The 143,507-nt window shown below is 49.1% G+C and overlaps 1 protein-coding gene across 1 annotated transcript; it reads left to right on the forward strand.

Annotated features, from left to right (window-relative positions):
• The first annotated feature begins 16,790 nt into the window (after positions 1-16,790).
• FEV (FEV transcription factor, ETS family member) lies at positions 16,791-80,067 on the forward strand. The gene is made up of 3 exons (XM_086958449.1): positions 16,791-16,881; positions 21,083-21,157; positions 79,532-80,067. The coding sequence occupies exons 1-3, from the start codon at positions 16,791-16,793 to the stop codon at positions 80,065-80,067; spliced, it is 702 nt and encodes a 233-aa protein (XP_086814575.1).
• The last annotated feature ends 63,440 nt before the right edge of the window (positions 80,068-143,507 follow it).

The raw sequence follows: 143,507 nt of genomic DNA on the forward strand, positions 1-143,507 counted from the left end.
TACCATAACTTTCAGGTAAGATTATAATGTTGTTGAACAATGCTGTATGTCTTATGCATGTGAGCCAAGGACCCGCTGCGCTCCTGCTCTATGTGCTCTATTTTTGTCTGTTTTAGGTCTGACCGAAAGACTGTTTTAACTGTGTCACCAACCTCATGTTTTCCCCAAATTAATACCTATTCTTGCATACAGAAACTAGGCCTTAGTTACATCTACTTCAGCTTTTCATCTGAAAGAGTGTCATTCACACATTAGTCCAGCACTTTAGAACAGGTTACATACAACTGGGCATTGGACCAGCCCTCTGTAGGCATTTGCTTTGTTGCCAATGTTTTAGTCTGCCTAGTTGTGGGCAAATGGGATGTATTATATGCTCTGTATTACACTTACCAGCCCCTTTAGGACCCTTGAGTTTCGTCCATCAAACCCTCATTGCTACCCATTGGTAGCTGTGACATAAAGAGGCTGATTCCGATTTCGTCCGGAAGGGCTCCGAACCGACCGAATCGGTCACTGCCGGCCAGATTCCTTTCCGACTGAGCTATTCCGATGTGCTCGGTCGCAAAGGAATCCAACTCAGATTTCCGGATTGCGGACGACAGGCTCAGAGAGCCCGTCCGCAGTCTGGAAATCCTCCAGTACTCCCCCGGTCGCCTCTTTCCGACCGAGGGAGTACGATGGCAGCTTTTCACTGCCTTTTCTGGCTGGTCTGTCCGGCACAAAAAAGGCAGTCGGAAGCTGTCTCTGGGGCCCCCAGCAGGGCCCCCATGGGTGTGAGGATGCCAGATGGTGCCCCTCCGTTGATCCCTGCACCCGGTGGCAGGCACCTTGGGGTGCCAGCCTGAAGGTGCAGGGATGAACTGCAACCCTGCTTTCTACATTGCAAGCATGCTTTCCGGTCGGAAAGCAGGCTTGCATTGTAAGGTATACAAATGCAACCGAACCCTGTTCGGTCGCATCGTACTAGCAGGGCTGTAACCGACGACAGCAGGTCGGTCGGTTACAGCTCCTGCCCGATATCGGACGGACTCAGGTCCGTTCGACATCGGAATAGGCCCATGAGTAGCAATGCTAACACAGAGGAACACGTGTTAACCATGTAAACAGTAACAATATGATCGAAGAAGAAATTGACATGACACTAAAGAAATCCAACACCAATTTGTAAAAATAGACTGTATCTTTATAAGAATTTAGACACTAGAATGAAAACGATCCACCAGAGAGTTCCAGAGATATAAATTTTACAAGCAATAGTAAATCAAAGCAATTTCATGCAACCACAAACAAGCCTTAGCAAAATCAGTGAATTGGACACAGAAACTCTTTTGAGGAAACCTTAGGTAAGTGTCAATGTAGTGGGTTAGAAGTACTAGCTCCTGACCAACTCTGGCAGGGAGTTAGTCAGGGGTACTAGCAAGGTCCTCAAGATCAGTTAACTTTTCAGGAGAAGCAGACCTTTAACAGTTCCAGGCACTTTATCTATGTCGCAATGGATTCCTATGGAATGGTCGGGTCACTGACAGAATATCGACGGACCTAATATCGACCCAGAAGAATATCAAGTACAGAATATCGATGGATGATTTCTGCACACTTCCAGCTTTCCGGGAATGTTGCTGTTTCAAAGAAGATGTTGATGACCTTCCGTAGTTGGGGTGCGATGGCAGCGTCTGCTTTGTTGAATACGTGGTGTGGGCAGGGGTCAGACGGAGATCCTGAGTGAACGGAGTTCATGACCTTGCGTATCTTGTCGTCGTTGACGTTTGACCAGGAGGTCTGACGGTTGGCGCTGGTGGTGTTCAAAGGGGAGGTGGAGTCTGGCGTAGTCGGGGCGGTCGTGGTGTTGAAGCTGTCGAGGATGTCAGCGATCTTGCGGTGGAAGAAGATGGCTGGTGAGTCGCACAGTTCTTGTGAGGGTGGGATGACGTTGGCATTGGCGCTGGGGTTGGAGAGTTCCTTTACGATGCTGAAGAGCTCTTTGCTGTTGTGTGCATTGTTATCCTGGCGGTCTTTGAAGGAGGACCCTTGTTACGAGCAGACATCTCTTTCCTGCTCTTTCAGGCCCGATTTTACATTTTGCTGAATGGGCTTTGAAAATACCCGATTTTTAATTTTGCTGAATGCGCTTTTAAAATACAATTATTTGCGAGCCTTTTTGTGGTGATACTGTACTTTGAATTGTGTGGGAATTCGGTTTGGGGGTGGTGTAAATCTCTGGCAAGGCGGGGACTCGAACCGGGCTTTCACTGCCTGATTTATATTCCCGAGCCACCATTTTTCCTCCTGTTGGGCGGTCTAGTCGCTCTGGAGGAGATGAAAGGGCACGCTGCACCAGCGCGCCCGACCCTTGGTACGAGCAGATGTCTCTTTCCTGCTCTTTCAGGCCCTATTTTACATTTTGCTGAATGTGCTTTGAAAATACCCGATTTTTAATTTTGCTGAATGCGCTTTTAAAATACAATTATTTGCAAGCCTTTTTGTGGTGACACTGTATTTTGATTTGTGTGGGAATTCGGTTTGGGGGTGGAGTAAAACGCAGGGCAAGTGGGGACTCGAACCGGGCTTTCACTGCCTGATATATATTCCTGAGCCGCCATTTTTCCTCCTGTGGGGAAGTTTAGTCGTTCTGGAGGAAATAAAAAGGCATGCTGCGCTAGCGCGCAGCGGGCGCGCGCAGCGGGCGCGCGCAGCAGGCGCGCCCAAGTCTCGCCAAGCAAGCCCGTCTGCACCCGTCCGCGCCCCGGTAGCGCCCGGAGCACGAGATGCTGCCCATATACTGGGTGGTCACAGTGGTAAGAATACATCAAGACTTAAATATAGCAGGGATAGTCTTATGAATATTGGTAACCAAAGCAGATGTCATTTTCCGATGAAGCTATCGGTGGACTTGGTGCATCTGCGTTGTAACACGTGCAATTGGAGGGGGACTTGCAGTGGGAAAGAAGAAAAGGTCGCAGCTGAAAATGACCTTACTCCCATATCACAATGCGCCCAAGCGGATATGACTGGGGACAAGCTTAAGGTTATTCTCATTAACGCTAGATCCATAAAGAAGCATGAAGATCAAATCTATGACTTACTCTCAGATGCCAAGCCGGATGTCCTGTTTATTACCGAGACCTGGCTGCATGAGGGCTCTAACCCCATTCTGGTGAATGCAATACCCCCAGAATATAGGATTATTAGGAAAGATAGATCTGGTAGCAGAGGAGGTGGAGTTGCAATTATATTTAAGAACTCCCTCAAATGCTCAATTATATCTATTTCTGGTCTTGAGGATGCAGAAGGCTTAGGTTTTTTGATATCAGTCTCCACCCACCAGTCAGTTGCCGGGGTAATCATTTATAGACCACCGGGGGCCGCCTGGCCGTTTTCTGGAAACCATCCGCCATGCCATAGAACCAATTGTGACCAGATTTAGCCAGTGTATGGTTCTTGGAGATTTTAACCTTCACTTAGATCAAAAGGAGGCCACTAACTCTAAGAAGCTATGTTATTGCCTGGATATTTTCAGTTTGCTGCCCTTTGTAACTTCTCCTACCCATGAGAAAGGTCACACGTTGGACCAGATTTTCTCTACAAGCCGTATTGTTGTTGCCAATCCCCTCCCTATTTTATGGTCCGACCATTTTTTGATCACGTTTTAGTTGGAGAAAGATCTGATTGAGACTCGATCTAAGAGCGGGGATAAAACAAAAGAATTTAGATCCTTTAAGCTTATTACCCATTAGTCCCTGACTGAAATATTAGGTCACTACCCCATACCTGGAGAGGGGTTTCTGGAAGACGATGTTTCTGCCCTTGAAAGTTGGCTGCAGAAGTGGGCATTGCATCTTGCTCCTTTAAAGCCATGCAGGGCCTCGCGAGAAACTATTTCTGCCTCCTGGTTTACAGATAAACTGACAGAAAGCAAGAGTGCTTGTAAATGTTTGGAACGCATATGGAGAAGGAGTTTTGACCTGAAGAGTAAACATATATATAAACAGGCACTGAATGTACATTATCTTTAGGTACTCGATGAAAAAAAAAGATATCTGACCACTAAAATTGGCCAAAAATAGTAGCAGGGAACTCTTTAGGATTGTAAAGGATTTTTCCTCTCCTAAAGCGATCCTGAGTTCTTTTGTCCCCACGCTTGAATGGACCACTCAGATTGATGATTTTTTCTATGATAAGATCAAGACAATTCAGGAAACCTTTGCTATGCCTGTCTCTCTGAATCAGAATGAGGGGTGCTCTCTGAGGGAGGATCGGATGGGGGCCTCTCTGTTGGCGTTCCCTCCGATGTCACTGGACACCAATTCCCTGTGGATTCACGCCAAGCTAAAATATTAGCATCTGTTGCGGAAGTTCTAAACCCTGCCGTAAATAAAGTCCTGAACCTTTCCATGTCTTTTGGGCAGGTCCCGACCAGATGGAAACAGGGCAAAATCTTACCCCTCTTGAAGAAACCTTCATCGGACCCTACCGTAGCCAGTAACTATAGGCCAATTACATTGCTCCCTTTTTTTGCTAAGACTTTGGAGAAGCATGTAAATAAGGTCACCTCAGATTTTATTGAAGCCTCCAATGCCCTCCTCCCGAGCCAGTTAGGCTTCAGGGCAAATTATAGTACAGAGACTGCCCTACTCAAGGTCTCAGAAAGTATCAAAGACATCCTGGATAAAGGAGGCAAGGTAGTTTTAGTATTATTAGATCTTTCGGCTGCCTTTGATACCATGCCCCATGGGCGACTCCTTCATAGGCTGGGGGAATGCGGCCTGGGGGCACGGTCTTAAAGTGGTTTACTTCCTTTTTGGAAGGCCATCAACAATCCATCAACAATCTGTCTGGGGGGCCACCCTACTCAGCTGACATTTCTCTGCTAAAAGTTGGAGCTCCTCAGGGCTCAGTTTTGAGCCCCACTCTTTTTAATATTTATATGGCACCTTTGGCTGTTGTAGCAGAGAATCTTGGGGCCAAGCTTTTGACCTAAGCGGACGATACACAACTGCTGTTTACTTATGAAAAAGGTGTGCTGTTTAATGTAGGGTAGATACATTTATGTCTAAAGACTGTGTTTGACTGGTTTCGGTGGAATCAATTATCTTGCAACTCCGCCAAGACCGAAATTATGTTTTTCGGACATAGCCTGGATGATGAATGGCGGAAGTGGTGGCCTCAGGTCCAACCGGCCCCTTCCAGCCCTGTCACCACTGTTAAAAATCTTGGAGTTATGCTGGATTCTGATCTTTCTATGAAGTCACAGGTGCAGGCTGTGGCTGGTACATGCTTCAGGCTGTTAAAAATGATGAGAAATTTCCTCCCATTACTGCCACTGGCCCACAGAAAGACAGTGGTCCAGGCCTTGATTATGTCGAGCCTGGACTATGTGAATGTGCTTTATTTAGGAATCCCAAAGTACTTATTGAACCGACTCCAGGTTGTCCAGAATTCGGCCGCCAGACAAATTTCTATGGTCGGACCTAAAACACACATGACGAGCCACTTGAGATCACTGCACTGGCTATCAGTAAAAAACAGAGTTGATTTCAAATCGCTGGTGTTAGCCTTTAAGGCGTTGCACAACAATGGAGCAAAGTACATCAGAAAAATTATTATTCCTTACATTCCTGCTAGGATCTTGAGGTCATCTACCCAACATTTGTTGTTAATACCTAAATTCTGTAGGGTAAGGAAGGGGGGGGCGCTCCTTCCAGGTGGTAGTGAGTAGCCTATGGAACTCGCTACCTCTAACCTTGAGACAAGAAACTGAGATCTTGAGCTTTAGATGCCAACTTAAGACCTGGCTGTTTCAGCAATAACGTGATTTAGGTAGGAGTGGTGAATTATCGGAGTTGCTCTTTCCAGGGTCTCCTTTCTTTCCTTTTTCTTTTTTCTAGCGCCGAGACACTCCTTGGAGTAGCCGCGCGCTTGTACAAATGCTCCATAAAATTAACATTAACATCTCTTGGCTAATCTGATGAGGTGGTGGTGTCTGTGGGTGTCATCCTTGTGGGCTGCGTGGTTGTCCGGTGTGCGTTCGTGGAGCCATGTCTTCTCCAGTTTCCAGCATGCGCGTTTAGAGGTCTGGAGCTCGAAGTTTAACCAGGTGGCTCTCTTATTGGCGTGGCTGTTGGAGGGTTTCTTGAGCGGGGCGAGGGTTTTGGTGCAGTCATTGATCCACTGTCTGAGGTTTTGGGCTGCGGCGTCTGGGTTGGTGGGGTCGGTGGGTGGGTTCTTGGTGAGGGAGGTGATCAGCTGGTCTTCAGTGACTTTGCTCCAGCAGCTGCGAGGCAGCTGTTGGGTGCGGTGGTGCGTGGTTGGTTCTGAAGGTGAAATGGATGCAGTGGTGGTTGGTCCAGTGGAGTTCAGTGGTGTGGTCGAAGGCGACGTGGAAGCCTGTGGAGAAGACGGGATCCAGCGTGTGGCCGGCGGCATGGGTGGGTGCAGTGACGAGTTGTCTGAGGCCCAGGTTGGTGAGGTTGTCGATCGGGGTGGTGGAGTTGGCGTCATTGTTGTTCTCATGGGTGTCCGCAGGGGGGGCAAGGAGGGGCGCTTGCCCCCCCCCCCCCCCGGAGCGACCCTCCTTGACCCCCCTGCGGATGCCCATGAAAACCGTGACTTCAAGACGGGGTTCTCACTCTCTTTTCTCTTCCTTTCTTTAATTTGCTTCCCTGTGAAATGGATCCAAAAAAGAAAGCTGCTTGTGCTGGAAATGTCATATTTTTCTGACATTTTAATTTCAAAGTGCAGCATTGGGAATAAAAGGCTAAAAATATGAAAAATAGATAAATAACTAAAGAAAGTAAGACAGAGTGGTAGCAAACTGGCCAAACTGATTTTATTCCCACTGAAACACATTAGCGCCACTTTTACAGAGTTTGCCAGTGAAGCGCTATTTTTATTTTCTTGTCTTTGTTTTCCCTGGACTTGGCACTAGTGCACCCATCCTGGAGGTACCAAAATGTGTGGATTGGAAAACAAAATGTGTACTGCGGCTCTGCGTCCAGGGATGTGGTCTTTTTACCATACTTCTTACCTTTTGTAAGGGTATAAGCAATGGATATTGAAATGGGTCCATTCAGGGCCCTGTATTCGTGTCCTTAACTTTTCAGGCAAAAGCACTCACTGATTTCTGAATAGTGAGTGTAAAAGCATTAAGGTAACCATGTTGTTCCTGCTCACATTTCCCATGGTTTGCAAAATTTTGCATTCCCTATAAGTGTTTGCTTTTTCCCGGATGTTGTAACTTTTTTTTTTGTAGGCCGCATATTGCTCGTGTCTAGTGCGTAATTTAAATTGAGCCGCATCCAGGTGTTTATAGCGGGCAACAATTAGGTTGTAGTTGAAGACAGTGGGAGTTTCTCCCAGTGGGGCAGTGCGGTGTTCAGTGGGGGAGAGGATGTGGCACTATGGTCAGAGCTGCTGAATTTGGAACTGGGAACCAGGTTCAGCCTTAATAACCAGCCCACCAGACCACTCTCCTGCGAGAGCACAATCACTAGACCTTAGAAGGCTTCGCAACACCTTAGAAGTGCTGGTGTCTTCGCACCAGCAGTTGGGCCCTAGCATGACAAGTGTAGGTAAACCTTCAAGGCTTGTCCACCACTATCCATACTGAAGTTCACCTCCAGTCTTGCGGGCAGGCCTATGAAGCAGCACACCCTAGAACAACAGTCACTGAGGTCACAGGACCCTTGAGATGGGCCAGCTCTAGGGTGGTGCAACCAGCGTGACCGCTCCGGGTGCTGACTTTAGGTGGAGACATCATGTTTGCAAGTATATTATGATTTTAAAAACGCTTGCTGCCTCCTTCCTGGCCTCCAGCAATTTTCGGCAACAATAAAAATGTCATGATGACTCTGGTGATTAATGTTCTTCCTAGAGGGAGATCAGAATTTTGTCTAGTGGAAGTTTTGACTCATGGAAAGGTAGCTCAGAGGGTTAATGTACCGGCTGCAAAGAGCATGCACCATGCAGATCACAAAGTGCACATAATGTAAATAGGTCAGTGGGCTACTGCTTTTGTCAGAGATCCTTTTGTTACTTGCAGTTTATGAGTTAAAATCCTAACTTAGAACAGTGAGCTATTAACTGTCATCTAAGAGCTGCATACAAACTGCAAGGTATAAATGAGAGAGTTATGTCCCCCCACCCCCCCAGTCTTTGATTATCCTAATGGGTACCTCCAGTGAAGCGTTCTGCAGAGAGTGCTGTCTCCTAGCGTACTCTCCTTCCTGCCAGTCAAGCGACGCCTCGCGGCCCCCGCTCCGCGGGAGCCGCTCGCAGGCTGAGGACTTTGCTTGCCATCATCCCTGGACCTTCCTAAGTGCAAGGAGCACCAACGCGATCTGTGCGAGGCTGCAGCTGGACCCCAAGGCGTGAGGCGGGACTGCGAGGACCAGCGTGCAGCGCGGCGCTGATCGGCCGCAGCTGGTCCTCTTCCCGCCCCCTCCACCTGCTCTTCCTATAACATCGCTTGGAGTAACGCGCACGCAGGGACGCGCGCGGGGCGGCCACCGGGGCGAAGACCGGGCAAAGAGCGGGCCATTTAAGGCCGTTCAAGGACGGCAGAGGACGGCCCAGGCCCTGAATCCCTGTTTCTACGCCCCAAAACCACCATCCAGGTAGGCCGAATTGTCGCTTACTCCTTTTCGAGGCCCCATTTAGCACCTGGTACAGTCTTACCAACGTCAACCATGCGTCACAAAACTAGAAGCTGTACCAAAAAAGCTACGGAGGTAACACAAGTGACTGGCCCCATTGATCTCTTCATCTCACGGGTAAATGAGACAATTGATAAGAGTATCGTACTGCTGGAGAAAAGAGTATCCTTGGACCTTATGAATGCCAAGCGCTCCTCTTTGGGCTCCCTTGCAAATGCAAACTCACCCTCCCAGCAAGCCTTGAACAACCGCTCCCTACCCTTGCCCTCGTCTATCACTGGCACAGTTACAGTACCGAGTGCTGTTGATTTGTCAGTTACTCGTTCGGACTCGGACCCGTCCTTTGTGGATCTGGAGGCGACCCCAGACCTAGAAGCCTGCCGGACACCTAGAGAGACGGAGCCGGGCCTGGATGGGCAACTGTTAAGTCGACACCTTCCGTGCCTAGCGACTCCGGGGGTAAGGCCATTATTACACCTATAAATGCAGTGTCCAAGCCTAAGCCCAAGGATAAGCCCAAAGCCAAAGCCAGGAACCACAACTTGGTATCACCTACTCCACACCTGGCGTCTGGCATTCCTTGCTGGGTCGAAAATATGGTCACAGACCTCAAGCAGGATCTTGAGGCCACAATAGCAGCACAAATAAAACCCTTGATCTCTAAACTCGACAGACTAACGTCGCTTATTAATACGAAATGGCCCAACAAGATCAATGAGCCTGGGTCTGTCCAGCAACAAGGGTCCAGAGAACCACTCCCCAATCCTCAACCCTCAGCCAAGTTCCCCAAGAATACAATCAACAAGGCGAAAATACCCTCATCCACCAAGGACCCACCTTCATCACACTTGTCCCATCCAGGGAACAACTCTGTTCAACCCCCACTCCGCCCCACCCCAAAGGTGGTGAGTGATGCCTCGACCCTGCAGCAACCAGCCGCTGGTAATAAATCTATCACTTCCCAAGTGAAGGACTCCACAGGGAAACCCACAAACCCTCCAGTTTCTCACTCTACAAATAACTCTGAAGCCCCTAAGCCTAAGCAGGCACGCTACAAATCAATCAGCCTGCCTCCAGAAGTTTCTCCCTTTGTGGTTGTGCTGACCGCCGTCCCCCCACTGAAGGAAGGAGTCAAAGAAACCTTTGTAGAGCTAAGAAACAAATGTGCCCAGTGGCTCCAACTACACAGACCCCTACAAGAAAACAATATCAGGGGATGTGATTACTGTTAATTTTAGGGATATAGGGGCAGCGAGTTTCATCTGTAATACACCTAACAGTGGTCCTGCCACCCAAATTAAACCACTCCCCTTGTCTTACTTCCCCCCTAACCAGTCAAGATCCAATCTTCATCGGCCAATTATTCCAAACAATAGAGGGCCTGCACACCCCCCGCAATATGCCCCTAATCACTGGCAGCAGCCGCCTAATTTTCCATCTTTATTCCCGCACCATGCTGGCCTCCAGTGGCAACAACCTTTCCATCCTTTACCACCTTTTTCCCAACCTGCTCAGCAGTGGCAACAATTCCCTCAGCCTTCACTATCTGCTAACCATCAATGGCAACAGCCATGGCAGGACCCGTCTTCCTCCTTTGACCCCTCTTATTCACAGTTTGCCCACCCAAATAGGTACTGTGTACTAGACGAGGTAGATTGACTTACTCCCACGGGAGGCCTAGATACTAATTTCCCTCCTAGTAATAACGTTACGGAGGATGCATTATCGGATACATCTCTCCCCACATACCCAGAGGTGTCACCACCTACACCAACTAGGGGCGATGTAGACCCACTTAACCCTCAAATAACTGTGATCCCAGATGGTGACCCAACATATGGTGAGTTAAAAATCCTTAGCTGGAATCTTGCAGGGATTTCTAGGAAATTAAGTCTCCCGGAGTGGAATGCCCTGGTTGATGCTCACAAAATTTGTATATTCCAAGAGACATGGGCTACTGAACCACTGCATCGGGTTGGGTTTGTTACTTTCTTTACACCAGCAGTAAAACCCAAGGCAGGGAAGGGGCGGCCATCAGGGGGGCTCATTATCTGGATAAGCATTCTGATTAACTGCAGGATAACTATTAAGAAGGCAGGAACACCTGATATCCTTGGTATTTCCCTACTGGGTCTACATGGGGGAATAACTGTTGACCTCTATAATGTTTATATCAGAGGAACTAAAAATGGGTGTATTTCACCCACAATAATGGAGCTTGAGGCCCAACTAGGGGAGCAGAGTGGACTTGGTCATATTATAGTAGCAGGGGACTTTAACTGCACATACGAGCCACTCCCCCTAGAAGGAATACCTGACTTAGGAGAAGAGGATAGTAGATGGGGTATTCCTACCCTCTCTATCCCACCCATCAAGCGCTGGACCCGCAGTGCAATCCATTTAAACGCACTTACATTAGAGTTCGGTTTAAGAGCAGCCAATGGCCGTACACGATCCGACTTGCTGGGTGCTCCCACTTTCAACAGAGTTGGTCACTCCACAAGGATTGACTACATTCTGCTGGATAGGGGTCTCTGGAGTTTGGTTATTGATATGGTGGTTATTTCTACCATAGAGAGTGACCATAACTCACTTTCCTTATCTTTAAAAAACTCTTGGCCCATTGAAGTGTTGCCAGCCCCATTAAGCTGTCCACAGGAGCTTACTGTCTCCTCTTGTGGTAGGCGTCTAAAGTGGAGCAAGATTATGTGTAACACTGATAAATTATCCACCATAAATGAAGTGGTTAAAAGCACGCAAGCCGAAATTGGCTCTATTGATTTAATTAAATCAGCAGGCAAGGCCACTACTATTTTTGAAGCAGCCATAAAAACCATAGGGGACCTCTTTTGGGTACAAGGGCCTTTAGGGAAACCCAAACCTTTATCTAAACCTAAAGGCAAACACGACTGGTACTCAGCAACATGCAGGAAGGCCAAATCACGTCTAATAGAGGCAGTTAAAGGGAAGCAGGGCCGGACTGGCATTTGCGGGCACCGGGCATTTCCCCGGTGGGCTGGAGGGGTGGGGGCCGGTTTTGTGGCCGCAGGGGGCCGCTTTTCTTACAGAGTGCCGTTTTTTTAGCAGCGCTGCAAAATCGGCCCTCTGTAAGAAAAGCGGTAGCAGTGATTTGCCGGTAACAACCCCCTCCCCTCCCGTTACCTGGGCCGGTGGAGAAGCAACCTGCCAGGGCTGGTTGCTGGTCTCAGTCCGGCCCTGAAGGGAAGTCCCCCCTACCAATTCAAATTGCCAGAAGTGAACATAAAAAGGCCCTGCGGCTAGCTAAAAGGGAGTGGGAAGATGCCTACTGGTTAACCCTTAAGGAAGCAAGCATGAAAAAAGATTCCAAATGTTTTTGGGACACTATAAGGGCACGCAATAGACCAGATAGTGACCTTATAACTTGTAACATTCCGGGTCAGGTGTGGGAGGCCCATTTCTCCAAACTTTACTCCTGTCACATTGGACCTAATGAGAGAGGGCTTGCTCAATCCTCTCTTCACATTAATTATATGCTTCTTCCTAGCGACTCTGACTTCACGCTAAAAGAAGTGGAATATGCAATAAGCTCTATTATTCCACAAAAAGCTGCTGGACCAGATGGCATTCCCGGGGACCTGTTAAAATCCGATAGTGCTAAATGGGGCAAACTGATTCACTCCCTCCTTGTCGCCATCTGTAGGGGTGCCCCCATTCCCTCATCATGGAAGGGGGCGGAGGTGGTCCCCATTCACAAGAAAGGTCCAAGGGATGATCCATCTAACTATAGGCCGATTAGCTTGCTAGATATCAGCCAAAAAGTTGTCGGTAAAGTTCTTTTACTCAGAATTCTTAACTGGGTAGAAGAAAACGAAATTCTTACCGATTTCCAGGCCGGTTTTAGAGTAGGTACTGGAACGATTGAGCAAGCCTTTAGGCTTATGATGATTTATTGGAAGGTGGTAGTGATAGGCAAGGGCAGTCTTTATCTCGCATTCATCGATTTAAAGACTGCCTTTGACCTTGTCCCTAGGGACTTGTTATGGAAGGTTCTGGCCAACATGGGGCTGCCACAGTATCTACTATCCCTACTGGTCAGGCTTCACCAGGACAGCTTTGCCCAAATTAGGTGGGGCCCTGGAGGGGAGAAAACGGGCTGTATTCCGGTTGAGAGAGGGGTCCGCCAGGGATGTGTTCTGGCTCCCACCCTCTTTTCTCTGTACATTAATGGGGTGGTCGAGCATCTCCTTAAATCTCCATCTGACGAACCATCCCTGGCGGGTGAACGTATACCAACCCTCCTCTTTGCGGACGATACGCTCTTAATCTCCAAAATCCCAATGGGACTCCAGCGACTCTTGGACAATTTCCAATCATTCTGTACTGACCGAGGCCTGGTAATAAACACCAACAAAACAAAGTACCTGGTCCTCAATCCTCCAAAACAGCATGTGCGTTCCCCTACCCTAAACACCGAGCTCTTGGAAAGGGTAAAAGTGTTTGATTACCTTGGGATACGCCTTTCAGACAAAATGGATTGGACGCCCCATCTAGACAAGATGCTGCTGAGCCATAAAAGGATCACAGGTGCCCTCTTGAGGGAGCAACGTTCCAGTTCATCTAAACCAATAGGAACAGTCCTTGAGATCTACGCAGCCAAAGGTGTCAGCTCTGCCCTTTATGGAGCGGAACTTTGGGGCTTTGCATCTACCGAAGCTCTGCAAAAATCCGAGAACAATTTCTGCAGACAAATAATGTCCCTTCCACAAAGCACCCCACTTTTACCTCTATTCATGGACCTTGGCTGTACCCAGATCGGCGAAATTGCGAAATTCCGCCCTCTCCTATTATGGGCCCGTATTTGGCGGGTAGAAGAACTCAGCGGATATGCCAGAGGCCTTAAAGAAATAATGGCATCACCAAACTGGGACAGAATCAAATGGTTAAAAGACATGAAAATTCTATTGTCCAAGCTGGGCCTACTCGAATCTTGGCTAAGCAGAACCTCACCCCCAAAGCAAACACTCAAAAAGCTCTATCGGGATTGGATTTGCTCCCAAAGACATTCCAGCACGTCTCTTGGCAGGCTTACAGAGGACTTTTTGATGTTTAAAGACTGTCCCAGGCGGGAACCCTATCTGGACATAATTGGGAAACCTTTTGCCCGGACCTTGTATTTTAGATTTAGAACGGGTACTTTGCCACTGAACACTTTTACCAAAACATGGAAATCCTGTACAGGCAAAACTGATTTATGTCCATCATGCCTAGCTAACCCAGAGACATTAGCGCATTTTCTGTTTGTTTGCAAGGAATATGCTAATCCAAGAAGGGTGTGGTTGAAGAACCTATGCCGTCTGCTGGGAACCAGGAGCCATGATGTGGCAATCAGGATACTTGTTTCGGACAGCAATGTACCCTATGTGTGTGCCCTAGCTAAATATTTATCTTGGGCCTGGGCTATCCGAGCCAAAAAGCTAAAATATTCTGTTTAATTCTTTTTTAAAGAATATATATTCTAGCAATATCTCAATTTTTTATAACTGGCTACGTGTTACTGAGCTAACAAAACCTAGAGACTTTTTTCGATTGGGCCAGAGATATAATTCCTCTTTTTTAAGAAATTGTAAAAATGTAAACTGTAAATTTATTTTTATTTACTGTCTTGCTTTTATGATAATGAATTTTTATCGAAATAAAGCTTTTTGACTTGACTTGACTTGACTTGACCTAATGTCCCAAAAAGTGTTCTTTTGGACAGAAATCAATTCTGATTATTAAGGAGAACCCCCAACCATGGTATTACGTTTTGAATTCCGGGTATTGTGTTTCTCCAGACCAATCACTATGAAACTATATGGGCTACTAGTATGGTTGTCATGTGACTCCTACACCTTGTAGTCCTTAGTCTTATGTAACATTTTCTATACAGTGATTTACACACGTATTGATTGTCTCTGTGTAATATGTGTGATGTAAAGTGCTCTGACACCCTACAATGGTATGAGTGGAGCTGTAAATCAAAATAAATGCATCCGAGAGACAGTGGTTATGGAGACTTGGGGGGCACAGTTAACGGGTGGCAGTGAGGGAATCCATGGCAGAGGTGGTCATTGGGGGGCACTAACAAACATTAATGCAGAGGACACCACCAGTGCTGTGGCTGGTCCTGCCCTTGAGGCCTGTCTGCCTCACCGATAGGTACCTCCATTGGCCTTGTTTCAGCAGTAGCTGCAACTCTCCAGGGATTGGCAATGCAGGACTTGCACGCACACCAAACTAAGTTCGCAAATTTACAGTCACCCGGCTTCAATCACAAGCACTTTTAACATGTGCTGCCTGCTGTGGGGCCACTGGAATTAATTATGCAGCAAAGGATGACAAAATTATGCCGTAGTGTTGACTAAATTATGCATTAAAAAAAAGGCTGCCGCGTAATGCAGTACATTTACAGATATTTTTTTATTTTAACGTATGTATACATGCTAACAGTCTCTGGAAAGATTTTGCCTTATTAGTACCAGTGTAACATACAAACGCAGCAGTGAGAAAGGTGACCAGTCAACCTTTACAATAGGCCATCCATCCACTCCGCAGCAACACAAGTCACATTTTATATTAACTTTTGATATATTTGAGTTATCATGAATTCTAGCACCAAGAAGCCAATATTGGTAAATATGTGTGCTACAAATAATCCCTAACATACACGGTGCATACAGTATATTTAATCTGATGCTTTAATCATAGGCTGTTTTAAAGTATTCTGATAAAAATCGAATCATGCTGAAGACAGCCTTGATTGGTGTTGGATCGAGGACCCGGAAGTCTGCACACCTAGCAGACAGAGATAAAGCACCTTGTCAGAAAGTTTAGCGTTTTCCCTACAGGTGGTGTTTGTTGGCCTGTGGCAGGGTCAGTCACATGTCCTGGATTCCTGGCATTTAATTGAGTCTATCCCAGTTCTGCGCCCCAGTGTTTCTTTTGCCCCACCTGGCACACATCATGTCGGAGGATGGTGATGACGTTAACATTTTGCCCCCCCCCCCCCCCCACCCCCCCTGAAAAAATGTCTGCGGACGCCCATGTGCAGGACATACGTTTGAATGTCAGCAACATATCTCATTCGGTTAATGCACCTGCTGAAACACACATGTTACCTGAAACCTGCACATGTGCATTCCTGCAACACAGCCCAGCAGCTTCACTCCTGTATTGTACAGATGTTTGTGTGCACCTACAAAGCGTACATTCAGTCCCAGTAGGATAGCACAGCGGGTCAATGAACTCACGCCCTTAGCATGTACTCCTGGTGCAACTACCCCTTATCACCAGCTCCTTCCACAAACCCAGAGGCCTCCAGGCACTTTAAATAACAGGTGTTATTTTCACAGATCGTCCGACTCTCCCAACCCTGTTTTGAAGGTGGACAGGGGGCTGGAGGCCGCAGGAACTTTCCACCCAGTCCTCCACCCGTGTCCATGGTCACTGCCTGGGACGAGCTGCGGGGTGGAGGGAGGTGGAAATCGTTGTTTAATCAGCAATTAGGACACAAAACGGAAGAGCAGCCAGGGCCTGCAATAAAAGAGAGAGAAGCGCACGGAGACGGCCTCTTCCTTTGAGATTAGGGCCTCATTATCTGCGGCGCGCGCCGCCCCGGCCTAACTTGTTTTCCCAAAGTCGGTGGAGCGCGTTTAAAGGCCCCAGAATCAATATTAGGTCTGCCCAGGGCCCGCTCGGGGCGGCTGGTGTTTGCAAAGAGTTAAACGGGCGGAAAATCGGACTGGTGGCGAGTTCAGCGGCCCTCTCCGTCCCTGCCTGGAAACTCCGATCCGAGGCGGGGGACTGTTATTAAAAGTGCGATGGTGCTGAGATAAGGGGGTACGGGGGGGAGGGGGCAGCGGGCTTTATGGCGCAGGCAGGAGGCGGCCACGCAATCAGATCAGAACTTTAATTAAAAAGGATGCGGCGGTAAAGGATATTGCTGGAGGAGCCCCCCCCGCACCCCCCCCCCCCGTGACATCTCCACAGGTTGCTGGGAGACCGCCCCCCCCCCCCCCCCTGTCACTCTGTCTCCCTGTCGCCCCTATCTTCCTTGATAAAGTGTATTATTTTGGCGGGCCGGCGAGGCAGGAGAGGGGGACGGCTGCTCGAGAAGAGATGAAGGCGGCGGGGCCCTTCCTGGGCCAGTTCCTCCCGGAGATGCGCGAGTCCAGAGGGTCCCACCTCCTGCTCAACATGTACCTGTCAGGTAGAGCCTTTTCCCCTCACAGGGGCTCCCCTCAGGTGCGGTGCGGGAGGGGGTGTGCCTGTCAGGTAGAGCCGGATGCGGCCCTTTGCCCCTCACTGCCCGGGAAGCCCCGACAGGTGCGGTGCGGGAGGGGGTGTGCCTGTCAGGTAGAGCCGGATGCGGCCCTTTGCCCCTCACTGCCCGGGGAGCCCCGACAGGTGCGGTGCGGGAGGGGGTGTACCTGTCAGGTAGAGCTGGATGCGGCCCTTTTCCCCTCACTGCCCAGGAAGCCCCGGTAGGTGCGGTGCGGGAGGGGTGTGCCTGTCAGGTAGAGCCGGCTCCCTCCATTTCCCCCTCACAGCCCAGGGAGCCCCGACAGGTCCGGTGCGGAAGGGGGTGTACCTGTCAGGTAGAGCCGGCTCCCTCCATTTCCCCCTCACAGCCCAGGGAGCCCCGACAGGTCCGGTGCGGGAGGGGGTGTACCTGTCAGGTAGAGCCGGCTCCCTCCATTTCCCCCTCACAGCCCAGGGAGCCCCGACAGGTCCGGTGCGGGAGGGGGTGTACCTGTCAGGTAGAGCCAGCTCCCTCCGTCCCTTTGCCCCTCACGGCCCAGGGAGCCCCGACAGGTCCGGTGCGGGAGGGGGTGTACCTGTCAGGTAGAGCCAGCTCCCTCCGTCCCTTTCCCCCTCAGGGCCCAGGGAGCCCCGACAGGTGCGGGAGGGGGTGTGCCTGTCAGGTAGAGCCGGCTCCCTCCGTCCCTTTCCCCCTCACACCCAGGGAGCCCCGACAGGTGCGGGAGGTGGTGACCCGGCGCTGTGCTTAGGCCACGTGCGCCTAGAGAAAGTGCTTTCTGGTGCGTGTGATGTGTGTGGGTGGCTGTGCGTGTTCCCTGCGAACCCTGCGCTGTTCCCACCTTATGAGTGTCTGTTCCCCTTTGTCGTCTTGTTTCTTTGCTTGATGCTTCTACCCTCTAGAGCCAACTTTTCTTCCGGTTTTTTGTAGGATAGGGTTTTTCTCAGCCTTCCTTCTCTTCCCCTCTAAATACACCTTCCTGTGATGGAGGGAGGCTTCCTCCCTTCCCTTCCCTTCCCTTCCCTCCTTCCTTCCTTCCCCGATGTCTCATCAAACACACCCTCTTGCCACCACTGTCCATTCTCTTTTCTACCCATCCCCTTTGTCTTTTACCACCCCTTCCTCCTTTCACATCCTTTCCCCTTGCGCTCTCTTCTCTTGTTTCTCTCTCTCTGACCTTCTCCTCTCTTCCCATCTGACTTCCATCTCCTCTTGCCCAGTCCCCGCTCCTCGTCTTCCGTCTCCTCTGCCCCTCTCTTGCTCTTTTTTACTCATCTGTCTCTCTGCTCGTGCCCTCTCCGTGCCCTCTTCTCTTAACCTCCGCCACTTCTCCTTTTCAGGTTCGCCTCTCACCTCTCTTCTCAACCCCCCTCTCTTTTTTACCCTCTCCTCTCTCTCTCTCTCTCTCCCATCTCACAGCTCTTTCCCCTATCCTGTCACTCTGAACTCATGGATCACCTTAAATCACCCTAATCTCCTCTTTCCTTTCTCATCTGTCTCCATCTTCTTCCGTGTCTCTCTCTCTCTCTTTCATTCCCCATCCCTTTCTTTCTCTCTCTATTCCCTCCCCCGTTACCCGTCTCTGCGCTCTGCTGCCCTGAGCCCCCTATAAACCTCGTATTCTTCTCTCTGTTTCTCACTTCTTCCCTCCCTCTCTTCTTCCACTCTCCCACTTCTGAGTCTTTCCTTTGCCTCTCTCCATCTTCTGTCACCTCTTAAATCTCTATTTCTTGTCCATTCTTTCTCCAACTCTTTTTTGTCACCTCTCTCTTCCCATCATCTTTCTCATCGCTAGGTTTCTTAACCTTATTTCCCCCAAAGCTTCGCTTCTCTTCTTGTATCTCTTTTCTCCCCTCCTCCCATTGTCTACCCTGTTTTCTTCTCAATTCTGAATCCCTTCTTCTCTTCTTCCTTCCTCTCTCACCCATCTTTCCTGCTCCCTCCCACCTCTTCTTCATTGTTACCTTCTTTTCTCCCCCTCTCTTTTATGCTTCTCCCTCACTCTCTCCTTTTTGTCGTTCTTTGTTTCCTGTCTTCTCCTCTATCTCTCCTTCTCCCCTTCTTTCTTTCTCTATCATCCCGTCTTTCCTTCTCCCTCTCACTTCTTCTTCTTTGTTCTTTCTTTTCTCCCCCTCTCTTCTATGCTTCTCCCTCCCCTTTTTCTCGTTTCTTGTTCCCTCTCATCTCCCGCATCTCTCCTACTTTCTTTCTTCCTTCTACCTCATTTTCTCATTCTCTTGTCTTTTCTTCATCCTTCTTCTCTCCTCTCATCTTTGTTTCTTTGTCTTTCTGAATCTTCTCCTCTTCTCCACTTCTTCCCTTCTTTCTTCTCCATCTCTTAGTTCCCGCCTCCCTGCTCCCGGCCCTGACGCCCCTGCTCACCTGTCCCCCTAAAAGCGCTCCCTCTCGCCTCTTCTTCATTGTTCTTTCTTTTCTCCCCCTTTCCTCTACGCTTCTCCCTCCCATTTTTTCGTTTCTTGTTCCCTCTCTTCTCCCCTATCTCTCCTTCTTTCTTTCTTTCTCCCCCCTCATTTTCTCACTCTCTTGTCTTTTCTTTCTTCTCCTCTCCTCTCTCTCACCTTTGTTTCTTAGTCTTTCTGGATCTTCCCCTCTCCTCCTCTTCTTTCCGTCTTTCTTCTTTCTTCTCCATCTCTTACCTCTTCTTCCCGTCTCCCTGCTCCCGGCTCTGACGCCCCTGCCCTCCTGTTCCCCTTCTTCATTGTTCTTTCTTTTCTCCCCCTTTCTTCTACGCTGCTTCCTCCCCTTTTTTCGTTTCTTGTTCCCTCTCTTCTCCCCTATCTCTCCTTCTTTCTTTCTTTCTCCCCCCTCATTTTCTCACTCTCTTGTTTTTTTTTCTCCTTCTCCTCGCCTCTCACCTTTGTTTCTTAGTCTTCCTGGTCCTTCTCCTCTCCTCCTCTTCTGTCTTCTTTCTTCTCCATCTCTTACCTCTTCTTCCCGTCTCCCTGCTCCCGGCTCTGACGCCCCTGCCCTCCTGCCCCCCTTTAAAGCTCTCCCCTCTCGGCTCTGTCGGAAGTCGGATTTCCTTTTTCCTGGACGCGTTTCCTGGCTTCAGAAGCCGAGGGCTGGAGGATAAAACAAGAGCGTAAAATAGCATTAAAATACATCTCCCCGACTTCCAACCTTAAATCAGCACAGACCAGTTAAATCAACGCAATCCCTCTTTAAAGAGAAAAAAAAATTAAAACAACTAAAAAAAATCCACCCAGATAATATTATAGGACGGCAATCGTCCCGAGTTACTTTCCTCAAAATGGGAAAAAAGCAGCATTTCATTTTTCTGTTTTCTAGTTTTTGTTCTCGTTTCACTTCAAACCGTTTATATCCCCTGCAATATTTCGAAAATTTTAACATTATCATTGTTTTTCTGAATGCTTATTTTTACTTCTCGATTTACCTCGATTCATATTGCGACAAAATTATAACAAACGAAGCTGAAGTGCGAATGCGGAAAAGTCGTTCATATTTCGTTTGCAGAAATAATGATTTCTGCCGATAATAACAAGACCTCAATGGCTTCGTGATAGTTCAGGACAGACACAACTCGATTTAAAACATATTTAATTTGCAGACATCAAATATTTCAAGAAAAAATCGACTCTGGAATTGTTGTGTTTTATTCTGATGATTTTACTACATATTTTTCATTTTGTGTTCATCCCGGTCAGAAAAAAAGGTGCAAAAAATAAACAGAGCCGGGCAGCCCGGGATAATGTTTTTATTAAAGAAGAAATGCTGAACATGAAGAGAGCGACAGAGGGCAGCAGGGCGGAGGGGGGTGGGTGTTGTATAATTCGTTTAGGTAAAACACAAGGTGAACATAGTAACAACAATAACAAAAGCAATAAGAACAACGGCGATGATAATTATATTATTAATAATCGTAACTAGAGGGTAGCTTAAAGCAACAATCCTAAAAGCGATTTCACTAATAAACCAGCCCCACACCGACAGCAGGACCCGAGTGCCCAGAACAATCCGCATCCTCACACTAACCAGACTCGCCATAGTAGCCGGTGATTGTATAGCGCCTGCTTGCCTCTTCCGCGGACTCTCGGCGCTGCGCGCAGGTGAGGTTGGACTGGGACTACCTTCATGGAGTGAATTTGCTGTGTTTTGTGTTTCGTTGCAGACCCCGTCGGTGAGACTCTGCTGAAGGAAGGGAAGCAGCAGTCCTGGGGGGGCCTCAGCCCCGGGGTGCAGAAAGGTGAGGATCGCCGCAGTAGTTATGTAGATGGGTCTGTGGGGGGCTGCAGTGAGGCTGGTGGGGGAGGGGGGAGGGGGCTCTGGAGAGTCTGGTTGTGAGAACTGTGGGGTCAAGGGGTGTTTTGAGGGGGCAATAGAGGCTCGGAGGTAGTTGGAGTGAGGGGTTTGTCTTAACTACAGTGAGGAGGGCAGTGAGGGCTCAAACGGGTAGAAATAATAAGACCAGTAGGGGCTCTATTTGGGGGAGTGGACAGTTAGAATATGTGGGGCAATAACGAAAGCTGGGACTGTGTACGGTGGAGAAGTAAGGAAAACAGGTGGGTGTAGGGTGGGGCAGTAAGGAAAGCTGGGGTGTGTGTAGGGTGGGGCAGTAAGGAAAGCTGGGGTGGGTGTAGGGTGGGGCAGTAAGGAAAGCTGGGGTGGGTGTAGGGTGGGGCAGTAAGGAAAACTGGGGTGGGTGTAGGGTGGGGCAGTAAGGAAAGCTGGGGTGTGTGCAGGGTGGGGCAGTAAGGAAAGCTGGGGTCCGTGCAGGGCGGGGCAGTAAGGAAAGCTGGGGTGCGTGCAGGGTGGGGCAGTAAGGAAAGCTGGGGTGCGTGTAGGGTGGGGCAGTAAGGAAAGCTGGGGTGGGTGTAGGGTGGGGCAGTAATGAAAGCTGGGGTGGGTGTAGGGTGGGGCAGTAAGGAAAGCTGGGGTGGGTGTAGGGTGGGGCAGTAATGAAAGCTGGGGTGCGTGTAGGGTGGGGCACTAAGAAAAGCTGGGGTGCGTGCAGGGTGGGGCAGTAAGGAACGCTGGGGTGCGTGTAGGGTGGGGCAGTAATGAAAGCTGGGGTGTGTGTAGGGTGGGGCAGTAAGGAAAGCTGGGGTGTGTGTAGGGTGGGGCAGCAAGGAAAGCTCGGTCGTGTGTAGGGTGGGGCAGTAAGGAAAGCTGGGGTGTTTGTAGGGTGGGGCAGTAAGGAAAGCTGGGGTGTGTGCAGGGTGGGGCAGTAAGGAAAGCTGGGGTGTGTGTATGGTTGGGCAGTAATGAAAGCTGGGGTGTGTGTAGGGTGGGGCAATAAGGAAAGCTGGAAAGCTGGGGTGTGTGCAGGGTGGGGCAGTAAGGAAAGCTGGGGTGTGTGTAGGGTGGGGCCGTAAGGAAATCTGGGGTGTGTGCAGGGTGGGGCAGTAATAAAAGCTGGGGTACGTGCAGGGTGGGGCAGTAAGGAAAGCTGGAAAGCTGGGGTGTGTGCAGGGTGGGGCAGTAAGGAAAGCTGGGGTGTGTGTAGGGTGGGGCCGTAAGGAAATCTGGGGTGTGTGTAGGGTGGGGCAGTAAGGAAATCTGGGGTGTGTGTATGGTTGGGCAGTAATGAAAGCTGGGGTGTGTGTAGGGTGGGGCAGTAAGGAAAGCTGGAAAGCTGGGGTGTGTGCAGGGTGGGGCAGTAAGGAAAGCTGGGGTGTGTGTAGGGTGGGGCCGTAAGGAAATCTGGGGTGTGTGCAGGGTGGGGCAGTAATAAAAGCTGGGGTACGTGCAGGGTGGGGCAGTAAGGAAAGCTGGAAAGCTGGGGTGTGTGCAGGGTGGGGCAGTAAGGAAAGCTGGGGTGTGTGTAGGGTGGGGCCTTAAGGAAATCTGGGGTGTGTGTAGGGTGGGGCAGTAAGGAAACCTGGGGTGTGTGTATGGTTGGGCAGTAATGAAAGCTGGGGTGTGTGTAGGGTGGGGCAGTTAGGAAAGCTGGGGTGTGTGCAGGGTGGGGCAGTAAGGAAAGCTGGGGTGTGTGTAGGGTGGGGCCGTAAGGAAATCTGGGGTGTGTGTAGGGTGGGGCAGTAAGGAAATCTGGGGTGTGTGTATGGTTGGGCAGTAATGAAAGCTGGGGTGTGTGTAGGGTGGGGCAGTAAGGAATGCTGGGGTGTGTGTAGGGTGGGGCAGTTAGGAAAGCTGGGGTGTGTGCAGGGTGGGGCAGTAAGGAAAGCTGGGGTGTGTGTAGGGTGGGGCCGTAAGAAAATCTGGGGTGTGTGTAGGGTGGGGCAGTAATGAAAGCTGGGGTGTGTGTAAGGTGGGGCAGTAAGGAATGCTGGGGTGTGTGTAGGGTGGGGCCGTAAGGAAATCTGGGGTGTGTGTAGGGTGGGGCAGTAAGGAAATCTGGGGTGTGTGTAGGGTGGGGCAGTTAGGAAAGCTGGGGTGTGTGCAGGGTGGGGCAGTAAGGAAAGCTGGGGTGTGTGTAGGGTGGGGCCGTAAGGAAATCTGGGGTGTGTGTAGGGTCGGGCAGTAAGGAAATCTGGGGTGTGTGTATGGTTGGGCAGTAATAAAAGCTGGGGTGTGTGTAGGGTGGGGCCGTAAGGAAATCTGGGGTGTGTGTAGGGTGGGGCAGTAATGAAAGCTGGGGTGTGTGTAGGGTGGGGCAGTAAGGAAAGCTGCGGTGTGTGTAGGGTGGGGCAGTAAGGAAAGCTGGGGTGCGTGTAGGGTGGGGCAGTAAGGAAAGCAGGGGTGCGTGCAAGGTGGGGAAGTAAGGATAGCTGGGCTGCGTGTAAGGTGGGGTAGTAAGGAAAGCTGGGCTGCGTGCAAGGTGGGGCAGTAAGGAAAGCTGGGGTGTGTGCAGGGCGGGGCAGTAAGGAAAGCTGGGGTGCGTGTAGGGTGGGGCAATAAGGAAAGCTGGGGTGCGTGCAAGGTGGGGCAGTAAGGAAAGCTGGGGTGTGTGCAGGGCGGGGCAGTAAGGAAAGCTGGGGTGCGTGCAGGGTGAGGCAGTAAGGAAAACTGGGGTGCGTGTAAGGTGGGGCAGTAAGGAAAGCTGGGGTGTGTGCAGGGCGGGGCAGTAAGGAAAGCTGGGGTGCGTGCAGGGTGGGGCAGTAAGGAAAGCTGGGGTGTGTGTAGGGTGGGGCAGTAAGGAAAGCTTGGGTGTTTGTAGGGTGGGGCAGTAAGGAAAGCTGGGGTGCATGCAGGGGGGGCAGTAAGGAAAGCTGGGGTGCGTGTAGGGTGGGGCAGGAAGGAAAGCAGGGGTGTGTGCAGGGTGGGGGGTTAGGAAAGCTGGGGTGTGTGCAGGGTGGGGCAGTAAGGAAAGCTGGGGTGCGTGTAAGGTGGGGCAGTAAGGAAAGCTGGGGTGCGTTTAGGGTGGGGCATTAAGGAAAGCTCGGGTGCGTGTAGGGTGGGGCATTAATGAAAGCTGGGGTGTGTGTAGGGTGGGACAGTAAGGAAAGCTGGGGTGCATGCAGGGGGGGGCAGTAAGGAAAGCTGGGGTGCGTGCATGGTGGGTCAATAAGGAAAGCTGGGGTGCGTGTAGGGTGGGGCAGGAAGGAAAGCTGGGGTGTGTGTAGGGTCGGGCAGTAAGGAAATCTGGGGTGTGTGTAGAGTGGGGCAGGAAGGAAAGCTGGGGTGTGTGCATGGTGGGTCAATAAGGAAAGCTGGGGTGTGTGCAGTGTGGGGCAGTAAGGAAAGCTGGGGTGCGTGTAAGGTGGGGCAGTAAAGAAAGCTGGGGTGTGTGTAGGGTGAGGCGGTAAGGAAAGCTGGGGTGTGTGTAGGGTGGGGCAGTAAGGAAAGCTGGGGTGTGTGCATGGTGGGTCAATAAGGAAAGCTGGGGTGGGTGCATGGTGGGGCAGTAAGGAAAGCTGGGGTGTGTAGGATGGGGCAGGAAGGAAAGCTGGAAAGCTGGCGTGGGTGCAGGGTGGGGCAGTAAGGAAAGCTGGGGTGTGTAGGATGGGGCAGTTAGGAAAGCTGGGGTGTGTGTAGGGTGGGGCAGGAAGGAAAGCTGGAAAGCTGGCGTGGGTGCAGGGTGGGGCAGTAAGGAAAGCTGGGGTGTGTAGGATGGGGCAGTAAGTAAAGCTGGGGTGTGTGCAGGGTGGGGCAGTAAGGAAAGCACGGGTGTGTGCTGGGTGGGGCAGTAAGGAAAGCTGGGGTGTGTGTAGGGTGGGGCAGTAAGGAAAGCTGGGGTGTGTGTAGGGCGGGGCAGTAAGGAAAGCTGGAGTGCGTGTGTAGGGTGGGGCAGTAAGGAAAGCTGGGGTGTGTGTAGGGTGGGGCAGTAAGGAAAGCTGGGGTGTGTGTAGGGTGAGGCGGTAAGGAAAGCTGGGGTGCGTGTAAGGTGGGGCAGTAAAGAAAGCTGGGGTGTGTGTAGGGTGAGGCGGTAAGGAAAGCTGGGGTGTGTGTAGGGTGGGGGGTTAGGAAAGCTGGGGTGCGTGCAGCGTGGGGCAGTAAGGAAAGCTGGGGTGTGTGCAGGGTGGGGCAGTAAGGAAAGCTGGGGTGCATGTAGGGTGGGCAGTAAGGAAAACTGGGGTGCGTGCAGAGTTGGGCAGTAATGAAAGCTGAGGTGCATGTAGGGTGGGGCAGTAAGGAAAGCTGGGGTATGTGTAGGGTTGGGCAGCAATGAAAGCTGCGGTGTGTGTAGGGTGGGGCAGTAAGGAATGCTGGGGTGTGTGTAGGGTGGGGCAGTTAGGAAAGCTGGGGTGCGTGTAGGGTGGGGTAGTAAGGAAAGCTGGGGTGCGTGTAGGGTGGGGCAGTAAGGAAAGCTGGGGTGCATGTAGGGTGGGGCAGTAAGAAAAGCTGGGGTGCGTGTAGGGTGGGGCAGTAAGGAAAGCTGGGGTGCGTGCAAGGTGGGGCAGTAATGAAAGCTGGGGTGTGTGTAGGGTGGGGCAGTAAGGAAAGCTGGGGTGCGTGTAGGGTGGGGCAGTAAGGAAAGCTGGGGTGTGTGTAGGGTGGGGCAGTAAGCAAAGCTGGGGTGCGTGTAGGGTGGGGCAGTAAGGAAAGCTGGGGTGCGTGTTGGGTGGGGCAGTAAGGAAAGCTGGGGTGCGTGTAGGGTGGGGCAGTAAGGAAAGCTGGGGTGCGTGTAGGGTGGGGCAGTAAGGAAAGCTGGGGTGCATGCAGGGGGGCAGTAAGGAAAGCTGGGGTGCGTGTAGGGTGGGGCAGGAAGGAAAGCTGGGGTGTGTGCATGGTGGGTCAATAAGGAAAGCTGGGGTGTGTGCAGGGTGGGGCAGTAAGGAAAGCTGGGGTGTGTGCAGGGTGGGGCAGTAAGGAAAGCTGGGGTGTGTGCATGGTGGGTCAATAAGGAAAGCTGGGGTGTGTGCATGGTGGGGCAGTAAGGAAAGCTGGGGTGTGTAGGATGGGGCAGGAAGGGTAGCTGGAAAGCTGGCGTGGGTGCAGGGTGGGGCAGTAAGGAAAGCTGGGGTGTGTAGGATGGGGCAGTAAGGAAAGCTGGGGTGTGTGCAGGGTGGGGCAGTAAGAAAAGCACGGGTGTGTGCTGGGTGGGGCAGTAAGGAAAGCTGGGGTGTGTGTAGGGTGGGGCAGTAAGGAAAGCTGGGGTGTGTGTAGGGTGGGGCAGTAAGGAAAGTTGTGGTGTGTGTAGGGTGGGGCAGTAAGGAAAGCTGTGGTGTGTGTAGGGTGGGGCAGTAAGGAAATCTGGGGTGTGTGTAGGGGGGGGCAGTAAGGAAAGCTGGAGTGCGTGTGTAGGGTGGGGCAGTAAGGAAAGCTGGGGTGTGTGTAGGGTGGGGCAGTAAGGAAAGCTGGGGTGTGTGTAGGGTGAGGCGGTAAGGAAAGCTGGGGTGCGTGTAAGGTGGGGCAGTAAAGAAAGCTGGGGTGTGTGTAGGGTGAGGCGGTAAGGAAAGCTGGGGTGTGTGTAGGGTGGGGGGTTAGGAAAGCTGGGGTGCGTGCAGCGTGGGGCAGTAAGGAAAGCTGGGGTGTGTGCAGGGTGGGGCAGTAAGGAAAGCTGGGGTGCGTGTAGGGTGGGGCAGTAAGGAAAACTGGGGTGCGTGCAGAGTTGGGCAGTAATGAACGCTGAGGTGCATGTAGGGTGGGGCAGTAAGGAAAGCTGGGGTATGTGTAGGGTTGGGCAGCAATGAAAGCGGCGGTGTGTGTAGGGTGGGGCAGTAAGGAATGCTGGGGTGTGTGTAGGGTGGGGTAGTTAGGAAAGCTGGGGTGCGTGTAGGGTGGGGTAGTAAGGAAAGCTGGGGTGCGTGTAGGGTGGGGCAGTAAGGAAAGCTGGGGTGCATGTAGGGTGGGGCAGTAAGAAAAGCTGGGGTGCGTGTAGGGTGGGGCAGTAAGGAAAGCTGGGGTGCGTGTAGGGTGGGGCAGTAAGGAAAGCTGGGGTGCTTGTAAGGTGGGGCAGTAAGGAAAGCTGGGGTGCGTGTAGGGTGGGGCAGTAATGAAAGCTGGGGTGTGTGCAGGGTGGGGCAGTAAGGAAAGCTCGGTCGTGTGTAGGGTGGGGCAGTAAGGAAAGCTGGGGTGTGTGCAGGGTGGGGCAGTAAGGAAAGCTGGGGTGTGTGTAGGGTGGGGCAGTAAGGAAAGCTGGGGGTGCGTGCAGGGTGGGGCGGTAAGGAAGGCTGGGGTGCGTGTAGGGTGGGGCAGTAAGGAGAGCTGGGGTGCGTGCAGGGTGGGGCAGTAAGGAAAGCTGGGGTGCGTGTAGGGTGGGGCAGTAATGAAAGCTGGGGTGCGAGCAGGGTGGGGCAGTAAGGAAAGCTGGGGTGTGTGCAGGGCGGGGCAGTAAGGAAAGCTGGGGTGCGTGTAGGGTGGGGCAGTAATGAAAGCTGGGGTGTGTGTAGGGTGGGGCAGTAATGAAAGCTGGGGTGTGTGCAGGGTGGGGCAGTAAGGAAAGCTGGGGTGCATGTAGGGCGGGGCAGCAAGGAAAGCTGGGGTGCGTGTAGGGTGGGGCAGTAAGGAAAGCTGGGGTGTGTGTAGGGTGGGGCAGTAATGAAAGCTGGGGTGTGTGCAGGGTGGGACTGTAAGGAAAGCTGGGGTTTCGTGTAGGGTGGGGCAGTAAGGAAAGCTGGGGTGCGTGCAGGGTGGGACTGTAAGGAAAGCTGGGGTGTGTGTAGGGTGGGGCATTAATGAAAGCTGGGGTGCGTGTAGGGTGGGGCAGTAAGGAAAGCTGGGGTGGGTGTAGGGTGGGGCAGTAATGAAAGCTGGGGTGCGTGCAAGGTGGGGCAGTAAGGAAAGCTGGGGTACATGTAGGGTGGGGCAGTAAGGAAAGCTGGGATGTGTGCAGGGTGAGGCAGTAAGGAAAGCTGGGGTGAGTGCAGGGTGGGGCAGTAAGGAAAGCTGGGGTGTGTGTAGGGTGGGGCAGTAAGGAAAGCTGGGGTACATGTAGGGTGGGGCAGTAAGGAAAGCTGGGATGTGTGCAGGGTGAGGCAGTAAGGAAAGCTGGGGTGAGTGCAGGGTGGGGCAATAAGGAAAGCTGGGGTGCGTGTAGGGTGGGGCAGTAAGGAAAGCTGGGGTGCGTGTAGGGTGAGGCAGTAATGAAAGCTGGGGTGCTTGCAAGGTGGGGCAGTAAGGAAAGCTGGGGTGTGTGTAGGGTGGGGCAGTTATGAAAGCTGGGGTGCTTGCAAGGTTGGGCAGTAAGGAAAGCTGGGGTGCATGTAGGGTGGGGCAGTAAGGAAAGCTAGGATGTGTGCAGGGTGAGGCAGTAAGGAAAGCTGGGCTGCGTGTAGGGTGAGGCAGTAATGAAAGCTGGGGTGCGTGTAGGGTGGGGCAGTAATGAAAGCTGGGGTGCGTGCAAGGTAGGTCAGTAAGGAAAGCTGGAAAGCTTGGGTGTGTGCAGGGTTGGGCAGTAAGGAAAAAGTCGCTTGGGCAGTAACGAATGCTATTGTGTGTGTAGGGTGGGGCAGTTAGGACAGCTGGGGTGTGTGTTGGTGGGGCAGTAATGAAAGCTAGGGTGTGTGCAGGGTGGGGGCAGTAAGGAAAGCTGGGGTGTGTGCAGGGTGGGTCAGTAAGGAAAGCTGGGTTGCGTGTAGGCTGGGGCAGTAAGGAAAGCTGGGGTGCGTGCAAGGTGGGGCAGTAAGGAAAGCTGGGGTGCTTGTAGGGTGGAGCAGTAAGGAAAGCTGAGGTGTGTGCAGGGTGAGGCAGTAAGGAAAGCTGGGGTGTGTGTAGGGTGGGGTAGTGAGGAAAGCTGGAAAGCTGGGGTGGGTGCAGGGTGGGGCAGTAAGGAAAGCTGGGGTGTGTAGGATGGGGCAGTAAGGAAAGCTGGGGTGTGTGAAGGGTGTGGCAGTTAGGAAAGCAGGGGTGTGTGCTGGGTGGGGAAGTAAGGAAAGCTGAGTTGTATGTAGGGTGGGGCAGTAAGGAAAGCTGAAGTGTGTGTAGGGTGGGGCAGTAAGGAAAGCTGGGGTGTGTGTAGGGTGGGGCAGTAAGGAAAGCTGTGGCAAGTGTAGGGTGGGGCAGTAAGGAAAGCTGGGGTGTGTGTAGGGTGGGGCAGTAAGGAAAGCTGTAGCGAGTGCAGGGTGGGGCAGTAAGGAAAGCTGGACAGCGTGTGTAGGGTGGGGAAGTAAGGAAATCTGGGGTGTGTGTAGGGTGGGGCAGTAAGGAAAGCTGGGGTGCGTGTAGGGTGGGGCAGTAAGGAAAGCTGGGGTGTGTGTAGGGTGGGGCAGTAAGGAAAGCTGTGGCAAGTGTAGGGTGGGGCAGTAAGGAAAGCTGGGGTGTGTGCAGGGTGGGGCAGTAAGGAAAGCTGGAGAGCGTGTGTAGGGTGGGGAAGTAAGGAAATCTGGGGTGTGTGTAGGGTGGGGCAGTAAGGAAAGCTGGGGTGCGTGTAGGGTGGGGCAGTAAGAAAAGCTGGGGTGCGTGCAGGGTGGGGCAGTAATAAAAGCTGGGGTACGTGCAGGGTGGGGTAGTAAGGAAAGCTGGAAAGCTGGGGTGTGTGCAGGGTGGGGCAGTAAGGAAAGCTGGGGTGTGTGTAGGGTGGGGCCGTAAGGAAATCTGGGGTGTGTGTAGGGTGGGGCAGTAAGGAAATCTGGGGTGTGTGTATGGTTGGGCAGTAATGAAATCTGTGGTGTGTGTAGGGTGGGGCAGTAAGGAATGCTGGGGTGTGTGTAGGGTGGGGCAGTTAGGAAAGCTGGGTTGTGTGTAGGGTGGGGCAGTAAGGAAAGCTGGGGTGCGCGTAGGGTGGGGCAGTAAGGAAAGCTGGAATGCGTGCAAAGTGGGGCAGTAAGGAAAGCTGGGGTGTGTGTAGGGTGGGGCAGTAAGGAAAGCTGGGGTACGTGTAGGGTGGGGCAGCAAGGAAAACTGGGGTGCGTGTAGGGTGGGGCAGCAAGGAAAACTGGGGTGCGTGCAGGGCGGGGCAGTAGGGAAAGCTGGAGTGCGTGCAAAGTGGGGCAGTAAGGAAAGCTGGGGTGTGTGCAGGGTGGGGCAGTAAGGAAAGCTGGGGTGTGTGTAGGGTGGGGCCGTAAGGAAATCTGGGGTGTGTGTAGGGTGGGGCAGTAAGGAAATCTGGGGTGTGTGTATGGTTGGGCAGTAATGAAATCTGTGGTGTGTGTAGGGTGGGGCAGTAAGGAATGCTGGGGTGTGTGTAGGGTGGGGCAGTTAGGAAAGCTGGGTTGTGTGTAGGGTGGGGCAGTAAGGAAAGCTGGGGTGCGCGTAGGGTGGGGCAGTAAGGAAAGCTGGAGTGCGTGCAAAGTGGGGCAGTAAGGAAAGCTGGGGTGTGTGTAGGGTGGGGCAGTAAGGAAAGGTGAGGTGCGTGTAGGGTGGAGCAGTAAGGAAAGCTGGGGTGTGTGTAGGGTGGGGCAGTAAGGAAAGCAGGAGTGCGTGCAAGGTGGGGCAGTAAGGAAAGCTGGGGTGCGCGTAGGGTGGGGCAGTAAGGAAAGCTGGAATGCGTGCAAAGTGGGGCAGTAAGGAAAGCTGGGGTGTGTGTAGGGTGGGGCAGTAAGGAAAGCTGGGGTACGTGTAGGGTGGGGCAGCAAGGAAAACTGGGGTGCGTGTAGGGTGGGGCAGCAAGGAAAACTGGGGTGCGTGCAGGGCGGGGCAGTAGGGAAAGCTGGAGTGCGTGCAAAGTGGGGCAGTAAGGAAAGCTGGGGTGTGTGCAGGGTGGGGCAGTAAGGAAAGCTGGGGTGTGTGTAGGGTGGGGCCGTAAGGAAATCTGGGGTGTGTGTAGGGTGGGGCAGTAAGGAAATCTGGGGTGTGTGTATGGTTGGGCAGTAATGAAATCTGTGGTGTGTGTAGGGTGGGGCAGTAAGGAATGCTGGGGTGTGTGTAGGGTGGGGCAGTTAGGAAAGCTGGGTTGTGTGTAGGGTGGGGCAGTAAGGAAAGCTGGGGTGCGCGTAGGGTGGGGCAGTAAGGAAAGCTGGAGTGCGTGCAAAGTGGGGCAGTAAGGAAAGCTGGGGTGTGTGTAGGGTGGGGCAGTAAGGAAAGGTGAGGTGCGTGTAGGGTGGAGCAGTAAGGAAAGCTGGGGTGTGTGTAGGGTGGGGCAGTAAGGAAAGCAGGAGTGCGTGCAAGGTGGGGCAGTAAGGAAAGCTGGGGTGCGTGTAGGGTGGGGAAGTAAGGATAGCTGGGCTGCGTGCAAGGTGGGGTAGTAAGGAAAGCTGGGGTGCGTGCAAGGTGGGGCAGTAAGGCAAGCTGGGGTGAGTACAGGGTGGGGCAGTAAGGAAAGCTGAGGTGTGTGTAGGGTGAGGCAGCAAGGAAAGCTCGGGTGCGTGTAGGGTGGGGCAGTAAGGAAAGCTGGTGTGCGTGCAGGGTGGGGCAGTATGGAAAGCTGGGATGCGTGTAGGGTGGGGCAGTAAGGAAAGCTGGGGTGTGTGCAGGGCGGGGCAGTAAGGAAAGCTGGGGTGCGTGCAGGGTGGGGCAGTAAGGAAGCTTGGGTGCGTGTAAGGTGGGGTAGTAAGGAAAGCTGGGGTGCGTGCAGGGTGGGGCAGTAATGATAGCTGGGGTGAGTTTAGGGTGGGGCAGTATGGAAAGCTGGGGTGCGTGTAGGGTGGGGAAGTAAGGAAAGCTCGCGTGCGTGTAGGGTGGGGCAGTAAGGAAAGCTGGGGTGCGTGCAAGGTGGGGCAGGAAGGAAAGCTGGGGTGTGTGTAGGGTGGGGCAGTAAGGTAAGCTGTGGTGCGTGTAGGGTGGAGCAGTAAGGAAAGCTGGGGTGCGTGTAGGGTGGGGCAGGAAGGAACGCTGGAAAGCTGGCGTGGGTGCAGGGTGGGGCAGTAAGGAAAGCTGGGGTGTGTAAGATGGGGCAGTAAGGAAAGCTGGGGTGTGTGCAGGGTGGGGCAGTAAGGAAAGCACGGGTGTGTGCTGGGTGGGGCAGTAAGGAAAGCTGGGGTGTGTGTAGGGTGGGGCAGTAAGGAAAGCTGGGGTGTGTAGGGTGGGGCAGTAAGGAAAGCTGTGATGTGTGTAGGGTGGGGCAGTAAGGAAATCTGGGGTGTGTGTAGGGTGGGGCAGTAAGGAAAGCTGGACTGCGTGTGTAGGGTGGGGCAGTAAGGGAAGCTGGGGTGTGTGTAGGGTGGGCAGTAAGGAGAGCTGGGGTGTGTGTAGGGTGAGGCGGTAAGGAAAGCTGGGGTGCGTGTAAGGTGGGGCAAGAAAGAAAGCTGGGGTGTGTGTAGGGTGAGGCGGTAAGGAAAGCTGGGGTGTGTGTAGGGTGGGGCAGTAAGGAAAGCTGGGGTGTGTGCAGGGTGGGGCAGTAAGGAAAGCTGGGGTGCGTGTATGGTGGGGCAGTAAGGAAAACTGGGGTGCATGCAGAGTTGGGCAGTAATGAAAGGTGAGGTGCATGTAGGGTGGGGCAGTAAGGAAAGCTGGGGTATGTGTAGGGTTGGGGAGCAATGAAAGCTGCGGTGTGTGTACGGTGGGGCAGTAAGGAATGCTGGGGTGTGTGTAGGGTGGGGCAGTTAGGAAAGCTGGGGTGCGTGTAGGGTGGGGTAGTAAGGAAAGCTGGGGTGCGTGTAGGGTGGGCAGTAAGGAAAGCTGGGGTGCATGTAGGGTGGGGCAGTAAGAAAAGCTGGGGTGCGTGTAGGGTGGGGCAGTAAGGAAAGCTGGGGTGCGTGCAAGGTGGGGCAGTAATGAAAGCTGGGGTGTGTGTAGGGTGGGGCAGTAAGGAAAGCTGGGGTGCGTGTAGGGTGGGGCAGTAAGGAAAGCTGGGGTGTGTGTAGGGTGGGGCAGTAAGGAAAGCTGGGGTGCATGTAGGGTGGGGCAGTAAGGAAAGCTGGGGTGCGTGTAGGGTGGGGCAGTAAGGAAAGCTGGGGTGCCTGTAGGGTGGGGCAGTAAGGAAAGCTGGGGTGCGTGTAGGGTGGGGCAGTAAGGAAAGCTGGGGTGCTTGCAGGGTGGGGCAGTAAGGAAAGCTGGGGTGCGTGCAAGGTGGGGCAGTAAGGCAAGCTGGGGTGCGTACAGGGTGGGGCAGCAAGGAAAGCTGGGGTGCGTGTAGGGTGGGGCAGTAAGGAAAGCTCGGGTGTGTGTAGGGTGGGGCATTAATGAAAGCTGGGGTGTGTGTAGGGTGGGGCAGTAAGGAAAGCTGGGGTGTTTGTAGGGTGGGGCAGTAATGAAAGCTGGTGTGTGTGCAGGGTGGGGCAGTAAGGAAAGCTGGGGTGTGTGCAGGGTGGGTCAGTAATGAAATCTGGGGTGTGTGTAGGGTGGGGCAGTAAGAAAAGCTGGGGTTCGTGCAGGGTGGGCAGTAAGGAAAGCTGGGGTGCGTGTAGGGTGGGGCAGTAAGGAAAGCTGGGGTGCGTGCAGGGTGGGGCAGTAAGGAAAGCTGGGGTCCGTGCAGGGCGGGGCAGTAAGGAAAGCTGGGGTGCATGCAGGGTGGGGCAGTAAGGAAAGCTGGGGTGCGTGTAAGGTGGGGTAGTAAGGAAAGCTGGAGTGCGTGCAGGGTGGGGCATTAATGAAACATGGGGTGCGTGTAGGGTGGGGCAGTATGGAAAGCTAGGGTGCGTATAGGGTGGGGAAGTAAGGTAAGCTGGGGTGCGTGTAGGGTGGGGCATTAAGGAAAGCTGGGGTGCGTGCTGGGTGGGGCAGTTAGGAAAGCTGGGGTGCGTGTAGGGTGGGGTAGTAAGGAAAGCTGGGGTGCGTGTAGGGTGGGGCAGTAAGGAAAGCTGGGGTGCGTGTAGGGTGGGCAGTAAGGAAAGCTGGGGTGCATGTAGGGTGGGGCAGTAAGAAAAGCTGGGGTGCTTGTAGGGTGGGGCAGTAAGGAAAGCTGGGGTGCGTGCAAGGTGGGGCAGTAATGAAAGCTGGGGTGTGTGTAGGGTGGGGCAGTAATGAAAGCTGGGGTGCGTGTAGGGTGGGGCAGTAAGGAAAGCTGGGGTGCGTGTAGGGTGGGGCAGTAAGGAAAGCTGGGGTGTGTGTAGGGTGGGGCAGTAAGGAAAGCTGGGGTGCGTGTAGGGTGGGGCAGTAAGGAAAGCTGGGGTGCCTGTAGGGTGGGGCAGTAAGGAAAGCTGGGGTGCCTGTAGGGTGGGGCAGTAAGGAAAGCTGGGGTGCCTGTAGGGTGGGGCAGTAAGGAAAGCTGGGGTGCGTGCAGGGTGGGGCAGTAAGGAAAGCTGGAGTGCGTGCAAGGTGGGGCAGTAAGGCAAGCTGGGGTGCGTACAGGGTGGGGCAGCAAGGAAAGCTGGGGTGCGTGTAGGGTGGGGCAGTAAGGAAAGCTCGGGTGTGTGTAGGGTGGGGCATTAATGAAAGCTGGGGTGTGTGTAGGGTGGGGCAGTAAGGAGGGCTGGGGTGTTTGTAGGGTGGGGCAGTAATGAAAGCTGGTGTGTGTGCAGGGTGGGGCAGTAAGGAAAGCTGGGGTGTGTGCAGGGTGGGTCAGTAATGAAATCTGGGGTGTGTGTAGGGTGGGGCAGTAAGAAAAGCTGGGGTTCGTGCAGGGTGGGCAGTAAGGAAAGCTGGGGTGCCTGTAGGGTGGGGCAGTAAGGAAAGCTGGGGTGCGTGCAGGGTGGGGCAGTAAGGAAAGCTGGGGTTCGTGCAGGGCGGGGCAGTAAGGAAAGCTGGGGTGCATGCAGGGTGGGGCAGTAAGGAAAGCTGGGGTGCGTGTAAGGTGGGGTAGTAAGGAAAGCTGGAGTGCGTGCAGGGTGGGGCATTAATGAAACATGGGGTGCGTGTAGGGTGGGGCAGTATGGAAAGCTAGGGTGCGTATAGGGTGGGGAAGTAAGGTAAGCTGGGGTGCGTGTAGGGTGGGGCATTAAGGAAAGCTGGGGTGCGTGCTGGGTGGGGCAGTAAGGAAAGCTGGCGTGCGTGTAGGGTGGGGCAGTATGGAAAGCTGGGGTGCGTGCAGGGTGGGGCAGTAAGGAAAGCTGGGGTCCGTGCAGGGCGGGGCAGTAAGGAAAGCTGGGGTGCGTGCAGGGTGGGGCAGTAAGGAAAGCTGGGGTGCGTGTAAGGTGGGGTAGTAAGGAAAGCTGGAGTGCGTGCAGGGTGGGGCATTAATGAAACATGGGGTGCGTGTAGGGTGGGGCAGTATGGAAAGCTGGGGTGCGTGTAGGGTGGGGAAGTAAGGTAAGCTGGGGTGCGTGTAGGGTGGGGCATTAAGGACAGCTGGGGTGCGTGTAGGGTGGGGCAGTACGGAAAGCTGGGGTGCGTGTAGGGTGGGGCAGTAAGGAAAGCTGGGGTGCGTGCAGGGTGGGGCAGTAAGGAAAGCTGGGGTCCGTGCAGGGCGGGGCAGTAAGGAAAGCTGGGGTGCGTGCAGGGTGGGGCAGTAAGGAAAGCTGGGGTGCGTGTAAGGTGGGGTAGTAAGGAAAGCTGGAGTACGTGCAGGGTGGGGCATTAATGAAACATGGGGTGCGTGTAGGGTGGGGCAGTATGGAAAGCTGGGGTGCGTGTAGGGTGGGGCATTAAGGAAAGCTGGGGTGCGTGTAGGGTAGGGCAGTAAGGAAAGCTGGCGTGCGTGTAGGGTGGGGCAGTAAGGAAAGCTGGAGTGCGTGTAGGGTGGGGCAGTAAGGAAAGCTATATTGTCTGCAGGGCGGGGCAGTAAGGAAAGCTGGAGTGCGTGTAGGGTGGGGCAGTAAGGAAAGCTGGAGTGCGTGTAGGGTGGGGCAGTAAGGAAAGCTATATTGTCTGCAGGGCGGGGCAGTAAGGAAAGCTGGAGTGCGTGTAGGGTGGGGCAGTAAGGAAAGCTGGGGTGTGTGTAGGGCGGGGCAGTAAGGAAAGCTGGAGTGCGTGTAGGGTGGGGCAGTAAGGAAAGCTGGCGTGCGTGTAGGGTGGGGCAGTAAGGAAAGCTGGAGTGCGTGTAGGGTGGGGCAGTAAGGAAAGCTATATTGTCTGCAGGGCGGGGCAGTAAGGAAAGCTGGAGTGCGTGTAGGGTGGGGCAGTAAGGAAAGCTGGAGTGCGTGTAGGGTGGGGCAGTAAGGAAAGCTGGGGTGCGTGCAGGGTGGGGCATTAATGAAACATGGGGTGCGTGTAGGGTGGGGCAGTATGGAAAGCTGGGGTGCGTGTAGGGTGGGGAAGTAAGGTAAGCTGGGGTGCGTGTAGGGTGGGGCATTAAGGACAGCTGGGGTGCGTGTAGGGTGGGGCAGTACGGAAAGCTGGGGTGCGTGTAGGGTGGGGCAGTAAGGAAAGCTGGGGTGCGTGTAGGGTGGGGCATTAAGGACAGCTGGGGTGCGTGTAGGGTGGGGCAGTACGGAAAGCTGGGGTGCGTGTAGGGTGGGGCAGTAAGGTAAGCTGGGGTGCGTGCAGGGTGGGGCAGTAAGGAAAGCTATATTGTCTGCAGGGCGGGGCATTATGATTAGCTTTGGGGCAGAGAGCAGTAAGGTTGGTGCCCGGGGCTCCGCAGGGCAGGACATAAAGTGGGCTGCGGTGCCTACAAGAAAGGGGTAGTATAGGTAGTGGTGGGATCTCTTCATGCTGGGCAGTAACTTTAATGGCAGTGGTGATGTAGTTAAGGGCAGTAAGGAAAGCTGTGGTGTGTGTAGGGTGGGGCAGTAAGGAAAGCTGGGGTGCGTGCAGGGTGGGGCAGTAAGGAAAGCTGGGGTGTGTGTAGGGTGGGGCAGTAAGGAAAGCTGGGGTGCGTGCAGGGTGAGGCAGTATGGAAAACTGGGGTGCGTGTAAGGTGGGGCAGTAAGGAAAGCTGTGGTGTGTGTAGGGTGGGGCAGTAAGGAAAGCTGGGGTGCGTGCAGGGTGGGGCAGTAAGGAAAGCTGTGGTGTGTGTAGGGTGGGGCAGTAAGGAAAGCTGGGGTGCGTGCAGGGTAAGGCAGTAAGGAAAGCTCGGGTGTGTGTAGGGTGGGGCAGTAAGGAAAGCTGGGGTGCGTGCAGGGTGAGGCAGTAAGGAAAACTGGGGTGCGTGTAAGGTGGGGCAGTAAGGAAAGCTGGGGTGTGTGCAGGGCGGGGCAGTAAGGAAAGCTGGGGTGCGTGCAGGGTGGGGCAGTAAGGAAAGCTGGGGTGTGTGCAGGGTGGGGCAGTAAGGAAAGCTGGGGTGTGTGTAGGGTGGGGCAGTAAGGAAAGCTGTGGTGTGTGTAGGGTGGGGCAGTAAGGAAAGCTGGGGTGTATGTAGGGTGGGGCAGTAAGGAAAGCTGTGGTGTGTGTAGGGTGAGGCAGTAAGGAAATCTGGGGTGTGTGTAGGGTGGGGCAGTAGGGAAAGCTATGGTGTCAGCAGGGGGGGGCATTATGATTAGCTGTGGGGCAGAGAGCAGTAAGGTTAGTGCCCAGGGCTCCGCAGGGCAGGACATAAAGTGGGCTGCGGTGCCTACAAGAAAGGGGTAGTATAAGTAGTGGGTGGGAGATTTTCATGCCGTGTAGTAACTTTAATGGCAGTGGTGATGTCGTTAAGGGCAGTATTGTTGATGATGGAAGCTCGGCGCAGTGGCGAGCTGAGACAACATACTTTATTTCCAAAAAATACATTCTTACAGAAATATTACACGTTGCCCAATTCATTAATATAAACAATCACGAGTATCATAAGATCAGCCGTGGGCAGCACACAGCGGATCAATCCAACCGACAGATGACTTTGGCTTATAAAGGACGTCGCAATATGAGCATTCAACATGTCTCCAGACTAAAACTCAATAGAAGATCAAGAGCCCAGAATCCCACATTTATTTTAAAACATTTTAGAAAGAAAGTGCTAAATTAACCAGCAGCATGCAACTCGTGTTGCCCAAATAAAACATTATAAAGTGCAGTATGCTTTGCAACCCGGCCTGGGCATAGGTCGAAACTCCGCGAAGTTACAAAAAAATTCTGCGAAGTTCCCCGAGTCACGGAGTGCAGTGCGTACTGCAGTTTGTTCTGGTATTCCTGCCTCTCGGGAAGAAATTCTACCCGAGCGGCAGCTGGCGCTCGCAAACTTGCCGTTCGCGATCGCGAGCAGGGAAAAAACTCCGCTGCACATCACGAAGGGGAGTTTTCTGCACTCCGCGAACTCAGCGGAGTGCGAAGTGCAGAAAACTCTGCAAACAAAGAGAAGTTCACCGCCCAGGCCTCATGCCAACATATCACAATCACAAGGGTCTCTTAATCAACCTGACTGACACGGTGAAATTTCCCATCTCCAGACCCTTCCTGGTCAGGTCATCCTCGTAGTGCCGTCAAAGTCTGCTTGCCAGTTAGAGACACAACACTACCGACCTGAGGGGACCGCCAGCCGTGATCTTAAAACACCAGGAGGAAGGAAGCGTAGCATGGGACGTTGGGATTTTTCGCAGGTATTGACCAGTGGCAATGGCTACATACTGATATCTGAGGCCACATATCAAATTTCGACCCATCTCTCTTGACCATCTCCCATACTTTTTAAAAACAGGCCAGAGAATCTTCATCCTTTCCTTGAAGACGAATACACAGTCCGTCAATAGGTGGCTCACTGAATATTTCCTACCCTGATTACAGGGGCATTGAGCATGGTTCCCGGCTATTTCTGTTTTTAGCCTCTGTATTCACAAACAAGGGTCAATTACCAACTCCAGCCGCAGAAGTTTGTTTCATAGAAATGTATCTGGGATTTTATATAAGTACGGGAAGAGGTTCATACTCTCCTGGGAAGCTCGGCAGGGGGTAGCTGAACTCCTACCTTGAGATACTGAAGGTCGTCCCTCCAGCTGGGTTCGATGGCTCATCACCTAAGGGGATCTTTATTTGACTGGTTTGAGCTGCTTCACTCCTTCGAGGTGATATCAGGGACTCCCAGGCACTTTAACAAGACTGTCACGGGGCTCCTCTTACTGGGGAGAATTGACAATATTTCAGGTAAAATTAGCACCAACAGTGTATCGCCGGGCACCCCATTTTTGATAAAAACTAAAAACATAAGGCTCTGTCATCCGCCAGCGCGCTCCAGGCTACGGTTCTCAACTTGTTCCTTACAGCTTGGATCATTAAACTTGTAGGTAAATCAAGGAGCAAGTAAAACCTAAGAACCAAGGGCCTCATTTATGAAAAGTGACGCATCGGTGCGTGAAAACAGCGATGCATCACTTTTCACTGCGCACTCCTTGCGACACCAATGATGCGTCATATTTCATGTATGACGCATTATGTCGCAAGGAGTTACAGATACGTCAGTATTTCTGATGTATCTGTAAGCGCAAAAGTGACGCATTGCTGGAGTGTGTCACAAAAGTGACGCAACTCCAGCAAAGCGTCCTTTCACATGGGGAAAGCCCCAGGTGAAAGGGCTTGCGTCAGTCTTACGCCTGCTGTGAGGCAGGCGCAAGATTTTGACGCAACAGCGTCCTAAAAATGACGCAGTGAAATCTCATAGATTTCACTGCGTCACTATTACGAGGCTTTTTGCGGGGAACGCCCCCTCTGCATACATTATACCTGACGCAGGTATAATGTGGCGCAGGGGTTTAAAAAGTGACGCATCTACCTAGATGCGTCACTTTTTAAATATGGCGCAACGAGGCGCATTTTTTACACCGCTGGTGCGTTACAAAAAGTGACGCACCGGCGGCGCAAAACTGACGCATGGCCTTCATAAATAAGGCTCCAAGTAACTCTCTTTTTTTCTTACTAGCAAAAAACAGCCTTTGGATAGTAACTATGTGTGCCACTTAATGTCTTGAGGGGGGGGGGAGGGGGGGTTGGAGTTCACAATCAACAGCCTAAACAGCAGGGGTGCTACAACACACCTCTGCTATAAGCCGTTCTCTACCGGGAGTTTCCCTGACAGGCTACATAGCTCGTCCAGGTGGACTTGGACCCAATTCTAGCCATGAGGCTCCATCACAAGACCTGCCAGGGCTCCAGATATGTTCTACTGCTGGAGTTTTCACCAAAGCATGCTTTCCGTGAGTCTGGGCGGAGGCCTGTGTATGTTAAGCATGGAAGAACCCACTCAAAATCATTCCCCATTTCCTTGGGTCTTTCTTAAATATCACAGATGAGAGACAATCTGGGCTGCCAGGACTAGAGGGTTTTCTTTTCCTGATTATTTCGGACAGAATTACTGCCATCTGAGTGTTTGCAATACCTTCTGCCTCCACTTCAGAGCTGGCAAATTCTCAGACTTTCCACCACTGTATAGAGAGTTAATAACTGTATACTAATCTTTCTCACTTATCGGGCCTCAAGGGAAGATAGTGATGACAGAGTTACAGAGTTCACTGGCAACCCGAGGCATGTACTATTGTTATTGATAATGGCAGCAAACATTAACTCCCAATTCAACCCATTAAACTCTCTTTTTGTGGGCACGCAGATTTTGATAGGGGATTTCCGAAGCCACCATGGCTGTTCTTAAACTGACATCACTTGGATTTCATTTACAGCGTTGATGACTCCTGTCTAGTGCTCTTCCACCCTCCTGATAATCATCATCAAACCAACTATTCCCCTTACCTCTTGTACTACTGTTAGGGTAAGACCCCTCTTTGCCAGCTTGAAGTGGGATAATAATTGGTTTCTTAAGCTATAATACCAATCCAGTGCATCTTGACCTTCTTCCGGTTCTAAAGGCTCAAATTCAAATGCAGAAAGAGCCCGCAGTGCATCTGTGGTAATCAGAACTCGAATTCTCTCTTGATAGATTAACTCAAGAGACAAGGTGGCACTTGGACAAGACAAAAAAGCATCTCTAAACTCCGTACTAAGGGCAAGGCGGCCACTAGGCCTCATACCAAGAACTCAGGGGCCTCATTTATGAGGCTGTGCATCACTTTTACGCCGCCTTGTGATGCACCAGTAGCATAAAAAATGCGCCTTGTTGCGCCATATTTACAAAATGACGCATCTAGGTAGATGCGTCACTTTGTAAACCTCTGCGCCACATTATACCTGCACCAGGTATACTGTATGCAAGGGGTGCGTATTGACGCAAGGAAGGGTCGTAGAAGTGATGCAGTGAAATCTATGAGATTTCACTGCGTCACTTTTAGGACGCTGCGCGTCAAAATCTTGCGCCTGCCTCACAGCAGGCGTAAGACTGACGCAGGCCCTTTCACATGGGGCTTGCCCCATGTGAAAGGACGCATTGCTGGAGTTGCATCACCTTTGTGACACACTCCAGCAATGCGGTACAAAAGGGGGTGGTGATGGCATGTCTGAACTGGGGTGGCAGAGTGGGCTAAAGAACGGTGATGGATTAAACCCAGATCTTTTGACTGGGTGTGAGTGTTTGATTGATTCAGATGCTCCGTCCATCACCACCCCCTTTTGTACCGCTTTTGGCCGCCGTAAGTGTGGCAGTGTATGCTCAGATGTGAGTCCCTTGCTTACTTTGCCACTGGATTCAAGCAAGCCGGGCTGAAGACGGCTGGAATGCCAGAAACCGGTCCTCGGAAGCTTGATTCTGGTTCAGGGAAGGCATGGCTTGGCAGTTCGGGCTGGACTGTTCCCATGAGGCACTGGGTCAGACTGATTTGCATATAGCCATGTCTGAACTGGGGTGGCAGAGTGGGCTAAAGAACGGTGATGGATTAAACTCAGATCTGTTGCTTGGGTGTGAGTGTTTGATTGATTCAGATGCTCCGTCCATCACCACCCCCTTTAGTAACACTCCAGCAATGCGTCACTTTTGCGCTTTAATGTAACTCCTTGCAACATGATGCGTCATACATTAAATATGACGCATCAGGAATGTCGCAAGGAGGCTGCACTGAGAAGTGACGCATCGCTGCTTTCACACAGCGATGCGTCATTTCTCATAAATGAGGCCCCTACTCTTTTTCACCCAATAGAAGTGGCGTATTGGAACCAACACATAGTCGATGGGCAAATTGCTGTTACCATGAAAGGTTCTCGCTGCAGGAGTATTGTCATTGCAGTGACCGTTTACATTGATCAGATTCAGTTTGACTAGGCAGGCAGAACCTTCACCTCTCCTTCCCTGGGAATTTCCATAAAAATATGGGTGGGAATGTTGAATGCTGCCCCAGCTCTTTTGAAGCCACGTCAAACTCTTGGAAAGCCGATTTTTCATTACCCCCCCCCCCCCCCCAACCCCCCTAACCACCACAGAGCCTCTGGATCATCACATATCAATTGTTTTTCAGATCATTGACAGACCCAGCAGTTCACACTCAGGCAGGAGGTGAATCCGAGGAACGTGCACATTAAGACAGACCATTCGCTTTACCCCTCAGCATTAGTGAACACATCAATGAGGCAAGTAAGGTAGTTTGAAGCCTCGTTACCTTCCTCCCACAGCAGACAGATACCAATATTAGCAATATTAGCAATCCACCCCCTGCTCAACCTCCTGATGGGGCCTTGGCATGTTGGACTCTAGCAACCAACCCCCCACTGTGGATGCCCTGACTTCTACCAGTCGATTTCCTCAGCACCACCACCACTCCAGGGAGGAACAGAGCGATCATGGATGTCTTTAACCCCTTCACTGCGGCGGCTATTCCGCCGCAGTGCTAAGGGGGCGGGGCGGCCGCACGGCGCTCCCGTGCTCGTGACCGAACCGCTCCGTCACGAGCCTCGGGCGCGCTTTGCTTGTGACGGAACGGTTCCGTCATGGCCCCGCCCGCCCAATAGAACGCTCAGCGCAGGCGCGGAATTCGCGCCGTGCAGGCGCGGCGAGCGGGCCGTGACGGAACCGTTCCGTCACAAGCACAGCACACCCGAGGCTTGTGACGGAATGGTTCCGTCACAAGCATGCAAGGGGTTAAAGGAGTGACTTCCATTGCCACCCTGAGTGGGAAGGGTATGCCGAGACGTGGGTCCCGTGCTCTCCATGCCACTGGAGTCAAGCTATCCTGGCTGATGACGGCTGATAGTCAGAAACCGGTCCTAGGATGCTTGTTTACAGTCCAGGGAGGACCTGGCCTGGCAGTTCGGGCTGGATTATTCCCATTGGACGCAGGGTCAAGACTGATTTTCATATGGCTGGATCCAAACTGGAATGGCATGGTGTGCAAAAAAACGATGGATTTAGGCCCAGATCTCAGTACTGGGGTGAATGTATGACATTGTTCTGCATTCCGTCCATCAATTGTTCTTTTTTCATGTGTCTCTCCATTCACCAGGGGATCTATCTCTGACCACTATGGACCATTTCCCTCCGGATCTCATAGAACTCCGGGAGTGTGGGGGGTGGATGAGACAGAGCACTCAGGTCTAGGGCTCTGTTATTGTGGAACACTATAGTAACTATCCTTTCCACTGACCCATCTCGTTCCCACCAGGTATGCCCAAGACCTGTTCTCTGTCCTACACCCAGGGGCCTAGCAAGGAAGATCTGATTATGTTTTAACCCTCCATGTTCACATAAAAATGTGGTTGTTTGGGTGTAATAGCCCTCCCCTGGTTTGCCAACAGTTTCAAGCATTGCCTCACTTCCTTCACAGAGATCAATGCCCTTTGCCACCATGGCTGAACCGGAAGCTTCCACTAAGCTCTTCCCCTCATCAGAAGCAAGCAGTGCACTGGTTAGTTCTTCCCCTTCAACCTTCCTGAAACTAACCCATGCCTGGTCCGTTGAGGAAATACTCCTCAATATTTAAATCTTAGCAAAAACACTTAAGAGTCTGGATCTACTGAGGGGTCGACTCACCGAGGGCCGCGTTTTCCTTTGGGATTGCAGCTTTAGGAATAACAGTGGAGCGCTTCTTGCATGGACTAAGGAAGTATTATTGGATCCAACTAAGGGTTCAGAAGCTCGACTCTAATATGCAGAGTTTAGTGAGTATCTCCCCTTAGAATGTTTAGCCTTTTTGCCCTAGAGGCCTCTTTTACCACTGTTGAACATTCTTGATTTTCCCTCTCTTTCTCTGGTAGTTTCCTTAACCTCCCTCCATCTTTCTTACCAGGCTTCCCCCTAGTGATTATCTCTTACCCATCATAGGGGTCACTGTTGGAATTGGAGACTTGGGAAGCTGGCTGAAGGGATGCCCATGTGCTTTCTAGCTCCCCTCACAGTGGCCATTAAGAGTGGTCACAGGGTAAGCATGGGCGGAAAATCCGTTCCGCTCGCGGATTTTGCGGATTTTCGGGAAATTCGCAATCCGCGAGATTCGCGAATCTCCCGCACAATCCGCAAATCCGCGAGCAGCGGATTTTGCTCGCACTGTTCGCGTGAGTTCGCGCCCCGCGAATAAGTGCAAAATTGCAGAAATACGATTTTAGCAAAACTGAAAGTAACTACTTACCAGGTTCAAAAGTTCAGGCTCATCATTAGTAGCCATTTCCTGTAGTGCTTCCTGAGGGGCCCCTCCAGAGTTCAGTTGCCAGTTGAAACTATTATGTGACCCTGCTCTGAACCTCAGAATAGTTACACATATGCCACAAAGGTCCTGAATTACAGCTAAGGGAGACAAGCAGGAGCCAGGCTGGAAGTTAAAATCCATTTATCAGCCCCTAATTCATTATTGTCAGTTGGGGCAGGGCAGGTGTTGTAACTAATTTTGCAACAATGAAAGCACTTAGCAAGTGCAAAAGATCACTAATCAGGGCGCACTAAGGAAGCAGGTGCCAGCTAAAAAAATATTCTGTGACACATTAATCAGCCCCAAATTAATTCAGGTCACTTGAGGCAGGGAAGGTGTGCTTTGCTTTGCCGAAAATAATGTACACTGGACAACCAGAGGGTGTGGTGATGAAACAGAGGGTGGCATGGGTGGGCCAGAGGGTGGCATGAGTAGTCAGAGAGTGGCAGTGGTGACAGAGAGTGGCAGTGATGAAGAAGAGTGTCCCAAACAGGCTGGACACGTAGAAACAACAAGTTCGCAAAACTTGCGACCCGACAGGTAAGTTCGCAAATTGCGAAATTGTAAAAACCCTCGCAAACTGGCAGAAACACGGGCGAACACAAAAAAAAAAAATCCGCAAATTCGCGGGAATTCGCGGATTTTGCGGATTGCGAATCCGCAAATCCGCAAAATTCGCGGATTGCCAATCCGCAAAATCCGCTCATGCTTATCACAGGGCCATGGTAGGTTCTCACAGTAACATTCGTGAGGGGCGCTCTGTGAAGGGGGCACTCGGGAAGGGAGTGCTTATGTAGGGAGTAAGGTTTGCAGGGCTGGTTCTGCGTGCTGGGCAGTAGTAGGATGTGTGTGGGGGGGGTGGTACCAGGAAGAGGGAGTCCTCTAAATACAGTAGTAGGGCTAGTGGGGCTGGTTACACCTGCTGGGCAGTAAGAGGAGTGGGGTGTCTGCAGTGGGAGAACTTTAAAGTGAGCATTAATGGATGTTTCAGGAAAGGCACCTGCAAGGGATCTGGAGGGTGGGGGCCAGGAAGAGGGGGGCTGTGTGTGTTGGGGCAGTGAGGGGCGAAGGGCGCCCGCAGCAGAGGGACAGTAAAGTTAATGTTGGGGCTGCAGTAAAAGCATTAGCAGGGCTCTGAAGTGGGACATTAACCACTAGGGCCTTGTGGTTGGGGCAGTGCAGTGCAATGGGAGGTGTTTCAAGAATGGCCGTATAATCACTATCCAGGATTTTGTAGGATTGGCAGGACACGAAGGAGTGGGCGATCTGCAGGCTGGCTACTTCTCAGTCAGGATTATATGAGCCCTTGTCTATGTCAGACAATGTATGGGGCCTTGTGAAGGGGAGGCTGTGCCCCAGAATAGTATTAATACACCGTTATCTCAAGTGCACTTTGGAAACCATGGACAAATCTAAGTTATTCCTGAAAATAATAGTCCAGGAAGCGATCTTGACTGACACATAGTTAGTTATTCCTGAAAAGAATTGTCCCAGAAGCGATCTTGACTGACATATAGTTTTCCTGAAAGTCATTGTCCCGGAAGTGATGCACCACGAGCAGGTAGTTAACGTAGCATAGTTCTAGTTATTCGTGCACATGATCCTTTTTCTTTTCACAAAGTCCGATGTTATTCACTTCTTCTTATACATGACATCTCAAGGCTACATCCACTATATTGTTTCCACTTTTTCAATCCAAGGCCACCATGCCACGGGTTCGTGAGTCTAATTCCCCCATAGGGGGGTGCGTGGGTACCCTTTATACGCATTCCGTTTACCCCAAATTTTCCCCCATTTTTTGGGACACCCCCTCCCAACATATACTGCTTTTTCTGCCATCATACACCAATCCGTGTCGCGTTTCCATTCCCCTGGGGTCGGCAGTCCACTCGCTCCCCATCTGCGGTGACCCAGATCCGTTCTGGCTGTCCCAGGTCAGAATCCTCCCACACATTCAGTAACCACCATTTGGGGGGGGGGGTGAATTCTATTCCACATTTTTTCTGTTATACAAGCAACCATGGCTTCCTAATATGGTTGGATTCTTTGACACTCCCACAGAATATGAAAGAAAGACCCCACCTCCCCTCAGCCTCTGTGACGGAGGGTGTCTGTGTTCCTGCCCATTTTATTTAGTGTGCTGCAGGAAATGTATGCCCTATGAAGGATTTTGAGTTGGATCAATCTGAAACGGGGCCGGATGGCCCCTCTTATGGGGATTCCAGGATTTCTGGCCAATCATCTTCCTGTAAGTCCCTGATGTCTTGTCCCCAGCGTTCTCTCATTTTAGTCCTCGTCTCAGGTATGTTGTTAATATGTTTTGGATACGTCAGTGATATGGCTTTGCGAGTGAGGTGCTCTTCAAGGAGTGTACACTCCAACAGTGAGGAGTCAGGTATTGACTCACCCCGTGGAACTACCCGTTCTTATGGTGTCTCAAATCTGGAGGTACCGGAAGAGTTCAGGGGGGGCTTGTTCATTCAATTGTTGCAATTGTTCAAAGAATTTCATGTCTACAGCCGTGTGTAGGTCCCCACCCTCAAGATCCCAATTAAGTCCCACTTATCAAATCCTGCTATCAATCCCATTGTGCCCACTTTCTGAGAATCCCATAGAGGTGGGATTTTGTCTTTCCACCCCAGTTTAGCCAGTGTTGAGTGCCAGACTTTGACTGTTAATGCTGTGGGGCCCTCCACCGGGAGACGCCCCATGTCTGTATATAACCCCATGAGATACCCTCTCCGCTGGAGATTTAGGAGGTCCATCTGTAGGCTGGTTCCGAGAGCTACTGGTGTATTGTTAAAAGTTGAGCTGCCCTATAACAGGACTGTATATATGGCAGAGCAATTACCCCGTCATACCAACTACGAGTCAGTTTGTTGAGGGCGATTCTGGGAGACCCACCGTCCCACAGGAGCATTCCAACTGCTCCATCTATTGAGTTGAAATATGACTCAGGTACCGGGAAGGGAGTATTTTGTAGCATATAGAGAAATCTTGGCAGTGCCAACATTTTGAATAGGGCCGCTCCGCCCAGAAGGGACAGAGGGAGGGCCCGCAAGTGCTGGATGTCATTTTGGAGTTTAGATAAGGGGCTCAATAGATTACGGGCATAAAACCCAGTCTGTAGTAACAAAAATCCACAGATATCGAAATCCTTCTGACATCACTTGGGCCGAGAGAGAGCTGTTGGGCACTGATTACAAACACCACAGATTTGGACCAATTGATTGTATACCCGAATATCTGCTAAAAGAGCTACAGATATTCACTATCTTGGCGATTGAGGTGCGGTGAGAGTCCACATACAACAGGATATCGTCTGCGTACAGCAATTCTCTATTCTCCCAATCCTCAGTCCATCAGAGGCCTCGTATTATGGGGTCCCCCAAATCCAAGATGCCACTGGTTCCAGTATCGGTACAAAAGGGGGGTGGTGATGGACGGAGCATCTGAATCAATCAAAAACTCACACCCAGTCAAAAGATCTGGGTTTAATCCATCACCGTTCTTTAGCCCACCCTGCCACCCCAGTTCAGACATGGCTATATGCAAATCAGTCTGACCCTCTGCCTCATGGGAACAGTCCAGCCCGAACTGCCAAGCCATGTCTTCCCTGGACCGGAAACAAGCTTCCGAGGACCGGTTTCTGGCATTCCAGCCGTCTTCAGCCCGGCTTGCTTGAATCCAGTGGCAAAGTGAGCAAGGGACTCACGTCTGAGCATACCCTGCCACACTTATAGCGGCCAAAAGCGGTACAAAAGGGTGGTGGTGATGGACGGAGCATCTGAATCAATCAAACACTCACACCCAGTCAAAAGATCTGGGTTTAATCCATCACCGTTCTTTTGCCCACTCTGCCACCCCAGCTCAGACATGGCTATATGCAAATCAGTCTGACCACCACCAGAGCCATTGGTCTCTCATACAGGAGTCCGATCCAGGACAAGAACTGCAGGCCAAATCTCATGCGGTTCAGCACAGCTAATATTTGCTAAAAGAGCTAAAGATGTTCAATATCATGGCGATAGAGGCACGGGGTGAGGTCACATACAATAGGATATCGTCCGCAGAAAGCGAAACTCTATCCTCCAAATCTGCAGTCCATCGGGGGTCTCGTATTATGAGGTACCCCCGAATCCAAGATACCCCTGGTTCCAGTATCAGTGCAAATACCAGTGGGGACAGGGAGCAACCCTGCCTTGTGCCCCTCCCCAGTGGGAACATTTTTGATTTTCTCCCATTGACCACCACCTGAGCCATGGGTCTCTTATACAGGAGTCCGATCCAGGACAAGAAGGCAAATCTCTTTTGGCTCAGCACGACAAACAGATATGGCCACTCTATGGTGTCAAATGCCATACGTGAGTCAAGAGAGAGAATTGCTGCATCTTCCCGGATTATGTGGGCCATTCCCAACACTCCAAGCAGTTGTTCATCGCCATGCAGCAACCCGGCATAAAGCCTGATTGATCTGGATAGACCAATTTCGGTAGAAGTGGGAGGAGGCTTAGAGCCAGTAGTTTTGCTAAAATGTTAACTTCTGCGTTAAGATGGGTATTAGGCGTAATCATCCTGGGGCTTGCCATCTTTATGTATCACTACTATGGTACCCAACTTTTGGTCAGCCAGAAGCCCACCTTTTGTTCTGCTTTCCTCGAACTTTGCCAGGAGATCTGGTACCACTGTAGATACTGTAAGTTTGTAAAGTTCTAGTGGGATGCCATTTGGGCCCCCTGCTTTAACCAAGCTCAGGGCTCGGAGCACCTGTGTACTTCTTCTTTCGTAATTCCAGTTTCCAAAAGTTACTTTTCTTCAGTCGTTATAACTGGGAGCGGAATATCTGTTAGGAACTCTAGGGAGTCTTGATGAGTTGACTTCGACTCTGCGGCATAAATCCCCGAATAATGGTCTGAGAAGGCCTCCGCGATCTCCCCTAGGTCTCGCAGGACCTCTCCACCGATTTGCCCTGTCTCACTGATCTAGCCACACCAGTAGCTTCCCTGCTTTATCGCACACCTCATAAACTCTGTGTTGTGTCGCCCTGAGTTTATTTCTGTCCTCCTCCGTCACCCAGTCCAAATAGTCCTGTTGTTTGATTTCTAATGTGCGCTGCAGATTGTCATCCTCTCCGTCTACTATTTGGAGTTTGAGGTCCAGGATTTCCTGCTCCAGTTCTGTCTCCTTCGCCCTTTTTACTCGTTAATGCACTAAAACTAAGGAAATGGCCTGTTCCCCACCACCATTTATATGCCTCCCAGATTACCTAGAGTGAAAAAACAGAGTGGATGTTTTCCCGAAAGTAGTGGTCAGTTGCAACTGTTATTCTCTTACTAATTGCAGGTACTTTTAAATACTATGGATTAATCGGAATTGGGCCAGAGGCAAGCTGGGACCCTGTCCTATATCTCATCCATAAGGAAGAATGGTATGAGATCCCCCCTGTCATATGTGTCATATCCATGAAATAGTGGAGGTGCAAAGCCAGAGAAATCAGGTGGTCAATTTGTGATCGACTCCCATGAGCCCCAGGGTGGAAATTATTTTCCCGCTCATTAGGATTTAGTGCCCTCTAGATATCTAGGAGGTCCAAAGCGTATAGAAACCGTTCCAGTGTGTATGCGTGTGCTCCGTCCCTAGCCGGTAAGTGGTCCAGATCTTTACCGTCCCTCATATTAAAGTTGCCCCCCATGAACAGACTTCCCACCTGGAGTTCTAACATCAGGGATCCAAGGTCTTCCAAGGTGGATTCCCTGAGGGTTGGGTGGACATAAATCGAGAGCACATTCACCACATCCCCGCCGAAGTCCCCGTGAGTCTGCATATCTTCCCAGTCTATCTAACCAAGTTTTCCCAATCTCCAGGGGGAGGTTTTTCTTTAAATGGATTCCCTGGGGGGGGCGTGGCCAAGATGGCGGGCTGAGAGGTCGCACTTGCCGAGAGCTCCCGAGCCTCTGAAACCCTGCACCACCCGTAACTGCTGATTCCCCCCCGGATCATGCGGTGATTGAGCCTGGAGACCCCGGTGGCGGTGCGGAGCGATCGTTGAGCCTTGATTGCCCCTTCGGAGGTGCGATTCAGACCGAAACAGCTTGGGGCGGAGCCCGCTGGGCGGCCTGTGTGTGAGCCGGGATCCGCGAGACCTCCGGGCCTGGGACCCTGACGGTGTGCCCTGCCGCCTGTGAATGGCCCGCTGAAGTGCCTATGCCTTGGTGTCGGAGTAGGAGTCGAAGGGGACTTCGCGGGCGGAGCGGAGCTGCCCGGAGGTGGTTGATGAGAGCGGAGCTGCACGGAGGAGTGAAGCGGAAGCGGAGCCGGCATCGAGTTGCTACGCAGGTCCGAGGCTTGAGGGTGCTCGCCCCGTGAGGCCGCTGCAGTCTGACACTGGTTGTGGAGGAATGGTGTTGTGCCCCCAAGGCAAATATTCCCCCAGGATTGCCGGCCCCGGCGGCCCCTGCCCCGGGAGTTTGCCCTCCGGCTGTGTTTCTCGCCACCGGACTTGAGACGGAGGTAGGCCTCACTCCTTGGGCGTTGGCCTATTGATAGTAACGGGCGGCCATTTTGTGGACTCCGGCCCGGTCGCTCGGCCCTGCTCGGGATCTCTGTGTGGCGGAGTTCCCTGACCGGTGTGTAGCTGCTCTGGCCCCGTTGATCTCTTTTGCCGAGCATCGTCCACCGACGCCCCCGGTGCAGCCAAGATGTCGAACGCTAGGGGACAAAGAAGGGGTGATCGGACTTTGCCGGACATGTTGGGGCGCGGTGCCTTGCGTAGCGGAGGGAATCAACCCACCACGACCTCCCCGGCCCCGACCAGGGGCGCTGAAGGCGGAGAACCCCCGGTGACACGATCATTCCTTGAGTCGCTCTTCAGCTCCTTGCGGGAGGACTTTCAAACGTTGAAGCAGGAGGTGGCCGGGGAGGTCCGCGAGGTACGGAGAGAGGTGGACTCCCTGGGGGAGCGGGTCAACACCCTGGAGGAGGCTGGTCACTCCAGAGACGAGGAGATCACCCATCTGCAGCAGGAGGTCCTGCGGCTGCGGGAACAACAGATTGAGCTGCAGGCCCATGCCGAGGACCTCGAAAATCGATCCAGGCGGAATAACGTCAGGGTCCGTGGCGTTCCGTCCGGCGAGGAGGGTGAGAACGTGACGGCTTACTTGGAGGGCCTCTTCCGTGCAATTCTGGGGGAGTCGGAGGACTTTCAGGTCCTCATCGACAGGGCACACCGGGTGGGTCTCCCCCGCAGAGCCACAGCACCCCCCCCGGACATCCTGGCCTTCTTGCCGGACTTCCCCCTGAAGGAGCGGATCCTCCGCGAGGCGCGGAGACAGCAGCCTTTCCGATTCCGAGACCACCCGGTGGCCCTGTATCAGGATTTATCTACGGTCACGCTGCGGAAGAGAAAATCCTTCAAAATCGCCACGGACTTCCTCCGGGAGCAGGGGATGCAGTACTCTTGGGGTCACCCTTTCCGCCTGATTTTTAGGTGGAACGGGACACTGCACCAGCTCCGGTCCCTCCAGGACGTTTGCGCGGTGCTGGGCCTCACTGCATCTGATACGGACACCCCGGCGCCCCGCCGCAGGCGAAGCACTCGAGACGGCTGGCAGCAAGCAGTGGGAAGGCGCTCCCCAACGCCAGAGCGACCGGGATCGCTCACGATTCGGGCGGACATGGCGGCCGCCATCCAGGAGGCCTCCAGAGTGGCGGTGAATGGCGAAGTGGCCCTGACGGCCTGAATTTACTCCGGGGGGAGTCTGCACTAGCCTTTCTTATTGCAGGTGCGGGGGTTCTGGGGGTGGGTGGGGCAAGATGGCGAGTGCAGGAGGTGGTGGCTGGCCGTCCACTAGACTGACTTTCCACGGCCTTGTCCGATACGGACCGGACTGGGACAATGTCTTCTTTGCAAAGTTTGAGAAGCGGGGAGTTGGAACGGGAACGGCGGGGGGATGTTTTGAGTTTGGGGGCTAGTGAGGGGATTGGTAGTTGGGGGTGGTATGGATTCGAGCGGTTGGGGTTCCAAGGGGAGGGGGGGGTTCTTCTAGTTGTGGGGTGTTGGGGTCGGGGGACTGTACTGTGCCATAGAGATATCCGTGGTTGCTGTGCGTTGAGGCTTTGTGAGATGGCCTCTATGTTTGCTTGCTGGGCTTTGCCTATCTGTGTGTGCTCCAATGATTCCCCTCCTTGATGGCTCTTAAAGTGGTCACTCTAAATGTGAAAGGGTTGAATAATCCGGTTAAAAGGCGGGCGGTATTGTCTCTGTTGGAGAACTCCCAGGCCGATGTTTGCTTGCTGCAAGAGACCCATCTGCTGGCTAAAGACTGTTCCAGAATGCGTACCCCCAAATTCCCCACGCAGCTTTTCTCCTCTAGCGCCTCTAAAACGGCAGGGGTGGCGCTCCTGTTCTCTAGGGGGTTCAGGGGGGAGATCTTACACAAAGTGGCGGAGCAGAAAGGGAGGCTTTTGGCATATAGGATCAGGGTGGGGGGCTTAGTACTGACTGTCGGCTCTAACTACGGCCCCAATGACCACCAGGATAAATTTTTGCATAGGGCACTGGAAGATGTAGCGTCCACCTCTGATAGGCACATAGTGCTGGGGGGAGATTTGAATCTAGTTTTCGACGCGGCTATGGACAGGTCTGTGCAGCGGCGTCACCAGTTGGGTGAGCTCTCTGGCTCAATTCGCACTCGACTTGAGGAGCTGGACATGCATGACACGTGGCGCCACCTCCACCCCACTACCCGCGCGTACTCCTACTTTTCACATGCACACAAGTCCTATGCGCGACTGGACCATCTACTTGTGTCGGGTCCGATGCTCGCTTTGGCCTCGAACGCTGATATGGGGGTCCTCTCTCTCTCCGACCACGCGCCGGTGGAGGGTACTTTCAATCTGCCCCCGGTGGCTCGGCCGAGAGGGGTCTGGCGGCTTCGGGACACGCTATTGCACAGAGGTCGACAGTGGACCAGATCCGCGCGGCCATTGTGGACTTCCAACGCGTGAACGATAATGACGATACCTCTCGCGCGACGCAGTGGGCAGCCCTGAAGGCTGTGCTCCGGGGCGAATTCATAGCTATCTCCTCGGCGGAGAACAAGGATCGACAGCTCAAGAGGGATGAGCTCACCTGGCAGGTGCGGGAGCTGGAGCAGGTTCATCATAGAACGGGGGCCCCCAGGGTCTGGAGACAGCTGAAAGCTGCCAGGAAACTCTTGGCGGCCCTGGACACGGACCGGGCGGAGTACGCGATGCTTCGTCTGAAGCACAAGTATTACACCGGCGGCGATAGATGCGGGCGGCTCTTGGCCAATAAGCTTAGGGTGCAGCACCAACAGCACCGAGTGAAGGAGCTGGCTGACCCGACCGGAGGTTCTGTCACGGCGGATGAGCAAATAGCGGACGTCTTCCGTAGATTCTACGCAGACCTCTACACTGGTGAGGCCCCCTCCGCCCAAGCGGAGGCGAAATATCTGGAGTCGGTACTGCTTCCGTCGTTAACACCGGATCAGGCTCGGTATCTGGAACGAGACATTCGTATCGAGGAGGTGGTCACGGCGATATCCCGGCTCAAACCGGGCAAGGCTCCGGGACCGGATGGCTTTATCCCTCTGTTTTATAAGACCTTCTGTCAGGAGCTGGCGCCTTTGCTGACCCGCCTTTTCAACACCTTCGCGGAGCCGGGTGCCATTCCCCCCGAATTTCTTCAGGCCACGGTCTCGGTGATCCCGAAACCGGGCAAGGACAGGTCCGCCTGTGGATCCTACCGTCCTATCTCGTTGCTGAACACGGACTTGAAAGTGTTCACCAGTATATTAGCAGCGCGCCTGGCACTTCATCTCCCGGGCATGGTTGACTCGGATCAAGCGGGCTTCGTGCCTGGCAGGCAAACAGTGGACAACACAAAGAGGGTGACTCATATTCTTGAGAAGGCCTCCAGGATCCCTGGGGAAAGGATGCTCCTCTCCGTAGACGCGGAGAAGGCTTTCGACAGGGTGCACTGGCCCTACCTAGAGAAGGTCTTGGGCAAGTTCGGGATAGGCGAGAAGTTCCGTCATCTGATTTTCAACTGCTACCGGTCCCCGTCCGCGGTGATCCGAGTGAACGGAGGTAGCTCCCGGCCCTTTGCCATAGAACGGGGTACGCGACAGGGGTGCCCACTGTCTCCTTTGCTCTTTGCCCTTTACATGGAGCCGTTTGCTTAAAGGGTTCGGCAGAACCCCAACATCGTTGGTGTCAAGATGGGCGAATTTCATCATGCGATTAGCCTGTACGCAGATGACGTCATTCTGACGCTCGATGACCCGCGGAGGTCACTGCCGGCTTGCATTGCAGAACTGGACCTCTTTCCCGAGGTGGCGGGCTTTAAGGTGAACCTCGGGAAATCTGCCGCCCTCGACATTTCGCTCGCTAGTGCCACCAGAGCGGAACTACAGAGACTTTACCCTCTGAGCTGGTCCAAGGACCGGATTCCGTATTTAGGGATTCTGTTGGCGCCCTCTCTCCCGGCGATGGTCGCGGCCAATTATGCGGCTTTGAGCACGAAAATCAGAGAGGAACTAGGTCGTGGGATAAGGGCACGTTGTCGTTGCTAGGTAGGGGGGCCGCAGTGAAGATGACCCTCCTGCCTCAGGTGCTATACCTGTTTAGAGCGTTGCTGCTCCAGCCCCCCACAGGGTGGCTTGCGGAGACCCAGGCGGCCATTGCACGGTTCGTGTGGCAGGGCCGTAGACCACGGATAAAGATGAGCATCGCGACGCTGGCGCCCGAATCTGGGGGGCTGGGGATACCGGACTTATGGAAATATTTCCAGGCCGCCCAACTCCGCTATCTGGTGGAATGGAGCCGATGGGAGTCAGACAAACACTGGCTGTTCCAGGATCAAGCGGTAGCGGGCAGGACATTACAGGAGGTCCCATTCTTGAAGCGGGCTCATCGACCCCCTAACCTTTACGCATCTTTCGTGACGCGTGTCCCGCTTCGGGCGTGGGACTCAGTGGCTGTTAGGAATGAGCTTACTACTTTTCCCTCTCCCTTTACGCAGCTCATTGGCAATCCGGACTTCGGTCCCGGCACGGAGCACGGTGCTTACGATCGCTGGCGGGCGGCCCGCTGCTGCACTTTGTATCACCTATACGGCCCCGAGGGGGTCGTCCCCTTCCAGGACTTGCAGCGGGACTACGGCCTCCCAGAGGCGGAGCGTATGAGATATATGCAGGCGCGCCACTGGGCATTGCAACCCCAAGTGCGCGATACGGCAGATCGGGAGATCACGGTGTATGAGCGTTGGTTAATCACCCGCACATCGGACGCTAAACTGATCTCAGATTTGTATAAAATGTTGCAGCCCCCCCCCTTTCATATTCACAATCCCGGTCGGGAGCGATGGGAACGGCAGCTCGGACGAGTGTTGAGTCACACGGAATGGGACCATATCTCTTACCGCTCACGCCACTCGGCCTATCACACGGGGCTCACGGAGACCTTCACCAAAATCTCGACCTACTGGTACCGCACTCCGGAGAAGTTACATGAGATGGATAGGGCAATACCAGGGACATGCTGGCGCAACTGTGGCAATAATGGCACGCTAACACACATACTGTGGGAATGCCCCCTTTTGGCTTCTTACTGGGAGCAGGTCCTGGGTGAGGTAGACAAATGTTTTGCTGGGTTTACCGAATGGGTTGATGTATCCCCTCAGGTCTAGGAGGGGCAGACAGATTGCGATTGCTCTGGGGTCAGCGGTGCAAAACATTCTCATACACTGGCGCTCCACCACACTCCCCACTGTTGTCGGCTGGCTGCATAGATTGTGGCATGTCCTTGGCATGGAAAAGATGTCCTTAGTGGCCCTGGGGGATACTGATGCTTTTGGGGAACTGTGGGCGCCCTTCCATAGTCTGTTGTGTTCTGAGTTTCGGGAGATCACCTGTCCTAGATATCTTAGGTTGTTACGGCTGACGCCGCCACCGGACCCGCCTGTCTGATTGGTCGGGGTTGGCATTGCATAGCGGGGATTGCTGGAGGGTCGCTATGAGGGGAGAGCAGAAGGTTATGGCACAGTACAGGGGGTGGGTTGGGGTGTGGCAGTTTTGGGGTTTTGATGGTTAAGTAGGTTTTTTTTGGAGCGGGGATGATTCCCCACCCTTCCCTTTCCCCCCCCCCTTTTCTTTTTCCCCCCCTCTTTCTTTTTTCTTCCTCTCCCCTCCCCCTATTCCTCTTTCCATCTCCCCCCCTTCCCCCCCCGTTATTTGTTTGTGACCACAGGCGCACGAGCTGTGTTCCTGAGTCGAATGGTGCCTATTGAAGAGATGTAACTGCTTTGCTGTATCTACTGTATTGTACGCATCGAATGTGCGGATCCTGTGGTTTATTTTTTTCTTGCCCTGTTGTTTCCTATCTTACCCTGCTTCAATAAAATACTTTAAACCTAAATGGATTCCCTTACCCCGGGATCCCGATGTGTATCCAGCATAAACCTTAATTTCATATTCTCCCCGATTGAGGGACAGACACGTGTTCTCCAACAAGTGTGTCTCCTGCAGTAGCACTACGTCCGACGCATGCTTTTTTATATATTGCAGAACTATACCTCTTTTAATTTTATTTCCCAACCCGTTTACATTCCAGGTCATTAACTTAAGATCCACAGATGATTGCTGATTGCTTGGTAATACTGCAACTTGGACGTACGCTTTGTTACAGTTGGAGCTTTCCTTACCCTAGCCCATACAAAGGTGTTCAGATAGGTTGCTAAGCTTGGATCATGCACAACTACTGTCACTGCTTTTTCCGTCAAACATGGAAAAAACCATAGCCAACATGGCATAATAATTTGAAACCCTCTTTTCCCTACCCCCTTGGATCTCCCCCCACCCTGACACCCTGCCAGATGGAGCCCCAATTGCCCGTCCCCACCCAACTCAGCAGAGAGCCTGTGACCCCTCCCAACATAACTGACTTAGGAGCTGGGCACTCAGTCTAGTAGAGGAGCTCTGTAAGTTGGGATAGTACTGCATGTAATGCGTCTTGTTGCTGGGCAATGGATGCTCTGTAGAGTTGGGCACTCAGTTTAGTAGAGGAGCTCCTTAAAGTGGGACAGTAATGTTAGTAATGCTCCTGGTTATGAATGGCTGTATAGGTGAGTGCATGCTTGTGTCAGTGACTGTATAGGTGGGTATGTAGTAGTGTCTGTATGAATAAGTGAGTGGGTGTGTTTATAACTGTAAAGGTAAGGAAGGGGCAATGTGTTTGAAATTATGGGCATTCATTCTCATAGTGGAGCTCTGTAGAAGGGACATTATTGGGAGCAATGGATGCTCTGTGGGGCTGGGCATTCAAGAGGAGCTCTGTGAGGTGGGCCAGTAATGTTAGTAATGCTGCTTGGAGCAGAGTATTCAGTCTAGTGGAGAAGCTCTGTAAAAAGGGACAGCAATGTTAGTAATGGATGCTCTGTGGAGCTGGGCACTCAGTTTAGTAGAGGAGCTCTGTAAGTTGGGATAGTACTGCAAGTAATGCTTCTTGGGCCTGGGCATTCAGTGTAGTGAAGGGGCTCTGTTCAAAGGGACACTAATGATAGCAACGGATGCTCTGTGGGGCTGGGCATTCAGTCACGTAGAGGTGCTCTGTAAGGAGAGACAGTAATTGTAGCAATGGATGTTTGGTAGGGCTGGTACTCAGTCTAGTGGAGGAGCTCTGTAAGGTGGGACAGTACTGGTAGCAAGACATGCTCTATTGGGATGGGCAGGCAGTCTAGTAGGCTCTTTAAGGTGGAACTGTCATTATAGCATTGGATGCAGCGGGGACTGCCTCGGAACAGGTGTGGTAGGGCGGGGGAGAGGGATGAAAAAATAATGAAAAATAATATTACCTGTCGCAGCCACCAACTTTTCTTCATCCGCAGAGCAGGAAGCAGCCAGTTTCCCTGCCTCTCCCAGCCAACCACGAGGCTGCATCTGCAGTGTCGTGATTGGTCTGAGTGGTCAAACAGGACACTCAGGTGTCTGGGAGCCTGGACATGTTCTCCACTGGGCTGTGCAACACATCCCAGTGGAGAACATGATAAGTGCACATGACTGGCTGGCCCAAAAGGGCTGGCCAAACCGTAATGCGCACTTAAGGAGTGCAAACCAGACTTCACTCTTCTCTGACGGTGGCAAGCTCCGCCCCACCCATCTGACCTGTCTCCAAGTCCCACCAAAGAAAAGAAAATGATAATAACCTTTTATTAGTCTTATTTTTTTTCTTTTTTTGATCTGTTCCCCGAGCAGTGGTGTGACGCTCCTCCGCCTTAGTGGAGGAGCCGCCACTGAATGGATGCTCTGTAGAGCTGGGCATTCAGTCCAATGGAGGAGATCTGTAAGGTGGGACAGTAATGTCAGACAGTAATGTTAAGAATGTTAGTCGTGCTCCATGGGGTGGGCAGTGAGGGTGGTAAGGAGGCTCTGTGCAGTGAGACAGTAAAGCGGAAATGTTCTCTTTACAGTGGGGCTGTATGTTTTCTTGGGGCCCAATCCGTGTGGTGGCAATAACGTATTCTGCTATGTTATAAGGGATATGGTTCTAAGGTTAGTAGTAGGGCTTGGTGGGGTGGGGCAGCAAAAGAGTGGTGATGTCAGCAGAAGACATCAGTAGGGACAGAGACGGATGGCTGCATGATGCACCAGCGTATTGGGAGGGTTTCTGTAGGTGATGTCAAAAGAATTAGTAATGAGAGCTGGATAGAATAGGGTATTATGGTAACCACTGAACATAGTTACACCAAACCTGGCATGAAAGTATATATTTTCTCAGAAAGTGTACTTTTCCTACTTTGGTGCAAACCAGTTCTTTCTGAGATATTAGAGTTTAAAGAGTCGCATAGTGGGCTTTAAAGAGTGAACACTTCGGTGCATATCTGCCATTTGAACTCAGGAGCCATGACTTGTAAATCCTATCACAAGTTTCACACTGTGGAAAAAGATGCCACGGCCGTCACCATAGGGGACTAATCCCAAGGGAGTGTTCAGATGCACCAGAGATGTGGAAAACTGCAACTTCACACAGAGAAAAATACTGAAAACAATGTGTAAATTACCATTCAAAATAAAATTGTGAACATTTTAGATGCTGGAATCAACCAACATTTTGTGAGTGATTCACAATCACTACTAGGTCATGAAGTTTGGCAGTGTCAATTAAAAAACACAAGCAAAGCCATACACTATATTGAGCATCAGATAGGGAGGCGATTGGAGCCAGGTGCAGGCTACAGACCCAGGCGCCCAACCTCCTCTGTGGATGGCCTAAGACCGTACGCAGCACGGTGCGAGGGTTGGGTGATGGCTGCAGGAAAGGTAGAGGCCCAACAGCCAGCCCCTGGTGTGCAGGGCTGATGGCCAGGCACAGTAGTAGTAAGCTGATGTAAGGAGTTGACAGGAGGTGAGGCACAGGGTCTGGAGGCAGCTCAGGCCTTTAGCACAAACTCCACTGCACACGGCCAGAAGCCGTGCACAGCAGGGGCTGGTTAACCACCAGGATCCAAAAGTATCATTTAAAGCACTTGCAGGGCATTCTGAAGCACTTCTTGCCAAGGAGCAGTGAATAATTAATGGCTGGTTCCTGTACCTCATTCATTATTCTCATGTTTTCCTTTCTTTAATTTTGTTTTTGGATGCCCCAGTCCTGCCCGGACACCCACACTTCATGTACACTTTGGAGCCCCGGGGTAGCCCCAAGGGTCACTCCCCTGGTTGTCGCCCCCGCCAGCACCCATCCTGGGTACCAGCGGAAGCTGGCCATTTCTATGACGACAGTGGACTTTATTAAATGTTGGGAGCAGCAGGGGGACCCCCAAGCCTCCCGTGGCCCCGCCGACTCACCAGCCAGCACTCATTCTGGGTGCAGGTGAAAGCCAGCCACTACTCTTTTTACCATGGGTGCCTCGTGCCATTGGATGCACCCACATTTGTTTTAAATGGTGGGATCATCAGGGGAGACCCAAAGCCAATGCAGCTCCTACCCGCCCCCCAGCCAGCACCCACCCGGGGTGTCGGCAGGAGCCAGCTCTACTACTTTGCTACTGCCTGGGCACGAGCAGCTTTTATTTCTGCTCCGGCCGAGCGAGGGCAAAACTATGTCCCTTCTGGATGAATGAAGGCAGAGAATTGATTTGATATTCCCTGCCCGGGAGCAAGAAAGTGTTCCCGGGGTGGGCTCCCCAGGGCATTGTCTCTCTTCAGCTTGCCTGTGGTTCAGGGTGGGGAGGCGCAAGTCCACCATCCCATAAATACATTATTTGGTGCCAGGGGATGGAGTCCCCGAAGCGCTCCAGAGGCTGGGGTAGTGGGGTGGTTTTTTTTAGGACACAGAGACAGAGTCCTCAAGTCCTATTTGGATGCTGTTACATCTTTGTTGATGTTGTGGCAACCAATATTGTTGATTTGTCGGGTTCGTGGATACTGCCCAGCACAAACTATCAGACAATTAAAAACTTAGGGGGAAATTTACAGAAAATTGTCAGAGCGTGGTGTTACTCCAAAATTGCTAATGCTGTGCTCCAACATTTTTTAAACATAGGGAAGCGCGTATTTACAAAAAACGGTTGCACCCCTGAGTTTCTCCTAACACAGACGCTAAAGAAGCTGCCTAGCGCCAGCGCAGTTCCCCATCCTGCCATTTTGGTTAACAGGCGATTTGCTATTTCTGTGTGCTGTAGAATGCAGCACACATTGAAAGAGCAAAATAATGTAATAATTGGAGAAATTAAACATTTCTCCTCGTATTGCCTGTTTAAGACCAGGTATTTCCTTGTACATATAGGGCAGTGTCAAAAAGCAATGGGGGTCGCAGCAGTACACCCACTGCAACACCCATTTCACATCCCTTTCATGCTAAGAGCTGCGTGAATAGGGGCATATTTACAAGGCAGCTGTAAGCCACGTTAAGTGGCTTAAGACTGCCTTGTAAATAAGGTAAAGGAGTTAATGCCAACAGAACGTCAAAAATAATTTTGATCTGGTGGCATTAACTCCTTGTACATATACCCCTCACTCCCATAAAACCTACTGAACAGATTTACACCAAAACACACAGAGTAATCTTTATGGGTGCCAATCTAGCTTCATGGGTACTGATCTGGCTTTATGCCAAAGTTGGTGTAAATCCGTTCACTCGATTTGGCTGCAGCTGTGTCAAATTTTCCTATGAAAAACTACATCGGAAAACTGCCTTTTGGGATCCTCATTTTTCTCGGCTCCTGCTTGATGGATTACCTCAAAGCTTTCCAGGCAGTAGCTAAGGTGGGTGAGACTTTAAAAAAAAGGTTTTGTGAAGATTCGTCAAATGACACAAAAGATATAAGCAGAGCAAAAAATAAAGTTTCTACATAAATTTTCTCCTAACTATAACTACCAGCTGCCACACACACACACACACACACACATATATATATTTTCACTTAAAAAACCAAAGGTTAGGCTGACATTTCACTTGTACATAACCATAGAAATTCAGCAGTTATAGTTGGTGTTAAATATATATATACACCAAGGTGTATTGGTGAATCAGTGGGGGTATGAGTGCGTGTATGGATGATTCAGTGGGTGTGTGACTTACTGTATAAGTGAGTGATTAGTGTCTCAGTGAACGTATGGGTGAATGACTAGGCTATACCGATGTCTGTATCAGTCTGATAGTTGGTGTCTAAGTGGCTGTGTGGGTTGGTGAGTGGGTACATGAGTGGCAGTATGGGTGCTTGATTGGTTGTCTCAGTCCCTGCATGAGTGTCCGTGAGGGTGAGCAGGTGTATGACTGTCTGCATGGATGAGTGAGTGGATGAGTCAGTGACTGTATGGGTTAGTTAGTTAGTGCATGTTTGAGGAGCTATATGGGTGTGTGCTGGCTGTGTCAATGAGTGAATGGATGTGTCAGTGATATATAGGTGTGTAACTGTATATGCGAAAGACATTATAGGTGAGTGTTGGTAGTATATGAGTCACTGTATGTGTGACTGAGTGATTGTGAGATTGGCGTGTGGGTGTGTGTTTGCTTGTGTTGGTGGCTGTATAGGTGAGTGAGTATGTGTTAGACTATGAATAAGTGAGTGGGTGTGTGTATAACTGTACAGGTGAGTAAGTGTAGTCGTTTTGTTATTGACTCTATGGGTGAGTGACTAGGTGTGTGAATAGCTCTATGGGTGACTGCCGCCAGTGTGTGAGTGGCTGTATAGGTATATGAGTGGATATATTAGTGGCTGTATTGGTCAGTGTGTTGGTCATGAATGGCTGTATAGGTAAGTGTGTGCTTTTGTCAGTGACTGTATAGGTGAGTATGTGTTAGTATCTGTATGAATAAGTGAATGGGTTTGTGTATGACTGTATAGGTGAGTAAGTGGCAATGTGATTGACATTATGGGTGAGTGAGTAGGTGTGTGAATAGCTCTGTGGGTGACTGACAGTGTGTGAGTGGCTGTAGGGGGTTATGACTGGATACATCAGTAGCTGTATTAGTGAGTGAGTTGGTGTATGTGTGGCTGTATGGATGACTGAGTGGATGTGTGTGTAGTCCTATGAATCAGTGACTGGGTGTGTAAGTACGGGTATGGGTGTGTGAATAGTTCTGAGAATGCTACTGTGGAAATTGGAGTGGGTGTATGAAAGGTTATATTGGGGTGGGAGTGGGTGTGTCAGAGATTCTTTGGATGATGTCATTAGTGATGTCATCAGTGATATCATTTGAGATGTCATCCTTGATGACGTCAGTGATGTCACCTACCATGTCATGAGTGATGTAATATGTGTGGTCATATGCAGTGCATTGCGGGGGCGCAAGTTATAGTTAGCTCAGCTAACTATAATTGCTAAATTTATCTAATGTTGTAGGAGTGAAATGTCAGTCTTACTATAACGTCCCAGTAATAGTAGGTTTCTCAGTGAATTTCTAAGGTTTTTCTAAGCTTTTTTAAATGCGAATTTCTAACTAGAACGTCCCTGTAACCTTTGTTTTTTCAGTGAATTTCTAACATTTTTTAAAATTTTATTTCTTAATTGTAACATCCATTTTTTTAAGTGAACGTTTAAGATTTTTGTATTTTCTCTACATAATTTGATATTGTGTATTATATTTATATTATATACCACTCATTTTTTTATTTGGTATGTGTTTATCAGAAAGTAAATTAATAACTGGCTTGATTTTTAACAATTTTGTGAGTCGGGAAAACATTGTTGCATTTACTGTGGAGAATATATGATCAGTAAATGTATTTCACATACTGAAAAATACACTTTAAGACATATTTTTAAATAAAGTTTAAGTTTAAATCTTTAGTAAGGTATTGTAGTAACTTTTCTTTCTGAGATCAATTTAGGAGAAAACCACATTTACAAAAAAATTATGCTTGTGACTACCGACGTCATTGCGATGACGTCAGTAGTTATGGAGAACCCGCGGTTTGTACAAAGTATAAAACATATATATAGAGATTTTCTACCATATATTTAACAGTAGAGCTTTGTTAGTGCACTTTTCAAACTCATATTGTTGTATTGAGTTTCCAGAAAATCGTCTTCAAACACTATTTCCCGCTTTCGCGAAGACAGTGGAAGTCATGATGTCACTGGTAATCGCAATCTGCCCTGGATAGGTCGCGAAAACAGAAAACAAAAGCAGACATTCAATGACCACCAACACATCCAAAAACAATATGTAAAAAAATCCATTCTGAAAATTGCCCTACACATATTCCTTTATAAATACTTCCTTCAAAGCATGTTTAAACTCAAATTTTTGTACTAAGTTCCTTTAAAAAACATTTTTCAGACCTATTTTCAGTTTTTGCTGTTATTTGAGACATCACAATGACGTCATTAACCGCAACGATTGCGCCTTTTACATAAAGTTAAAACACATATATGCACACATATTACAGTAGTTTTCACACTAGGGTTTATACCAGTGCACTTCAAAGTCATGCTTTTCTAGTGTATTTCTAGAACAACCATCTCTGAAACCTATTTTCCATTTTTGTGGTGAGTCAAGAGACCGCAATGACGTTGGTAATCACGATCCCTGCGTACACGATACAAAAACGGAAAGCAAAAGCAGACATACAATGGCCACCACCACATCCAAAAGTTATAACTATATAATTAATTCTAACCATCACAGTATATAACTCTTTATACAAATAACTCTATAATTATTTTTATCAAAATCTCAATAACTCTATAACAATGTATATTAATAATTCACTGATATATTTTTACAAACATTCGTAATGACATTGATAGTCGCGATGTCCCCGCGATGGAACATGGGAAGGCCATGTCGTCATCGCGAATATCGCGCCCGATTTTAAAAATTCTGGACACATAACTTGTGTCACTAACAAATCCATTTCTCAAGCATGGGACAGAGTACCTCTACTCTGACCCCTCATATTAGCTTTATTAGAAATTTTCAGCCCCAGGAACCATTATCAATAGATAGATTGGCTGCCACAACTTTCTATTCAGGTTGCATCCACCCAATAGTATTTCCGTTGGCGCGTGCATCCGCAATTTATCACAAAAACTTTGCGAAATATCCATTGCCAGAGATATCACTATAATTTAAAACTTACATTCTCAACAACTACTGAACGGATTTACACCAAGTAGGCAAACAACACTTCCTTGAACTGACAACTACCTTGCTGCCAAATTTGGTGTAAGTCCACTCAGCGCTTTGGGTTATAGGAGTGGCTAAACGTTCCTAAGGGTATAAAATTACAAACGCAACCTTATTTTGCTCCCCAAATTCTTGGTCCCCACTGCGCGGTCCAACCCCAAACTTTCCATAAAAATAGAATTAACTGTGACTCTTTTTTGATAAACTGTCATATAGATTATGTCAAACAATGCCAAAGTTATAGCCAAGTCAAAAAGGCTTTTCCTATGGAAACTTGCTCCTAACTTTAACTACCTACTGGTGACCGCCAGTAGGTAATATATACAGGTAGTTATATTCAGGACCTAGTTTCCATAGAAAGAGTATTTTTTGTTTTACCAATAACTTGTGCATTGTTTGATGTTTCCTTGTGCAATTTTCAAAAAAATGTGATGCTAACTTTAGCTGCTGTCTTGGAAGTTTCATGCCGATCTTTCAAGTGGGGGCTGAGAAAAAGGGGGGTCCCAAAATGCGTTTTCCCCATGTTAATTCCTACAGTGATTTTAAACATGACTACAACCCGAACTTCTGAACGGAATTACACCAAATTTGTCAGAAAGGTAGCTGTTGGTCCATAGAGCGACCTTTTTGTAAATTGGCATACATCTGTGCAGTAATTTTGGAAATATTAAGGGAAATACAAATTTGTATAGATAGCGATGCAGATCCTCTGAGAATCCGTCAGTCTCCGTGCTGAAATGTGATTGGCTGTCAACATTTCAACTAGAAAGTGTTGGCAGCCATCTTGCAACTCGTCTGAAGCTCCCACCAAGCAAAAGCAAACATAACTCCGCTTTCTGGAAGCCGCAGCTGTTAAACAAATCTGGCTTGCAGAAAGCTGAATTTTTATGTTTCCTTACTCGCAAATATGCTTGCTTGGATACAGATCAAAACATTGATCCTGTAAGTAGGTCTATTTCATACAGATCCCTGCTTGCAGAAGCACTGCTGGCACCAACAGGAGTCAGGAGCTGGCTGGGAACACAATGGCCTTAAGGTTAACCCTGCCCTGGAGGAAGAAGAGTAAGATTCAAAAGAAAAGCTAGAAATGAGCAGAAGGAGGCAACAATAAAGGCCAGAAATGAACAGAAAGAGGCAAAATAGAGATCAGAAACAAGCAGAAAGAAGTAAAATAAAGGTCATCAATTAGCAGAAAGCAGGATAAAGATGAGAAACAAGCATAAAGAGGCAAAACAAAAGGTCAGAAGTGAGCGGAAAAAGTCAGAAAACTAGAAGAGAATGAGCAGAACCCACTCAGGCACTCATACATCCACTCACAGAACAACTAAGATACTCCCACCCCTACTCACAGACTCAGTAATTCACCCATGCACCCACTGACAGAATCACTCTTACTCTCTCTCACCCACTCACTGACTTAATCAGAGACTCACACCCCAACTCACAGACCTACCCAGTGGCTCACACACCCATTCACAGACCAACTTAGAGACTCATGCACCCACTCACAGACCCACTAAGACACTCATGCAGTCACTCACAGACTGTCACACTCAAAAACCATCTCAGACACTCTCACACTCACTCACAGAACCACGCAGACACTCACAGACCCACTCAAAGATGCTCACACCCACTGATAGACCCACTCAGACACTCACACAACCCATCACACACCCAGTGAGACACTCACTCACCCAAATTTTTCAATTTTTTATTTATTATGATTTAGAATTCAGAAGAATTCCACATTAAAAATACATGATTAAAACACGATTCCGTACACCAATAATTTCAGGTAAAATTACAGATTCTCATTTTCATTTAAAAAGACATGAGCTTTAGGTAATAAAGTTAATAAAGCTTGGTTGTAAACATAAGTACTTAGACTTGAGGACTGAGGACTGGAAGTCGGGAAAAAGTGCAAGTGCTCTGTTCAGCTTCTTTTTAGAAAAACTATCCCAATTAATATTAACAGCAAAAAGTTTTTATAAAGTGCATCCTCTATAGAACGCTCTTTACCAACCATCAACTAGCAGCAAAAAATATCTTGTAAAGTGCACGTAAGAACTTGAACAAGACGACTGAAACGTCGAAAAAAGTGCAAGTGCTCTGTGCATCTTTTTGGGGAAAATCTTTCCCAACCACCACTAGCAGCAAGAAGTTTTTATAAAGTACGCAATAAAGTGCAAGTGCTCTGTACATCTTTGTAGAATGGTCTTTACAACAATAACTAGCAGCATAAAGTTTCTTGAGAAGTGCGCATACACATTGTAAATTTAACTAATCATACAGAATAGCAAATGACGGGAAAGTGCACGTGCTATAGACATTCAAATCTCAAGAACTTTTTACGATCTTAATAAATATTTTTAAATTCTTTAAAAAAGCAAAAAAGTTTAAAACACATCAGTTCGGAAGGAGGGGGCAGGAGGCAATTTCGGGCCTGTTCTGCTGTGGTAATGTTGTACTTTAAAAAGCCAATCCTTAAATGACTACGTCGTATTGAGTGGAGTGCAGGGCACACAAACAAAACATGATTCAGATCTTGTATATCAAAATTACATAGCTGATAATACCTTTCTTTTTTAGGAATGCCCTCCCAGGAACCTGTTACGATTCTTAGGGGTAACAAATTCAGTCTTAATAACAGAATCACCCTACGTACTCCATGCTTCAAGTTCCATAAGACATAACGTTGGGGATTTTTAACAATGCCACTCCCCACAATACAATCCATGCTTCTGTTCATTGAGCACAATTAAAAATCTCCTTCACGAGAAACCACATTTATTGTTTTCTTAATTATCTTCTTTAAGGCTGTTTTACAAAGAACCGCTGCCCCATCCATATCTAAACCAAACATTCTTAATGCTTTTATGGAGTGGTGTTGCTCACTGGTAAGAGGCGGCAGACCCGGAAGCAGAAGTCGGCCCAGGACCAGGGTTCGATTCCCGACGCGGCAGGGTCTTGGGCCATGGTCAGCGGACTCGATAATTCTCGCTTCGGTGCCTACTCCAACCATGGGTCCCACTCAGCAACTCTGGGCAATAGCTTGCTTAATCTCTACTAACGGCCCGTCAGCGCCGGGGATGCTTGTCTTCACCTTGGAGATGCCCAGGAGGGACCATCTCACAGGGAAAGCCAGGGTGGGTTCTCCAGCGGTATACAGCACCGGGACGCCCCTCTGCTGGGGCAGCTGTGCGCTTTACAAGTATACGACATTGAACATTTTAAATCATTTCTAAAAATAGCACTTTTTCCCATCATATTTACAAATATTTCCCTGTGCAATGCTGCCCTTAGCAGATTGTCAGAACCATTTATCAGAGCATTACACCACCTTAAGCACGCGGCCATTAGATATCACATATGTGGAAAGGAGACCAAATTCGAGTCTAAGCGCTGCAATTGGTGCTGCACGATTTAGGTTACATATTTGGCGCCTTATCTTTACTTCCACTTTCTCATATTTGGCCCACTCTTGTGCATCTATTGTTTCGCTAGCATAGCTCAGAGTCGGTGGGATCTTTATTTTATAAACCTTTGCAATGATCCATGTGTCTATATGCTGAACATCTGTTAGTAAATATTTTTCCTAAATATGGATAAAAAGTTACTACTTCCAGTTTTTCCTTTCCCAAAAACCAATTCAAATTTTTTCTAACCTTACAACCTGGGTAACTAAAAATCATAACTTTGCTTTTTAAAATATTTATTTTTAAATAATACTCTTCTGTGTACCTAACTAGCTCGATCAGTCGTCTTTGCAATCCAATTGGTGTTAAATCCATTATTATTGCATCATCTGCATATAACAGACAACTCAGTTTTAGGTTACCTAATTGAGGGGGGTCCCCTTTACTCTGCCCTACTTTGCTCGGCAGATCATTGATGTAAATCGAAAAGAGTAAAGGGGCCAGGAGACACCCCTGCTTCAAACCATTATGTGTTCTTATTTTCTTTGAGAGACCTTGTGTCCCCACCCCAATAAAACCTTTGTCCAGGTCGAAGAATGGAGAGCAATTATTAATCTTAGGAGGTTCCCTGGTATCCCCATTGTAACCAATTTCCTCCACAACCTCCCCCGGTCTACCCTATTGAATGCTGTGGAGAAATCTATAAAAGCCGAGTATAACGGTACCACCCGACCCACTGGATATTTTTCAGTTAAAGTTTGCAAGATGGAGATGTTATCCAGTGTGCCACTATTCTTACGGAATCCTGTTTGTTCCACAGGAATATAGTTATTTCAAAAATGCCCATTCTTGAAGGTGGCAAAGGATACTCTTTGCAAACAGTTTCCCGTTGCATCTAACAGGGAAATTTGTCTAAAACTGGCCGAGGAATTATTAGGGCCCTTCTTATATAACGGGACTAATATACTTCCCTTCCAAAATTGTGGGATATCCCCATCATTATAACAGTGGACAAACAACGGATGTAAAAATGTTGCCCAATCTTCACAGTCCTCTTTTATTATGGCTATAGGTATACCATCTGGTCCCTTTGCACTAGAGTATCTTGCCCCTTTAATGAATCCTTCAATCTCCAAACATGTCGGTGCTCCCACATCACCCCCCGATGGTGGAACATTAATGACCTCTTCAATCTGTTCAACTGGATGATTTAGCGCATAAAGCTGGGAAATATATATAAACCATTTGGCTTCTGGATTTAAAATAGGTTTTGATTTTTCTCTCCCATCACAGAACTTTGCTATCAGTGCCCAATTACTCCTAGTATCCCCGGATAAAGCCACTTCTCGTAAGCTAACCCATTTTTCATCTTCAGCACTCTTCTGATCTGATGCTATTTTCCTTTTCCGTACCTGTTTTAGCCTATATATATCTCTCTCTGCCTTTGTAACTTGGGCTCTCTAAATTGGTCTCTAATTAAACCATTAATCTCCTTGTTCAGTTTTTTAATTTCCCATGGTATTATTACTATTCGGGGAACTCTCGCACCTTGCTTATTCCACTCACTCACCCAATCACATACCCATTTAGACACTCATGCTCTCACTCGCAGACTGACTCATACACATGGAGGCACTCGCAAACCTACTCAGACACTCTCACACCCACTCACAGACCCACACAGACACTCACACACCCAGTGAAACAATTATGTGGGCAATCCCAGGCCAATTGAGACACTCACACACCCACTTACACACATAGAGACACTCATGTACTCACACACCAACTGAGAAACTCATGGGCTAAGTCTAAAAGGTTACACATTACAGTTAGGAAATACAAATTAAAAACCTTAGAAATTCACCTAAAAACCAAAGGTTACAAGGATGTTATTGTTAGAAAATAGAATTTAAAAAACCTTAGAAATTCACTTAAAAAAACAAAGCTTACAGGGACATTATAGTCAGGAAATAGAATTTAAAAAAAACCTTACTATACAAAATAGCTAAGGAGAAGATCAGTTATCATTGCTACCATCACAGATGCAACTCCCTTAGCTGTAGAAAGTGCGCTTTTTATGCAACGTTGACCCTATACCAGACACTTTACAGCTAGCACAGTTCACATTAGCAATCAACCACAGATATATGGAAAGCCCTCATTGAGTACGGTGTTGAATCTGTATACAACTGTTCAGAGAAAGGCACAATAGTGAACGCCAATTAAAAAATAAATGCCCTAAAACGGATGGATCTTATCTGTATCAAACCGCTGGCGCACACCCAAGTTACATAAGAAATGCAGTCGATATCAGTAGAGAACTCAGTACTGTAAACAGTTTTTACTCTATGGAGGGAGTTTACTCTTAGCACAGTGTTTGCAAACAATGAAATTCTCATGAGAAATACACAACAGAGTATTGAAAAGAATCTACTCAGATGAGTGTACATTCTATGCAACAGTTGACAAAAAGACACTAAATGCTAAGAATAATCAAGATCTGAAGGTCCTAAAGGTGATACTACCTGCACCCTTTATACTGTGAAGAAAACTTTACAGACAGCCCATCTTCAGCAAAAGACGCGCACGTACAGAGGTTACCTACCTGTCACACACTCTTTTATATTTCGTATAAATTATCATACACACACAATTCACTTTGATACCTCAAAGCTGCTTTGAAATGTTAGCATCTGCTACATAGAATCTTTCTCCTGTTGTACATTTTTTCTGCAGAACCAATACGTTGTGAGGAGCAGAATTATGGTGCAGGAATTTGTCCAGTGCTTTGTGTTTGGATGAATCGCCAACAGGAAATGTTGTCTGGGTCCCTGCACTGTTGTTTCTGTGGCCTCAGTCAGGGTTTCTGCCACTTCTTCCCAATATGCAACCATTCTCTGGCATGAACATACCATGTGTGTGAATGTAGCTGTGCGGGTGTCACACCGGAGACATGTATCCAAGGAGCCTAAATTCATCCCAGCTATTCTATGGGGAGTAAGATAGGTGTGGTGTAAATATTTGAATTGGGTATACTTTAGTCTTGTGTTAATTGAGATAGTTTTAAGGTTTGTCAGGCACTGAGTCCATTATCTGTCGGTCAGTGTTATTAATAGTTCTTCGTCCTAGTAAGTCTGTAAAGTTTTCAACTTAGGTTGTCCTGTCTTAGGGTAAAGAGGTGTAGAGCATTGTGATTGCCCAGCGAGCTGTGCCATGTGTGAGAAGCGTTTGGAGGAGTTTAGATACTTCTGTTTCCTCATGTCATTTTTTCCATATCATTCATAGCCGGTTTGTTAATGTAGCATACGGTTAGAAGGAGCCTGGGGGTATCCCATACTAATCTACTAATGTGTCAAATGTAATAAGTATAGAGTCAATGAACATGTCCCCCCAAATTGCAAGCCCTGCGGTTGTCCATTCTATCATTTCTGGTCTATGACCATTCCCAGGGCTACTCAGGGTGGTAAAGCCATTGACTATGGGAGTGGAGGATACATCTTATGTACATATTGGTGCCAGCAAAGTTTGGCCATATTCATCAGTAGGTTACCTTGCCTTTTCCGTATCACGGTCTCAGTACCGGTGAGCCATTCTCGATCCATATTTGCATTTGCCCAGTGCCCCAATTCAGATATTTTTTGACCTGTGATCCATCGCATTGGCTACTGTAATTGTGCAGCTGCATAACAGTTTTCACAGTTTGGGGCTCCCGGGCCTCCCTCAGATAGTGCTGCGTACAGTTTCGTTCCTGCCCTTGCCCCACATAAGTGCTGTCAGTGGTGACCTCAAGTTTTGAAAGAATTTCCGAGGTAGTTGTACCAGAGGGCTGCGAAGAAATATGGCAGTCTCAGCATCAAAAGCATTTTAGAAATGGCGATGCAACCCATAAGGGATAACGGTAGTCCTGTCCAACACTGTAGGGAGGATTTGGCATTGGTCAGTGCTTTGCCAAGATTTCCGCCTATTATCTATATGGGTGAGTGGTATACGTGAATGCCTAAGTATTTGAACGTGTCACAGTTCCAATGCAATGGAATGAATGGGAGTGCCATTCAGGATTCAAGTAGGTCAGTGGGAATAAGAGTGCCTTGACCCTGTCAAGTTTTAGGCCTGAGAGTGTACTAAATCGCTCTAATAATCTTATCAGCTCTGGTAGGTTCATTGCATTGTCCCATAAATATATTTGAGCATCGTCAGCCTATGGTGACACTGAGTGCACCTTTAGTCCCCACTCCCGTGCTTGCCTACGGAGTGCACATGCCAGGGGTTCTATTGCAAGGTGAATATACTCGGCGAGAAAAGACAGCCCTGGCGAGTGTCCCGCTCTGTATTGAATGGGGCCGGGACACTCCATGGAGTAGCTGTGCGCTATAGAAGAGTCCTTTTATAACATAACATAACATAACATAACTACTGTGCCCATACAAACTCTTGCAATTGGTGAGTGGTATAGCAAGGACACCCATTTCAGGAAGTGTGGCCCTATTTCATATCATGATAGCACTTCTTGCAGGTATCGCCACCTCGGTATATCAAACACTTTCTATATATCTAGTGATGCCACCGAGCCACGCACCTCATTTGTTTTCACCCAATCCATTAGCATAAACTACCTATGCAAAATTAGGAACCTTCTGATATTTGGTGTAAAGCCGTTCTGATCTTGGTGTATTAATATTTGTGTTCGTACTCTACCTAAAATCTTATAATCAGCATTTATTAGGGACAGGGGTTGATATGAGCCAAGTAGTATTAGATCTCTGCCTGTCCTAGGGAGTACCACCAGTACCACCTCCTGCAATGAGGCAGGTAGGATGCCTATATCATATGCATCCATATACATTTGGTGTAAATTTGTGGCTAGCTGGGTTCCAAAAGTCGTATCAAATTACGGGGGTTATGCATCTGCTCCTGGTGTTTTTCCTCTTGCCATTTGTTGTATGGCGTGCTCTATTTCACTTATTGCAATGGAGGATTCAAGGTCTGTGAACCTTGTTAGAGATATCTCTGGGAGTACAATGTCCTCTAGGAAATATTGTAGGTCTATGGTGTCTACGTTCTGCTGAGTGCAGTAACCATGCATATACTTTGCCTGCTTTGTCACCTTCTGCGTGTTACTTGGCCACGTATTCCCTATAGACAACTGTTCCCAAGTGGTCTAGTGCCTCCTTATGGGCTAATCTTGCTGCCGTTAATCGTCCCGCCCGTAAGTTCAAGTCAGGAGTCCTTTGTTCTAGGTGGCGTATTTCTGCATCTAATCGATTTACTTCCTTCTTAAGGACCATTTGGGTCCCATAAACCGCTTTGACCATGTTTCCTCTGAGTACTACCATGAAGGTATCCCATTCAGTCCCTGGTTCTGATGCGGAGCTTTCATTTTCCTGAAAGTAGGAAGCTATAGTCTTTGACAAAGTTGAGCACAATGGTGTATCTTTGAGTGCCAGTACAGGTAGTCGCCAAATAATTACAGCAGGCCTAATTCTTCCCCAAGTCATCCACAGCGGTAGAGGGCTGTGGTCTGATGATGTGCGTCCGAGATACTCTGCCAGCGAAACCTCTGCAAGGGCTTTGTGTGAACTGTATTTTAAGTGCAGACTACGAGCTAATGCTATAGATTGCTTATCGGGAATTGGGGGATGGGAACGGTCCATGTCCAAGTTCTGTTTGCAGTGGAAATCTCCTCCCAAAAAAGCAGGGGCCAACGTATCCTGCTGTAATGTAGGGGTTAAGCAATGTAGGAAGGATGCCTGATTTGTATTAGGTGTAAAAAGAACAATTGATGGACATAATGCAGAACAATGCCATACATTCACCCCAGTACAGAGATCTGAGCCTAAATCCATCGTTTTTTTGCTCACCATGCCATTCCAGTTTGGACCCAGCCATATGCAAATCAGTCTTAATCCTGCACCCAATGGGAACAGTCCAGCCTGGACTGCCAGGCCAGGTCCTCTCTGGACTGAAATTAAGCATCCTAGGACCGGTTTCGGGCTTTCAGCCCTCATCAGCCAGGATAGCTTGACTCCAGTGGCATGGAGAGAATAGGACTCACGTCTGAGCATACCCATCCCACTCGGGGTGACAAATGCAAAAAGAACAATTGATGGACCGAATGCAGAACAATGTCATACATTCACCCCAGTACAGAGACCTGGGTCTAAATCCATAGTTTTTTTGCTCACCATGCCATTCCAGTTTGGATCCATCCATATGCAAATCAGTCGCGACCCTGCGCCCAATGGGAACAGTCCAGCCTAAATTGCCAAGCAAGGTCCTCCCTGGACTGGAAACAAGCATCCTAGGACCGGTTTCGGGCTTTCAGCCCTCATCAGCCAGGATAACTTGACTCCAGTGGCATGGAGAAAATGGGACTCACGTCTGAGCATCCCTGTCCCACTCGGGGTGACAAATGTAAAAAGGACGATTGATGGACAGAATGCAGAACAATGTCATACATTCACCCCAGTACTGAGATCTGGGCCTAAATCCATCGTTTTGTTTGCTAACCATGCCAATACAGTTTGGACCCAGCCATATGCAAATCAGTCTTGACCCTGTACCCAATGGATTTGTATTAGGGACATAGAATGATGCTAGTGTTATTGGCTGACTATCCAGTTGTCCCTCTAAAACACCACATATCTACCCTCTGGATCAATCTGAGTATGTCTGACCTCAAACAGTGTCTTCTGTGCCACCCTTATCAGTGTCCCCCTGGCATAACTAGAGTAAGTGGTGCCTATCAATTTACCCCTCCAGCATTTATGTATTTCCTCAAGTGTTTATGTGGTGAGATGTGTCTCTTGCAGCTGAACTATGATGATTTTCTGCTTTCAGAGATATTGATGAACTCAATAGCGTTTGGTGAAACCTACCAAGCCATGGACATTCCATGTTATTATTGTAATCGCAGGGGTAGAATCATGTATCTGTGTATGCATATCATAGTGGCTAATTCCACATCCACTCATCCATCATATCCTCCCAGATATTTTCTAGGCAGGTTCTCCGTCCCGGCATTTAGGGAGTATACATCGGTGCCATACTAAAGAAACAAAAAATTAACATTAAAAAGGCCCAACTCCCACGCCCTAGCCAATGCGCCTATGGGCGACCGGCCATTGCACTTAAATGCATGTTTAACAACACAAATCTATACTTTAGTAAATAATAGTCTACACAGAAATTTGGGGGGGAATGTAAGGCAGTCGATCTGGGTCCTTAAAATAATCAGCGCCTCCCCATGCTCATTCCAAAGGGACATTGCAGTAATATGATAATGTTAAAAGTAATCTTGTCCGGCCCGGCCACACGTGTCCACTCCAAGCCTTGTGGTTGGATTTTCATCTGCTGTTTTTGGTGTGACTGCCGGGCCATTGCCTATTGCCACTCGTTTGTGGGTGTCAGAAAGAGTCAGTATTTCCTCCTGATGTGTCTCTAACTCTGAGCCATATGCCGTAGAAGAGGAAGACAGTAAATGTTTCTCCACATCTTGTACCACTTTAGCCCTTTCCTTTGCTGCCTGTTCTTTGGTGAAGCTTTTAGATTGATGTTCTGCACATTTCCTCCACTTCTATTGTGTTTGTCATGTTTGCATTGAGGTTGATTCGTCTTTTCATACTGGTACCAGATCCTTCTGTTCTAACTAATCCCAGGCTGCCTCTGGATTCTTCCAAAATTGTGTTAAGCCGTCATGTTGGATTCGTAGATTGGCTGGGAACTGCAGTACAAATTTTATTTTGTGCTCACGCAGTACCCTCTTCATCGCTATAAAGAAAGATCTGCATTTCTGGACATCCAGAGTGTAATCAGGGTGGATTTGCACATTAGCATTACCAACAATCCACAGGCCTTTTGCTGTCGAGATTTGGAGGATAAGTTCTCTATCCCTATGGTTTAATAGGTGTGCCACCACAGTCCTTGGTGGTGTGGCTGGGCTGGGTGGTCCACCTGGGACTCTTTGTGCTCTCTCCAACTAGAAGAAGGTAGATTGTTTACCTAGCAGTATTGTTCCAACGAACCGTCTTCTAAAACGAGCTCCATGTTGTGGCCTTCCACCTGTTTTGGTAGCCCCACTATGAGCACATTGTTCTGCCAGAATCGCCGTTCGTGATGATCAAGGTGGGCCCGCAGGTGGGCCACCTCTGATTTAGAGCTTGTACACGTTGATCTGATTACTTTACCGTGGGGCATAGTGTTTCTTGAGTGGATTCATACTCTTCCATCCGTTCTTTTAGAGAATGCTCGTTTGAATGCAAATCGAGTTAACTTTTGGATCCAGTGTCAACTTAATGTCCATTGCGGCTGTGAGCAGTTCCTCAAATTTGCATGGCTGGTGTGATAGTGTGGCCGCTATCGTCGTCATTAAGGTGAGTTGTTGGTCCCTGTGTACCTCCTATTGGCGCAGAAACTTGTCTGGTTTTGGTTTCACCATTCTGTGTTGCTTATCTGTAGCTGCTGCTATCAGTTTACTTCTCAGGCCTTTGTGGTGTGGTAGGAGGAGGGAAGTGAGTGAGTCAGACAACAGATGTCCGGCAGCCCTGTCAGTTTGGGCCCATTATCCGTACCTTGTGCATAGTGTTGCTTGGGGATCCTGCTGTTGAGGGTGATGCCCTCTTCACAAGTTGACCCGTTGCGTGGTTACACTTAGCTGACGTGGTCGTCTGCAGGGAAACTTCGTTTACTTAATTTATCCATTCTGGTTGCCTCCTCCTGCCCTTTCAGGGGGTCTTCTCCATATCCCTGTTGTCTGTGCTATGTCTGGGGGCGCTAATCCCCTGCCTCTACTACCCACAATGTAGCTTGAGAGCCTGAGTAGAAGAGGGGTTGATTTTGAAGGCTTCTGAGTCAAATTGTGCGTCAGGCTCCTTTAGTGCTTTGGATCCGATTGAGTGTCTCTTGGGCATTCCGCTACCACTTGAGAGCCTCTTGCTTATCCCCCTTCAGCTATTGCCAATACCCCCATTCCGTAGACGTGAGGGAGGAGGCGAAGGGAGGATCAAGGTGAGCAGGAGTGTAGCCCCTTACTATGTTGTCATCAGATTTGTATTAGAGTCATTTTATTGCTGACCCCTTGGTTCCATGGACCACATCACTTAGTCTCCGAACCACCCCCGGGGCCAGGGTGGCCGCCCAGACTCATCTGCCTCGATCGCGTCCAGGGCCCAATGCGGGTACTTCCCGGAGTGTACCAAGAGCACCCGCTCTACTTCCACAGTGCACACCAGTGCCCCGGGAGTCGCGTGGGTGCATTCACAGGGTGTTTTTTGTGATTGTGCGTGGTTTCAGTTGTTATGGAGGTTGGAGGGGAGAGATAAGGAGTTCCGGTCATCTGACACCATCTCAGCTTCGAATATGCAGCCTCGTCTCTTTGCCTCGTCACAGGGACCCTCCTCCGTGGGATGCGGTGGGCTGACAGGCCCCAACTGCAACAGCCTTCACGATACAATATGCACTGTCTCTTTTCGTGGTTAGCAATCACTGTGTCCACGCTGTCCCAGGTCAGTCCCAGACCCCACCGGATGTTCTGGGTATGAGATATCAGCCCTCTGTAGTGCAAAAAGCTGCGGGAGGTTGATATTTTTGCAGGATTTGGTTGGGCCTTTATGGAGCTCGCTACGATGCGCCCATCCTGGCCGCCATCTTGGCCACGTCCCCATGCCATCACAGTTACACCAGTCGTAAATATACTCCAGAGCTCAGCTATTGTAAGTTCAGCATAACACAATGCTGGTACTGTAACGCCCTTCCATTGTTGGAACTTAAAATAAAAGCCTAAAACACTGAAGACAAAAATATATAAAGCAATTATTATTAGCTTGTTATAAAATATGTTACTTTTTTTTTATTTAAACATTAATGTATTTCAATTTTTCATAAAAGAAATTAATTCTGTACATACTATTTTTAAGTAGGATTTGTTTATTTAAATCTTAAGGGAAATAATTTTAATGTAGTTTAATATTTTAAAAACATTTAAATATTTAATTCTAAATAGTTAATAATGCTGTAGATTTTTTTGCTTTACATTTAAAATAAATATTTGAAATTAAATTACATTCATAGTTTTTTAAGATGTAATAAACTTTTAAACTTTTCTCTACAATTTACTATCAGAAGTTCAACAACCCAGTGTGCTTATTGCTTATGTACGAGAGGAAGGTGGTTCGAGTGACGATGCAGAAGGAAAATTAAATAAATATTTAATTTTCCCTCGGCATCATCCCACGAAATGCCCCCCCCCCCCCCCCCCCAACCAGCCCCACCGCTGTTACCTGCACGGATCGGGGCTGAATGATAATTAGCGTAATTTTTGTAATTTTGCATTACTCTCGTTATGCAAAATTCCCAAACCTATGCCATTACTCGATGTTGTTTATAGCCCTTTTGGTTTTTAGCACTTTTTTTGAACTTATTGCGTCCTTGAGTCAAAAATTGACAAAAAGGCGTATTTCGCTCTAAAATATTTCCCAAAATTATAGATTGCATTTTGCTTAATTATGCATAATTTTGTGTGAAAGTGAAAGAAAATAATGCAAATTCTCAACACCCCTTCAAATGTGTTGGATTGTAAAATACGAGAATTTAATTTAGCTTCCTTAATGCAGTGGCGCTTCACAAACTTGAAAATCTGCTAAAGGGAGATTTTTTGTGGTGAAAAGAAGCAAAATATTCTTGTAGTAAGTGTTCTCCCACAGAAATTACTAGTGAAGGAAAATCTTGATGGTTCAATTTTTCAAATGTGCAAAAGTTGTGAACATTAACAAACTTTACCAGTAGAACTTTCATTTTTAAGAGCCCTACACCTAATAACCTGACATAGCCCAATAACAGACCCCATTCTTGATGCATCCGCACCGCTCCTCTCCTTCTCTCCCATGCATTTGTGGGTCTGTTAAGAAAACAAGCACTGGCTAGCAATGAGTGTCGCCTCACCCAGCCCATCAGACTGAGCTCTACTCTTCCTCCCTCTTCTCTGTTTCCAATCTAAAGTCCACCCTAGTACCCATCACCCCCTGAAGTTGTGTAACTTTTTGCAGTCCTTCGACACCCAGGTATACATAGTACTACATAAAGCAATGTACCTCTTCTCTCTCTATGCAGGAAGTGGTCAGATCCAGCTGTGGCAGTTCCTGCTAGAGCTCCTCTCTGATCGCGCCAACATGAACTGCATCACCTGGGAGGGCACAAACGGCGAGTTCAAGCTGACTGACCCCGACGAGGTGGCACGCCGCTGGGGCGAGCGCAAGAGCAAGCCCAACATGAACTACGACAAGTTGAGCCGGGCTTTGCGTTACTACTATGACAAAAGCATCATGACTAAGGTTCATGGCAAGCGCTACGCCTACAAGTTTGACTTCCACGGTCTGGCGCAGGTGTGCCAGCCCACCACCGCCGCCACTGAGCATGCTCTCTACAAGTTCCAAGGCAACCTGGCCCCACTGCCATTCTCTGGAATTTCCAAGCTGAACCTGATGACCTCAGGTGTGACCCCCACCAGCTTTTCCTATTGGACAGGATCTGCACCGGCTCTGTACCCCAGTCATGGGCTTCAGCCGTCAACACCCTTCAGCGCTGTGTCGGCCTCACACCTGGGCACAATCAATTCCATCAGCAACATGAGCAGCCACTACCACTAGGGGGCGCCACCATTGACTATTTCATGGACATTTGTGAGACACAGTGTGTACTGAGCCATGGGGGACATTTCTTCGGGGGGCAGTGCTTTCTGTACCTCATCTAGGGCAAAACAAGCAATGCAACCTAAATAATGCAGATAATCAAAATGCCCTATTTATCCCTCTTTGGACTTTAGCATTGGTGCACTGGTTCCAATTTGCTTTCTGTGCAACCTTATCCACTTCCTGGTTTGTTAAAATCATTCTTTTAAGGAGCAGTTTAAAAAAGCTGCGCACCTTTGATTTTTAGTGCACTTTAGTGGTGGAGAAAAAGTTTTTTCCTAAAGTTTTTCTTAGATGTTCATGATGTGTAATCTGTAGAGTGTTTCAAAACAGTGAAAGACAATTATTTTACAAGAAAAAAATGTAGGTCCCACAAGTGTGTTTTTAAACAGATATGTGTTGCTGTTTGGGGCTAATTTATAGGAACTTAGGAAATTTTAAGACCAGTTTTCGGTAAAAATGCAAGAGACTTTTAGGAAAACAAACATTTTGCCAACGTGAAATAGGTAAATATCCTAACAGACCAATGTTCTAAGTGATAGTTTTAGCATTTATAGAGTCACTGTTGTATTTCTTGATTGAGACAATGAGGTAGATCTTTTGTACATGAGCCCATCAGTGTTTATATTTATTTTCTGTCATTATGCAGAAAAAGTCCGGCAATGTTTACTTCACAGTTTGTCTTTGAAGTACCCAATGACACATGATTTAATGCTTCCTGTCCTACCTTAGGTGTCTCTGTGAGGAAGACGCTAACTGATGTCAAGTGTTAAATAACCCACTCTAAAATGAGCTCCTCTGTCTGTACAGGGATGTTGGCATCACAGAGACAAATCAGGACCTCCAGCTACAAAAAAGAGCATAGAACTGCTCATTGCATCTGATTTAAAAAGGCCTGGGAGGATAAGAAATGCCACAAGATGTCCTCATTTTGGCAAACTTTTATTTGCAGCAGCGTAGCCCAGCGTTGCCAAAGCTTGACATCAAATATGCCTCAGGTCCATGTCTGATGGGACTCCCAGGTAAGTGTGTTACTAGCGAACGCTAAAGACACTTAGGTATATGTCTCCAGAAGTACTCTGGGGCATATTATCAAGGGATTCATCTCTGCCTTTTGGCTTTAAAAGCCAAGAAAGCGGAGATAAAATTATCTCCCTATCAGCAACAGGGTGCTAACACGTAAATTCGCATGTTAGCACCCTTTTTCACTGCGTTTCCTTTTGCATCTCTAAGCGACATTTCTCCTATTATCAAGCTTCACGCTAACCCTGTTAGAGACAAAAATAGCAGCGCTAACCACGGTTAGCGCTGCTTTTTTTACACCTGGTATTTTCCTGACTTAGCCATAATATCCTATGGAAGGTGGATATCATGGCTAAGTTTGTGATCTCCTATCATCAAGCCAACGCCAAACTTCGAGAGATTATCATTGGTTTTCCAGCGATAATCTCTCATTTGGCAGTTAGCGTGAGGATTTTTATCACTTCTGAGATAAACGTTGCTAATAGCAAGTTATCTCAGCGATAATTTCCGGCGATGCTTATTGATAAAAAAATCGTTGCAAAGCCTAGTTAGCGATAAATATCGCTACTCGTTGGTAATATGCCTCTCTGTGTCTAATGAAAATCTTCCTTTTTTTGGGAAAGACAGTATCAATATAACACATCTCCTCCTTATTACCAATGTTGAAGCGACCCCAGGACCACATGGCCTTCTTGTTTCACAGGGGTGCATCCCTGAGGAATCACCTTCGTCCAATCTAAGGGCTGACAACATTTTCAGTCCTCATTCAGATTTCCCAAAACTGTTCAGTTTGTTAGGATAAAATCACCCCCCCCCCCTCAACCAAAAAAACGAAACCTTGGTAACGTATAACCTAGAAGAACCTCATTGTAGGAGGACAGGGAGGCAAGGTTTCACATGGATTCCCATGCTAGCTGGAAAGATGCTGAAACAGTAAGATGGGCGATGGGGAGGGAAGAGGAAGAAGAGAAAGAAGAGAAAAGAAAAGACATCGGAGAGATAAAGACAACTTGCTACAGCTATTGTTCTCTTTGCTTGTGACTGACGTCACACATGTAATAAAGTCATCCAAATCTAAGTGAAATATTCTTGAAATTTGGAACATGTAATTATTTCTCCCTCCTGAAGAAACCCATGGCAAATCCAGATAACCCTGTAATCTACTAGCCAATTTCCAACTTGACTTAAATCAGTAAAATATTGGAAAAAGTGATCAAATAATGTATTGTGTCTGACCATATACTCCATGACATATCATCAGACGACATTGAGAAGACGCCATGTAAAGTTGAGGCACCAACCACATCAGAGAGGACCCACCTTGACATAACTTGAAAGCAGCCTGGGCAGAGTTACTGCAGTCCTCTATCTGATAAAGCGAGTAAACTTCAAGGGGGGCATTCTAAAATGTTTATGTTTTTATCCTAATTATCACATGAAGTTTAAATATAACTTGCATTGAAAACACTTTCTCAAGATGAATTATATTCTAATTTTAGTGCTGCACGAAGGAATTTCACTTCATGCAAGAATGTCAATGTGACGGTACTTTAGTAGCGGTGGGCAGAGTTCGCAGAGTTGCATTCAGCGGAATTCCGCGGAGTTGCATAAAAACTCCATGGAATTATGTGGAGTTCTGCTCCACCTAGCTAGTGTATATGAAGCAAGGCTTGAAGGCAAGTTTACATACTTCTTGTTTAACTCCTTCGGCGCTGATGACGGAACCGCTCTGTCATCAACCGCGGTAGAACTGTGCTGATGATGGAGCGGTTCCGTCATGACCCGATCGCCGCGCCTGCGCGGCGCGGATTCCGCGCCTGCGCTGGGCGTTCCATTGAGCGGGCGGGGCCATGATGGAACGACTCTGTCATGAGCACAGCTCAACCGAGGCTGGTGACGGAGCGGTTCCGTCACCAGCATGGACGCGCCGCGCAGCCACCCCGCCCCCTTAGCGCTGGGCGGAATAGCCGCCGCAGCGAAGGTGTTATAAGAGGGCAGATCACATCACTCGTCTCAGCAGCAGATGATGAGAACGAAGGCACAATGCAGCAGCACTGGGAAGCTGAGCTCGCTCCTGAGGCTCCCTGCACTCCCCATGCAGCAGCTGCAAGGTCTGTGGGTGAGGGGGAGTGCGCAAGACCAGGATGAAACCAGAAGGGGAGGGCAGTCGGCTCTCCAGGCTGGAGCCTGGAGCAGGACTGCTGTGCTTGCTCCCATCTACCTGGCAGCTCCTCAGTAGGTTGAAGCTTAGGGAGATGGGCTAAGTGGGCCACATGAGACTCTTCGAGAGACTGGAGAAGTGGGCCAAGAGTAAAGGGTTCATTTAGATACAGAATGCCCCCCAAGATAGACGGCTGACCCTTGCACTTATCTAGTCGGTCCTTGCAGGAGCCTGCCTGAGCAGCAGCATGTGCAGACATTCCCAGACTCTCTTCGGACTGGTGGACACGAGCGGCCTGGGGGCCCATCGCTGGTCAGATAATGAAAATGACTGCAGGGACAGGGAAGGGACCCTTCCTCCTCCGCCTCTTTGGCTTGGGACGACTGTGTCATATGACTGATTCTCCAGCATCGCCTAGTGGCGCTGGAACCAGAAATACTGCCCATTTGGACCCCCAAAGTAGAGTAAGAGAGACAAAGGATGACCACCCAGAACGCTTTTCCGGTGGTTTCCTTTGGTTGTGTTAATTAACTGTCCCCAAAAACATTGAGCTGGAAGGAGAAGTCGAGGTGCCTTTCATCTGGTGACAGAGTCCAGATTGGATTCAGGGAGTGCTTCTGTGCCCTAGACAAAGCAGGCAAGCAGAGACTGTTATTTTATATTCACGATTTTCGTCTTTTTAGATACTGAAAAAATGCAAAACTCGCAGATTTCAACAGAGACACAGTTCCAAACCTAAAATTTAATTTCAATCAGAGTCAGGACAATGGGTGAAATGGCTATTTAAAGTGACCCAAGACCACAACACCCATGATGCAATTTGCCTTTTAAATGAGAGCCCTTGAACAGGGTTCGTAGATGGGTACACTAGTCACAGTGGACAGATAGTCTATGCTTTTCAGTTCCCTTTTACAGATCGCGTACCATCTAGGCTCGCACGGTGCATTTGGACAAAACCAAGACTACAATTCCCAGAGGGCACTGAGGATGTAAATGTAGTACCAGAATAGTAAACTCCTTCCTTGCGGTTTTACTGTTGCCACCCTACCAAGGATGAAAACTTGGTGAGTGACACGGAATCACAAGATTATCCTATGGCTTATCCAAACACTGAAAAAGAACAGACTGTGCCCCATTCATGAAGATCAATGGATACATCCCTCACATGACAAAAGTAGGAAATAAATATATATGCTAGGGTTGGGTTGGAGGCTGGCACCGGTAAACACTGCTATGCTACGTAGGTGGCAGCATTTTTTGCCAAACTCCGCGCTCCAAGCGGAGCACCAAGTGGCAAAAACTTTGTAAGCTCTGCCAGCGGAGCGGAGTTTACCGCCCACCCCTAAACTTAAATCATGATGCCTCAGTGGTGTCAACGTTCAATCCGAATTTACTTTCAAGAAACCTCTGCCAAGATCTCTTCTGAATAAAGATAGTACAGCTCCCACTTTCAGTGGCAGACATTGAAGGCTATTACTACTCCCCCCACTCCCTTCTCTTTCCACCTTTCTCTCATTTTCCTCTATTGCCTTATTGGCACATTCGCGGAAGGTATACACCTGACAGTCTCACCTGGTTCACTTCACCCGGTCCTATTTGATCCACATAACCAGGCACCCACTGCTTCCGTTGCTTCTTATGTCCTGGATTTATGTATATTCTCACTTCATGCCTTTCTCTTTTACTTCTGTATGGGCCACATTATTGTATACCTCGTGTAGCTGTCGGATGTTGGAGGATCGATCTATTCTTCTCCCTCCTCATTTTCCCTGTATTGCTTTCATCATTAAAATTAATAAAACGTATTGAACAACAAAGACATTGAGGGCTATCCGCAAAGCAAGACGACGCTGTAGGCATCGCCAAAGATTGGGCGCCATGCCCGGGCTCATCTGCCTCTACAGGAAAGTATGCTGACCCACTCCTGCTGTGGAAAGGGGGTTGCAGTGGTAGTCTTATTAGGTCACAGGGGCCTGAGTGAGATACAGGATGTGATCAGTGATTTCTACATTTTAAAAATGAAACAGGAGATCTGTGAATATAAATGAAAGTTATGATTTGTAGATGGCAGACGTCACTGCATACCGACAAAATATGCACGGTTTATTTTTTGGCTCGAAGTGTAACTAAACATATTTAATAAACCAAATCAAGAAAGGAGAAAGGAGCAGAGTGAATATGGAAGAAGGAATGAGAAAAGTAAACTGGAAACAGGCAAGGATGGCGTGTGAGAGAGAAGCAAGAGAGGGCAAAAGAATGAAGGGCCCGGAAAGGCTCTGGTCTAACATTTCCATAGGTGTATTCTGCACCCATGCACACATTCCAGAGGTTGGTGACGCATGCATAGAGAGGGGATGGGGCAGGGGATGGATCCATTTCATTATAATATACCATAAAACGCTGTAAAGTGATGTGTAAATACTCAATGATTCTCTTCTTAGCTCGGTCCTGTGAGTTTATGGTTTACTGTGGCTGTTCACCCAATAAATCCTCTTCTTCTGTTTCCAGGATCCATTTCAACACTTAATTTTGTAACATGTTCTTGGATATTTTCCTCTAATATGTTTGTTTACTTTATAAAGCTAAACATAAGGTTGAATGGCAATACAGTATTTAATAAACACTAAATTGCAAAAACAGAAGAAATCATTTAAAAGAGGTTAACATGAAAAGAAACTAACATGAACCAAACCTTTCTAAATGGTAAGCACAACCAATAACAGAAGGGAATCGAAATCTTACTGCTTTTGCATTTTCTTAGTATACACTTTTTTATTTTAAATTGCCTACAGCACAGAACGATGTTTTAATTTCACACTCTCATAGTTATTACAGTTAGAAACCAAAAGGAATACATTCAAAATAAATATTAATGTGATATGAAAACATCCAGCATCCACGTTAGCTAGTGGCGCCATTTTGAGATTTCGATGATGTAAGCGGTGAGTGCACATTCTCTCATCCTCTTCTTGGAGCACAGGATAGTGTTTTTTTCGTTATTATAAACTAGAACCCATCACAGAGTCTACATGTGTGTACATGCTAGAACATCTTAAACCCAGTCTTAAAACACCCTTGAGAACTGTTCCCATTTTTATTTTTAGTAAATAAGTATACTTTTACATGACATATTAGTGCTACATTTGGTTGGACTAATGGGTCCCTGATGGGAAATGGGCCTCCCTAGAGAGGGCTCCAATGGGCCTCCCATCAGTGGGCCTCTTTCACCTGTGCTCCTGCCAATGGCTGTCCCCCCAATGTGGCTTTACCTACTGAAATCTACCAATAGGGATCCTTCTATCAGCCTCTACCCAAAGAGGACGTGACATCAGGTGGCAAATCAGAAGATATGTTATCATGGGTGCTGGATCACACTTAATATTGGGCCAAACCTTCCTGGTTCAGTAGCCATGACATTCTGTTCCTCATTTCCTCATTCTGATAAACCCAGTGCATTTTTTGTGCAATATAATCAACCAATCAATCAAACATTTATAAAGCACGGCAAATCACCTGTGTGGGTCTCAAGGAGCTGGAAATGCTTGCTGCTGCGTGGTGGTGGCTCGTCCAAACTCCAGATCTTGAGATCTTTCATGAATTGCTGGAATGACGGGGCTGTCGCGAGGTGTCTTGGCCGGCCAATGCAAGAAAGAGCGACGTCCACTTTTGGCTCAGCAGATCCAGCGAGTGTCTACGAAGAAGTGGGAAGCAGATGTGAGGTGTCTGGTCAGCTGTTGCTTGCTGATGTTTACCTGTCCTTCATCATGCAGGGTTTTGTAGGCATGGGTTGGCATCTTGAACTGACATCTCTTCTTCATCATGAGCCTGTGTAGTTTCTTGAGGTGGGGTGTGATATGGGTCCTTTTGGGGAGATTCATGTCATGGTTCTTCTGGTAGGTGCGACTCTACATATTTTTTAGTATTAATCACCAACAGAGTGCTACACCCAAATTGGTGCTTCTTTTATGAAGGGTGACTACAACCTGGAGAGGTGTGGTGCAGCGGCCAGGACAGCCGACTTTGGTTCACGGTTCGATCCCCAGCTCCGGCGGCAGTTCAGCTCAGCACCGTGTGACTCTGGGCAATAGCTCACTTAATTTTCACGATGGCCCCCAGCGCCTTGAGACCCGTAAGGGTGAGTAGTTCGCGCTTTACAAATACGGATTTACATTTTTTTCACATCCCCATGACTAGGCCTTGACATGACTAACAGTTGTTTTCACTTCGTCTATATGGGGGGAAGACAGGTCATTTTACTTGCACCTCAGTGGGACAATGCCTTACTGGTCCACCCTGTGTAAGTTTTGTGCAGTTGCTCATAACTGTGCTTCCCAATGCTCCCTGGGTTCAAGTGGTATGTCTTGCATGCATATGACCGCTAAGGTTGTAGGGTACTTAATAAAATGTAGCTTTAGTATGAGCTGCATCTGCCATTCCATGCATCCCCCCAATGCTCTCATCCCACTGCCCCATATAGCAAAGCTAAATGTGTGTGCCTGGTTTGGATGCAAATAACCTGGGTGGGTAAGAAAGCCGGTTCCAGCAGGTCAGTCTTCGCCCACATGCTTCATCAACACCTGAAGGAAGGACTGTGGCAAGAGCTTGGACGGACTGCACACTTTCACAAAGGAGATAGGTTGCATGTCCATCCACCACATTCTGTGTCCTGAGCTGTTGGAAAAGCAAGTGATTACATTGGCCGGAGGTAATCTGGCTCAAGTCCACCAATCTAAGTGCATATTTTGGAATACTTCCACCCCAAAGGAAACCAGAATAACAGTTCACCCTTGGTAGCTGGTTGAAATTAAATCTATAAAAAAAAGAACTTTAGAATGATTTTCTCCCTTAACACCCGTAGCTTGTGATCTGAATTCAAGATGGCCCCCTTGACAAATTCACATTTTACATTTTGACATCAAAGAAGCTTTATGCACCTGTGCAGAGAAATGGTGGCCCAGTTGGATACCTTGGCTGCCTCCCTAAAGGAGTTAAGAGCAGACTCCAGGGTGTCAAAAAGACTAGATTCTGCTACCACCTGAATGAAGGGAGGAGGCGGGCTGTCTGTGTTCACTGACCCTGCATGGATTCTGCCCCATGCCAAAGGTCTGGTGGCTCAACATGCTGCCATGAGAAAGTTTGTGCTGCCAAAACTGGGGATGTGAGACTGCTGCCCAGCCTCATCCAAGAATATGTATCAGTGCCTTGACAAGAGAGGTAAGAAGATATTGGGGCAGAGCTCTGATAGAGTGAAGTTCGTCAGACATGTTATGTTATGTTATGTTAATGTGTCTTATATAGCGCGACAGCTGCCCCAGCGAAAGGGCGTCCTGGCGCTAGAAGGAAGGCTGACATATCATAAAGCAACACCAGCGAGTTAATGGGGAAAAGAAGAGTCTAAATGGCCTTTCTGAATTGCAGGTAGTTGTTAAGACCCCGAATCTGCACAGGAAGTGTGTTCCATAATGTGGCAGCTCTATAACGAAAAGAGCGGCCACCAGCCCGAACTCTTCGAGTCTGAGGGGCCACCACCAAATGCTGGCCCTCTGACCGAAGAGGGCGTGATGGAACATACGGTGAGAGAAGATTGGCCAAAATAGGAGGGGTGGCAAATTTCAAAACCTTAAAAGAGATACATAAGGCCTTGAATTCAATGCGCCTGGCCACCGGAAGCCAATGGAGGTGACAGATGGCACTAGACACGGAGCAGGACTTGCACAAGCCGAGAAGTGTTCTGGCTGCTGCATTTTGTGTCCTTTGCAGCCTCTGGACCTCTGCTTTTTTGGACCCTAAATAGAGGGAACCAGCATAGTCAAGCCTGGACAAGACCATCGCTTGAATAATTACCTGACGTATAGAGGCATCAAAGAAGCCCGTCAGTGGCCTGAACCCCCGTAGAAGTCCAAAGCAGAACCCTGCTGTTTTTTTTGGTTTGGACTCGATAGGTTAAAGATGAGTCCAACCAAACTCCTATGTTCTTTACCGCTTGCTTGGGGGAGGGGGATGTGCCCAAACTTCTGTCTTTTCCTGATCCAGAAGCATGTACCATCCCAAGAGTGTTCTTCTAACAGCGGTACCTTGGAGGCCTGTGATACCCGCACCTGGATATCCTCACGGGTGACAGGTAGTGCTCTACAAATCTACTGATTGATTGATTGATTTATTGATTGTGATTGTCTCCCCGGCCATCACTCCATCAATTTGCAGAAACAATGGTCATTTCTGATTCTGACATCTTTGTAAATCCAATAACCTTCATTCCACTACCTGATCTTCTCGAATTTTGTCTGAAATCAAACATCCGCTACAGAACAATGTACCTTCCGTGAGCATCCTATTAACCCAAAGACTGAGGACGTCAGAGTGCCAGTATCGCGATAAGGCTTGATAGCTTTCACACCTTCTGTCCTTCTTGCTGCTTCCTGAAAGCCCACAACATCTTATGGATGATCACCCCAAGAACCTGTCAAACCATGAACCTAAAACCACAACATCTGAGGTCTGCAGATTTGAACCTGTGAGGCCAGGGGTCTAAACCCACGCAGCGCATGCCCAGAAAAATCTAAATAAGAGTTGAACGTTGCTACCATTTGTCTCCTCGGTAAACGTGCACTGTTCTTTGGATATGTTTTTTTTATGAACTGCAGTGTAAGACTATTCCTGAATATGTAGAGATTCCTCTATTACAGAACAACTAAGGATGATACAACGGGCCTCATTTATGAAAAGTGACGCATCGCTGCGTGAAAACAGCGATGCGTCACTTTTCATTGCGCCCTCCTTGCGACACCAATGATGCGTCATATTTACAGTATGACGCATCATGTCGCAAGGAGTTACAGATACGTCAGTATTTCTGACGTATCTGTAGGTGCAAAAGTGACGCATTGCTGGAGTGTGTCACAAAAGTGACGCAACTCCAGCAATGTGTCCTTTCACATGGGGCAAGTCTTATGCCTGCTGTGAGGCAGGCGTAAGATTTTGACGCATTTGAGTCCTAGACCCTTTCTTGCGTCAAAACTCCCCCTTGCATACATTATCCCTGGTGCAGGTATAATGTGGCGCAGGGGTTTACAAAGTGACGCATCTACCTAGATGCATCACTTTGTAAATATGGTGCAACAAGGCGCATTTTTTACACCACTGGTGCGTTACAAAAAGTGACGTAAAAGTGACGCACAGCCTCATAAATGAGGCCCAACGTACCTACACGCAGTCTGGTAGGATTTGGGCTATTTGTTGTTATTACTATGGGCAGTGCTTAATGCGGAAAACAAAGAGTGCCGGTGCCTCAAGCTCTGGGCAGAAGTACGCGGCAGGTGCAATTTAATGTCAGTGGGTCGAATACTAAAGCTGCATAGTCCTAAACCCACCTTATACCTTTTTAATCCACTAACAGACACTCCCTGTCCCTTGATATCACTCCTGCAGCTCCTGCTTTCTCCCGTTATGACAGATTTACGTTGTTCTCTTCCTCTGTCTTGCCGCTTTGTGTGTCATTGTCTCTCTTGCTCTTGGTAAATGTCTGATGCAGAAAAATAACCCTGGTAATAAATAGATGTAAAGAATTATTTCTTGTTTTAATAGAACATAATAACACCTCCACTTTGATTTATTGTGAGTGATACATATGCCACTTAAAGTTAACATTCTACCCCCATCCAGAAGAGGGAGCTACCTCAGAAAGTCAAAGTCTAAATAAGAGGTACTTTGCAATCCAGTTAGCGCTCAAAAGTATCTGGAGTTTGTGCAATGCTTGTTGCAGATACTGAGGAGAACTGGCTTGGCACTTTAGGGATTGGAAAATCCCCAAAATAGAAGGTTCGTCTCAGTTGATAATTGGGCATCAACCCACCCTCTAATTTAAGCTGAACTTGGGTGAATCACCACCCAAGCAAAGATATGTTCCTTTCTGCCAAACGCTGCCATCTATTTGACACTGATGACCCTATTTCTGACCAATAGTCAGAGGTGTATCATGAATGCCACTTTCATCATACTTCCCAACTGTTGACAAATGTAAGACACAACTGAAGTTTTTTTTTTCTTCAAATCCTATTTGTCCTCTTGTTCCTAGCTAGGTCGCCAAGTCTCCAAAAAAGGCTTTGCAATTCAACATCTCTAAAACAAAATAAATGTTCTGGATTTATATTGTATCAGCTGTTCCATGGGATCTACATCATAGATCCTACAAGCCTAAACTTCTTATGACAGTTCCAAAGTCAGATGATTTCTCCTTCTTGCATGTTTCAAATGGAACACCCACCACTTTCATTGCAGGAATTAATTAAACAGGCACCTCTTCCAGATGTAGGGATTCCCACATATTGTCTCTGTATATGGAGGTGTAGTATCCTGTAGTGTCAGCATTGTTAGGCTTATGCAGAATGTTAAGAGTGGAATGCGAGGCTCGAGATTCCATAGTGAGCTGTGACTCGACATCCTGGTCGGGGCGAGCAACGGTGAGTGGTGGCTGCTGAAGTGATATGTATCTTTGATAAAGAGCTGATGTGTTCAACTACTCCGAGCCTCCATACCTCATTTTATTGCTGACAACTTGGTGCTTAGGGGATCCACATTTGGCGAAAGGACGCAACACTTCAACTCACACGCAACTAGAGCCAAGCATTCAACGGACGCACAAAACACTCAACGGATCCGTGGACACCACTGAGCCTACATTTCCATCTCGGGTGAGTACTCAGAAGCCCCTTAAACTTTGTGACTTATAGTTATGAGACTTTCTTCTTTCAAATATTTGCCCAAAAATTTAAACAGCCGTTTTTACACACACTGATGATCATGCGATTCCTACGGCCTCGAGGACTGCATGAGCCAAACGCATCACAAACCACAAAAACATTTTTTTATTCAAGGTGGCCGGAAGTTGCAATAACTAATTCCATTGAAACACGTGATGTTATAGGGTCTTTAGGGTAGTTGTTTGAGAAAGAGGGATTTCCTTTGGTATTACTTCCCGATAATGGGGAGCAATTGGTTTCACGTGAGATGGAGGAATGTTTGTGTAAAAGGGGTACTAAGCACAAAACGTCAGCCTTCTATTATCCTTAAACTAATGGTATGGAAGAAAGGTTGAACAAACTTCTCAAAGAGATTATACAGAGGGTTATTCCTGAATATGTATGCTGGAATAATGAAGTGTTATGCAAGATAAGAAATTATAGAGTCACTCCACATTCCACCATGGGGTTTTCTCCATTTGAACTATTTAAGGAAAGAAAGGCTAATACCTTGGCATGTCCTTGGTGGGTTAATGACAAGGTATGTGACAACTTTTGTATAAGTCAAAAAGATTAAATAAAAGATCAAAGAGAACGTGAGAAAGTGTCTGAATGGAAGGTGTGGATTAATTCACCTAAGGCTGTGAAGAAAAATGTGGTTCAAAAATGAGTACTTGGTGAAAATTAGCAATCCCCGCGTAGAAATGGCTAAAACATTTTCTAATGCAAATGCTACTTACCAGTATGCATCTGTTCTTGGCATGTAGGGCTGCTGACATTCATATCTGTGCATAGATCGCCGCCTAGTGTTGGGTCCGGATGATTGCACATTGTTGTCCTGGAAGAGTCTTCGAAGTATCACGAGATAGGTGGCTCCTCCCCTGGACTACAGTGCGCATGGGCATCGACTCCATCCCCAGATTGTTTTTTAGCCATTGTGGCCGAGATGGAGTGAACTCAGTGAATGATGACCATGCCATGAAATGATATGTAAACACTGCAGCTGCTACAGGCACCGGGGAGGAGGGCGGGCAATATGAATGTCAGCAGCCCTACATGCCAAGAACAGATGCATACTGGTAAGTAGCATTTGCAGTTCGAGGCATGTGGGCTGCTGAATTCATATCTGTGCATAGAATACATAGCAGTCCCTCCATTAGCGGCGGCCGCCCGTGCCAGCTGCAGCAGTTTGGAAAAGAGTCTTGAGAACAGCCTGCCCTACAGCTGCCTGCTGTTTAGAGGGCACGTCTACACAGTAATGTTTAGTAAATGTATGTGTGGTAGACCATGTGGCTGCTCTACATATATCCTCTAAGGGAATGTTTCCAAGGAAGGCCATAGAGGCCCCCAACTTTCTGGTGGAGTGGGCTCTTGGTGGAATTGTAAGAGTGCGTTTTGCCTTTGCATAGCAGATCTGAATACATTTCACGATCCACCTAGCATTACCAGCCTTGGAAATAGCGTTACCTTTGTGGTGTGGCACAAAGGCAACGAAAAGCTGCTTAGTCTTCCTAAAATCCTTGGTCCTATCAATGTAATACATTAGGGCCCTTTTAACGTCAAGGGTGTGGAGCATCCGCTCCGCCAGTGACTCAGGATTTTGAAAAAACACCGGCAACTCAATTGTTTGGTTTATGTGGAACTGAGACACAACCTTGGGTAGAAATTTAGGGTTAGTGCGGAGCACTACCCTGTTAGCATGAACCTGGAAGAAAGGCTCTTGGATTGTGAGGGCCTGCAGCTCACTAACCCTCCGTAGTGATGTAATTGCTACTAAGAAAGCCACTTTCCAAGTCAAGAACTGAAGTTCGCAAGAATGTAGTGGCTCAAAGGGAGGACCCATCAGTCTTGTAAGAACCACATTGAGGTTCCATTCTGGAGCTGGTGGAGTCCGTGGTGGAATGACCCTTTTGAGTCCTTCCAGAAAAGCTTTGATAGCAGGCACTTTGAAAAGTGAAAGGTGCTGTCTATTCTGAAGGTATGCGGCCATCGCAGACAGGTGAATGCGGATGAAAGTATATGCCAAATTACACTGGTACAGATGGAACAGGTAACAGATGATGTTCTGAATGGAAGCATCTAGTGGATTAATGTTGTGGTTTGCGCAATAAATGACAAACCGCTTCCATTTGGCCGCATAACATGCTCTAGTAGTGGGCTTTCTTGCCTCCCGAATGATGTCCATGCAATTGGGAGGAAGGTTAAGGTAGCCAAACACTAGGACCTCAGGAGCCAGATCGCCAGGTTGAGCTGTTGCGGATCTGGGTGCTGAATGTCGCCATGGCTCTGCGTCAGAAGGCTGGGTGTGAGATGAAGCCTTTGATGCGGTACCACGGAAAGTTCCAGAAACGTGGTGTACCATGGTTGGCGAGCCCACGTTGGAGCAACTAGGATGAGAGTCATCAAGTGCTGCCTGAGCTTGCGCGCCACCAGCGGTATCAGGGGTGCTGGGGGAAAAGCGTACGCAAATCTGCCTGACCAGTTCATCCATATCGCATTGCCCTGCGATTGCGGGTGTGGGAACCTGGCGGCGAAGCTTTGGCATTTTGCGTTCTCCCTTGTGGCGAACAGGTCTATCTCTGGATGACCCCATCTTTGGAAGTACGGCTGGAGTACTGATGGATGTATCTCCCACTCGTGCATTTGGTGGCTGTGCCTGCTGAGCAGGTCCGCCATCTGATTGTCTTTGCCTGGGAGGTGTTCTGCCATGAGGAAGATGTTCCTCTGAATGGCCCACTTCCACATGCTCTGAGCCAGATGAGACAGCTGCGGAGAGTGTGTTCCCCCCTGTTTCTGAATGTAGTACATGGCCGTCATGTTGTCCGTCCGGATCAACACGACCTTGTTGCACAGATGTACTTTGAATGCCTTTAAGGCCATGAAGATCGCCATCAGTTCTAGCACATTGATGTGCATATTCTTCTGCTGTAGTGTCCATAGTCCCTGCACTGTGTATTGGAGTACATGCGCTCCCCATCCCTGGAGAGAAGCGTCCGTCGTCAGGATGATCTGAGGCACAGGCTCTTGAAACGGTCGGCCCTTGCAAAGGTTTTGTGGATTCCACCAATGCAGAGAGTTGTATGCCCGACCGCTCACCAACACTAGGTCTTTCAATTGCCCGTGAGCCTGAGTCCACTGACGTGCTAAGCACTCTTGAAGCGGACGCATATGTAGTCTCGCGTGTGGGACTATGGACATGCAGGAGGCCATCATGCCTATCAACTGCATGAACACTCTTGCTGGAAGCGAGTGCTGAGGTCTGAATCTTTGGATCAGCGACTGAATGTATCATGTACCATGTATACCATGTATAGGCATTTATATAGCGCACTACTTACCCGGAGGGTCCCAAGGCGCTTCGACCGCTGCGAAACCCTTCCTGGCTTCCCTGAGAGATGGTCCCTTAATGGGTATCTCCAGGGTGAGACCAGGCATCCCCGGCGGTCTGGTGGGGCCGTTAGTGAAGATGAGGCAAGCTAATGCCCAGAGTTGCCGAGTGTGATCGCTGATCAGAGTGGGCACCGAGGCGAGAGAATTATCGAGTCCGCTGACCCTGGTCCAGAAACCTGCCGCGCCGGGAATCGAACCCTGGTCCCGGGCCGTCCTCTGCTCTCGGGTCTGCCGCCTCTAACCAGTGAATGCTGTCGACTCTCACTGAATTTGGCTGCGCAGTGGCCGCCAGAGTGTTTATGGTCGCACCCAGATACTGCCGTATGTGGGCGGGCTGGAGATGGGATTTTGGGTAATTCAGTGAGAACCCCAGATCGTGCAGAAGGTGAATGGTGTGGGACACGTGGTCGGCGCACTGCTGGGCCGACTTTGCTTGAATGAGCCAGTCGTCCAGATAGGGGTAGACGTGGATGTTCTGACGTCTCAGATGCGCCGCCACCGTTGCTAGGCACTTTGTGAAGACCCTGGGCGCTGTGGTGACCCCAAAAGGCAGAACCTTGAACTGGTAGTGTTGGTTTTGAATGGTGAACCTTAGGTACTTTCTGTGTGAAGGATGCAGGGGAATGTGAAAGTACGCATCCTTGAGGTCCAGAGTCGCCAGGAAGTCCCCTTGCCGAAGCAGTGGGAGAACCTGCTGCAGCGTGAGCATATGGAAATGTTCTGACAGAATTTAAAAGTTGAGAGGTCTGAGGTCTAGGATGGGCCTGAGGGATCCGTCCTTCTTTGGAATTAGAAAGTACAGGGAGTAAACTCCTGTACCCCTTTCCTGCAGGGGAACGAGCTCTATTGCTCCTTTTTGCAGCATGACGTTTACTTCCTGCTGCAACAAGTGCAAGTGCTCGCCGGACATAGGACGGCTTTTTGGGGGGATGTTGGGTGGAGTGGATGTGAGCTCCAGACAATAACCGTATTGGATAAGAGATCTGACCCACCTGTCCGTGGTGATGGACTTCCACACGGGCAGGAACTGCTGGAGTCTCCCCCCGACCGGTGTTGCGTGGTCGGGGGGCAGTGACGAGGCGTCACTGTTTGCTGGCGGTGGAGGACCTGGAGCTGTTATTTCCACGTCCTCTGCCTTTGACGTTGTTGCCACGGTATCCACCCGACCCTTGTTGGTATATGAGGATTGGGTGTTACTCTTATAGAATTGTGTGGATTGTGACGCTTGACCCCTTGAGGTGCCTCTGTTATTGGAGCGGCGAAAGGAACCACCCCGAAACTGCTGGGACTGCAGGGCACCCATAGATTTAGCAGTGTCAGTGTCTTTTTTCATTTTTTCGAGGGTGGCATCCACTTCTGGGCCAAACAGGTGGTCTGGATTGACAGTTTGGTTCAGGATGGTAGTTTGAATGTCTGGTTTAAAGCCTGATATTCTGAGCCATGCATGTCTACGCAGTAGAACGCTAGTGTTTATTGCTCTTGAGGCGGTATCAGCCACATCCAGAGCACATTTAATTGAAGCATTGGTGATAAGCTTCCCCTCCTGAATCAACATTTCAGCTGCCTCCTTATACTGATCTGGCAAGTGCTGTAGAAGGGTCTCTAGAGTGTCGTAGTGTGCCCTGTCGTAGCGTGCAAGTAGCGCCTGCGTGTTGGATATGCGCCACATATTGGCTGCCTGCGCAGCAATACGTTTCCCCGAAGCCTCAAATACTTTTGATTCCTTGTCTGGGGGAGGAGCATCACCCGTAGTCTGTGAGTTGGCTCTTTTGCGTGCATTGGAGACAACCAAAGAGTCCAGTGGCAACTGTCCTTTGATATATGTTGGATCAGTGGGCGCTGCCTTGTACTTCTTGTCAATACGAGGATTAATGACTCTTGCCCGGGTGGGCTCCTTGAAAACCTCTGGCGCATGTTTTAACACCCCTTTGAGCATTGGCAATGTCTTAACAGTTTTTTCAGCCACTGAAAAGGTGTCAAAAAGAAAATCGACGTCAACTGGGTCTGCATGGAGATCGACGTCATGATTGGCTGCAGCTCTTTCAATTAGAGCGTTGAAGGCCGCAGAGTCTTCTGTTGGGGAAGTCTTTGCTGCAAAAAGTTGCGGCTCCTGTCCCGAATGAGGGTCCCCAGGGTCGCCCCCGGCAGACCATGGCTCAGTCACATCCTCTGGGTCTGAGTAAACTGGATAAGCATACTCATCCTCATCGTTTCCATCGCCCTCCTCAACATTAGAATGAGTGGGTGAGAGTTCCTGACTTTGTGGAGATGCAGGCTCCATAGGGGCAGATGCACCCGCAGAGTCCAACTTCTTTTTAAGTGGGATGTGGAAATGTTCCAAAGCTGGCTCCGGGGTGATCTTCCGTTTAAGGAGAGAGAGCTTGCCTGTGTTGGCGTCGATGATCACCTCTCGACGCTCCTCCTCCGCCAGTGGTTGGTGTCGCGAGCTTGGAACCACCAACGATGCCTTTGGCGTCGAAGGTAACTTCAAGGGCACTCCGGCCCCAGGTTTCGCAGTGAAAGCCTTCGGCGCCGTCTTCGGCGGCAACGTGAAGAGAATCGGCGTCTGCGCCTTTGCCGGTTTCTGTAGAGGCTTGGGCGGCAGAGTGTCCTTTGGCTCGACCGCCGCGGCCCCCTCCCGAATACGCTGAAGGGACTCCATGACCTTCTTGGTGAATGAGGCGGAGGGACGGACCGGCTCGAGAGAGTCTTCCGAAGCCGGGTTTGGGTCGGCAACCAAGGACGCAGTCTTCGGAGCCGACGCAGGTCCCCCCTTTGCCTTGTCAAGTGGAAGCGGTGCAGTTAGGGACTTGGGGTCGTCCTGCCGCTTCTTCGGGGCCTTCTTATGGCCGTCGACCTTCTTGGTGTCGATGCGACTCTTCAGAGCGTCGACCAACTTCGGCGCCGACGCAGCCGCGTCGGGCGTCTTCGTCTTCGGCTTCGACACCGTAGCCTTCGGATCGGCCATTTTGGCGTGGCTCTTGAGCTCGACGGCCATCTTGGATTTCTTCGGCGCCGAGGCCTCCGAAGTCTTCGACCCGACCAGTGCGACTTGCGCTTTTGGTTTCGATACGGGTGGCGTCGACACCGATGGTTTCACATTCGGTTTCTGCACCGGGAGTGGTGCCGTACCAATGTCCGTGGCCGGGCCGGAAGGCGGAGCCGTGGGACGGGAATCAAGGCTTTGGGTAAGGCCCGAAGGCGATCCCTTGGCCTGGGCCTTAGAATGTGAGCTGGCCCCCCGAGTCAGTGTGAGGAAGCTCATCCTCCGAGCTATCCTCTACGGTGGCAATGGCCCCGTCGTCGTCCTTTACCTCCTCGACGACTTCCTCGAAGTCCTCGTCTTCCGCGTCATAGTCCTCCTCGACCTCCGACGCCGGGTTAGAGTCTGAGATATTCTGGATGGTGTCGTCGTCTACATCCTCCTCGAAGATGTTCGCTGGAGGGGGTGCCGAACTCTGGGCCTGCAGTCTTGCGGCCCGGCGGAGCTTGAGAGTCTTCTTCGACCGGAACTTGGAGCAGGCCATACACTTGGCCTCATCGTGGTCCGGTGACAAGCACTTATTGCACACTGGGTGCACGTCGATATGCGGGTACTATGAGGCACACACCGGGCATCTCTTAAATGGACTTCGTTCCATGATGAAGTAGTCTGGAGCGTCGTGTAGGCCCGTCCGCGCCGAAAGCACGCCGAAGGGTAGTAATGGTTCGGAGCCGATGAACAAACAAACCCGAACGATAGACAATACCGACGCGAGTCCTACAGACCTTTTGGTCTCAAGTAAAGAAAGTTAAACAATTATCGATTCCGACAGAGGGAACCGAAACACATCCGAACCCAATGGCGGAAAAAAACAATCTGGGGATGGAGTCGATGCCCATGCGCACTGTAGTCCAGGGGAGGAGCCACCTATCTTGTGATACTTTGAAGACTCTTCCAGGACAACAATGTGCAATCATCCGGACCCAACACTAGGCGGCGATCTATGCACAGATATGAATTCAGCAGCCCACATGCCTCGAACATATATGCATCTCCCTTGAAAGTTATCAAAGTGTTTGGGAATGCTGTCAGAACTGAGGACCATCAAATGTAAATTTTGGGACGTGTGGTCGAGGTGAAGGAGGAAAAGGAGGAAAATGTCAGAGGAAATGTGATGAGCGGTGATTCTGGTAACAAACAAGGGAAAGAGAAGTGTGAGAGTCTCAAAGAAACCACAATTTCTCAAAGAACTTACAGTCTCCCCACCTTCTGACCACGAACCACTTCTTAAACATGACATTTCTGAAGCTTCACAGGCAGACCAGAGGTTCAAATACAAGATTTAAAAAAATAATGCAGCAAATGATGAAGAGGTTATGAAAGTAGAGAGCAATCAGTGCCAAAAAATGCGGCATCCGCACAGTATTGTCAGTGTTACAGAAGAGGGTGCACACGCGTCTGCACCTTCTCCTACAATACTAAAGTGCAGAAAACAGGCTCACATGCCTGCTGCTCACTCAAGAAAGTATACAAAAAGTGATGGATGGAATATTTGAATTAAACTGAGCCACTGGTAATTACTCGGACCACATCCCAATCCATCGTTATTTTGCGCACCATGTCACCTCAGTTTGGACCCAGCTATACGCAAAGCAGACTCAACCCTCCTCAAGTCAGAACAGTCCAGCCTGACCCGCCACGCCAGGTCCTTTCTTAAAATGAACTCAAGCAACCCAGGACTATTCTTTCCCTGGTTATGGGCTCATCAGCCAGGTGCGGCTTGGTTCCAGACAGTGACACAGTGTGCAAGGGATCCACATTTGGTCATACCCGTCCCACTTAGGGCAATACACTAAAGTATACAAAAAAGTGAGGAATGGAAGGCTTTTCATTAATCTCAGCTACTGGTATGTACTCAGGCAGCATCCCAATCCATTGTTATACACTGAATCACCTTGGTGTGAAACTAGCTATATGCAAATCAGTCTTGACCATGATCCTCTTGGAACAATCCAGCCAGAACTTCCAAGCCAGCTCCTCTTTGAACCGGAAAACAAGCAACCAAGAACTGGTTTCGCCCTAGTTATATGTTATATTATGTTATGTTATCGGGAGTTTTATTGAGCGCTCAGCTACTCAGGCAAGAGTGTCCCGGCGCTATCAGACCTAACACAGCATAACCCCTGCGGCGGAGGAGGAATTAGAGACAGAACAGCCACGTTTTAAGCTCTTTCCTGAAAGAGGCTAAATTCTCGCTCTTTCTCAGAGTGAGTGGCAGAGCATTCCAGGCCCGCGGCACCAGATATTTAAAGGACCGACCCCCGGTCCGCGCACGTCTGATTGCCGGGACCGTGGCCAGTGACAAGGCGGCCGAACGTAAGGCTCTGGATGGATGGTGAAAGCCAACTCTCTTCCTCAAATAGAGAGCCATGGAGGGCATTAAACGCTGTGGTAAGAGCCTTAAACTAAATGCGTTTCCGGATTGGCAACCAGTGAAGGGACTTCAACAGTCCAGTGGCATGAGAACTGCGGCCAAGGCCAAAGATTGCTCGCGCCGCCGAGTTCTGCACTACCTTCAGGCGAGATAAGAGATATTCCGGCAGGCCGAGGTAGAGTACATTCGCGTAATCCAGCCTCGATCTGACCAAGGCTTGCACCGTTATTTTGCTGTGGGCAATAGAAAGGAGAGGGAGGAATTTCCTTAACATTTTTAGTATCCCAAAACACTGTCCGACCAGACCAAGAATCTGTGGTTTCAGTGAGAGACAGTTGTCCATCTTGATTCCAAGATTCTTCGCTACCGTGGAATCAGTGGAGGGTGGGTACATCCCAGCTGGCCACCAGGCCTTCCATCCGGGGTCAGGAGGGCACCCAAAGAAGAGGAGCTCAGACTTATCGGAGTTGCATTTCAACTGGTTAAGTTGAAACCAGGCAAATACCGCACCCAAGCAGTTCTTAATGCTATCTCCATCAAAGTCCGAGTTCCGTCCGCATGTGAATAGAAGCTGGGTGTCATCGGCGTATGAGACGGTCTGGGCGCCAAAAGACTCTGCCCGCGCCGCGAAAGGGGACATGTAGATGTTAAAGAGAGTGGGGCTCAAAATCGATCCCTGAGGAACTCCCACCTCCAGAGGCTGCACTGCAGCAGAGTACAGAGGCGCCTAGAGTGTCTGTTGTCGGTTGGATAGAAACGACTCAAACCATCTGAACACCGTTCCCCGAACACCGATCTCCAAGAGTCTGGCCAGGAGGCGGTCATGGGGAACGGTGTCAAACGCAGCCGATAGATCTAATAACACAAGCAGTGCTTTCCCTCCATTATCTAGGACTTCCTTGATGGTCTCTGACACCTCCAACAGTGCCGATTCAGTACTCAAGTTTGCCCTGAAACCGGCCTGGGTGTAATGCAAGATCTCATGTGACTCTACAAAGTCAGCCAGGACAGAATGCACGTGTTTTTCGACCACCTTGGCCAGGACCGGAAGCAGCGATATAGGCAGATAATTTGCATGGATACTGGGGTCCAGGGACGTTTTTTTTAAAAGGGGGAGAACCATCGCCTGTTTCCATGCTTGCGGCATAACTCCCATTTCCAAAGACCGATTTAAAATCGGATTAACAATAGGGTTAAAGATGTATGCCGTTTTAGCTAGAAACTTGGCGGGGCATGGATCGAGTGGGGAGCCGGATCTCATTTTAGACAGAACTTCCAGAGAGGATTGAAGCTCCATGGGGGGAAAAGATGACAGAATGGGCTGCCCGACGGCCGCCGCAGGAATGAGAGGTCCTGGGTTAAGCACACCCCCTACCACAGCAGCAGGGAAAGTTTCCTGGATACTTTTGATCTTATTCGCAAAGAAGCTTGCTAGTTGGGACACCCATGGTTCCGAAAAGGAGCACATAGCCATAATGGCAGCCGGTGAAGTAAACTCCTTCACCACAAGAAAGATTTCTTTACTGGTAAAAATGGCCTCCTCAATCCTTCTGGAAAAGTAGGCTTTTTTCCCAAGATAGATTTCCCTATGATAAGCCTTGATACTGCACCTATAGGCCTCCTTCAAAGGTTCCGAATAGCTTGCTTTCCATGCTCTTTCGGCTTTCTTACATAGCCTTCGGCTGGAATTAAGCGCTGGGGTAAACCACGTTATAGGCTCATCAGCTGGGTACAGCTTGGTTCCAGTGACATAGTATGTACGAGACCTATGTCTGGGCATACCCATTGTTCCCCGAGGCATACTTAACTGTGTTTTGTAACTTTGCATTTTTTTTACTTTGCCAGTTTCACAAAGAGTGAAGTTTGAGAATTTGGAAAAAAAACAGGAAGAGGGAATAGAAAGGAGCCCTCGTGACAGATGGAAAACATTTGCACTCTCATTCAGGGCTGTGAGATGGAAGCTTCAAATCAGTGGCCACGCATTACAGTTACGTCCACTACGCGCTACAATTAATTCCACTTGGCCGCCATGCACTACAATTACCTCCATTTGGTGGCCAATGACTACAATTGCTTCCACTCGCTGTTGACATACTACTTTACTTCTACTTTGTAGCCACAAACTGCATTTACTTCCACTTAGTTGCCATGCACTACAATGACTTCCACTCTGTGGCCATGAACTGCAATTACTTCCATTCGGTAGTAAGAATTATAATTATTTATATTTGGTGACCATACACTACAGTTATTTCACTCAGTGGTCACACACAACAATTACTTCCACTGGGCATGCACTACAATTATTTCCACTTGGTGACCATGCACTAATTACTTCCACTCCAAAAGCGTAGCGAAACTTGAGAAGGCCCTCCTGCAAGTTCCCTGCAGAGGCCCCCTCCAGACTCAATCAGAAGCTTTGTGGCCAGGGCACTGTGCTGAAGTGGCCCCCTGGAGCTCGGGGCTCCCCGCGCAATGCAGGTGCTACGGGGGCCTTTGCAATGTCACTGCTCCACTCAGTGGTCACACACTACAATTACTTCCAGTTGGTGGCCATGCACTGTAATTACTTCCACTCTGTGACCTTGCACTACAATCACTTCCACTTGGTGGCCATGCACTGTAATTACTTCCACTCAGTGGCCACGCACTACAACCACTTCCACTTGGTGGCCATGCACTGTAATTACTTCCACTCAGTGGCCACGCACTACAACCACTTCCACTTGGTGGCCATGCACTGTAATTACTTCCACTCAGTGGCCACGCACTACAACCACTTCCACTTGGTGGCCATGCACTGTAATTACTTCCACTCAGTAGCCTTGCACTACAATCACTTCCACTTGGTGGCCATGCACTGTAATTACTTCCACTCAGTGGCCTTGCACTACAACCACTTCCACTTGGTGGCCATGCACTGTAATTACTTCCACTCAGTGGCCACGCACTACAATCACTTCCACTTGGTGACCATGCACTGTAATTACTTCCACTCAGTGGCCACGCACTACAACCATTTCCACTTGGTGGCCATGCACTGTAATTACTTTCACTCAGTGGCCTTGCACTACAATCACTTCCACTTGGTGGCCATGCACTGTAATTACTTCCACTCAGTTGCCACGCACTACAATCACTTCCACTTGGTGGCCATGCACTGTAATTACTTCCACTCAGTGACCTTGCACTACAATCACTTCCACTTGGTGGCCATGCACTGTAATTACTTCCATTCAGTGGCTTTGCACTTCAATCACTTCCACTTGGTGGCCATGCCCTGTAATTACTTCCACTCAGTGGCCTTGCACTTCAATCACTTCCACTTGGTGGCCATGCACTGTAATTACTTCCACTCAGTGGCCACGCACTTCAATCACTTCCACTTGGTGGCCATGCACTGTAATTACTTCCACTCAGTGGCCACCCACTACAATAACTTCCACTTGGTGGCCATGCATTGTAATTACTTCCACTCAGTGGCCTTGCACTACAATCACTTCCACTTGGTGGCCATGCACTGTAATTACTTCCATTCAGTGGCTTTGCACTTCAATCACTTCCACTTGGTGGCCATGCCCTGTAATTACTTCCACTCATTGGCCTTGCACTTCAATCACTTCCACTTGGTGCACATGCACTGTAATTACTTCTACTCAGTGGCCACGCACTACAATCACTTCCACTTGGTGGCCATGCACTGTAATTACTTCCATTCAGTGGCTTTGCACTTCAATCACTTCCACTTGGTGGCCATGCCCTGTAATTACTTACACTCAGTGGCCTTGCACTTCAATCACTTCCACTTGGTGGCCATGCACTGTAATTACTTCCACTCAGTGGCCTTGCACTTCAATCACTTCCACTTGGTGGCCATGCACTGTAATTACTTCCACTCAGTGGCAACGCACTTCAATCACTTCCACTTGGTGGCCATGCACTGTAATTACTTCCACTCAGTGGCCACGCACTACAATAACTTCCACTTGGTGGCCATGCATTGTAAATACTTCCACTCAGTGGCCTTGCACTACGATCACTTCCACTTGGTGGCCATGCACTGTAATTACTTCCATTCAGTGGCTTTGCACTTCAATCACTTCCACTTGGTGGCCATGCCCTGTAATTACTTCCACTCAGTGGCCTTGCACTTCAATCACTTCCACTTGGTGCACATGCACTGTAATTACTTCTACTCAGTGGCCTTGCACTACAATCACTTCCACTTGGTGGCCATGCATTGTAATTACTTCCACTCAGTGGCAACGCACTACAATCACTTCCACTTGGTGGCCATGCACTGTAATTACTTCCACTCAGAGACCTTGCACTACAATCACTTCCACTTGGTGGCCATGCATTGTAATTACTTCCACTCAGAGGCCACGCACTATTACCACTTCCACTTGGTGGCCATGCACTGTAATTACTTCCACTCAGTGGCCACGCACTACAATCACTTCCACTTGGTGGCCATGCACTGTAATTACTTCCACTCAGTGGCCACGCACTACAATCACTTCCACTTGGTGGCCATGCACTGTAATTACTTCCACTCAGTGGCCACGCACTACAATCACTTCCACTTGGTGGCCATGCACTGTAATTACTTTCACTCAGTGGCCTTGCACTACAATCACTTCCACTTGGTGGCCATGCACTGTAATTACTTCCACTCAGTGGCCTTGCACTACAATCACTTCCACTTTGTGGCGATGCACTGTAATTACTACCACTCAGAGGCCACGCACTACAATCACTTCCACTTGGTGGCCATGCACTGTAATTACTTCCACTCAGAGGCCACGCACTACAATCACTTCCACTTGGTGGCCATGCACTGTAATTACTTTCACTCAGTGGCCACGCACTACAACCACTTCCACTTGGTGGCCATGCACTGTAATTACTTCCACTCAGTGGTCTTGCACTACAATCACTTCCACTTGGTGGCCATGCACTGTAATTACTTCCACTCAGAGGCCACGCACTAAAATCACTTCCACCTGGTGGCCATGCACTGTAATTACTTCCACTCAGTGGTCTTGCTCTACAACCACTTCCACTTGGTGGCCATGCATTGTAATTACTTCCACTCAGTGGCCTTGCACTACAATCACTTCCACTTGGTGGCCATGCACTGTAATTACTTCCATTCAGTGGCTTTGCACTTCAATCACTTCAACTTGGTGGCCATGCACTGTAATTACTTCCACTCAGTGGCCTTGCACTACAATCACTTCCACTTGGTGGCCATGCATTGTAATTACTTCCACTCAGTGGCCTTGCACTACAACCACTTCCACTTGGTGGCCATGCATTGTAATTACTTCCACTCATTGGCCTTGCACTACAATCACTTCCACTTGGTGGCCATGCACTGTAATTACTTCCATTCAGGGGCTTAGCACTTCAATCACTTCCACTTGGTGGCCATGCACTGTAATTATTTCCACTCACTGGCCTTGCACTACAATCACTTCCACTTGGTGGCCATGCACTGTAATTACTTCCATTCAGTGGCTTTGCACTTCAATCACTTCCACTTGGTGGCCATGCACTGTAATTACTTCCACTCAGTGGCCTTGCACTACAATCACTTCCACTTGGTGGCCATGCACTGTAATTACTTCCACTCAGAGGCCACGCACTACAATCACTTCCACTTGGTGGCCATGCACTGTAATTACTTCCACTCAGTGGCCACGCACTACAATCACTTCCACTTGGTGGCCATGCACTGTAATTACTTCCACTCAGTGGCCATGCACTACAATCACTTCCACTTGGTGGCCATGCACTGTAATTACTTCCACTCAGTGGCCACGCACTACAATCACTTCCACTTGGTGACCATGCACTGTAATTACTTCCACTCAGTGGCCACGCACTACAACCACTTCCACTTGGTGGCCATGCACTCTAGTTACTTCCACTCAGTGGCCACGCACTACAATCACTTCCACTTGGTGGCCATGCACTGTAATTACTTCCACTCAGTGGCCTTGCACTACAATCACTTCCACTTGGTGGCCATGCACTGTAAATACTTCCACTCAGTGGCCTTGCACTACAATCACTTCCACTTGGTGGCCATGCACTGTAATTACTTCCACTCAGAGGCCACGCACTACAATCACTTCCACTTGGTGGCCATGCATTGTAATTACTTCCACTCATTGGCCTTGCACTACAACCACTTCCACTTGGTGGCCATGCACTGTAATTACTTCCACTCAGAGGCCACGCACTACAATCACTTCCACTTGGTGGCCATGCATTGTAATTACTTCCATTCAGTGGCCACGCACTATTACCACTTCCACTTGGTGGCCATGCACTGTAATTACTTCCATTCAGTGGCTTTGCACTTCAATCACTTCCACTTGGTGGCCATGCCCTGTAATTACTTCCACTCAGTGGCCATGCACTACAATCACTTCCACTTGGTGGCCATGCACTGTAATTACTTCCATTCAGTGGCCACGCACTACAATAACCTCCACTTGGTGGCCATGCACTGTAATTACTTCCATTCAGTGGCTTTTCACTTCAATCACTTCCACTTGGTGGCCATGCACTGTAATTACTTCCACTCAGTGGCCTTGCACTACAATCACTTCCACTTGGTGGCCATGCACTGTAATTACTTCCATTCAGTGGCTTTGCACTTCAATCACTTCCACTTGGTGGCCATGCACTGTAATTACTTCCACTCAGTGGCCTTGCACTACAATCACTTCCACTTGGTGGCCATGCACTGTAATTACTTCCACTCAGAGGCCACGCACTACAATCACTTCCACTTGGTGGCCATGCACTGTAATTACTTCCACTCAGTGGCCACGCACTACAATCACTTCCACTTGGTGGCCATGCACTGTAATTACTTCCACTCAGTGGCCTTGCACTACAATCACTTCCACTTGGTGGCCATGCACTGTAATTACTTCCACTCAGAGGCCACGCACTACAATCACTTCCACTTGGTGGCCATGCACTGTAATTACTTCCACTCAGTGGCCACGCACTACAATTCCTTTTAGTCTGTAGCCACACAGGGCAGTTACATCCACTTGGTAAATACGCACTACAGTGACTTCCACTTGGTGGCCACACACTACAATTACTACCACTTGATGGCCGCACACTACAATTACTACTACTTATTGGCCATACACTGCAATTACATCTCCTTGGTGGTCACCCAGTACAGTTACTTCCACTCTGTGTCCTTGCACTACAATTACTTTAGCTCGGTGGCCACACACTACAGTTACCTGTCACCAGAATTTCTACCCTTTAAGGGCGAGACTAAAAAACAAATACAGACGCACCAGGAAGCAGTTGTTTATCTACAGCCTCTATGGGCATCTCCGATGTCTAGCTAGAATCCCAAATCGAATACATTTGTAACTTTGCTTTGAGATACATTAAGCCTAGTTAGAAAACTTTGTTCGCCTTTGGGAAGGGCGAAGTTTACTAAACGTACTCAACTTCAAATGAAACCAAGTTGATGTCTGAGCAAAAGTTTCAGTGATGGCTTCTCACTTCAGAACACTAATGAGTGAAAAGCATGACATTATCATTGCATGACCGTAACCTGGGATGCCTGCTATGACTCGAGACATTTACACCACTCCTCTCTCTCCCCTGGCTAAACATGGATCACTTCTTGTTGGAAGGGGTTTTGTGGTGTAGTTTATCTTTGTGTTGTCCTAGATAACATTCCCATCCTATAATGTCTGCCATAGTGTCACACTAACTCCACTGAGGTCTTGGGAGCATCTCTCTCAGCTCCACTTGCTGTCACCGCTCACTAATATCAATGAAGAATCTCTCATAGCTATAACACTGCAGGCAATATCACAGTAGCAACTCTCCACATACAACATGAAACAACATCTTGCTGAAACCTCACTTGTTGGAATGTGGGATCCTTCTAGCATGGTTACCCCCACTTTTTGCCTGGTGTCAGTGTGTTTTGACTAGTCTGACTGGGGCCCTGCTAATCAGGACCCCAGTCACTGCGCTTCTTCCCTAAATTTGACCATGGTAAGTACTGATGTGCATCCACAATTGGCTGCTGGTTTACCCTCATAAGTATATGGTACTAAGGTAACCAAGGCACAGGTACACCAGGGATCTCACATTGGCTGCAGCATGTATTGTGCCACCCATGGGAGGCCACTAAAACTGTGACTACAGGCCTGGCATTGCAGTCTGTGTGATCTAGTACTTGCACCTCTCAAAACAGATATATTTCCTTATATCTGAGGTCACAACTCTTAAAACCATTAAGTCACCCCTATGGCAGGTCTTTCAGTCGTGAAGGCAGGGTTCTTGGTTACAAATGTGAGGGTGCCCAGCATGAGCAGGACACCCCTACAAGCCCTGGGATCGATTTTCCAGACTTTGTAAGTGCGGTCAGCCATTTTAATACATATAGTGGACATCAGTCAGTAGAGATGTCCAACTATATAGTGGCTTCACCAAACCCAGTCATGCTTGGTATCAAACATGTTGGAATCATGCCCCAACACAGATTCTAGTGTTGGATGTATGATACCATGTACTGGGGGACTCCCTTGGTTCATCCCCTTGTACTCCCAGTTACAGCCTTTCAGAGTCTGACAGAGAGCTAGTGCTGCTGACCGCAGACATGATTCTGCCCTCCTCTTGCTGAGCCAAGCTCGAGCAGGGTAAGGTCAAACAATAGGTTTCCTGTCAAAGGGAGGTGTGACCACCTCACAAACAGGACTTTGGGGCAGATTTACAAGGCCCATGCGCCACTTTTGCGTCACTTTTCCCATGTTAAAAATGATGCAAATGTGGCACAAGGGCCTTGTAAATAAGCCCCTTAGTGTATTGGGCTGGGTTGGGGGCGCTTGCCAGCACCACTAAACTGCTTTAAAGGCACATATGGTGCCTTCCTTGCATACTCCAGTTTGAACCAGTTCAGGGGAGCCCTTGGCCCCCAGTCTGGTGTGAAACTGTAAACGCGCGTCGATAATATTGATTCGCCACTTTTTTTGCTAATTTTAGATGTCTGTGTTGAACATTAATGCTTATGTTTTTTTAGGTATTACTTTATTGTAAAATTGTGATGTTGTTTTATATTAATTCTTGATTGAATATTTCTGTATTGTCCAATTGTTTTTATATTTGAACAACTATTAAAATAATATATGAACCTTTTTTAATTTCTTTGTTAAGAATTCCTTATTGTAACTGCACCCAGTTTAGATGGTTTGATTTTATACATACATTGCTTTTTCCCTGAACCAAAAACTATCAAGCTTTTCAGGGGGTCCTTGTTACTTACATTATATGTGAAACTGTAAAAGGACATGGGAGTATCCTCCCATCCGTCCAGTGTCCAGTCCTTCCTCTGGGAGAGACCCTTTAGTCATTCCAAACCTTCTCTTAGGGTACTTAAGGACTTACCTGCTGGTGGGTCCTCAGATTAATTGTCGGACAAGACTCAAGACTGAACCCACGTCACTTGGACTTCGCTGGACTTTGTCTGGAACCAAGACGCATCAAGGAAGACCCCTGCTGCTCCTGCAAGTCGTCTTCATTGTCTTAATCTGTGTCTTATCCAGGATCTTTAACAGACATGTGGACATCAAGGACACCCAAAGTAATCTCGCTTGTAGTAAAAGTGTTACTTTCCTGCATCTGCAGGCACCGCAATGAAGCTGAACCAGTCTACTGCACCTGATGTACCACACACTTCAAAAGGCTCAGCAATACAGGTGGTGGTTGTGCAATTCCTTCGAGGCCTGACCTGCGCTCTCTGCAATTTTGAGACCAGTATCCCTTGTCAGAACCACTAGGACAAACCCCTCTGCACCACGTTGATTTGCCACTGCCAAGGCTTGTTGGCTCTACACTCCAGATATATTAGGGCTACAAGAAGCTCCAGCGTCTAGCATCTACTCCTGCCAAGTACAGTGTCCTCACCACAACCTCTGCACTGTGGGCTTTCTATCTTGGTGAGCTGCCCGAGATCCTCTTGCGAATCCTGTGCCTTTGGACTGTGGGTCCTCCTGAGGGTCTTATTCTGCTCCAGTGGGCTTGCCTGCTTACCTGGGGCCTGCTCTGACTATCCTGCTTGTGGTCAGTCTCTCGGACCTTGCTGGTCCCAATGTTGCTCCTTCTTTGCTTTACACACCTGTTGCAGCTGCCAAGGTTTGCTGGTGCTCCCGCCTGACACCGACCCCATGGTTCTTGACTTCCAATGTGGGACAACTCCTGAACAGCTCCTGGTTTTCCTCAGCAGTGCCTGGTCCTCACGGCTGCAGCGACAAGGTCACACTTTTGAACTGTCCAACATCGGTGGGCATTGCTCTTCCGTGGCTCCAGGTAACCTCCAAGGGGCATAGACTCTGTCCCCTCAGTTTACAGGTTCTTCACTTCAAGAATCCACCCTTGGAGTCTGCCGGAGCCTTGTGCAGTCTTCTCACATGGCATCTTTCCTGAAGCACTCCATTTTGGCCTACTGCAGATTCCCAACATCACTTCTCACCTATGCACCCAGCTTCCCTGATTTAGGCATCCTGGTTCCTGGGGTATCCACGGGTGGGGTGACTCTCCAACCTTCTCTTTTCCACGGGGTTGCTTCAGCGTCCACTGGGAAGGGTCCTTCTTCTTTGAAACTACAACTGTGACTTCCCTGTTGACTTCTATTAGACAGAAGGCTGAGTTTCAACTCTGCACGCAGCCTCCGTGGGTTCCTGGGTGTTTACCTTGGGTGGTCCCTCGTGTGCCCAGGTCCTCCAATAATTCTGGTCCAAATCCAACTTTAGTCGCAGTTCACATTCCACTTTTTTAGTAGACAGTTTGGTCTGCCCCTGGAGACCACTGTATTTTGTACTTACTTACCTGTTTACAATTAAAGAATTATTGTGTATTTGTGTTTATATCTCCGGGTAGGAGACATACCAATGTGCCAGTGAGTGTTGTATAACAAATAGATATATTTTTATATATGCACTGTTTGGTTCTATTCTTTTAACCTACACTACCTGATTAACCTGATAAAACAAGCTGCTTAACCCTACTCAGGGAGAAGCCTGAAGCTGCTCTCCACGGCTACCACTTTGAGAGCTTTCAAAAGTTTATCCATGACCACTAAAATCACCATAAGGGTTGCCTGGATTAGTGCAAGGTGGGAAACAGCCATCATATCTCATGTGTTACAACGCATGCGATTACAACGCAGTCATAAACTAAGGAATAGTATAATTTACTATTCCAACACCTTTCCTACTGTTGCACACACTGGAGTTGGAATAGTAAATTATACTATTCCTAAATCCAGCGCGCCCCGAGAGCAAGTTGTTGTAATGACTTGCGTTGTAATGGTACTCTGATGTAACAACGCGGTTGTTGTAACAACCATGTTGTGATTGCATGTGTTGTAAACACATGCAATGTAAAGGGCTATATTCGTGGAAGGTATTTCACTTAAATAAGTGTGCACCAAATACTCACTACCGAAATAAAACTTGAGGGGGGGCCCCTGTAAAGTACTTGGAGGGGCCCCCTCCATACTCAACCAGGAGCTCTCAGGGCAGGGTACTGTGCTGAAAGGACCCCTGTGCTGAAAGGACCCCCTGAAGCTCGGGAGCCCCTCGCACTATGCGGGCCTTTGTCACTCTACTGCATATACAAAGTCAGCCTTCCACATCACTCAATATCAAGGCAACACTTCTTCTGCTGCCCCTCAGAGTACACCGAATTCAGTATCTCGAATGCTTCATGCAGAAAAAACCCACAGCAGCACTCCCAGCCACATGAATACTGCCAAACACTTCACAGAAACACCTGCCCATATTCTGCCACAGTGAAACTAATACCCCATGTTTCACAGAAACACGTTTACAGTACAATCTCTCTCGACTCACTTAACTGTGGCCTCTTTCAAAAAAGAACAGGAATACTGTAAACATCTACTGAGAAGCCCGTTCCTTTATCTCTTGGTCCTCTCACCCCTCTGTTCTTTTTTCCTCTCTTAACACCCTTGTGGCCGCAGACAACTTCTGCTTGGGCTCGATAATCTGTAGTGTTTGGGGATCAAAAACAGAAGTATTTATGAGTCGCCCCCTAGGACCTTAACTTTGGTTTGGCCCGTAGTGTGGGCGGTGTAATAAGAGGTGCTGCGGCCGGTGCCATGGCACGTCCGGTGAGCACGTCGACTACAAGACACGTGTCTGCGTTTCATGGCTATACTCCATCTTCTGCAGCTCTCATTTGCTTCTCTTCCTGTTTCCTCTGCAGCTCTCACTTCTCCACCCTTCTTTCCCCATGCAGCTTCATTCCAATTCGCCTCTCACTGTGCCCTCTCTCCAGTCCTGCCCCATTTATCCCAAGTATCTCAAATTCCTTCCTGCCTCTTTTCTAACACAGTGCTTTCGATTTGCTCCTTCCCTTGACAACTCAGTTGCATCCTCTGCCCTCTCCACTCTTCGCTGCAGGTTGTGGTGCTGCGTGTGTCGAATCTTCTTCGGCGTTGAGGACTAAAGGCGAGTGCAGGTAATTACGGCGAATGACTGACACACACACACACACTGATATGCTGTTTTGGAGATAGACTTCGGACGGTCCACTCCCATTTATTAGTACCCCTCTGGCCACGCCTGGCCAGAGGATGTTGTGCATCTACATCCGGTTGCCCCCTCAGGCAGCAGGACCGTTAACCTGCTACATCCCTCCCCAACTTGGTTTTGAAGATCAAAGTTCATTCCACTCGACATACAAAGTCTTTGAGCCATCGGCTAGGTTGAGGACACTGCCTGTAAGTGGGCTAATCACTGGCAGGGAGCTCACCCAGTGGAAGGTTTTGCTGGCCTTCCAAGGGCTCCCCGGGCTTTGATCTGCAGGATCACTCTCAACAGTGCCACCATCCTGTATTCTGGCCAGCCGGCTTTGTCTTCGCTGTTGAATTAACCTGATGAAAGGATGGATGGATGGGTGGATGGATAGGTTTTTATATAGCGCAATATCACCACCAGGTCTCAAAGCGCTTTGCATTGGGAACCAGTCCTGGTTTTTCCCTGTGAGATAGCCCCTACTCGGTATCCCCAAGGTGAAAGCCAGGCATCCCGCCGCGGGGGCCGTAGTGGAGATTAAGCAAGCTATTGCCCAGAGTTGCAGAGTGTGAACCTGTGATTCGAGTAGGCACCGAAGCGAGAATTACTGAGTCTGTAGACATTTTGGGCTCAAGAGCCTGCCGCCTCGGGAATTTAACCCTGGTCCCGGGTCTGATTTCAGCGTCCGGGTCTGCCTCCTCTAACCAGTGAGCCACACTTCTCCACAAGGGGTGATGGTGTAACTTCCTTGAACCATTAAATGTTTATCGATACCTCTTCCTGTCCTTTCCTGGCTATCACCAGGGTACCATCATTGTTAATGTCAATCCAGATCCCAGTCTCATAGGGTTTCCTAAATTTCTACCCAGGAAAACAGTCTTTGATGATGTCTAATTTGACGGGTTGAAGTGATCTTGGCTTGGCCCAGCGGAGTAGACTGGGTTGCGTTTTGTGCCGCTTGCGGCATGCTTGGGTTCTCTTTGCATCGTGAGGTGGCAGCACTCACCCTGGGCATGTGGGGATGAAGTCCCTCTGTGGACCATTGAACATCAGGGTCGACAGGGTTTGTTAAGTCGTGCAGTGGGGAGTGCTCCAATATTCTCTCAGGAATAATTGTTGGTGGCTTTTGCGGTCAGCTTGTTCGGCTGTAGCAGTGCAAAGCGCCTTGTTTAGCACTCACATTGTTATCCTCGTCTTCCTCAGGATCAGCGTGTAGGTAAAAAAGGCCCCCTCCAGATCTATCCAAACCCAGCGTGATATAAAAGCCTTGGGTTAAAGACGGATCAGATGAGGGCTGCAGGAACAAACGGGAAGGAAAGGAAGGGGACAGCGGGGAGGGAGAGCTGCAAGACAAAGAACAAGAAAATTGGAAACGGTTCTTGTACCATAATACACAATCCAGTCTGTTGATCTACACTCTCCCTACCTGAATAACAGAAAGAGGCTGCGATACTCAGGAGATACTTCTCGTCTACTGAGAACAGGCCCTGTCTGAATAACGGGAACCTCCCCTCTGGAATACACAAATGAATCGAAGAATGATATGTCATGCAATCAGACCTTACCACAGAAAAGGCGTAATACCTAATCTGGACGTTCACCTACCCTAAACTCCTTCCTTTCAGGGTTTAATGTGGGGGTCTAGGAATACGCCTTCACAGCAGCCCATAAATGATAATAGGAAAGGTATGGGTTACGTCACCCGAATAAAGTAATGTTAATGAATACCTTTGAGAAGGGAGACAATCGCCAGCGGCCTCCAGAAGAAGAGGGGGGAACGCTTGGTTGAACTTCACCAAGAACTCTCCCCCATAAGTGTTTGATGAATTAATCCTCTGCAATAGCCGTGGAAAGAAGGCTCGCCAACAGAGGATTAAATATAAACAGAGCATAAGCACAAGAACCCTTTCCGCATTAGCCGATGAAAGAAGGCTCGCCAACGGAACAGGGTTAAGGAAAATGGACGCACAACAAACTCCGTTTCCGCATGAGCCGAAGCAAGAAGGCTCGCCAACGGAAACGGTTCGAACTAGCTGTGCATAGAACAGTGAAATCCTGTCCTCCGCATGAGCCGGTGCAATAAGGCTAGCCAACGGAGGTACAGGGAATGATGTGCACAACGGAAACCAAATACCGCCCTCTGCATGAGCCGAGGAAAGAAGACTCGCCAACGGAGGGCTAGGAAGGAAGCGCAACAAAGGATAACAAAGTCACGGTCTCCAAAGGTTAGCGGATAACTCACCAACTCCTCCAGAATCCAGAAACAAGAATAGCGAAGCAAAGTACTGAAACGTCCTTCTAGCGAGCACAGTCTGGTCGCGAACCAGCCAGGTCAAGCGTCAGAATATCCGACACCGGAAACAGGAAATTCATGCCTTATATTCCCGCCTCCATGCCGCTAAGCATTCTGGACCATGTAGTCCCAATTCCATTGCGTCTTTCAGGTGAGGCGCAATTCGGACCATAACACACATGAACCTTTCCACATCGCTGTTCACTTACGGCCACTGCAGGGTGATGCAATGGCAACAGATTCATTGCAGTTTAAGAAAGTCGTCAAACTACGCGCCTTGGAACAGGGGCCTGTTGTCACTCCTAATCTCTGTCGGGAACCAGAAGATTGCAAAACATCTTTTCCAGGACGGGAGCCACGTGGAGAAATGCCAGGGAATCAATTACTTCTACAACTGGATATTTAGAATAAGCGTCTAGAGTGGGTTGCCTTGAAAGTGGCGGAGTGCATTAGATAAATGCCTTTTGCATTGATTTACAATGCCAGGTGCTTGTCCACACTGTGCAATCATCGCAAACGGGACCATATACAGCGCAAGTGGGAGCTGCTTCCTTTCTGATGCTCGAGTAGATTTTTACTCGAGCAGCAGCTTTCTCAAAGTGAACAGACTGTTTCCCAACGCGAGCAGTCGCGAGCATACACGACCATTCGCCATGAGAAATCTGACTGCCCGCATTGAGAAATCTCGCAGGGAGGTTGATTTTCCACGTTTGCCAACTTGATGTTGATGATTGCACATGAGGAAAAATGTTGCTGGGAGCATGGCTTTTCCTCGCTCGTGCTCGCCAACTTGACATTTACAAATGAAGAGCAGAGTTTTTGGGAATCCGCGAGCTACGCATAATGCGGAGTTTGGAAAACTGCAAACTCAGCGAGCAGAGTGGAGTTCACTGCCCAGACTTACACTCGAGATCATTTGGATGTAGTCTTCCACTTTAAAAGGGCTGTCTTGCTTTTCTGAAATGTGGGGTGGCATGACAAAAAGTAGGCAGGGTTTTTTGATCCTGGTCTGTAGACTACCTCCATCTGATAGAGTTATATCTGGATGGCCCATCTCTCAATCCGCAGAGGTGGGTCAAGTCAAGTCAAGTCAATAAATTTATATAGCGCGCTACATACCCAGAGGGTCTCAAGGCGCTTGAAGAAGGGTGGGGAATTATTTGTCAAATATCCACGTTTTAAGTTGCGTTCTGAATGCTAGGTGGTTCTGAGTAAGGCGAAGGTGAGTGGGAAGTGAGTTCCAGGTTTTAGCTGCCAGGTAGGAGAAGGATCTACCTCCCATGGTGGTTTTGTTGATGCGAGGTACAGTGGCAAGGGCTTGGTTGGAGGATCGTAGCTGGCGGGAGGGGGTGTAGAAGGACAGTCGTGTGTTAAGGCATTCGGGTCCGATTTCGTAGAGTGCCTTGTGTGCGTGGGTTAGGAGCCGGAAAGTAATCCTCTTATTGACGGGGAGCCAGTGGAGGTTTTTCAGGTGACCAGAGATGTGTTCTTTACGCGGGATGTCTAATATGAGCCTGGCTGAAGCGTTCTGGATGCGTTGGAGTTTTTTCTGGAGTTTTGCGGTGGTACCGGCGTAGAGGGTGTTTCCGTAGTCCAGTCGGCTCGTGACCAGAGCATGGGTGACTGTTTTTCTAGTTTCGGTGGGGATCCAGCGAAATGTTTTTTTGAGCATGCGAAGAATGTTGAAGCAAGATGAAGAAACGGCGTTGACTTGTCTGTTCATCGAAAGTGAGGAATCCAGGATGACGCCCAGGTTCCGTGCGTGGTCCGTCGGGATGGGTGCTTTTCCAAGGGCCTCTGGCCACCAAGAGTCATCCCAGGCGGAGGGGGAGGTGCCTAGGATGAGGACTTCTGTTTTGTCTGAGTTCAGTTTCAGACGGCTGTGCTTCATCCATTCGGCTACTTCTTTCATTCCTTCATGCAGGTTGGTTTTGGCAGTGTACGGGTCTCTGGTGAGTGATAGGATCAGTTGAGTATCGTCGGCGTAGGAGATGATGTTGAGGTTGTGTTGGCGTGCGATGACCGCGAGGGGGCTCATGTATACGTTGAAGAGGGTGGGGCTGAGTGAAGATCCTTGTGGTACGCCGCAGATGACTTCAGTGGCCTCTGACTTGAATGGTGGAAGGCGGACTCTCTGGGTTCTTCCGGTGAGGAACGAGGTGATCCATTCCAGTGCTTTTCCTTGGATTCCGACGTTTCTGAGGCGTTGTAAAAGGGTGCTATGACAGACCGTGTCGAAGGCTGCGGAGAGGTCGAGGAGGATGAGGGCGACTGTGTCTCCATTGTCCAGTAGAGTTCGAATGTCGTCTGTTGCTGCGATGAGGGCGGTTTCGGTGCTGTGCTTGGCTCGGAAGCCGGATTGTGAGGAGTCGAGGTATTTGTTGGTTTCGAGGAATGCGGCGAGCTGATTGTTGACCGCTTTCTCGATGACTTTGGCCGGGAATGGAAGGAGTGAGATAGGGCGGTAGTTTTTGAGTTCGGTGGGGTCAGCTGTGGGTTTCTTCAGGAGGGCGCTGAGTTCGGCATGTTTCCAGCTTTCCGGGAAGGTTGCGGAGTTGAGGGAGCAGTTGATGACGTCTCGGAGGTGCAGTGCTATAATGGAGTCTGCTTTGTTAAAGATGTGGTGAGGGCAAGGGTCTGTGGGGGATCCTGAGTGGATAGAGTTCATCAGACGGATGGTATCCTCAGTGGAGATTGGCTTCCAGTTATTGAGGATGTTCAGGGGGGGTGGGGGTCCTGCAGGGGGTTGGGTGGGTTGGTCTTCGGGTCGGTTGTCGAAGCTGTTGTGGATGTCTGCGATTTTGTTGTGAAAGAATGAGGCTAGGGAGTCGCAGAGGGCTTGAGAGGGGGTGATGTCGTTGGAGTTGGCTGAGGGGTTGGTAAATTCCTTGACGATGTTGAATAATTCCTTGCTGTTGTGGGCGTTGTTATCTAGTCGGTCCTTGAAAGCGGCTTTCTTGGCATTCCGGATCAGTTGGTGGTGTATGCGGGTGGCGTATTTGAAGGCGTCCTTGGTGCTGGTGGTTGGGTCTTTTTTCCAGGCCTTCTCAAGGGAGCGACAGAGTTTCTTGGATTTCTTAAGATCATTGTTGAACCAGGAGGCCTTCTTGCTGCCTAGTTTAATTTGTCGTTTTTTCAGTGGTGCTAGGATGTCGGCGCTGTTGGATAACCATTGGGTGAGGTTGGTGGCTGCTTGGTCGGGGTTTGAGGAGTGGGCTGGGGGGTTTTGAAGAAGCGATGAGGAGATCTGGTCGATGGTGATTTTGTTCCAGTTTCTTTGCAGAGTGGGTTGGGGGTGGTTGTTGGATGTGGGCTTGTTGTAGGTAAAGTGAACGCAGCTGTGGTCAGTCCAAAGGAGAGCTGTGGTGTGGCTGAAGGAGACATGTTTGCTGGAGGTGAAGATAGGGTCGAGTGTGTGACCTGCGATGTGGGTGGGGGTAGAGACAAGCTGTTTAAGTCTGAGGTTGGCGAGTTTGTCCAAAAGGGTGGTGGTGTTGCGATCGTTGTTCTTTTCAAGGTGAAAGTTGAGGTCTCCCAAAAGGATGTAATCCTCGGAGGGGAGCGCGTGTGGAGTGATGAAGTCCGTGATGTCTTCACTAAATTGTGCGCTGGGTCCTGGTGGCCTGTAAAGGAGGGTGCCTCTGAGTGTGGTCTTGGGGTCGATGTGGATCTGGAAGTGAAGGTGTTCAGAGTTGGCGAGATTGACGTCTGAGCTGGTTGAGATGCGGATGGATTTCTTATGGACGATAGCGATGCCTCCTCCTGTGTGGCCGGTACGGTCCTTGCGAATGATCTTATAGCCTTCCGGGATGGCAATGGTGATGTCTGGGGCTGATGTGGCGTTCATCCATGTTGCTGTTAGGAAGGCGACGTCCGGGGAGATGGTGTCTAGTAGATTCCAGAGGTCGATGGCGTGCCTGTGGACCGAGCGGGTGTTGAGCAGGATGCATTGTAGGTGGTTGGGGTCGGATATCTGTTGTGTGTTCGTAGATGAGGAGTTGGTCTTGGTGCCGTCGAACTTGCAGGTGTTGCAGGAAAAGGGTCCATGGGTGTGTCCAGGAGCGGCTTGGACGCAGTTGGGGGAACGGCCGGGGTTAAGGGCTATGAGGGTGGTGGCAGCGTAAGTAATGCGGGTGGGGTGGGCATTACGAGGACCAGGGGTTCTGGCGCTGGGCGCGGTCCAGGCGCGGACGGGCGTAGACGGGCTTACCTTTGGCGCACCTTCGGCGTGGCCGTAGCACGTGGACGCTGCGCGTGGGCACATCTGTCATTAAAGCACTTTGAGGGGGGGAGGGGCGTGGGAGGGGCAGCAGGGAGGCAGTAGTGTGGGTGAGGGGCGGGTCAGGGGATACCAACAACAAAATGGAGGGTCAAAGGGAAAGCCAGACAGGGACAACAAATGCACAAATGCGTCGAGTGAGCAGTTCTCTGAAATCAATACATAAACACTGGAGAAATGAGCGCAGCAGCCTGAGCGAGGTCGCGCTAATGAAATCAATCAAAGCAGCGGCGCTACAATTCAGTGCTAAACCGCAATACAATTGAATGTTACACAGCGCTACAATTGGATGCTACACAGCGCTACAATTCTATGCTAAACAGCGCTACAATTGAATGCTACACAGCGCTATAATTGAATGCTACACAGCGCTACAATTGAATGCTAAACAGCGCTACAATTGAATGTTACACAGCGCTACAATTGGATGCTACACAGCGCTACAATTCTATGCTAGACAGCGCTACAATTGAGTGCTACACAGCGCTACAATTTGATGCTACACAGAACACGAAATTGACGATACCAGAAACGCGATAGCGTGGAGCGATACAGCTGTAAGTGAAGAGGAGCGAGGGTGAGCGACCGTTCTGAAGAGAGTCCAGGTGGTCACAGTTTGGCCGGGGGAATGGAAGGCTCGGTAAACGTGGGTGGGAGGGGCAGCAGGGAGGCGGTAGTGTGGGTGAGGGGCGGGTCAGGGGATACCAACAACAAAATGGAGGGTCAAAGGGAAAGCCAGACAGGGACAACAAATGCACAAATGCGTCGAGTGAGCAGTTCTCTGAAATCAATACATAAACACTGGAGAAATGAGCGCAGCAGCCTGAGCGAGGTCGCGCTAATGAAATCAATCAAAGCAGCGGCGCTACAATTCAGTGCTAAACCGCAATACAATTGAATGTTACACAGCGCTACAATTGGATGCTACACAGCGCTACAATTCTATGCTAAACAGCGCTACAATTGAATGCTACACAGCGCTATAATTGAATGCTACACAGCGCTACAATTGAATGCTAAACAGCGCTACAATTGAATGTTACACAGCGCTACAATTGGATGCTACACAGTGCTACAATTCTATGCTAGACAGCGCTACAATTGAGTGCTACACAGCGCTACAATTTGATGCTACACAGAACACGAAATTGACGATACCAGAAACGCGATAGCGTGGAGCGATACAGCTGTAAGTGAGGAGGAGCGAGGGTGAGCGACCGTTCTGAAGAGAGTCCAGGTGGTGAGGCGCTGACCAACGGAAGAGGGGTGTAGGAAGGTGGATATCTGACTATGGTTGCCCCCAACTTTTTGCCTAGTGTTTAGCTGGTTTTCGACTTAGTTGGCCTGCGATCCTGCTATCCAGGACCCCAGGCTTCCTGCTCTCTCTGTTAAAATGGATTCCATGCACCTTAGGTACATATCTAATTGGTATTGCGTCACTCTTGTAAGTCCTTGTACAGTGTACCATAGGTACCCAGGGCATAAGTGCACCCAAGGCCTACCAGGGGCTGCAGCATGTATTATGCCACCCCTGGCTGGCCATCTAAACTGACACAACTGGCTGGTAACACAGCTGGGGCAAGGTGGTGTAATCACCCTTTGCTTTAGATATAGTATACCTATATCTAACCCTAAAATTGACACATATACTCCTATAAGTCACTCCTATGGCAGGCCTTAACAATCATGGAGGCAGAGTTCTTGGAATTATGTGAGATGGTGCTCTAGCATGAGCTGAGCCTGTCTGCAGCTTTCGGAACCAAGTCCTTTAGCTGTTTCCATGATAACGCTATACCATATACTCTTAAGTGCATTATAATCCTCGCGGTTATTGCTAACTTCGGCTTAGCATTATCAAAACATATTGAGTAAGGTGTCATACGAATTGAAATACTACCCCCTCGCCAGTTCTGGCGACGGGGGTAGCATTCCACCCTTTTAGAGGGACACGACATGTATGTAACTGTGAACCCCGGTTAAAGTTAACTTGAGTCTCAGTATCACAAAATGGATGCTGCCACCACAGACACAACTCTGACCTCCTGCTGCTGGGAGTCCTTCCAGCGAGGGAGGCTTGGACAAAGGGTTTCCTGCCTTGGGAGGTGCTAGCACCACCCCAGACAGGATTTTGTGTATTGAGGTAGGACAGGCTGAAAGGAATGAGACATGCATGGGGCACACAAGGTGTCCCTGTGCATACCCCGGTTCAAACCAGTTGCTGGGGCACTCCAGTCCCAGCTCTGGCGCGAAACCGGACAAAGGATAGGCGGTGTAACCACCCCCCTTCCTGGTCCCACCCATAGGAGGGACCTAGTCATAGTACAGCCCCCTTTAGGAGAATGAAGGTAGGAGCTTGTCCCATTCCAAATTAGATTAATCCTGATTTGAAACTACAAAGAAGAAACTCTGGACTTCGACGTTCTGCTCCACAGAAGACTGAAGAAATCTCCCTTGTGGCCAAGGAGTGACCACCCTGCAGAAGCAGGCACCATCAAGCGTCCTAGCGGTTCACTTTGTCGTCCTTCCAGCCTGGAACCAGACTTCAGAGCCCGACGAGATCCGGACTTCCAGACCTCTCCTGCACAGAAGATCAGCCCTCCAGCATCCACGAGATCTGCGTAGCGCCCTTTTGCTTGATTGCTGCTCGACGCATTGTCTGGTCATTTGCCGGCTGGCTAGTGGCCTCCTAGATGACGATCCACGAAATCTACATCGCTGGTCTGGTTGCTCCAGACTGGCCCTTGCTTCCCTGCAAAGGAGAAGCACCCCAGACCCTCCTGGTCCGCACCAGACGCCTTTTCCACTCACCACGTGGGTTGCCTTTGCCAAGGCCTGTTGATGCTGAATCCGGAACCAACACCGCCGACAGCGAGAGCCTGTGTGGGACAGCTCGTGCCTTCATCCTGGTTGTTGAAGACACCTCCTGGTCCACGTGGCTGCAGAGTCAAGCGTCCACTCTTCACCTGATCGCGACGACTGCATCTGGTTCCTTCCTGGTTCCACTCCGGTCACTGGCTAGTGACTGTGAACATTGTCCCCTCTGCTTTCAGGTCTTCATCTTCCTCGATCCATCCTTGGATCGCTCCGGACAGCTTCCTCCTGGTCGCCTGCAGCATCTTTCTTCAAGGCTCCATAGACTTCAACGCGGAAACCCGACACACTTTCACACCTATGCACCGGCAGCCCGTGGGTGAGGTAACGAGAGCATTTTGGTGCTCAAGGGTAGATTGACTCTCCTGGTGTCCAGGTATCCAGTCGTTTTAGTCCTAGCTAGTCGGAACTGTCTTTTACTTACCTTTTTGTAATTTATACTGTCCATTGACTTTGTCCCGCATCTCGCGTGTGAGTTCACACTCTGCACACACGTCCCGTGGGCCTCCTGCTACTTACCTAAAGTTAGGGTAGTGTAGTCCCAGCGATCCTACAGCCTCTGAACAGCTCCATTCCTTCTATCGATTTCCTTATACCATTTACTTAGTATATGGTTTGCCGTGCCCCTAGGGCACCATTGTAATTTGTGCGACTTAACGTATTTTTCTTAAGAGTCTTGTCATGTGCTTAGCCCTCTGATCTCATAAAGAGTTCAGAGGTGTTTGTTAGTAATAAATATATTGTTTATTTTCATAACAACCTGTGTGGTGTCCTTTCACTTGGTATTCAAGGGGTTATATGTGGTAAAACAGCTGGCTTCACATGCCAAAAGAGTTTAGCCTAAGACTGCTTTGTCCATCCTACCCCTAGGATAGCTGGTCTATAAGGTTGACTTACAACCAATCACCATAAGGGTTGTTTGGACTGATACAAGGTGATCACTAGAACTAGTGAGCATCATATATCAGGCCAACTTCTCACAAGGGGGACCAGAGGCTGGTGGTCAGAGAGAACCCTGAAGGGCTGGCCACTCAGATACAGGTGAAAATGTCTGCAAGCCCACTTGATTGCCAGGGATTCAGCTCAATTTGTGTGTTGTCTGGGCTTCAGTTCAATTTGTGCGTACCGTGCGTTGGTTGGCCTCAGCGCTTTGCTCGTGAATGCTAGTGCTTCCCATTGCCCTGGTTCTTGTGCTTGAGCTCGAACAGCCCCTATCCTGATTGGACTGGCGCCTAATAACAGTTTGGTGTGTTTTTCAAGGTTAAAGGTAAACAAACTTGGTGTTGTCAAGGAGGGCATCTTTGATTCTTTGAAAAGCCTCCTTCTCACGGTGGCACAAGGTCTACTTTGCGTCAGTTTTCGTGAGGGCCCTGAGTGGTTTGGCCAGAGTCACGTGGTCAGGGATGAAACTCCTGCAATAAGTGATCATCCCTAGGCAGCTCCTAATATGCGAAGGCGTGCTGGGTGCTGGCGCTCGCTTGATTGTTTGTGACTTGCGGTGGTCTACTTGGATTCCTTCCAGGTTGAAGGCGAACCCGAAGAATTCAATGGAAAGCTGAAAGAAGAGAGATTTGTCCCGATATAATGTTACTTGGTATTCGCTGAGGCACCTTGTGGTGTTCAGCTGCCATCCAGTAGTGGATCAGTATGTCGTCACTGACATTCAGGATGCCGGGTAGGCCTGACATGGTCTCACGTATGATGTTTTGAAAGACCTCTGGGGCTGATGAGATTCCAAAATTCAGGCATTTGTACCGGTGCTGTTGGGGCAGAGCTTGGGTTTTGTCTGCCATAAGGGCTGGATCTTGGGGATTCACTGATTGTTTGTGGGTTCTGGTCTAGTCTTTTCTTTCTTTGTGTTTTCTGTTTTATTATTATTTGTTTTCTCTTTTCCTTTTGGTCTCCGTATTACTGTTATTATTATTATTATATTTCTCTTTTTGGTCTGGAGCACTTTTCATTCTTTTGCAAGGCTCTCTTCTGTCTTTTGAAGGAGTCTCAGGGGTCTGGAGCAGCAGTTTGGGTCATTCTGGGGCTCACTGGGCCAGAGGCTGGCTTCTCCACAGGCAAGGAAAAGCCAGGAGCACATGCGTCATTGAGTGGTGGGCGGGAAGGTCATGGCACCTTACTTACTGCGGTCCGCTTGCTATGGCTTTTGCTGTGCCCAGCGGGTGGGAGTGGCAGCAGCCAGTGTGATGCTCCTGGTTCCCGTGGTCACAACACACCCAGCAGGGCACAAGGAACACTAGTGGTGGTGACACGGTTTGCAGGGAAGGTGCGAGTTCAGTTCTTCATGGGCGATGTGTGTCGTGCTCTGCAGTCTTGTTGGTGTGGGGGATACATCCTGCCCTAGTCACCTGTGTGGTGCTGCATATATCTTTTTGGGTGGTGAGGACCACATGCCTGTGCAGGAAATTGCAGGGAATGGCAGACACCCACACGCTGGTATGCTGTGTCGGAGATAGACCAAGAGTGGTCTACTCCCATTTATCAGTACCGCTCTGACCACACCTGCTCAGAAGATGTCGTGCATCTACATCTGGTTGTTCCCTCGGACTGTGGGATAGCTAACCAGCTATGCAGATCTCCCATCCCTCTTGCTTCTCCTGCAAATGTCTCTTCTCCCACTCAAAGCAAACATAAGGAGATGATGGTGGGAGTGCTGAAACTTTTCAGACACTCACCCCCAGTCAGAGATCTGGGTTGAATCCATCATTGTTCTTTCACTCACTTCTTCACCACAGTTCAGGCCCAGCTATATGCAAATCAGTCTTAACCCTGTGCCTCATGGGAAAAGTCCAGCCCGAGCAGCCTAGCCATGTCTTCCCTGAACCGGAAACAATCATCCTGGCACTGGTTTCGGGGTAACACCCCTCATCAGCAAGGCTAGCTTGAATCCAGTTGCAAAGTCTGTGAGGGACCCACATCTGGGAATACCCTGCCAACATAGGGTGAACAAAGCAAACACTAGGAGATGAAGGACGGAGTGCTGAGACTTTTCAGACACTCACCCCCAGTCAAATATTTGGGTTGAATCCATCATTATTTATTAGCTCACTTCGCCACCTCAGATACGACCCATCTATATGCAAATCAGTCTTGACCCTGTGCCTCATGGGAACAGTCCAGCCCGAACTGCCAAGCCAGGTCTTCCCTGAACCAGAAACAAGCATCCTGGGACAGGTTTCGGGGTGACACCCCTCATCAGCCAGGCTAGCTTGAAACCAGTGAGAAAGTGAGCAAGGGACCCACGAATGGGCATACCCTGTCAACTTAGGGCAAACAAAGCAAACACAAGAAGATGATGGACGGAGTGCTGAAACTTTTCAGATACTCACCCCTAGTCACAGATCAGGGTTGAATCCATAATCGTTCTTTAGCTCATTTTGCCACCTCAGTCCAGACCCAGCTATATGCAAACCAGCTTCATTAGAACAGTCCAGCCCGAACTGCCCCAAAACAGGTCCCAGGGTGCTTATTTCCGGGTTCAGGGAAGACCTGGCTTGGCAGTTTGTTTGCTTTGTTCGCCCTAAGTTGGCAGTGTGTGCCCAGACGTGGGTCCCTTGCTCACTTTGCCACTGGATTCAAGCTAGCCTGGCTGACGAGAGGTGTTACCGCGAAACCGGTCTCAGGATCTATTTTTACCACTTCATCAGAACACTCTGCTGGCGTTCCCGATTGAAGTTAGACCCGCATCTCGAAATTGGAAAAGAAGCATACCCCCTGGCGAATGGCATTCAATATGCCCGAAATGCATTGGGGATGACTTGCATATTATTCATGACGCTTTATCAGTAAAGAATACAACGTTCCTACATGAATGATGTGGCTAATTCATGAAATTGAATGACAATCATAGTGAATCAAAATTAAAAGTTACATTGAAACATTACGCACAAATTTTTAGCAAAGTTGATTTAAAGATATTTCCAATTGGACGTAGGCTGTGCTCATAAGACAATGGGGCATACAAGGTGTGGGAGTCACATGGTTTTGCAAGAGAAAATCCCAACAAAACCCATTTTTGCAAGGGTATTATCATCAGATGGATAGTTCTTGCAATTTCAAAAGATGGGAAGTTTAAAGGTGCGTACCTTAGCTTGCGGCGTGGAAACGCTAGCTTGCTGTCATGATGCTTGCTCTTGTTTGCGTCCTTCTCCTTCATCTACCTAAAACATTGCCAAAGACCCTCTCAGTAACAGTGCTGAATTTGCTAATAAAATTAAGTGCCAGAGCTACTCATAAATGGATAAGTGGTACAAGAGTATCGATAAGTGATACCAGAGTACTATTTGACCTTCTTGTAAATGAATACGCAATACAAAGTACACTTCATCTACTCATAAATGGACATATTGTACATTAGTACTGCTTCTCCAACTCATAAATGCCCTTGTGAATTGGCTCCATCATCACCAGATATGCAGCTGCGTCCCTCTTCATGAATGTAATCTAGCAACAGGTGGGAGTGCATTGAAATGTAGGAGAATGGGAATGGGAAATAAGTGAGACTATCAAAATTAACAATGTCAATGATGAGAGGTGATTAGAATGTATTAAAGTCTCTCAGGTCAGGGGGAAGGGGAATGTATTGTTTTAAAATGTCTCAGGTCAGGGAGGAGGAGGGATTTAAATGTAATAAAGTCTCTCAGGTCAGGGAGGAGGAGGGATTTAAATGTAATAAAGTCTCTCAGGTCAGGAAGGAGGGGGGGTTGAAATGTGATAAAGTCTCTCAGGTCAGGGTGGAGGGGTGATTGGTATGTACTAAAGCCTCTCAGGTTAGGGAGGAGGGGTGATTGGTATGTATTAAAGTCTCTCAGGTCAGGGAGGAGGGGTGATTGGTATGTATTAAAGTCTCTCAGGTTAGGGAGGAGGGGTGATTGGTATGTATTAATGTTTCTCAGGTCAGAGGGAGGGGTGATTTGAATGTATTAAAGTCTCTCAGGTCAAGAAGGAGGGGTGACGGAAATGTATTAACCCTTTCGCTGCGGCTGCAATTCCGCCACAGTGCTAAGGGGCGGGGGTGGGGGGCCGCGTGGCTCTCTGACGCTGGTGACGGAACCGCTCCGTCACGCCCCTCGGGTGAGCTGTGCTTGTGACGGAGCGGTTCCATCATGGCCCCGCCCGCTCAAGAGAGCGCGCCGCGTACGTGAGAAATTAGCACCGCGCAAGCGCGGCGAGCGGGCCGTGATGGAACCGTTCCGTGACCAGCACAGCCCACCCGAGGGGCGTGATGGAGCGGTTCCGTCACCAGCGCGGGAGGGGTTAAAGTCTCTCAGGTCAGGGAGGAGGGGGACTGAAATGTATTAAAGTCTCTCAGGTCAGGGAGGAGGGGTGATTGGAATGTGTTAAAGTCTCTCAGGTCAGGGAGGAGGGGTGATTGGAATGTATTAAAGTCTCTCAGGTCAGGGAGGAGGGGGCACTGAAATGTATTAAAGTGTCTCTGGTCAGGGTGGAGGGGGTCTAAAATGTATTGAAGTCTCTCAGGTCAGGGAGGAGGGGGACTGAAATGAATTAAAGTCTCTTAGGTCAGTGAGGAGGGGTGATTGCTATGTATTAAAGTCTCTCAGGTCAAGGAGGAGGGGTGATTGGAATGTATTAAAGTGTCTCAGGTCAGGGAGGAGTGGTGATTGCTATGTATTAAAGTCTCTTAGGTCAGGGAGGAGGGGTGATTGCTATGTATTAAAGTCTCTTAGGTTAGGGAGGAGGGGTGATTGCTATGTATTAAAGTCTCGCTGGTCAGGGAAGAGGTGTGATTGGAATGTATTAAAGTGTCTCAGGTCAAGGAGGAGTGGTGATTGGTATGTTTTAAAGTCTCTCAAGTCAGGGAGGAGGGGTGATAGGAATGTATTAAAGTCTCTCAGGTCAGGAAGGAGGGAGGACTGAAATGTATTAAAGCCTCTCAGGTCAGGGAGGAGGGGGATTGAAATGTATTAAAGTCTCCCAGGTCAGGGAGGAGGGGTAATTGAAATGTATTAAAGTCTCTCAGGTCAGGGAGGAGGGATGATTGGAATGTATTAAAGTATCTCAAGTCAGGGGAGGGGTAATTGGTATGTATTAAAGTCTCTCAGGTCAAGGAGGAGGGGTGATTGGAATGTATTAAAGTCTCTCAAGTCAGGGGAAGGGGTGATTGGTATGTATTAAAGTCTCTCACGGAGGAGGGGTGATTGGAATGTATTAAAGTCTCTCAGGTCAGGGAGGAGGGGGATTGAAATGTATTAAAGTCTCCCAGGTCAGGGGGGGGGATGGTTGGTATGTATTAAAGTCTCTCAGGTCAGGGAGGAGGGGTGATTGGTATGTATTAAAGTCTCTCAGGTCAGGGAGGAGGGGTGATTGGTATGTATTAAAGTCTCTCAGGTCAGGGAGGAGGGGTGATTGGAATGTATTAAAGTCTCTCAAGTCAGGGGAAGGGGTGATTGGTATGTATTAACGTCTCTCAGGGAGGAGGGGTGATTGGAATGTATTAAAGTCTCTCAGGTCAGGGAGGAGGGGTGATTGGTATGTATTAAAGTCTCTCAGGTCAGGGAGGAGGGGTGATTGGTATGTATTAACGTCTCACAAGTCAGGGGGAGGGGTGATTGGTATGTATTAAAGTCTCTCAGGGAAGAGGGGTGATTGGAATGTATTAACGTCTCTCAGGTCAGGGAGGAGGTGTGATTGGAATGTATTAAAGTCTCTCAGGTCAGGGAGGAGTGGGATTGAAATGTATTAAAGTCTCTCAGGTCAGGGAGGAGAGGGATTGAAATGTATTAAAGTCTCTCAGGTCATGGAGGAGGGGTGATTGGTATCTATTAAAGTCTCTCAGGTCAGGAAGTGGGGTGATTGGTATGTATTAAAGTCCCTCAGGACAGGGAGGCTGGGTGATTGGTTTGAATTAAAGTCTCTCTGGTCAGGGAAGAGGGGTGATTGGTATGTATTAAAGTCTCTCAGTTTAGGGAGGAGGGATGATTGGTATGTATTAAAGTCTCTCAGGACAGGGAGTAGGGGTGATTGGTATATATTAAAGTCTCCCAGGTCATGGAAGAGGGGTGATTGGTATGTATTAAAGTCCCTCAGGACAGGGAGGCTGGGTGATTGGTTTGAATTAAAGTCTCTCGGGTCAGGGAAGAGGGGTGATTGGTATGTATTAAAGTCTCTCAGGTCAGAGAAGAGGGGTGATTGGTATGTATTAAAGTCTCCCAGGTCAGGGAAGAGGGGTGATTGGTATGTATTAAAGTTTCTCAGGTCAGCGGGGAGGGATAATTGGAATGTATTAAAGTCTCTCAAATCAGGGAGGGGGGTTGAAATGTATTAAAGTCTCTCAGGTCAGGAAGGAGGGGTGCTTGCAATTTCATTGTACTGCATGAGACTACGGATTTAAAAGACTAGGATACCTTCTAAATGTATAAGGAACATTTTTGATATGGGTATTGTTTTGTGTTATTTGTAAAGCTCTTTTATCATTAAACAGCAGTTTCAAAGAGCTTAAAGGAAAGAAGTGGTAAGGATCATTGACAAAGTCCATTTTGTTTGCAACAAGGCTTATAATTTAGTGAGGTGCAAGGCTAATAAAAAAGTTACAGCATCCTCACTGAGTGTGCTTAATTTGCGGCCACAGAGGAAAGCAAAAGGGTGTTGACTGCCTGAGTAATTTCAGCCACAAGTAATTTCTCAGGTCACATTCCAGTCCATTGTTCATGTTTTAGATTAGTTTCAGCACCAGGCTTGCATGTGACATCTGACGTGGGAGGATCCAATTATCTGGCCTTCGGTGCCATCTTGACATTTGTCCTGGAATATGCTGACCTGATTATATGTCAGAGGACAGGGAGCCTCACAAGTGAGTGATCAGGAGTTAGCAGATCCATTGACTCGAAGGGGATCTATTTACAGTGGCGGCTACTGCCAATCCGTCCTGGGAGGCAGAGCGAAAAATATATATATACTTACCTTCTGCTCCCATGCCGCACTGCTCCTCTGCTCCCGGCACTCCATTACCCAGGAACACAGGCACCCTGACTCCCCATGCATTCCCAACTCTGCTCTCATGCTACCACTCCCAGAATGAGAGCAGTGCTGGGATTGGACGCAGCGCGTCGGTCTCATGCACCAGCAGGGAGCGAGAGCCGGTGCCCTGAGCACTGGGGATATCTCCAGGGGAACAGCCTGGAGATGTCCAAGTGTGCATGTCGGTTTGGCCGGTTGTGGATGGCCTGCCAAACCAACATGCACACTTACAGTGCCTACCACTGCCCCTCTGCTGCTGAAGTGACATTGCCCGCCCTAATAAATAAATAAAATAAAATATTTTTATTTACTATTTATTCATTTATTTTATAGTTTTTTAAAGCGCGAACCAGACCCGTGAGGGTATCAGACGCTTGACAGGATCGAGGGAGAGGAATACAAAGTGTAAGGATGGGAGGGATCAAATTGGGAGAGATAGAGATACATTATAAGGGAGGAGCACGCAGTCTAAAGTCCAAGCTACACGTGGGATAAAAATTAAAGCAGGTAGATATAATATACAAGAAGGCTACACTATACAGGAGGAGCACGCCTTCTGAGGTCCAAGCTACTACATGTGGGATGAAAATGAAAGCAGGTAGGTATAATATACAAGAAGGCACGCAGTCGAAGCTCTTGGGGGGATGCCCAGGAGTGCAGGAAAATGCATCATCCATGGAGGCCGTGGATAATGCCAAGGTGGAGGGTAGAGCATGTCGATGAGGGGATTGTAAAGTATTCAGTAGATGAGGTATTTTCCCATTAAGAAAGTTTTGGTCTCCTTCTTAAAGTGTGCCAAAGACTGAAGTCTTCTGATGGCTGGTGGGAGAGAGTTCCAGATTCTTGGTGCGGCCCCAGAGAAGGCCCGATTGTAGGTTTTGTTCTTACGGGAGCGTGCTGGTTGCAGCAGCAGGTCTTTGGCAGATCGTTAGTTTCTGGCTCCTCCGGATATCACAAGTTTTTGTGCTATAAATGTAGGGGAATTCGAGTACAGAGCTTTGTGATTAATGCAGGCCAGTTTAAATTGTATTCTGGCCTCTAGGAGAAGCCAGTTCAGAGCTTTGAGGTGGGGAGAGATGTGGCCAAATTTTTTGGAAACCTTTAGGAGTCTGGCGGCGGTGTTGTGGCAGACTTTCAATGGGGCCAGAGAGTTCTTGGGTAGCCCTGCAAGAGTAGAGCATCCATATTCAAGTCTGGAAATGACTAGAGCCTGGGTTGCCGTTTTAAGGTAGGACACATCGAGGAAGGGTTTTAGGTTTCCTAGGTAGCTCAGGTGGAATCTAGCCGTCTTGGCCATCAAGTTTATATGGCCACGCATATCCAGGCTGCAATCAAGGGTTACTCCAAGGGATTACTCAGAGTCAACAATCGTAGGAGGGCAGTTTAGTGCACTGATGGTCTTGATCCATTCCTGGATGTCTGGATTGGGTTTGGGTGGGGAGATCAGAAGAAATTCAGTTTTATTTGCGTTGAGTTTAAGCTGGTTGGCGGTCAGCTTCAGGGCCTCGTTTAGGGAGAAAATGTTCTCAGGGGAAGAGATTTTTATGTAGACCTGTGTATCATCGGCGTACATAAGGTAGGAGATGTTGGCGGCACGAAGCACCTTCGTGAGAGGTACAAGGTAAAGGTTGAAGATGGTAGGGGAGAGGGTTGATCCTTAGGGGACTCCAACAGAAACCAGAGAGGGGACGGATAGATCACCGTTGATGAGGACTCTCTCTGAATGGTTATGGAGGAATGATCTAAACCATTCAAGGACTGTGCCCTCCAACCCCATCCTGAGTTTGAGGCGTTCTAGGAGAATTTTGTGGGTAACCGTATCAAAGGCAGAGGAAAGGTCTAGAAGGATTAGGAGACAGGTTTTGCCTAGGTCTACTGCTTGGAGGGCATCATCCACAATGTGGAGGAGGGTGGTTTCCGTGCTGTGTCTAGGTCTGAAACCTGATTGGAAGTCATCTAGCAGGTGAAAGTTGTTGATGTGTAGGCTTAGCTGCTGTTACACACATTTCTCCAGAACTTTGGCAAGGAGTGGGATGTTGGATATGGGGCTATAGTTCTCAGCGGAGGCAGGGTCCAGCGTGGGTTTTTTAGAATGGGGACAACTTGGCCAGCCTTGAGCGAATCAGGAATTGAGCCCTGTAGGAGCGAGGCGTTGATTATTGAGGTCCAGGAAGGGAGAGGCGACAGCTAGGCAGTTAGAAGGGAGAGGATCATTAAAGTGATTGTTCGGTTTTAAAGAGGCACAAATTCTCAAGATAGAGTGATTTTCAAAGATTTTAAAGTTGGACCAGTGCACTAGGTTTTTGGGTGGGGTTTGGGAGGACAACGCGGAGAGAAGAGGTGGAGCTGGCAGATTTTGATTTTGGTGGTGGGTTGCAGATTTAAGTTCATTTCCTAGGGCAGAGATTTTGTCGCAGAAGAAGAAAGAGAAATCCTCACTTGATATTAGGAGTTTAGGTGTTACTATGGCGGTTTTGGCTAGTTTGTTGGATTGGTGTTTGACCAAGTCGAATTGCTTGCGAGGTCGATTTTTGGCGTTCTCCAGTTCAGTGTTAAGGATTTTCTTATTAGTGTTAAGGATTTTCTTATTGTAGGCCTTTCTGGCCTGCCTGAGAAGTTTTAGATGTGCTGTAGATGGGTGTTGTTTCCAGATTTGTTCAGTCTGTCGAAGGGATTTCCTCTCCTTTTTGAGGGAGCCACTGAACCAGGGATTTCTGTATTTGATCTGGGTTCTTTTTAATTGTAGAGGTGCCAGGTCATCGAGAATGTTGGATATGGTGGAGGAGTAATGGTCCACTAGGTTGGCGACCGATGTGCACTGTGAGGGGGGTGGGTGGAGGTCAGACTCACAACGCCCTGTCAGTTTCTCGTGGTTGAGGTTCTTGGTAGCCCTAACCCATCGTTTGGGAATCACAGGTTGAGGTGTCCATGATTTGTGGGTGCTGGGCAGGAGGAAGGTGATGGCGTGATGATCAGACCAATCACAAGGATCAATGGTGATAAGTTTGACCGCTGATTCCTTAGCCATGATCCAGTCTAGGGTGGCACCTTTCGAATGAGTAGGGAGGGAGCAGGCTTGGATAAGGGCTTGATCAGCCAAGAAGTCTCTGATGGCATTGACCTGAGGGTCCTTAAGAGCGTTCCAATGCAATTTAAAGTCGCCAAGTAAAATGTTGTTACGAGTTTGGAGACACCCTGGCTGTGATGATTTCCATGAGGAGGTCCGTAAAGGTGTCGTTCTTGCCAGGGGGTGGTAAAAGATGTAAAGTTTGCATAGCTGTGAGGTGTTGTTGGAGATGGCGAGGTATTTGCAAGAGTCCGTGGGGTCCACCGGCAGTTCCGTAACGAGGAGGTTGGAGAGGTAGATACAGGCAATACCACCCCTTTTTTTTTTGAATGCCTGTCCATCCTTACGATGTTATAGTTGGATGGGACAAAGAGGTCTCGGTAGGGCGATGAGGAATCCTTGAGCCAAAATTCATTCCAGATCGCTAGGTCCAATTTGTGACTCAGGATGAGGTCGGCAACATCAGATGCATGTTTTACAGCTGACCGACAGTTTATTAGGAGGCCGGCTAGGGAGGGGTGGGAGTGGGTGTCGAAGGTAGAAGCAGAGGTGGGAACTTTAGCTAGGATGTTTATGTTTATGTTTTGGCAATTTTTATAGCGCGCAAATACCCGGGGGTGTCTCGGCGCTTAAATGGTCAGATGATGACAGTTACAAGATCTTTAATGTGGAAACAGCCAAGTTTTTACTTGCTTCCTGAAGCAGAGGAGGGTGGGGGAGGTTTTAGTGGTAAGGGGAAGGGAATTCCATAATCTAGCCGTGGAAATCACAAAGCATCTGTTGCCCCAGTTTGCTTTCCTTGTGCGTTGGACATTAAGCAGATGAGATGAGGATGAGCGAAGAGTCCTGGGAGTTACAAGAGGGCGAAAAGCATGTTTAAGAAACTGCGGGCCAGAATTGTTAATAGCCTTGTAAGCAATACACAGTGCCTTGAATTTAATACGGCTTTTGACAGGAAGCCAGTGAAGCTGTCGAATGAAAGGTGTGATGGAGGTGTACTTAGGTATGCCCAGTAAGATTCTAGCTGAAGCGTTCTGCACCAGTTGAAGCTTATTTAGAACCTTTTCCTGCGCGTTAAGGAGGAGGGCATTGCAGTAATCTGTCCTGGAAAAAATAAGGGTGCTGATAAGAGTCTTACCGGCTGTTATGGGAAGGTAAGGGAGAAGCTTCTTGATTTTCTTTAGGGTAAAGAAGGAGGTGGAAACTACCGCATTGACATGATGATGGAAAAGCTATCTATCGTCAAACATGACTCCAAGATTACGAACCTTAGTGACGGGTTCGGGTGGAGAACCCATCTCATTAGGCCACCAGTGGGGGGACCAAGCGGGTTCAAGCTTCTCAAAGGTAATTACCTCCTTCTTTCCAGAGTTTAATTTTAAACAGTTGGAGGACATCCAGGAGCTGATGGCAAGCATTCCCTCTTGGAAGTTCGCTGCAACTAAAAGTCTATCATGATGTACTGATAGAACCAACTGGGTGTCGTTGCATATGTTGTGAGACTGATGCAATAAGACTTGATCACCCTCGCTAAGTCCGAGACGTAGATATTAAACAAAGTCGGACTTAGCGAGGAGCCCTGTGGCACTCCACACGGAAGGGAAAAAGTGGGGGAAAGAAGGAGCCTAATTTTACAGCTTGAGAGCAGTTGGCAAGAAAAGATGCAAGAAGGTCTTTGGCCTTGTGCTGGATACCAACCGCTGAGACACGGTCGATCAGAGTAGCATGATCGACCGTGTCAAAGGCCGCCGACAAGTCAAGCAGTATCAAAACTGCCGCACCGCCTTTGTCTAGGGTCATTCTGATTTCATCAGCCGCTTTTATAAGGGCCGTCTCAGTTCCATGCCCTTGCCTGAATCCGAACTGGGTATCGTCAAGCAGGTGGTTTGAGTCAATGAATTTGGAGAGTTGCCTATTCATTAGATTTTCAAATATTTTTGCAGGGAACGGAAGGCAGGCAATAGGTCTGTAACTGGAAGGTAATGTGGGATCAAGGGTGGCTTTTTTTAAAAGTGGCTTAATGATAGCTTTTTTCCATACTGATGGATAAGAACCTGTAAGGAACATGGTATTGCAAATATTGGCTAGAGCAGGAGAGATGGCATCAGGAATGAGGTTGAGGATGGAGGGAGGACATGGGTCAAGGGGTGATCCTGATTTGGTAATAGAGATTAAATGAGAGATTTGTTCCTCAGAAACCTGATTAAACTTAGGAAAAGAAGTGTTGGTACAGGGGTGTCTAGCAGTGATATGTGTTGACGAAGGTTCGTGAAGGAAAGCAGAAAAGATAGCAGTAACTTTGTCCAAGAAGAAATCTGCCAGAGAATTGTAGAGGGCTTGAGAGGTGTCGGGAAGAGGGTTAGGGGGATTAGAGAGGTGGTTAACCACATGAAACAGTTTTTTTGCAGAGTTGTGTGCCTGATTGATTTGAGTAGTGAAGTACGTAGTCTTTACTACGAAAATGAGTTCTTTATACTTGGACAGGGCGCTTTTGTAAGAATGTCAATCAAGGGGATTGAAGTGCCTGCGCCAGTGTCTTTCCAAGTTTCTGCAGTGTTGTCTTTGTAAGCGGAGGGGGTCAGAAAACCATGGAGCGGAAGGGGAACTGCGGTTACGGAGAATAGTCTTGGGAGGTGCCAGTGTGGTGCAGGCAGTGTCCAGGTTTTTAAGGTAGTTAATAGATGCTAGTGCCGGATCCGGCTCCACCACATTAAGGACATTGGTCAACATAAAGGTCAGAAGAGGAATATCAATGTTTTTCCAGTCTGGTGTTAAAACTGGGGATGATGGTCTGGCTTGAGATGGAAAGGACTTAATTTTAACAGAAAAACAAACTGCAGAATTATCTGTCCAAGTGAAGGGAATAGGGGTGGAAATCAAAATCTCAGGGTTGTTAGTGAATATCTTGTCGAGGGTGTGTCCTACCTTATGTGTAGGCAGGGTGACAAGTTGCTGAAGTCCTACAGCTGACAAATCACTAATAAGGGAGATGGTGTCAATGTCAGTAAGGGATTCCAGATGATAATTGAAGTCTCCTAATATGGTGTAGTGAGGAGCTCCAGCTGTAGTCTCGACTAGATTGTTAAGACTCGCAAGGAAATTAAATTTAGGGCCAGGAGGGCGGTAGAGCAGAGTGCCTGTGAATGACTGGTTGCTAGATAGGCCAATGGAGAAAGAAAAAGCTTTGCAGCCTCCATAGTTAAGGGCTGTTGTTTTTAAGTTATAGCAGTCTCTCTCTATATATAATGGCTATACCGCCACCTTTTTTAACAGTTCTGTCTAATCTATACACGCAGTAACCCTCAGGAAATGAACTCCAAAATATCAAGTTTATGTCTCGGAAGGGAACGCACATTAATGAGTGCTGCCAAGACCTGTTTAGGGATAGCAGGTAATGGAGAATGTCTTCTGCAAGCACGACATTTGAAAGGGCCTACCGAAGGATCAGTGTGCAGAACTGATGGCATACAATGCGGCAGGTTAGGGGAAGGATTAAGTGCTAAGAGTTGCGAGAAAGTGTAAGTGACCGTTACAGTGACCTTTGGGGCTTGAGGGTGCAGTTGACCAGGGGGGGTGGCCCTAGGCCCGGTCCTGGCGCGGACGGGCGCAGACGGGCTTGCCTTTGGCACGCCGCCGGCGCGCCCACTGCGCCCGCCCGCTGCGCAGACGGAAAATTGTATGAACTATAAAGGGGTGAGGGAGGGTGGGACTCATCCCAGCACTGGTGCGCTGACTGACTCAGACCCCCAATATGGCGGCAAGCCCTGCCTCCAACGTGTCAGATCCTAATCGTCTGGCGTGGAGCGGGCGGTGAATGTGGCGAGGCAGGGGTGAGTGATGGATTTTTAAAATAAGCGCAAGTTACAAGGCGCAACAGAAACAAAAGCAATAATTTTTTTAAATAGTGGCTGTCTCGTCCTCCGGCTTCCGCCTCAGAGGAGTAGTACTCACTGATCTGGGCGCGCAAAGAGGCGAGCGATTAAGTAGGCGGGAGGGCGGGACTCATCCCAGCACTGGTGTGCTGACTGACTCAGACCCCCAATATGGCGGCAAGCCCTGCCTCCAACGTGTCAGATCCTAATCGTCTGCGCGTGGATCGGGCGGTGAATGCGGCGAGGCAGGGGTGAGTGAAGGATTTTTAAAATAAGCACAAGTTACAAGGCGCAACAGAAACAAAAGCAATAATTTTTAAAAATAGTGTCTGTCTCGTCCGCTATTGACCACCCCTCTGATGCGGAGGGTAGCAAATCTGTTAGGGTTGGTTTCAACCATGCAGATAGGGTGTCCTCCCCTCAGGTCTAGGGGGCATGGAATTTTTGTCAAGGCAGAGTCATAGCTACTGTGGAGGTCAACCACTTCTTCCTCCGTGAGTTCTGAGGGATTAATCGTGCCAGGGGTGGGTTTGTAGGTGTGGAAGAGAGCAAGAATTTCCTCCTCAGAGAGGTGGCAGGGTTGCTGCCGTGGGCGCGAGTGTCTCAGGGATAGTGGTAGAGGGTGAAGGAGAGGCTTCGTGAGGGGGATTTGATCGCATTCTGTGAGAGAAATAGATTCGAGAAGGAGAGTTCAGTGATGTGAAGGAGGTGTTTTAGGTCCAGAATCGATTTTTGGATGCTCCGTGTTAACTCGGAGGATCTATGGTGGAGAATATCAATATCACTAAGAGAGGTACGCTCTCATAGGCCAGGGAACGATTCTGATGGTATGTGCAGGTAGCCTAGAGGTGGGTTCAGGCGGGCTGAGGGCTGTTAGCAGGCGAGCTATTGGAATGGAGTGAGGGTATAGGTCGATCCGCGTCCCTATGGGGGGGAGATCTTGCCGGCAGGGGGTCAAAAGGGTGGGAGCAATTTCGTCTGACTGAAATTGCAACCAAGTGGAGGGGCTAACTCGACCAGAGTTCTGGGCCATATTAGGCATTTCCATACCAGTGTTGCGAACCCTAGTAGGGGTTACAGTAGGCCGATAGCAGGAGGTTAAGGGTTTAGGGACGCTTCTGGTGGTATGTGCTGGAAGCGTGATGGAGGGGCTGGGTTGACATGTGAGGTGGGCCCTAGGGGAGTTTCGGAGTTCGGCAGAGCAGGGATCACTAGGAGGTCTAGGTTTGGTGGTAAAGGCGCGCAGTGGATGGAATGCGTGGGTGACAGGGTGACGGGGCCGGGTCGCCCAATGACGAGGTCACTGGCAGGAGTCGTTGGTGAAAGGCAAGGTATACTTGGCGGAGTGGGCGAAAGGTGGAGCGGCGGGAGCGTGGACTGAGATGGGTGGTGAACATGTTTTTTAAGGAGGGTGAAGTGGTCCACAAATTTGATGAGGTTTTTGGGAGGCCCTTGAATCAGGAAAGTGCCGCTGTTGTATAAGGTGATGGTAAGGTCCGCACGCAGATTTGCAGATGGAGTTATTGTGAGTTTTTCTCTGTGAGGGATGTTCCTTGCTTCTTGTACTTTGAGGAGGCTCGAGAAGGCATTGCGCCAGAGAAACGTTTTCCTGGAATGGAAGATGAGGTTGTTGATGACAGTGCCCTGGTTTACGCAGAGACGATGGTCAGATATCAGCGTCTCAGGATGACTTTTCAGGATGGACTGTTTAAGGGTTTTGGAGGCGGATTCGGAGAGATTAGGAGGGTAGATAACGGTGTAGTAATTGGCTCCCTTGGAGGTCAAGCAGGGCTCAGCCATGCTGGGGAGAGTGAAGAGTCTGCGGCCCCAGTGGTCAGTTTGCGTGGCGTTTATTGTAATTGTATTTTTCTTCTGCCTACTGCGTTTAGACAGTGGGGCGATGCTCCTCCACCATAGCAGAGAAGCTGCCCCTGTCTATTTATAGAGAAAATAGTGAGACTCTATTGAAGTGTATGAAGCCAGTGTTTGGGAATTAGTGAGATTCCATTGAAGTGTATGAGGCTTGTGATGGGGAATGAGTGAGACTCCACTGAAGTGTAAGAGGCCGGTGATAAGGGAATGAGTGAGACTTTTCTGAAGTGTCAGAGACCGTTGAAGGGGAATGAGTAAGAATACATTGGAATGTACGAGACCGGTGATGGGGAATGAGTGAGATGCCACTGAAGTGTATGAGACTGAAGATAAGGGCATGAGTGAGACTTTTCTGCAGTGTCAGAGGCCGGTGATGGGTAACGAGTGAGACTCAACTGAAGTGTATAAGGGTAGTGCTGGGGAATGAGTGAGACTCCACTGAAGTGTATGAGGCTGATGATAAGGGAATGAGTGAGACGTTTCTGAAGTGTCAGAGGCCGGTGATGGGTAACGAGTTAGACTCACCTGAAGTGTATAAGGGTAATGATGCGGAATGAGTGAGACTCTGTTGAAGTGTATGAGGACGGTGAAGTGGAACGAGTGAGACTCAACTGAAGCGTATGAGGGTAGTGCTGGGGAATGAGTGAGACTTAACTGAAGTGTATGAGGGTAGTGCTGGGGAATGAGTGAGACTCCACTGAAGTTTAAGAGGGTAGTGCTGGGGAATGAGTGAGACTCAACTGAAGTGTATGAGGGTAGTGCTGGGGAATGAGTGAGACTCCACTGAAGTGTAAGAGGGTAGTGCTGGGGAATGAGTGAGACTCAACTGAAGTGTATGAGTGCAGTGCTGGGGAATGAGTGAGACTCCACTGAAGTGTAAGAGGGTAGTGCTGGGGAACGAGTGAGACTCAACTGAAGTGTATGAGGGTAGTGCTGGGGAATGAGTGAGACTCAACTGAAGTGTATGAGGGTAGTGCTGGGGAATGAGTGAGACTCCACTGAAGTTTAAGAGGGTAGTGCTGGGGAATGAGTGAGACTCAACTGAAGTGTATGAGGGTAGTGCTGGGGAATGAGTGAGACTCCACTGAAGTTTAAGAGGGTAGTGCTGGGGAATGAGTGAGACTCAACTGAAGTGTATGAGGGTAGTGCTGGGGAATGAGTGAGACTTAACTGAAGTGTATGAGGGTAGTGCTGGGGAATGAGTGAGACTCCACTGAAGTGTAAGAGGGTAGTGCTGGGGAATGAGTGAGACTTAACTGAAGTGTATGAGGGTAGTGCTGGGGAATGAGTGAGACTCCACTGAAGTTTAAGAGGGTAGTGCTGGGGAATGAGTGAGACTCAACTGAAGTGTATGAGGGTAGTGCTGGGGAATGAGTGAGACTCCACTGAAGTGTAAGAGGGTAGTGCTGGGGAATGAGTGAGACTCAACTGAAGTGTATGAGTGCAGTGCTGGGGAATGAGTGAGACTCCACTGAAGTGTAAGAGGGTAGTGCTGGGGAACGAGTGAGACTCAACTGAAGTGTATGAGGGTAGTGCTGGGGAATGAGTGAGACTCAACTGAAGTGTATGAGGGTAGTGCTGGGGAATGAGTGAGACTCCACTGAAGTTTAAGAGGGTAGTGCTGGGGAATGAGTGAGACTCAACTGAAGTGTATGAGGGTAGTGCTGGGGAATGAGTGAGACTCCACTGAAGTTTAAGAGGGTAGTGCTGGGGAATGAGTGAGACTCAACTGAAGTGTATGAGGGTAGTGCTGGGGAATGAGTGAGACTCCACTGAAGTGTATGAGGGTAGTGCTGGGGAATGAGTGAGACTCCACTGAAGTGTAAGAGGGTAGTGCTGGGGAATGAGTGAGACTCCACTGAAGTGTATGAGGGTAGTGCTGGGGAATGAGTGAGACTCCACTGAAGTGTAAGAGGCTTGTGATGGGGAATGAGTGAGACTCCACTGAAGTGTAAGAGGCCGGTGACAGGGAATGTGCGAGAGTTCATTTTAAGGATTTCCTCCACAATATTTGCAAAAGTGCAGAAAAGGAATAATAATAAATATATGTCTTTTTTTATAAAAAACGAATAAAAATAAAGGCTAACTGCAGAAAAAGTGTATATGTTTCTTGTTTTTTATTCATATAATGTATGTACTGCACTGCTCTTCCGAGGGCTGCGTCGTGTGATCTGCACGTAGTGAATTTGCACCTGCAACAAAGACGATACAACGCGCGTCCTTCTGTCCAGGGGCCGAGGGTGGTCTGTGCTGAGCTGCATTAGCTCCGCGGCTCCGCTAGGGTGACCAACCGTCCGTAAATTTCACGGACAGTCCGTAATTTCGGCCGTCTGTCCGTTGTCCGTGAAGGAGTCTCTAACGGACGCCATTTGTCCGTAATTTTAACCTCGGGCACTGGTCGCACTACCCTAAAGCCGGCACAGCTTCCACCCACCTCCCTTCTAACTCCGAGGCTGTTGCAAAGCTCAGATGCCCCGCAGCATTGGAGAGGCACAGCGGGATGGCAACTCTCGCACCTCCAGCTCTTGATGAGCTGTTAAGAGGTGCTTGAAGGTGACAGAGGGAGGGGCGGCAGCTTCAGCAGCAGGGGCATCTATTGAGATGCAAACAGCCCTGAATGCACCATGTCTCTGCGATTTAGGAGGGCTTCACACATTTAATTTCTGCCCAGGGCCCCAAACATCCAAGAACCGGCCCTGATTACACCCCTGATTACACCGAGGCAGCACTGGTTCTCTTCACAGAGCTTAAATACTGTCACTAAATTGTAAACAAACCTCGGTTCTTCTAACATGCAGTCTTAATGTAATAAAATTAAGAAATGGCACAATCGCACCCACACTGATTAACAAAGTATGGAGGACAATCGGTTAAATCAGTTCTCTTGGAGCATCTCCTGTAAGTACTGTACATCTCAGCGGGGGGGGGGGGGGGGGGGGGGGGATGGCAAAACTAACATTTTGGACTGAGAGTCTGTCTTCTCGTTGTCTTGTCCAGGAGGGGGTGAGGAGACCTACCCCACCCTGGAAGAGACCAAGATGATACTAGAAAACTGCATGCCCACCCCTATGCCCACCCTGATGGATCCTGTTCCCCCTCCTGTGATGGCTCCTGCCCCGCCCCAGTGATAGCTCCTGCCCCCCCCACCTGCCTCCTGCCTGTGATGGCTCCTGTCCCCCATGTGGTGGCTCCTGTCTCTGCCCTGGGTGGATTCTGCCCCAGTCCTGGAAAGGCTCCTGCAGCGAGGGTGAAGTTCTTGATGGGCCTCTTGTCAAAAAGGCTCAGCTCAAAATGAATATGAAAAGGTGGGGGAGTGAGTAAGTGAAGGGATGAATGGATGGCTGGATGAATTAGTGAAAGGGTGAATGGATGAATGAAAGATTAAATAGATGGATAATGAGAGATGATGGATGGATTGATGAGTGAGTGGAAGGATGGAAGAGAGAAAAGGTAAATGGCTGGATGTATGGGTGGAAGGGTAGCTGGATGAGTGAACGGGTGGATGGATGAGTGGAAGCATAGATGAGTGAAAAGGTGGATGATGAGTGAGTGGGTGGGTGGATAAGTGAAATGATGGATGGATTGATGAATTGATAAATGCAAAGTTGAATGGATGGACGAATGAGTGAAAGGGTGGATGTAAGGATGGATGAGTGAGTGAAAAGGATGGTAGATGAACAAAAGGATGAATAGATGAGTGAAGGAGTGAAAGGATAAAAGGATGAGAGAAAGGATGGATGAGTGATAGGGTCAATGGATGGATTCATGAGTGGATTAGTAGATGGATGGGTGGGTGGATGGATGGAAGGAAGGATTGCTAAGTGAAAGGGTCG

This window comes from Lissotriton vulgaris, chromosome 2_1 (assembly GCF_964263255.1).
Source record: "Lissotriton vulgaris chromosome 2_1, aLisVul1.2, whole genome shotgun sequence".
In the NCBI taxonomy this organism is placed as follows: Eukaryota; Metazoa; Chordata; class Amphibia; order Caudata; family Salamandridae; genus Lissotriton; species Lissotriton vulgaris.

Bases quoted from the DNA above. Each gene is read 5' to 3' on its own strand.
- FEV (XM_086958449.1), top strand. From the start codon at position 16,791: ATGAAGGCGGCGGGGCCCTTCCTGGGCCAGTTCCTCCCGGAGATGCGC. The intron at 16,882-21,082 runs GTAGAGCCTTTT...GTTTCGTTGCAG, and splicing joins GCTCAACATGTACCTGTCAG to ACCCCGTCGGTGAGACTCTG. The intron at 21,158-79,531 runs GTGAGGATCGCC...CTCTCTATGCAG, and splicing joins CAGCCCCGGGGTGCAGAAAG to GAAGTGGTCAGATCCAGCTG.